Source organism: Atheta coriaria, unplaced genomic scaffold (genome assembly GCF_025399875.1).
Source record: "Atheta coriaria isolate IRGN ID8LTWV9N9 unplaced genomic scaffold, Caltech_Dcor_3.1 hic_scaffold_6_pilon, whole genome shotgun sequence".
NCBI lineage: Eukaryota > Metazoa > Arthropoda > Insecta > Coleoptera > Staphylinidae > Dalotia > Dalotia coriaria.
Window position 1 is genome coordinate 667,148 of NW_027045448.1, and position 113,711 is coordinate 780,858.

A 113,711-nucleotide genomic window follows, 5' to 3' on the forward strand; every position below is an offset into this window, starting at 1 on the left:
TCTATATCTGTGGTTACATTAATTTGGCAACTGGCTAATCAGTAAACGATCTAGATTGTTTAATGTAACAAAACAATGTAATAAATCAAGCATCTCTTCACAGTATACGTTTTAACCGTGAAAATAAACTCATTAGAATAATCAAATAAGAAGAATGAAAGTATGTCTTCAGAAAGAAGCCATTGACTAATTGTGTAAATTTAAGTACTTAATAAAATTATATAAAATAAGTACTCACTGTTGATATCAATCAACACCAAAAAAGACAAATTGATCGGCATAGAAAATAAACTTCATTTTTTTTACTGTCAAATTTTTTTTTCTCTAGTTTAATTTTAATTTTAAACTATCATAAATCAATAAATTTCGTCGATAAATTTCCTGAGTTTCGGGAAGCCAATTATTGCTCCAATTGGTAGGTTGGTAGGTCATTGTAATTTCTATAAATGTATATAATTAGCCCTACCTGCTTCCCCTATGCTCATCATAAAATATAGCAGTATACTTACAACTTACAACGGCAAAAAACTTAATGTTTAAGCTTATGATGATTCGTCAAACACCGAACTAAGAAGTAGTTGGTTATGGCTGGTGAAGCCGACACAAACCAAATAAAAGCCTTGAAATGGGCATTGTTCAACATTCGAGTTATTGGCGGATATCGCCAGAAAAATTCAATATTATCTTATATAACCATCACATCTTTGTTTCTGGTGATATCCTTTATGGTTGCAGATTTGATACTTAATGTTAATGGAATAGAATCATTAAGAAGAGTAACTTTTTTACCTAGTTTGTTTGTAGTATGTATAAAACTCACATTAAATATATTATGTTCAAATTATAAATTATTTCTGTTGTAGACATCTGTAAAAGGATTTTTTATGTTAATAAATTCCAAACAACTCATCAAAATAGTTGAAAGTTTGCAACAATTTTGGAAACCAGATATATTTGACAATGAAACACAAGAAATGATTCGAAAATTGCTCCGTAAAGTGACTCTATTATGTGCGTCGTATTCTTTATCAGGACTAGGTGTATGCATTTTGATAGCCACTATGCCGTTACTAAGCATACAAGAAAGATCACTTATTTATAATGATTTTACATTCTGCAATCTACAAAGTTTATTCTGTTGGATTCCAATGTACATTTGGCAGTTTTACGCCTTAATGCTTGAAATGATACCTGCTTGTCTTGGATTTGATTGTTTATTTGTTAGTTTTATCGGTTATATTATGACTGCGTGTTCGTTAATCAAAATAGCTTTACAAAAACTAAACACAGATAATCTGAAAAAACGCCATTACATTTTAAAAGAAATTGTTAAACAGCATGATTTTATGATGACATTTTTAAATTCAGTTAACGATATGTTTACGATTGTAATGCTATTGCAATTTTGGGGTTCTTTATGGTCTATGATATTGATGCTGAATATGATGGTTGCTAATGGGTAAATATACACAAAATTATGGTAAAATATCTTAATTAATACTTTTTTTAAGATTACCACCAAGAGCTGCAGATGTAGCTTATTTTGGAACCCTTTACGCAATCATTTTCTTTCAAATATTTATATATTCCACAGGAGGAGCAATAATTGAAGACAGGGTATAATGTAAATATAAACATAAACAATCTGCGGTTATAAATATTTCCATTTAAGGTACGAAGTGTTTCAACAGATATGTTTATGGTCAACTGGTATGGGCCGAATCGCACAGAATTACGCAAAAATTTATCACTAATGATTTTTCGAGCACAACGAACAAAGATACTAAATGCAGGAAAAATGTCTGATTTGAATTATCCTTTGTTTATTGCAGTTAATATTATTATATTATTATATTATATATGGATAATTATCTAATGTCAATGATTTCAGACTGTAAAGAATTCTCTGTCAGTATTTACATTAATTTTCCAATTGGCTAATCAGGACACTAAATAAGTTGAACGAAATACATTGCTCATTTACCGGACATTCAATATACAACAAGAAATGTGTCCTGTTATATTTAGGGCTGTAAGTATTAAAAATGAAAGATTCAGGATTAATGAATCTAAACCAACATAGCAATGTATAGCATGTGTTAAACTATGATATAATCAATAATATTTTATATAAATATAAATACAATGAAACAAAAGAAGCATTTTTATTTCTGTTGTTTATTTGGGTATGCTTATAAAAAATACTACTTATTAATAAGTTATAAACAACAAACACAACAAATCTTGTCACCTAGCAAAACACTTTTTATTCATTTATGCATGGGGCGTCTTTGATCATTGCTTTTGACTGCACCTCTTTCGACTTAACTAAAAAACAATTACAGGAAGAGTTGATACCTTTACCCTAACCTAACCAGCCTTCGAGATCCCATACGGACCCGGACAGTCAATAAACAGAAACCTAATTTGCATATACTGCAAGTATAACTATAGACTTTAACGTGCGGCAATTATTATCAAAATATTAACGAAAAAAATTATTTTAAAACAATACAATTATATTACTAATAAATCCTAATAACAAGTTTGTAACCATCTGTTAGATATAATTTTTTATCTCTTTAGTACGCTTCCGGCTACGAGTAATTCATTTAATGAGCATGTAAAACCCAATAAAGTGCTGAATAATAAATAAATCCACCATATTCGTTCCGAAAAGTTTTTAAAGATACGAGTATAGTCTGTAAAGATGTTTGCCATAATAATTCAGAATTAATTCGACGAACATTAAGCACGCCGGGCAATATAACATTTTAGTTTGACAGTCATGATTCAAAGCTATGGCTACGAAATTAATCCCAATTTTAAAATGGGTACTTCGTCTCATCAGAGTACTGGGAGCCTACCAAGAAAAGAAAAACGTTATTAGCTACTTCACTATGATATCTATCATTTTGGTTTCTTTATTAATGATGTATGACCTGACGGTAAATTGGACAGGTATTGAATCGCTTCGAAAAATTACATTCCTGCCAGGTTTCTTCGTTGTAAGTATATTTTGGTCAATAAATACAACCGAAAATGTAATAAAATAATATTTTGCAGACAGGTGTTAAAGCAATTGTTTTGATTCATAATTCTCCGCAATTGATTAAAATTGTAAACAGTTTGAAACATTTTTGGCCACCTGATAATTTTGATATTGAAGTAGCCAAGAAATATCACTGGGTATTTAAAATGATAACATTTCTCTGTATAAATTACGCTTCGTTTGGTTATGTGATTTGTGCTGGAATGTTTGCTAGTACTATCATGGATTATCATAACCGAACACTTATATACAGCGACTTCGTCTTCTGTAACTTGCAAAGTTTATCTTGTTATATTCCGATGTTGATTTGGCAGTGTATTGCAATGTATCTACAAATTGTACCAGCAGCGCTTGGATTTGATGCCATATTCATTATTTTTATTGGATACATACTCTGCGCTTGCGATTTAATTAAAGCGGGAATGGAAAGTTTGAATACTAATGATGTTCTCCGTAGAAAATACATATTGAAGAAAATTGCACAGCAACACGATTTTATACTTGATTTTATCAACAATCTTAATGATATGTTTAGTGCAGTAATGCTTCTTCAATTTTGGTGTTCATTGTGGTCTATGATTCTTTTTCTGAATATGCTAGCAGCTAGCGGGTATGTGTTAATATTATTTATTATGTGAATTAAATTATTTTCATAGTCGTATACTAGGTGGCCGCCAAACATGGGAGATGTTGCATTACTTGGATCACTTTATGTTATTATTGTTTTTCAAATATTTCTGTATGCATATAGTGGCGCACTTTTAGAAGAAAGAGTAAGCTGTAACACTTGTAATTACTTTGATTATGCATTTATACATATAATTTTTTGTAGGTGAAAAGTTTATCAACAGATATGTATATGGTAAACTGGTATGACAAAGACCGAACAAAGTTGCGGCAAGACTTAGCTTTTATGATTTTAAGAGCTAACAAAACCAAAATATTACATGCTGGAAAAATGTCAAACTTAAATTTAGATCTATTTATAGTGGTAAGTTTTTAGTATAGTTATAGTTTACCAAAACTTCTTTAACTGACTTTTAATTTTTAGACTGTGAAAAATTCCCTCTCAGTATTTACCTTGATTTGGCAATTATCCGAACAGTGAACAATTTGATAATCTATAATATTAAAATTAATTGCATAATCTGTTGGTAAGCGCATAACTCAACAACGCCCAGACCAATTTGGCCAAATCTTTTTTTTTTAATGTTCATTAAAGTCCAATGATCGTTTATATGGCAAGAAAAATTCAAATAATTGCCGGAAAAACCTTAAAGACCACCATTTTCTAGAGGATAAAAGTTGGCATTGAGATTCAATCATAGTTATAGTTAAATAGTTGAATCCGGGATGGCGCGCTGCAGTGTATTATTAGCAATTCTTTATGTAATTAATTTCTTTAAAATAAAATTGCAAATCTTATTGATAGAATTGACACATACTATGTCTAGAACAAGAGAATAAAAACGAATTACATTATTATTAAACACTACCTAGACGAAGTCGCGGGCAAAAGCTATTTAGAATATAATTATTATAATAATTTTCAAATTTTCCACATATATTAGTTGTATAAAATGAATTAAACTTGCTATTTGATGTGTTTCTCTCATTTGAACAAATACGAGTATTTCAGGCATTTCTATTTCTAACACACAGCCTCCAAGTGACTAGGAATTGTTGACTGGTTGTCAGCAACTGCGATTTGATGCAGGATACCTTGTCTACCCTAGTACCTGCTACTTATTTGTTCGTTAGTTTGTTGTTCATGCACGAGCAAACAGTCAAACACTGAAATTGTGAAAGCTAAACTGAAATAAATACACAACTCGGGTTCTGCGGTGTGTACATTTGCTATCCTGCTAGTGAAGTGAAACGCGTTTCAGAAACGCGCGTTAAATTAAATGCATCCTTTGTGCATGATCACTAGCTGCAGACACAGCGCAATGATTAGAAGGCAATTAAAACCTATCTTTAAACATAGAACATTTCAGAATGAATTTAGCGCAGATTTTTTGAATTATTTGATTGAATTTAGCCGGTGCCGGGAAAGTTTTTCTGCATTTTCCATATAAACTTGCTCATTAATATTTCAACGTAATCGTCTAGCCAGTACGCGGGTTGGTATGAAAATTTCATTCACAATTAAGCACGCTAATTGTATAACTGTCCCCAGCTATTGTCTCTCAGCCATGTCCGCCCTTCGAATCGATGCTATCGTTCTACGCGTCAGGTGAGCCGCCATTAGGTTTATTACATTTTTATAACGCCACCGTCTGGGAATGATTATCAGGGGTTTTACAGTAAATCAAAATAATAAAAAAAATATGCCAATAAACTTGAACTTATTGAGATGAGGTTTTGAAGCACACTCGCGCAAATCAAAAAAACTATTTTCTTTGATATTCCAGTTAATATTAAAATCAGATTTATGAATTTTATTCGAAATCTATTGAATAAAAAACCGAAACTCAAAATTTTAAACTAATGCGTTCAATTTTCCCGTCTCTGATGTTATAAACTAATGTCATAACAACTGAGTAAATAAATGTCCACATTTCTCAATTAAAATTTACTACGTGTTCCATCGAAACGTTTCAATCCAAAATTTGTCGTTTTGCATTTCGTACCATTTACGATTTGCCATTTAGGATTGACACTTTTCCCATTATCTGGGGTGCGTAGATCGCACGGTGTCGTTAATGAACGGTAATGAACGTTTTTCAATTAGTCCTGGGGCCGCATTCGGCTCGCAGTATTTTTCCTGCGCTATAGCCGTGATTCAATATATCGAGCAACGTACGACCTTTATGACGATGCAATGCGGGTGGCAAGCGAAAGCTCTTCTTTTGCGTACGCGAGTGGCGAATTGTTGCGACGGCTATAACAGTTAACGGTAACGGTTACGCATTCATCGCCATCCGTCCATCAAAACGACACCGGATTGGCGGTGCCGGTTGTTTTGCCCCGAGGGATGATGAATCATGTATCGGACGGCAAACGTGCGTTGATTTCCTAAAAATAGGGGTGCGTGTTCAAATTTAATTCAGATTTGTTTAATAACAACACCGGCTTGCTACATTTTCGTTTTTTTGTACCTTGGTAATTCTTTTTTTGAGTTAGAAGTAATTAAAAATAAATGCACGAAGCAGAAATCACAAACGCACCGTTTCTACGTGATTATTGCAGTTTTAATGTTTATGCGAGAAATTTATTCAACAATTTAATTGTTATTTCTTTTGCGTAGGTATTTCATGAACGTAAAAGAGGTTAATATGGAAAACAGATGGCAGCGATATTTTTTTCTTAAAGAGTAAAATTGATTTTTTTTTGCAATGTCGTTTTTTGTCAACTGGGGTTGAGTCAAACGACGCAATTTAAGTAAGAATTAAGTTTATAGCTTTCACGTCTGTTGGCGACAGTTAATGTTGTCAAATTTAATGTTCTACTGCGATTCTCTAAGTGCAAGTCAAAAAATCTATTAGACACATTAAAAGTCAAATGGCAAATAAACTGATACTATTCAAATCAAAAAGAAACAAGAGAACGATTAGTCTTCTTTGTAAATTCAACGATGTAATCGCTTAGAATATTTAATATTAATTAATGACAAAGAAATTATAATGCTCAACAAAGTATAATCCAAATTCCTCTGTGGCAACTCGGGTCACGTCGATGTTCAACGTTGTTTAGGTTTACGTACCTCTTGGACACACAGCGGCTGCTACCTTCGCTATCGCAGGAAGAAAATATGTGAATTATTCAATAATGGCAGCTCCGTTATAATTTCTCGTTGGTCCGCAAATTGCGGGCGGCAATACTAGCTCTAAGCCAGGCATGCTTTCGGGCATTAGAAAATGATGTATAATTTATTATTAACGCTAATCGGAAATTAATGCGGCGAGTGCGGAATATGCGGCAAATACTTCCGTACCAAGCCAAATGTTTGGAAAAACATAAATTACCTAATACCTAATACCTAATACCGCCTTTGTCCTGATCATTATTGAAATTCTGTACATTGAGATGTTCCGACCGATATGTCGTTATTTAATGCATAAGTACATAAATTATTTTATTTTTAGAGTATTTAATCAATGTTTGTTTTGTATACAAATCTATAATATGTTATAAAAATGAATAGCAAAATCTGTTGGTAAGCGCATAACTCAACAACGCCTAGACTAATTTGGCCAATTCTTTTTTTTAATTTTCGTTAAAGTCCAAGGATGGTTTTCACGGCGAGAAAAATTCGAATAATTGCAGGGAAATCCATAAAGACAGTCCTTTTCTATAGGATAAAATTTGGCATTGAGATTCAATCATAGTTATAGTTAAATAGTTAAATCCGAGATGGCGCGCTGAAGTGCAAATCTTAATGTAATTAAATAATAAAATTGCAAATCTTATTGATAGAATTGACACATACTATGTCTAGAACAAGAGAGTAAAAACGAGTTACACTTTTATTAAACACTACCGGGAAAAAATCGTTGGCAATTTATAAATTACAAATTATAGAAAAATACGTAAACAACTCAAGTTACATCACTCCATTTAAAAATTAAATACATTAAACTTTTTAGCAGCGCCAGCCAGTCTGCAATATAAATATTCTATATATTCATATTCATAACATCAGTTTGCTCAGCACGTAACGCGTGAATATGTTTACGGCAGTCGTTTCTTTCTTCGTCCTTCGTCGTCGGCATATCCTTTCTTTAGACCCAGGCAACCGGCTTTTTGTGTGGGCGTTTAGTCGTTGTCCCTGTCACGTTAAGGTTTGTTACCACCTCTCGCAGAGCACGGAGCGACAAAGAAGCGCCACCAGTAAAAGGACAATCTCATCATTATGCCATGACACGCGAGCTTGCGGTTTTCACAAGTATAAATTCTATTAATGCTTGGTAATATGCTTATGCACAAAAGGCCACCACTAACAAAATAGTTACTTATCTTACCGGTATAGTAGGTATCTACATAGTTACCCAGACACAAAAAAAAAAACAAATAAAGTTCTTTTTGCGATTTTAATTTTATGCTAATTCCTACAATATGAACCGCTGCGAAGTGTAGTTTGACACAAGTGAAACACTAAACACTTTATCATTACCCGTTGGCAATACGAAGTTAATTTTTAATCTTCAAACACTGCGAGAGCGAAGTCCTCAAACGCGTGCGCGCACGCTTCTCGCGTTTGGAGTGGCGGCCAAATGCCACGGCACGAAGGAAATTGCCGTTATGAGAATACTAATTTTAATTACGAACAGCGCCAAACACCGCCAACTTCCAACGCGCACTTATTTGCAGCAAGGCGTGCGCCAGCAGATATCCGTAATTCGTGCATGTGCACCACTGTATTTATGCGTGTGTGTGTTGGTGGCAATAACCAACCAGTTAATAGTTGTGTACGAAATGACGTTTTCGTGCCGACGCGGAAGTGAATTTTTGATTACGCGAACGCGTTTTTCACGACATGAGCGCGCGCGCGCCGGACGCGGAAGATGAAAAACCGTATTAGCCATTTCCATCGGCGAGCAAATAGGTCATCGTAAATTTCAAATTGCTATCTTGCACTATTTCGCAAACTATATTACCGGGGATATATATCAATTGAGCCACGTCGTAAAAAGGCATACTTGGTATCTATAAAATATGAGTGGAGTTTATTTTAAATATTCCTCACCATATATTTTAATACTAGTAAATCCAAATATTGATATATTACACGACACTGCTTGCCAGAGTCAGGAAAACAGAAGGGCTAGGAAAGGGCAAAGTAGCAGAATTCTATTATAACTCGCAATATTATTATTATTAGTCATTTGTTAGGCTAAACGCCGGTTGGTATTCCCGAAACCCCGGCGGTTCGTGTCTAGCCGATCGTGCTTCAACCACGCGCGCACACATTTACCATTCACTTAGCTATGTTAGCAACCCGGAGACCACACCATGCAACCGCCCAGGTTTGTGCAGGAACAAGCAAACCGGCAAACCTTCGACGCCCCGGCGGTGGGCTAACACGCATATTGAACACATTCTGGCGCGCGCGGGCCCGCTATTTAATGGCCCGAGAAAATCGCAACATAGACACAAAAGAACATGTTATACTCGTACCACCCTCCCGTTCCACGTGGCATCAGCGAAACGAATTCCTCCAAACCGTATACCGTCGAGAAATTATGTGAGTTATGTACGTGCGTGCTGCTGTTGGTAGCGGAAACTTTTTCAAGTGCCATTTGTAATTAAAATTTAGATTTAGGGTCGAAACATCAGAGTTTTATTTATTATTTTTTTACAATTTTCCTACTTGAAAGTTTTGAGTTTAATTTCAAAATTTCCTGCATAAAATATATAAGTGTGTGCGTGGTAACAGACAAAATATAATTTTGTTGTTTGGTGTCTAGTGACAGAGATGTAGAAAGTTGGGGAAATAATTTCGTGCATTCCACTTCTTCCAACAATTATCTCTGGTGCGTGTTTAATTATATTACCTATAACATATACAAACGTGTAAAGAATGTGTTATATTATGTAGGAAAACTTTCTCTCTAGTTTTTGGGTTTTGGTATCACACACCCTTCAACAAACGCTCCTTCATCCTGTCACTTACAAAAGTCCGTTTCAATTATACAAGACTTCAGCGTAACTTGAAGAATAGAAGAAGAAAAAATACAGTCATGCACAGAAATCTATAATATAAAAAAGAATCGCAAAATATGTTGGTAAGCTCATAACTCAACAACGCCTAGATCAAATTGGCCAATTCTTTTTTAAAATGTTCGTTAAAGTCCAAGGATGGTTTTTACTGTAAGAAAAATTTGAATAATTACCGGAAACACCCTAAAGACAGACCTTTTCGGTAAGATAAAAGTTGGCATTGAGATTCAATCATAGTTATAGTTAAATAGTTGAATCCGAGATGGCGCGTTGAAGTGCATTATTAGCAATTCTTTATATAATTAATTTCTATAAAATAAAATTGCAAATCTTATTGATAGAATTATCACATACTATGTCTGAAACAAGAGAGTGAAAACAAATTACATTTTTTATAAATACTACCGGGACGAAGTCGCTGTGCAAAAGCTAGTATTAAATAAAAGTATTACTAAATATATTTAGTACAATAATTTTTTTAGCTGTACATGCATTAATTAAAAGTACCAGGCAACCCTGTAAAATTCTGCTACACTAAATACAAAATTAATTATTAACTTTAATTAGCTGCAGTTTATATGATGTGATTTTTTCAGCATAGCGTAGATATTAACATTCGTGTTAGAGTGATGTTAATTTTCATTTTATTTAGTAAGTGTAATTTTACAGCGCACTTCGCAGGACAAGCGACAAACCCTCATCTGCCTTTGCAGTTTTTCACAATTAAAAAAGAGCCCGCTGCTGGCATTAGTTTATTTGCATTGCACGTATATTTTGTGTGTCCGCGCGTCCGGCGGCACCGAATTGAAATGGTAGGATGCAAGTAAGCATACATGAAATGTTAAATGTTTGTAAGCGTCGGACGCAACATTTTCAGGATGCACGGCTCAGTTAAATGCAACGTGCGCGCCGCCGCGAATATTGTCGGACCATCGACGCTGGCGGTGTTCGTCCGGGATGCGATTGTATAGTTGTTGTTTCGAAGGCGTCCACCGACGCTGAATTTGACGCGTCGCGCCGCCGCCACCCGCATGGCTCCGACGGAAGTCAATTAAAAAGCTCCACGCTGTGTGTGGGCGACAAAGCACACATACTTTCACAGGGCTATACTATCGTGTTGAGTGAAATTACACTCAACTGGAAACTATGAAATGGTACGCACAACTAGATGTTACTTGAAACATCTGTCGTTTGAGTTCTAATTGTTAACTTTTACAAGGTTTTTGCACGATTTTAAAGCAAAATGTAATAAAAATTTATAAAACTAATTAAAAACTTTCGTTTAGTAATATATCACAAATATTCTTTCCTCTATAGGGTGTGTGCAAGTTGGGGAGCATACAATGTCAAAAGAAAATCCCGCTGACCGACAAGATGATCCTATGCGAAAGGATTAAGTCGTTACTCTGCCACTTTCCTGCGCCACGAGTCTGTGGTAACGTCCCCTTTGCATCGCCCAAAATATGTTCATAGATTTTCTCATTTTTCCTGCAGCCGAGCAACTGCACATTTCCTTCTTGCGCACAAAAGCTCATCTGAAGACAAACGAAGTATTTCCTTGTCATGCGGGACACGCGGACTCTGCTAACTGCAGAGGTTTTCTTTCGAAGGGGTGTCCGGCAAGACCACGTAATGCAGACCAGTTTATCAATATTAGCTATCAAAACGTTAGTACGGCGTCAGGGGTATAAGACATGAAGGTATAGCCGATAGTGGGCGAAAGTCCGTCGATGGACGCCGAGAGAAGAAAGCTCCAGTCAAGACCGTGATAAAGGCACGGCGACAATCCGGGCATTAGAAGTTTGTTCATAAACTTTACGACATCGGCGGAGACAGCTGATAGCGTGGATTTCCTTGGTTTAAGATTTAGTCCGATGACCAAACAACCCTGAGCAAGCAATGACAATATCTCAAAATATATCAGGTTAATTTTTTAATGCTATTATACGTGAATTATAGGCAATCCAACTTTCATCACAAAAACGTGGTAAAGTATTTTGAGTACCAGGTGCAAATTTGGTATTTTGAACAAATTATCGGATTAAAATGTTGTCGACACATACGCGGCCGCAATTAACAACCAATTCTACACCTATCACCGACCAAAGTAGTTGAATAATACGCTGATGGCGATTTGATGTCGCTGGCAGGAATATGGTAACACCGAAGCGTTTCCAATTACCACGCCGGTGTCGGGCATTGTCTAACGCGTCGGATTGAATCTATCGGTTCGGTCGGTGCTCTTTCGCTAATTGGAAAGGAACTGATAATAGCCGTCTCGTGCCTCGTTTGTGGCGGCGTGCATCCGCTGCACTCACCTGATACCGCACGTCGGCTGCCGTGAAGTCCATTGTTCACCAGCATCGAGAGCGCGTTTTGACGATGACGCCCCGGCTGGCTAGACAACAGTTATACGAACAGGGACAATCGTACGATAACCGGAGCGATCGGAGCGCTTCTTGCAACAATGGCTAGATGGTCGATCGAAACGAATGCAATATGCATCGAAGCAGGAGGCGAGCAGGAGAGACACCAGTGGAATGGGGAAGTGTTTTAATGACGGCTTTTTCTCTTGTTTCGTTAATTAAAACTGGTTCGTGACCATACCGAGTCGGGATTTTTACGACTTGTGCGATTACTGTCATTGTCCACGAGTAATAGTCTGGTTTGCAGATGACATGTGTTGATGATCAAATACACCGGCATTATTTGGACACCCTAAGGGATAAGATAAAAGAAGCACGATTTGTCTTGTCTTGTGATGTGATGTGTTGATGCAAATTGTTGGGTAAACAGTTGACAGAGTGCAGAGTACGACATTCATTGCCGCGTTAGTGTTGACTAGATTTGGGGCATGGAATGTGGGTGCGTGTCTTTACGCTGTCGTGCAGTGTGCGGTCCCCTCCGAATGATCAAACCATTCAACGTATCAACGAAAACATGCATCGTCTAAACTAGGAGGGTGACACTGCGTCTTCCGAGTGTGGTGAAACAAACTTTTCACTCACCACGTTTACTCTATTGCACTCACAGAGCCGTGTAAATACCTAAACACCCTATACTAGTTATACCAGCGCGAAGAGTAGTTTCGAAGTGTGACTGATGCATAGGTGTATTTATCCGCGTTGAACACATCGCTATCAGTGTGCGAGGGGGGCCGGACGGGCCACCCTTTTTCGAACCGCATTTACTACTGCACGCAAACGTCAACACGAACGCGTGCACTATCCGAATGCGTGTAAATGAAATGCCGTTTTTGTTCATTATTTGTGTTTTTTTTCTTGTGGTGCCACCTTTTTACTGCTTATTTTACGCGGTCTATTGTCCTTAACTCACATGCGAACGCGGAGGGACACGTATGTGTATTCTCACGTGCATTGTACTCGAGGAAGGAAAAAAACTGGGGAAAACAACAACTTTGCGCATGGTAGTTGATAGTGCGGTGTCGTGACATTGAAAATAACTTGGGAACTTCAAAAGGGAGGTTGCATTCATCGCCCTCGACACGCAAGTTTATACAGATTCATTCTTATTATATTAATATAGACCAGACAATGGACTGCAATAGACAATTATAATATACTTTAGTGTAATACAAATTACTTTTTTTGGTATATTTGTAGATTATATGAATATACATATTTGATAAACATTACCATTTCATTTGCATCAAGAATATTTTAAAATATTAATCAAAATTTTTGCATTTTCTTGGCATAAAATTTTGACGCTTTTGTTTTCAGTATTTTTATAAACCATGATCCATGAATTCATGAATTATTAAGAATCTCTTGATTATAAATGCCACGACACCAAAAAAAGAATGATAAAAGCTACAAAAAAATACAAACATCGATGAAATGCTGCTTTCCTTTAATGCCAACCATAGCCCGTCGGTTCAATTCAGTTCTCCGAGTGTCGGACCGCGCGGGTTAAAATCCCCAACCTGACTGGGGTTGTTTAACCCCCGCCGTCAAAGAGGCCAGTCGAGTCCCGCGATACGCGATACGAAAATCATACATAAATAATTAGGGGAATAAAAATATGCAAATAAATAACGAATTCACGTCAAACCCATGTTAGGAATACTTTCGCGAAATACTCCACGGCATGCACGCCCTCCTTCCAAACCTCGTAACTCGCGAACTTGCCAGCCTTCCCAGGAACCAGCCCCGAAACTGAAAAGTTATATTTAAAGCTCGCGCTTAACAAAACTGTGTGCAGAATTGCTGATGGCGAAAGGTTTGCTGTCAGTGAAATTGATATTTTAAGGATTCTCAATGATGCCGCCGAAAATACGCCGCCCTGGCGTGTGTATATTTATAACTTCTAACAATAGCGCATAACCAAACTCATAATGTATAAAATATTTGTGTTTTTATTTCTTTTTTTTTTCAATGCCACGTAATTTCCGGTGTTTAATCACACATTAAAAAAGGAAATTTTAAGGTTTCACTTTTTATGAAATAACGAAACGCATATAATTAACGTAATTAAAATAATTAAAGTAATTAAAAAAATTGCAGGGATTAAAACGAAAGAAAAAGGTTTTTGTGTGTGTGGTTGGCTCTTTTTACTAAATTGTCACATGCGAAATTACAGGAAGTATGTCGTTTTAAACATCCACCCTTCTTTTGTCTAATTTTGTTTGTTATGGCAGGGTTGTGATGCCACCTTTGCATTGTTATACGTGTAAAATAAAATATAATAAAATAAAATATTTTCATAATATTCAAACAACAAAACAAAGCATATTATTTTCAATTTTTGGCAAAATTGTTTATTTATATTCTTTTTGTAAACATGTTTACGATTGTGGGATCTATTTTTATCTTTTATTTTATATTCCTGAAAGCTTTCAATTTCCCAACACATATCCGTTTTCAATCAAATTCCGCTGGATAGATCTACCACCAGAATCTTTCTTCATGCAAAAACCTTTTTAAACTTAATTTTACCCAGTTAGTACATTTCCACACTTTGTGCAACTTTGACAAAATGTTATTACCGTCTCTACTATACTTCGCCGTAAACGTGGAAGCCAGTAAAACGCTAGTTGCACCCTTATGCATTTGCGCAACTCACACGAAAACAGCACGTCCACGTCGGTAGCATTAGTGCTACGGAGAGGAGCGGTCGAAAGTAGCGCGAAAAACCAAACGTTTGTTGCATCACGCTTCCGTTGCAAGGTTACGCTGGGAGCGGTAAACGCGCGGCGGTCTTGGGCCCTAAGGTGCCATTACTCGCGGTCGGACGCGCCGGCACACTAGAGAAGAGGGTGGTACAGTGCGTCGCTCTGGACTTCGTTTGATAAACGACTCGGACGCCAAACAAAAGGAGAAAAGAAACAAACCCAGGTTTCTAATGCTTTGCCCGAATAATTCACTCACCTTTCGTTTATCGGAAAAATTTTCACCGCTGTTAATCAATAAATTTAAAAAAAGTTTTTCTAGTATAAACTTTTAGATTTTAAGCTATTTTCATAAATGCCATAAATAACTATTATGAAATAATATAATTTTTGGTCAAAGTAGGTTTATACCGTATTTGTAATCTTTTTATATGCAACTTGCAATCCATGCATTGCATGTTAGAATAAAATAAAGTGCTTTTACCTTACCAGAGTAAATTTTATGAGGGTGCAATGCATGCTACTAAATAATTTTTACACACGATCGTGCTCATGTTCAGATTATAAACATTTGGTTGAAAATAAATCATGATACAATTTTATGCAAGATGCAGCTCTTACTTATTTAATCAATTGCGTGTGTCGAGTGGAATAAAAAAATAACTGTAGCTAAAATATATAAATATATGTCCAGTGACAGTTCAGCGACATGTTCTAACAAATGTACTTTTAAACATGATATTTTATTCATCCGACTTCGAACAGTTTTCATTCGATCTACACGAACACCCTACCCTCTTTTCTTTGGAAAACTCAGTTTGTGATTCTTGTTCTCGGACAGTTTTCTGTCCGCGCAACACAACCTGTACAAGTTCAGTCTTGCAAGTTTGCTACAGCGTTAGCCAACGCATTTAGTATTGATACGCCTGCCGTAAGACAACTCGTCGAAAACGCATTGGATGCAAGTGTGCAAACGTCCTGCGAGCCACCGAGGTAGCGTTTACCGATGGAATGAGATGGAGACACACCTGCACGAAACGGCATCGAGGGGTGCCAAGGGGTAGTTTCGGTTGGAGATAAATATAGATCCTACCGAGGGATGACATCAAAGCTTCGATTCGAACTCGTCAATTTTTAATGGTTGTCTGTCTGACCATCCTCCATTTTCTTACGTCCTTTCCTGCCTGAAGCCTAAGAATTTCATTGCAACTCCTACATGAAAATGTAAGTTTTTTTGAAAAAAGTTTTAGAGTTGAATTTATGTCAATATGTGTGTTTTAAAAATATCGATTTGGTGTGAATATGTTTTGAACAGCTTGTACATACGTTACATCAATTTATATCCGTGCAGGATGATGATCTGTCGCATGGGCTTATCTCAGTCGAACACTCATCGCTAATAAACAAGCGGGTGTAATGTGTAGCGTCTTGCTAGTTCCCCACCGTTCGGAAGGGGGAGAATGCTATGCTAAACAACAACCCGCCCACGGATCCGCTTCCAACGAACATCTTGAACTATAATATACAACAATATGAGCAAGCAAAGTTGGAACAAGGACAGCTTGGTATGAAACAAATTTCTAGTACCATACAAATGCATATTAACAATTTTTATTTGAAAAACATTAAATAATTTTAATACACCATCAAATATTTTAAATTTCGTTTAACATTTGTTTTTCTTTAAAAAATTATTTTATAAAAAAAATGTATTTTATTTGTAGTTTTAAGAATACACGTATAAAATCGCCTAATTTTAACTAAGCAAAATCTACTTGCTTACGTGAAATGAATATTATATTATTTCCATCGAAGGAGAAGGAACCTAATATACAAGAACCCGAAAATAAATCTTTATCCTTACATCCGAACGACATAAACATCTAAACTAAACTACCACTGAATCTACCAACATACCTGTTGGTGTGTGGATCACGCTTTGTTGCCAATATGCACATTCTTGTCGAGGTTAGTAGTCGTTGGGTTGGTTGCTTCCTTTCGAATTAATGCGACTAATTGCATTGAATTTTCATGCGGTGTACTAAAACTTTGCCGTAAACTCCCAACTCGCATGCAAGACGCGCGGCCGTAACCGCGCACTCCGTTTATTCGCTAAAGTGCTCCAGTCCATTCTGACCTCATTTGCTATTAATGAGCACCGACGAACATTTTTCGCCGAGCCACACTATTGAAAACTAAACTTAAATTGTTTTACGATCCTCCCTTTCGTCTGGCATGGCATGAGCTTGCCGTGATGTACTTTGTTCGTCTCATTCGATTTCTCATTGAACGCCGCCTCCTTTAATACTTTCTGCTTAGCTATGCCCCTTTGCTCGGGGCCGACGCGTGCCTTTTGCTCCTCATTATCCTCGCTCTCATCATCATTTGTCTGCGGTTGGCGGCGCCGGCCGATGGACTGACGCGGGCCCATCGTTCTTTGCGCTTTACTAATATCCAGTAATTTATTCCCCCTTTTAGGTGGCGGGTGGCCCATGCCTTTGTTGCCAACATACTTTCAGACTATCCCAAAGTCGGAGTCAAACTTGAAAGAGAAAGGGAATCTTTTTGGTGATTCCCCCATGTTTGGGAGACGTGTGCACAATTTGTATGCTACATGTTTACAGGAGTGTGAAGGTATCAAAGCAAAAACTCAATTTTTCACGTAAAAAATAAAACATATACAATTTTTTCCAAACTAAAAATGTCGCAAATATTTCTATACAAGCAGATAGCACTGTCTAGAGATACTGAGATAGGCATCTAGGGAGTGAATGACCATGAAGAATAGTACTAGCTTGTATTCAACTCCGTGGAGGAATTCCATTAGTAATTCTATAGCAAGCTAAAAATGTGCATACTATATTTTTTCATCTAGTCCCTGAATGTACTCGAAAGTTTTTACCACCAATGTCTCCCTCCTGCACTGCTGCTCATCCCTAGCATTTACCACTACAGTTTTTATTCCTCTACGTGCGCTGGGCTTCACTTCTTTTATTCCTTTGTGCTTCTACTCAACATATTCCTTTTTCTATTTGACTGCCTGCTTGGTATTAGCCCGTCTGGGCCGTGTATTAAGTTACCATTGCAAGTGCGCGCAACTTGTTTTGCGGTTTTACGTTGCACTTATTTCCCATTTTTACCCATTTGCATTCATCCCCCTCATTGAACTGCGTTCCGCTCTCGTGAAAGAATACTCAAGCATGGCGTCGCTAATAGTTCCGCCATGCTTTTATTTCCCTATATTACCAATCAAGAATTTGCTTTCGTTGCTTTAGCTCGCTGTCGCTAAGCTTGAGAAGACGTCTCACGGTCTCGAGAGAGTATTTTTTACATTGTCGAGAATAACGACAAAAAAGTATTGATTACGTTGCCGGGTACTAGTTTAGTTGACTCATGTTAAAATTACACTGAATTTGCATTTAAATTCAATTTTTTCATTTACATGGCATTAAACAAAAAGTAAGAGTACGACGTCCGCTGGTGATTTCATTAATAAAAATGTCATTGGAAAATATTTGTTGATTGTTGTGCGATTATAAAACGAAATTTAGAATGTTTGATGACTGGTTGTATTCCGACAAGAGCAGTGGGTATGTATGAGACTTCTTGAATGGCAATGGCAACAAGCCGTAGAGAGTGGCCGAGAAAGGCTAGAGACGTTGATAAATGGTGTTGGAATGACCTCGCCGTATTAGAATCCAGATGATTTTTTCTTATATTCGCAGGCAATAATAAATGATGCATAAAAATGTGTAATTCCGCCCCGAAGAAAAGAAAAGAGATTTGTCCGAAGCAATTTTTCTCTCGGAGATGTATGAAATTCTAATGGTGCATATTTAAATTTTATAATTGCCCATTTTCAAGCATTAATACTAAAGAATAATAAATCATTAGCACACTTTTTTGCTCTGTTTTGTAATTTACGTTTGAGTGGAGTTTTCTTGGCAAATTCCTACACTCAAAACAATTTAATACAGAATCAAAAGTCGAGATAAAGATTTCGAAAATTTCCACGAAAACTTTATCGCGAGCGGGCCCGCCAAGCGTGATAATCTGTACGCCCAAGGATTGTGCGATTGTGTGTGTAGATTGTAAGGATCCGAATGCAAGTCGAGCGCGCTGCTCCTGCTAGACTATTATGCGACCAGCGTTCGCGGCAAAAGTCAGACGCACGAAGCTGGAAGTTCCGGTCGTTGCTCCGGACATCTGATTGTTTGCGGACCGTCGGTCTCTTGGAACTGCATTTTGATATGCTAATTCCACCCTTTCCGCCTTGCCGCCAGCGCTAGAAGTCTACTATTAGGCTACTTTAACACTCGGGTGTGTGTTGCTCTCCGAGTTGCTTTGCTTTAAACTTGAAACATTCGCTCTCTGTATTTACACAAGACGCGCGTGCGAAGAGATCTCTTGGTCGAGAGTGTATAAAATCCGAGGGAAGAAAGGAGCGTTTCGAAACGCTTCATAAAACGACTACAACAAGTGGGAGACACTTACAAAAGAAAAAAAACGAAGACTTTTAATACATTACATTTTAGTTGGGTATTTAAAATAAGAACAATATATTTCTCTCATTACAATACCTTACCCTCAAAATGTTTCATTTTTACTTTAAAAGTCTCCGAGACGTTATAAATTTTTGTATAAAAATTTGATTACATTTGAAGCGCAAGCAAAATAAACGCACAAAACACCCTAAAATGCAAGTATGTGTTTGCTCTCTCCTGGCGCCCCTAAAAAAGAAACTTGCAGGAATAAAACATACGCGTTGTGTGCGTACGACACATTCAATAGTAATAAATAGCCGTTATGCGTGTTTAGCTATTATTTAATATCAACTTACCCTGCTGTGCATTGCGTTTTTCCCTCATACAACTCACATTTTTATATTACATTTATCTTTTGTTGTTTTTATTATCTTGATAAAATAGTAACTAACCTGACACAAAATTTGCAACAAAAAAATACCCTTCATATTTAAGTAACTATTATCAGTAGTGAAACTAATATTAATTGAAATAATGTGTGAACAACAGGACGTTAGATATTTTTACCTGAAATTTATCAGCGCATTCGCGTGTGCATGTCATCGAAGAGGGCATGAAAAGCCCGAGGGTAATAGTTGGCGACCGACGCTCTTTAACTCGCCCGATTGTCGAGGGGATTTCCACACACAATGAACGTGAGACGCACGAGACACGCATTTCCACATTGCGCACGTATGGCACGAGACATCTTGGAAACCAAAACCGGCTAATTGCCCCGGCCGGGCGGGGTTGAAGTGAAGAACGCACGAAACAACCGGAACGTGCAGCAGCGCACCGGGAAAAGTTATAATGAGCATGTGCGTCGCTGCAAACGCATCGAATTAAGATGGGGTTGCGATGTTAATTACGGAAATTGCATGCGTGCATTTCCAACTTATGAACCGCCACTTCAAACTTGCTAATGGGAGGAAATACTCGAAGTGCAGGTGAAATAAAATATAAACATAATTAAAGAAAATGTATCAATTACACACAATTTTCTTCATTTTGTAAAATTTATGTTAAACACAAAAGAAGTAGAAAATATTCTATTTATACTTTAATTGTTATTAAAATTTTCTTTCAATTAAATCTGAAGATTTATAACTTTTAAAAAAGTTTCCTTAACATACCTCAAATATGTATGTAACTACATTGTTAAAAGTAAATCCGAGTATGTAAGTTATTATAAATTTAGTACCGCAGAATTGAATCGCGTTTTCATTCTTATTTAACTTTGTTAACTCGGCGAATTCAAAGTTAATTCTTTGTGTTACATGCGGCTTTCTTTTGACTAGTTTTCATTTTAGTTTCGCAGGTTTGCGGTGTTGGTAGGTAATAGACATACATAAGCATTAAGTACAAAACGACATCTTGAAAGAGAATAATTTCATCGTTAATTTTGCCAGCACCTGCCGTAATTTTAAAATAATTACACCAAGGTCTAAGCTCTTGTCTGTTTTAGGTCGACATAACCAACCAACGCTGAACAGCTTCTGAAGAACACAGAACCTACAACTAATGGAGCATAGGTAAGCTAGATCCGTATTTAATTATCATAGTTATTAATAATTAATCCTCACCGCCGCAATAAGTTTATTGACGTTATCGTAAAGTAGACTACATTAATGGCAAAAGCAAAATTTAGGCAGTTTGGATGCTTTTGTTTTAATTTGTGTAGCCAGAGCACTGAAATAAATGTGCCTAACTAAATTAACCAATATATAAAAAATGCATTGGTGTATGAAACTAGACGTCAACCCAAATCAACTTCACTTAATCATATAATAAAGTTTTACCTTTTTTAAAATAATCTGTAAAACTTTTAGAAATATGTAAATTTGTTTAGTTCTCTTCATATATAACGGCATGGCGTAGTGTCAGCCATCAAAACAACAATAATTTAGATGGATTCCATTAACAAGGTTTTGCTTTTTAAATGTCCGTAAACTTGGTGAAACAGTCGATTAAACATGTTTAGCAGTCGCCAAAGTTTACAGTCCCGTTTTTATTGAGCAGTGCGCTTCTCAAATAAACACCAGACCAGTTTTTACCTGAAATTATTATGTACGTTTACTTTAACGATGTAGTTTTTTAGCCTAAACAATCATTATTTAGTTATTCATGATCTTTCGATGTTTAAAAGTATTCACTTTTACTCGAAAATATTCATCAAAGAGTTTACTCAATTTGTAATTTTTTAATGCATATTTGTATACAGTTGAATAAATATTTTAATGTTATTTTAGGATAGCAAATTAGATTATACATGAAATATTAAATGTTTAATTACGTAACTGCCGTAGAAATACTAATATTACATTATAATTTTTATTCTTTTACGCGGAATAATGATAGTTTATAAATATAAATCTTTAAATAATTTGACATTACAGGCCGCATTTACCATCAAATTATCCTAGACTGTAATATCCTACTTACTGCCCTAGGTCACCACACAGTATAACGCTTCATTGCTTTTCAATTCAGTGTGCTGTTCAATAGGTGAAAATTAATTAAGATTTACTTTACTAGTCCGCTACTGGGACCAAACCGTCCGCCTATTAATAGCGTTCCCGTCGTGTAGCAATCGCAATGTTTCTCCAACTAAACGTCGAAACCTGCATGTGCACTCCGCCATCCGGTGCATGTTTAGCGATGTGTTTAGGGGCGCGTTGTTTAGAATTGCGTTTAGTCGCAATTGAGCTCCGTTCAATACCTACAGGAGCATTCATCAACCCAAACAATTTTATTGCAATCAAATATTTTCATTACACAAAACAAAGACGCATATATAAAATATTAAATAATATCACTTAAGTTGATTTGATAGTAGTTATTTATAAATATTTAATACATAAAGACAATGTAGTTTAATACTTTCGTAGACATTCGGTAGGAAATTGAATGGAGCGAACAAATTCAATATTATAACGCGGTACACAATCCCACACAACTAGTAAGTGCACTAGGGTACACTGCGTCGATACATCAATCGAACGGCAAACAATTAATAAACTACATGCTCGATTAATCAATCGACCCCTTCATACGCGCCCGGCGCATTCACATGTGCATGTGCACGGCGCAAACCGGCGCCATAATTAAATTCAAAACGCACAAACAAAATACCTACGCTCGCAGGAGACAATGGATAATAATATCGTTTAGTGCGTTTGGAGACACAAATCTATATTTAGGGGAGCAACATTACCGATCATAGTGGTTGTACTGATTAAAATTATATTTATGAGTTAAATGGATTTTGGATTTTATATTTTTATTTGATTAAATTTGGTGTGTAATCAATTTATTATAACAAAATTGGGTTTTTATAAATTTAATTAAACCATGTAAATTAATTGACTCTACATATAGTTATAAATAATATTCAGTTAGAGCACGTTGTAAAATTCTTTTTAAATTGTCATTTATTAATATCTAAAAATTCATTTTAGACTAAATTAAATTTTCTCGGAGAAAAATTGCTTTGTAACCTCTGATAACAAAAAATATTTATTTGTTTGTACACTGTTATATAGTTTAATCAAGTAATACAATATTTCCTACTGATGAATCATCCTGTAGATAGCAACTAAAGTGCATTAAGCTCTTAGTTTGGTGCAATGACTAAGTTTACTTTTTGCTTTTACGATCATACCGTTAATATTAGTTTGGTATTAGACTGTAATGTTTGGGGTTGTTTGGCAGGCGGCCGAAATTCGCATGGCGTTCTAACAGGGGTCCGCTAACTACCCCGTTGAGAATATGGCACATCCTGCACAACACATTCCGTCTGGTGGCGGGCGGCGCCTGCCAAACGGAAGCAAATAGAAAGAAATGAAGATGTACACCAACTATTGCCGAACGTGTATGAACGTGCGGTCGAAGAAGGATGGGGTTGTGTCTACTGGGAGCGCGCCATCACAATAACAATCATGATAAATACCCCGTGCAGAAAACGAAGAAAAGTGAAAGGCGCCTGCAAGAAAAACGAAAGTAAAACTTTTGAGTTATTCATAAAAATAGCGAAAGAAATCCAAACTCAAACACTGTAATGTAAATATGCCAGAAGAAAGCTGTATGAACGACGCATGAATACAATTGAAACAAACATACAACAGCGATGTACTGGTTGTTTATGCATTTTGTATGACAAAGAAAAAAGTTGAAAAATGGAATGCGCTTTACAAAAGCCAGACGGCGGGGGAACGAATTAAATGCATGTTTGAAATAAATAAAAAACCGGCCTGAATTATAGAAGGGTAACACAGTACATTTGAAAGTATTTTCTTTGTGTTTTGTTTGTGGTCCATGTTTGCTTTCGAAAATTTCTTGCTAGGTGTTTCTTTGACGTTAAAAAGTTACGCCGGGCGCAAAGTTGAAATGCGTAAATAAATAATTCATCAACTTAAACATTCCGTTTCGCATTTTCATTTTCTATTTGGATATGTAAAGACGAAATATTGCTAAAGCGAGAAAAAGGAAAACAATTTTTTCTAAACACAATTTGCGATATTGTAGATGTAAACATTTCTATCGCTTGAACACTCAAACAATAAGCAAGGTCTTGTTGAACACATTTTGGTTTTGCTTATTTGCAAAATATTGACGCGCCATGTAATGTGTAGCATTACAAATTCATTTTCGTTTTGGGCGCGTGCTTATTGTGTTTGCACAGTGCGGCATAAAGTTAGCCGTTTTGAAATACGAAAGGGGCGAAACGGTGGAAATCCAAAAACGAGAGTAATTGGACGTTATATATGAATGAAAATGCACAAAGTGCATGTTGTGTGCGGCAAAAGTGGCCATCGAAATGTTCGTTATCTTTACGTTTAGTCTGATAGCAGTCCGCTAACCACCGACTACTACCATCTACAGGGCGTTAAAATATATAATTGTATTATGCAGGTAATCAAAAAACACCGGCCGTAGCTGATTTTTGTTTCGAGTGGTGTGCCGATTGAAAGCAGGCTTTTTCATATGGCAACCCACAGGAAGTGGCAAGTCGAAAGATATAATAGATCGATAGGTCGTTATGAATTCATTTATCGCGTGCGTGGAACACGTAACGGTCATTTCGAATTTGCAGCTGTGATTTCGTGGCCATTTCACACATAACTTCGCTAACTTATATCGCGGTGAAATGGAAAATGTTTCCTTTTTTGATTTTCAAATAGTCATAACCTTGGCCACAAATTTACAACAATTATTCTATCAAATCTTATTAAAACTTAATTTTATGAATAAAGTTTAAGGCAATGTACCGTATTTTTTCTAAAGAAATAAAAGTATAAGATATATAGATAACCTATTAAATTGAATAGAGATTTTTCTCTTTCAAACGTGCACACGTGAATCATCTGTAAATAAAATTGTCATCAAGCGTGTAATTATGCGGTGGCGCTTGACCCAATTTGCAAATAACGACGTTCTTTTATTTTTTATTTGCGCGTGTATTGCGCTCAGCTGCCGGCGAGTGTGTAAATTGAAACTTTAGATTTCCAAGCGAGTCGTCTAGTTACGCAGATGTGTCGCCTCCGTCCGCCATAACGCGTGTGCACTCGAAGCGGGAGCGTGGGGGTTGTGTGTGGTAACACATCTATTTTGCACATATAGCTCGCGGGCGGCGGGCGCGTTCAGTGTCGCATGTCCGGGCGGCGGCGCGGATGGCGCTTGGATTCGTCAGTAAAACGAAGCCAATTTCCAGCTGGATCTCTACATCTCTATATCTGCGTACGTCCTCGGCTCTCTATAGCTTTTTTCTTGTCGTTTTTATCTGTAAACTACTGCCTATTACAAAATATTTTAAAACTCACATAAAACAATGTTTTTTTATCTATATATTAAAACTTGAATGAATATGACTTTGTCCTTTTATATTGTAATTTTAATTATATCTTCAATTGAATTTTAATTTATATATGCAAATTTCTGTTACACTCTGTATCAAAAAATTTGCGTATGTATACGCATTGTGATCTGAATATTCCAACAAACGTAGCATATTGTGCGAGAAACGCGTAGCCAACGCGTGTGGGCGTGCATTGTGCGCAAAACTGTTGGTTGTATGTACTTACAAATTGCATGCTCGTCCTCCTTTGTGCGTCTTGTGCTACTAGTCAAATAAGCAAACTCTATAGCAGTGTAACTTCAACGCCCGAAAAAATGCGCACAACTCGACCCCCTTGGAAGCCAACACCAAATATTACAACAAACGCGCCGGAACCATAACAAATAAAACAAGAAGGAAATTCTTTTAGCTCCAATGCAAAAGCACAACGCATTGCCGTAATTAAAAATAAACATATCCACTCGGCGTTGAAGCATTCTCTTTTAATTAACAAAGGAAAACAAAAACTAGGTGATATTTAGGTCCTGTTGAATAATAATAACAATAATCGCCTGTCACAACATAACAACTCAAAATTGCTTTACTGTGACAGTTTTAATTGAAAGCGTGTGTGCATTTTTTTGAGCCGATATGAAAATGGAAAATTAAAATCAGTTTAGCGGAAAAACTAAAACGAAAATGTTCATGTGTGCTAATCCAATGTGGACAAATGATTGCGACGTTTATTCCGGCGGAAAATTTTGAACGTTGCCGCTTTATTTCTGGCGGAAGCGCAAGGCTAGTGCTCACATAAAAGTGGGAAGGTTTTATACAAAAAGGTAATTAGAACACACGGTTAAATGCTTTGAGGAAATGCAGGTGTACTTGCGCTGCGTGCTAATTACGTTGACGTTTTGTGCTACGGCTTTTATACATATGCGACCATACTGTGAGAAGGGCGTAAAACCAGTTTGGAATTAAATATTATAATTTTAATGAGACTTTCAAGTAGCTCAATAATTCATCATGGCAAAATGTTTGCTATGAATTTATACAAGTGTGGATATAAATGTTGCCTTTTTTGCGTTTCAATGACTTGCGTATAAAATTAACACTTAAAATAAAACAAATAACCAAAAAAGTTAATTTGAATCAAAATTAGCTTATAAACGTTTTTTCTTTCTTTCATTGGTTGTCGTATAATAGTATATTAAGTAACAAGTGGCTAAACGAGGGCATTACAGACGCTCGCCACGCTCGCTCTCAATCAATCGAGTCTCTAACAACGTTTAGCCACAGTTCATATTGTGCTGTTCCGATACGAGCAGCAGCAGCTGCTTTGACGTATTTGATTCCACTTTTTTATGTTCAAAATTAAAATTCGTAATTTTTTATTTCTGATTGAGGATTCTTAACAAAGAATTGAATTTGAGTAATTAATCTTTGTAATATTTTCTCCTAGCATGCCGGGCTTAGACTTTATTGTCATGTAAAGTATAATTATTAGTAGTATAATAATAAAAACAAACTACCACATTGTGAAGGGGGGCTCCTTATTATCCAATTTAAACAACTTTTCACTTAATAAAACTAAGAGTTTTTTTCGGCAGATGTCAATAAGTAAAACGTGTATTCACATGAAGACTTAAGAATCAATTATCTCAGGAACTAGAAGAGATAAACCAAAACCGAAAACACTATAATGCTTAGTATGAAATTCTAGGAAAGATAACGTTAAAAAGCTTTCAAATATAACATATTCCTGAAAAATTATCCACCGCAATTTTTGCAGTAATAATGTTAGAGAAGAACTTTCTTCATTTTGTTCATGCGGTGATATCAATCTATCAAATGGCAAATTTAGTTTTTCCATTTTCCAAAGTTGACCAAAGACTTCTCAAAAAGATCAAGAGGTTACACTTGACTGTTTTTGGACTCAAAAAAATTTTTTTAAGCTAGAAGAAATTTTCCATTTTCCGCTAATCGATTGAGTTTTTCAAGGGGATGAAAGATATCAAGTCAGTTTTCCGATAAAATCAATATTTCGGAAAATGGGTGGTCAATTTAAAACCAATCAAATAAAATTACCTCCCCAATTTTCCCCACACTTTCCAAAATGATGAAAAACAATGCCAGGAATCCATTAATTCAGGTTTGGTTGCGCTATCTTAATTAGTTTTTAAGTAACTGACCATTTTTAATTATTACATAAGTGTTGGTAACTGTATATTTTAACATGTTATATAATATAATATTTAATTCTACATACGAATATGAAACCCGTTTTTTTTATCTCTAATGATTTTGAAGATATGTGCGAAAAACTGGTTTATTCGTTTTCTCTATCATTTTCTGAGCAAAAAATAAAAATTTGAAATTACAATTTTTTATTACAAAATATAAAAGAACATGTGATTCTACATACTTTATCATAATAAAATGTTGTTCTAAAATAAAGCTTTTTGATAATAATAACCCTAATTAAGTCTAATTTTGTCGCTATTCAAATTACATAAATTTTTTATTTTTTGATAATAATAACCCTAATTAAGTCTAATTTCGTTGTTGTTCGTCCAAAAATATTTTTAGGAAGTAAGTTCGCTCTGTTCTTTGACCGAAAAAATTAAAAAAAAGAGTTTGACCCTGTTGTTCGACCGAAAATATATTTAGAAAAATAAGTTCGACCCTTTTCTTCGACGGAAAATAAAATTAACAAAAAAGTTTGACCCTGTCGTTCGACCGAAAATATTTTAAGTAAGTAAGTTCGACTCTGTTCTTCGGCCGAAAAAAATTGTAACAAAAAAGTTGGACCCTGTTGTTTGACCGAAAATATTTTAAGAAAGTAAGTTTGTCCCTGTTCTTCGTCCGACAAAAATGTTAACAAAAAAGTTCGACCCTGTTCTTCGGCTGAAAAAAATGTTAACAAAAAAAGTTTCACTCTGTTATTCGATCAAAAATGAAACTTATTGGATAAAACAGCGATATTCTAAAGGTATTTTAAGACACTTCCTCAGGGTTAATAAAGTTAAAAAGATATTCATAGTGTGGAGGGACTCTCGAACTTTAAGATGACGTTGAGCAATTTAAAAAAATTAATTGGTTCACGAAAAACGGCGATTTCCACATCATGTTTTTAAATTTTTACAAAATTGTCTACTTTTGAAGGGCATTTCAAGGCACTTCCAAAGGGTCTAGGTTGCTGAAATAAAATGTATCATAAAGGAAGTCTGTGGAACTCTAATATGAAGCTAAAAAACTTTAGGAAAGTTAATTAATTCAGTAGATACAGAGTGTTTTCCACACTATGTTTTTAATTTAAAAAAAAAAATGCTAAATTTTAAAGGACATTTTAGCGCACTACCAAAAGGGCTAGGAAGTTAAAACGGAATTCATTTCATAGGGGAACTCTCCAGCTCTGATATAGCAGTGAGCAACTTTGATAAAATCAATTAGTTTATGAGGTACAGGGTGTTTTTCACACTATGTTTTCAATTTTTGTGGAAAGATGCTAATTTTTAAGGGTCATTTAAAGGTACTTGTAGAAGGGCTAGACGGTTTGAAAGGCATGCGTTATGTAGAAGAACTTTTGATCTCGGACATGGCGGTGAGACTCTCCAAAAAAATCAATTACTTCAGGAGATACAAGGCATTTTCCACATCATGTTTTCAAATTTTTATAAAATTGACAATTTTAAAGGGCATTTTAAGGTACTTTTGGATTATACGTATATTATCTAACAAAGCTTTGAGTTATATTTATATGACAGTAAAAAAAGGTATGGTCCCCTGCTTTCTAAAGGTACAAAATAAATTATTCATAAAATAATATCAACGTATTTAAACATTACACCATGTTGCATAAATGCGTATTTTATAGCAATACCACACCATAAACAATACATTTCTAGTAATATGATAGTATATTAAGTAACAAGTGGCTAAACGAGAGTCTTTAACACCGTTTAGCCACGAGGTGCTTACGCTATTTTTTCTATTTCCATTCTAGTTCCACGTTGCGGTTTTCGTACTTTAACTTTTGTATTTTTATTTATCGAAATTTGCTCGCACATTTATACAAACGCTATGCGACGCTTCGGTTCACATCGAGCCCCTCCGATACGAGCAGCAGCAGCGCCTGCTTTGACGTGTTTGACTGATGTCGTATGGCATTTCTTACCGCCTTATGATGCTGCGTAGGCAAATGAGCAGGCGCTTGCTTCGTCCCATTGCATAATGCTAGAACATAATGAATATTATGTACAGTTTGGCCGTCCATATATAAAGTACCACTTTTTGTGTATAAAAACCGTGGAAAAACTGGCGTTTTATAGGTGGAAGTAGGAAAAATTATTTATCATAGACAAAACGATTGTTGCAATATCAGCAATGTCACAATGTAATATCATCGTCGGCATTAAGAAAGCAACGCAGGTCGACAAGAAAATAAACGAAGCGAACGCATAACGAGACATCATGTTTCTGAACAATTCAACTAGTTGATGGTTCATATTTCATAAAAATATGCTGCTCTTGTTACATCGTTATTTTTATTATTATATATTTTATAATATTCCATATTATTGTGGTGTTGATATTATTAAAAGTTAACACACTAAACAAACAAACTAAACATTGTTTTGTCATTTAGAGTAACTACACAACAGGTTGCATGAAAATTAGCAAAAAAGTATAACAATTATAAAATCATAAAACCAATTTAAAGGCTAATATACTGTTTCGGATAATAAAAGATAAGTAGATACTAAATATTTAATGCTACCAATGATTGCATTAAATCTTGTAATAGCAAAGAGGTTACAAAACAAGTTTTAAAAATTTTTACAACACGCTGTATGAAATATACGAATGAGTACGCTTCGTCTCGCTGAGAAAGCAGGCGCTTAAACTTGCGCGAAATTTCGGCTAACTTTTCGAGGGCAATAAGTTATTCGCGTATCGTTCAACCGGAATTAGCAAAACTGGCAAGCTGGCAGAAACGCGCGCAACTGACAAAACTCCGCGCCAAGTATGGGGGCATCCAGTTGCACGACGGTATCCTTTATCCTTGTTCGGCGAAAAGTTATTATACTTCCTTATACGTCCGCGTACGTCCGTATTCTCTCATCATGTACGTCTTCGCATTTTTGTTACTTATATCTTGTACGCTATAAGCGATGTTCCCAACTCAGCTGTCACAACTTTCTAATACTTTATTTATTGTAAATTAAACTTGTTAATTACAATTTGTTGGGTGTAAAAAATAGGTTAAAATTAGCATCCTTGCCCGGCTCCTCCACTTTCCAAATTTATATAAATTTTAATGTATAGTCCTATCTAAGTTTATAAATAAACTAAAAATATAATTATTTAAATTTTGTGTATATTATAAAAATTATATATTATTACTATAATAATTTAAATTATAATTTTTACAATATTTTAATTTATTGTGTTTAACAAAACAAGTTAGAAAAAAATGCACTGGCGCAACAGCGTGCCGTCCAACCATCTGTACGCGGCGTCAGCGCATGCAAACGCGCGACACGGTAGCAACGGCGGCGGCGGTGGCGGCAGTTCAGCAAACAGACTCGCGTTCGTTTAAAATCGATGGCGGTTTGCGTGCGGCGTTCAGTCGTCGACGTTCGTTCGTCGGTTGCGCCACGCGTGATCTTGCCCCCGTGAAACGCTCTCGCACGCGCGTCCTCCAACGACCAGAGTTAACCACCCGCGCGCGCACAAAGTTTCCTAAACTTTCGCATATGCAATATTTTGCACGATGAATATTTTGCGATCAAAGTGCTAAACACCGGTGGCACGGCCACTTAAAAACTTTAAAAACTTTACACATAAATGACAATTGTTGAACGCTTTTTGGAAGTGCAATTAGGTGCTTCGCACGAGTTTGCGCGACGAGTATAAAATTTCTTCAGTGTGACGAAACTTTACTGGAGCGAGGCAATTGAAAAATAAATAAACTTTTAATCAGTGAAATTCAATATTCTTCGAATTGTGGCACGTGCACACACGACGACGCGCAAAGAAGGTAAAAAAAGTAAATTCTTTATTTGCGTCTTACTTTTGCACCGCGCTTGGTATCAAACAGTGGGCGCTTTGTTCTTTTAATCTCGTGAACAAATAAATTCGCAAATGGGAAATTTTAAGAGCGCGCTTGCTAGGCCAAGCGTGGTGGATTGTCGGCAGGCAAGAAATGTTCGCGGCACTTTCGCGCAGTTGGCTGCTAACCCGGTGTCCGGGAAGATAAATCTCACATCTACACAAAACGACGTCGCCGGCGAGATATTAGACTTTGCGATGCGAATAATAACCGTGACACTTTTACATCCCACGCTGAGAGTGCTGAAACTGAAAAAAGAAACCAAATGAAATTATATCCTAATTGCCTTCCGTCTTCCAAGTCGATGTGTCGTGTTGCTGGAGTTCAATAGAACAATAAGGCCAAGATAGACTTACAAAATATACAGGTTTTATACGTGCACATAAAGCAATGTTTGCGAGTTTACAACATTTCGCAAAAGTACCACGTGAAAGATTTATTTGTTTCTTCGGCTTCCTACGATTGTAATATTTTATTATAACCGTAACAAAACAACTAAAGTATATTACTTCAATTATGTATTTTACCAAATTTTATTTATTGTTAATTTTATATTTTAATAGCTAGATAAATATTCAGCGGGCTTGAAATTGTGGAAAGCAAAGTTTTATTCTAGGCGGAGAATGCTTTATTACAAAAGTTACGAGAGCTTTTCAAGCCATAAACAAGAGAAATTGCCAAAATTTATAACAATATCCAAGGTAAAAGAGTAATTCACAAAATGTTACCACATATTCAACTCGTGGAAATGTGCTGAATATAATTCCAAAAATTATTTATATTTTAAAATTTCATGTTGATTTTTTGTTTAAAAATTTATATCAAAAGAAACGCAGTGCAAACTCTTCTAACGAAATAATTCGCAAAAGGATTCTGTGGTGGAACGTGAAGAATTGCGCGCCTTATTACATCGGTCTCCAACTGATCGCGAAGTCGGCGTGGAGGCGGCGACGGTGGCGAGACCGAATGCGGTCGACGTCTTCATCTGCAAACACTGACGCGGCCGACAGTCTACAGAGATATTCTCGAAATAACTCGGGAAATACCTTGGGAAAGTTTCGAGCTTTTCGGTGCGCGCAGTTTGGAAAGCGCGGCGTGCACTTATTATGTCTATTCCAATCTCGTTGCCGGCGCGCAAGGTAAAGATATTGTAAGCTGTAAGGTAACGACGAAAACTTGAAAACGTCTTTTTAATCTCGTATGCAAATAATTTTCCAGTTTGGTCCTTTCAAACTTCACCACGCCTCGGTTTTTGCCACAATCCGTAAGGTTGTGTTGGCAAAATTATTAATATGCGCTAACTCAAGGTGTGTAATAAGTTGAATCAACAAAGATACAAAGTGTACAAGCAAAAAAATAAAAATAAAACCGCCCAGCCTGGTTAAGAAGAAATTTTATGCTTTATAACCATTTACGCATATAAATGTATAATAAATGATGTTTTATGCAGCCAGCCCGAATAGGACGGTTTTAATTCAACAATAAACCCAACTTTATGTTATTAATTAAGTCTATTCTAAAACGCGTTGGGATTGTCGACCAGAGCTGGCGCTGGGGCGCAAAAGGACGAAGCTGTAACCGCAACGTCCTGTTACTGAGCGCGCACTTTCCTTTCCTTATCAAAAATGCATTTTTTATGCCGTGACGCTCAACCTTTTCGCGTACATGTGCCTGAAGTTTCCATTTGCATGGAAATTACAGGCTTTCATTTCATTCCGTCTGCGTGTCATTTTTTCCTCATTTTCTTCTATATTTTGCATTACTGAATAATTATTTACCACCAGCGGACTATGTTTGCATAATATACTCGCATCTTCATTTTACATTTCGGACATTTCGCATTATACAAGAGATTAATATGCGGTTGTCATAACTGAAAAACTTTTTCCATGCAAACAACTGAATTACAACTATGGTTTAATATTTGGGTTTATACGTCAGTGCAATTTTCTTTTGCAGAGAATTGTTAAAGATTGATCTGTAAAAATCGCAACGCGCTTGATGCCAGACAGAAAATGCACGAAAACTCTTCAGAGTTTTATGAATATGTATATCTATATATGCATTTACAAAAGTTGCAAAATGCTGTTTATATTAGAAGACGTAAAACTTCAGATTTGCTTACGGATGAAACGGCGCATAAGGAAGATATTCGTTTCGTTGATGTCTTCGATTTGGTGCTGAAATGTAAAATGCTCCAAGTGAGAACCACTTTTTTACCCTTGCGCTTTTGCAAATTTACAGATTTATTCAAGACTGCATACAGAATGTCCTTACAAGACGGATTAATTATATCTTGGTAATTATCTTACAATTTAAACATTTATCATTTTTAAAAGTTTTTCATATATTATTTCAGGTCTTAGTCAAGATTTGAACTGTTTCCATACATTGTTAAAAACAAATATGAAACAAAACACAGTGTATGTTTTGCAGTTTAGCAAATGCACTCCAGTTTTATTTTTATTTATTCTGCAGAGTGCGCCGCGGCAAAAAATAATATTTGCCCTAGCGTGCTCATCAAACGGATTTTAAACCCGTGAATGTGTTGAAAATCGTCAAAGTACATAGATGTTTGAAGGAAAGACGTGCGGCGAGCGCTGGAGCAACGAAGGAAAAACGATAAAACCCATTGTTTGTTTGCCTCGGCGCTCATTCAGTTTTCATTTTGCTCGGCAAACATTTCCCGGACTTGATGTTTATAGTAAATCTAGCGTTGTTTCCATTCCTTCCGAATTCTTTGCATATTTTTTGCACCGGCTTATCGAAATCACGTCGCGTGGCGTCGCGTCGATTTACAATTTCGCAATTTACGTTTTAGAATAACGAGGCGACCGCAAAACGAATGCTCTTTACGTGCCAAATCAACGACGCATTGTTTGTTTTTATATCATTACTAATTGTGCTCGGTGTGCGTATGTGTATGTGCCCCAGCGGCGCGCTAAATCTCTGAACTTTTGCGTTTCACCCGCCGGCCGTCGACGCCGGACACAAATCGAAAGGCAACCAAGCGCAAATGCGGAAAATTCAATGGGAAAGCACACATACAAGTACACGCATACAAACTCACAAAGTGAGTGACGACACGTGTGGAATGATAAAACATGCTGCGCTAAAAATAAAATAGTTTAGTGTGTCCAAATAGCTTAAAAATATTCATATTTTCAACATTGTTTCATTAGTCATCTTTCATATATGCATATAAATAAATAATTCCGGAAAATATTTATTCCGGGAAAATATTGTGGTCAACAAGTTGCATTTATATTACTTTTTGTTATTCTACAATTAAAAGATTACAATTGCAATAAAAATAGACGTAAAAATATAAAATATTACCTAAGTTGCAGGTAAATACTAATTATAATTAACCATAAGTATGAGTATAATTTCGATTCTTTAATTTTATTTTTTAACACTGTTATTGTTTCTTTTCCTATACTCCACAGCGTGAGCAAAAAAAGTTGAAGAGCAATCAACCGCACTTTTAATAATGGATTGCGACGCTTTTTTGCCGCTAACATTTTTCCGAGTTTTCAATGGATCGAGTACTAGCTACGCATTATGCGGGCAAAGTACTCGCACATCCAGCTACACCGCCGTGAGTGTTTGTACTTTTCGTGCAAAAAAAACGACGAAAATGACGAAACCAAAAAGTAACTAGTTTGGCATCAACGCGCAAGTAAACACGGGCGCTGCTGGTGGTTGTTTGCTTAAAACTTCATGAAAAAAGTGCCGCTTTTTATGAAGCTACTTCGCATTTTCCGTATCCGTATGCTCGCGAGTACACACACTGCTTGTGTTACGCAAAAATTCATTTGAAAGATAAAATATGTCGCAGACGTTTGGTGAACACGTCATACGTTACTTTTTTAAGCAAAATCCGCGAAATTGAAATTTCGACATTTTCATAAGTGCAAGCGTGCATCTTTTCCTCTTAGCAATTTCTTTGTTATGAAAGAAATGAGTTTTCTTTTCAGCGAATCAAATGCTTTTCAGCAAAGTCATAAGACGAAGTATATTTAGATTTTCATTGAGTTTGATAAAATTTCACATCAATAAAAACATTTTTTTTACATTTACGGCCCAGACAACCAAGTAAAACTTTAATTATAAATTCATCATATGCGAAATACAATATGAATAGTGAATATATTATGGTAATGATAGTTTGCAAACAAGTGAATATTGTCGGCAATAAATTATTGCTGTTAATGTATTTCTAGGTATCATGTACGTGCAGAACTCGCGCATTTATAAATATGCATAATTCGTGCATGTGCACCAATTGCACCTCATTTATCTCATCGCCCGTCAATTGTGTCCTCGCTGTGTGTCTCCATTGCGTTCGCAACAGCTGTTCGCCGGCGCAACACCACAATGTCCCTTTAACTCGAGTGCAAACATTCGCATTCGCATCTGTGGATTGAAATTACATTCCGATAACATTTGCTGGTTTTGAGAATCCACATACAAGTTGATTTCATTCTGGACATTGTTTGTGCACATATTTACACTAATTACGCTGTTTCAATTTCCAATTTAGTTTTCTGATATTGCACAATAGCTCTGTAAATTAGCTTATTAGCGATACACAACATTAACAAATGAAAATATTAATTACATTCAACGGAAAAGAGAAAAATCGTGCGTGTGTATTAAATTTCGTTTGTTTTGATGTAAATTTGATTCCGTCATCTTTCACGTTCAATTTTTGTAGGCGACCTGAACGAATAACGTTCGTCCGCACACCTGCCATTTGACGTTTTTGTCGCCCGGGGACAGTTCCACCGCAATTCGGTGGCTGTGGCTGCAACGAACTGCGTGTCATTCAAACACAGTACAAAAAAGAAATTCGTATCGGCGGCGAGCACTATCTCCGAAGCAACAACATCTCTGTCGTATTTCATAAAAACTCACTCAGCATGATTACGCTTGACTTTCCCGTCAACCCGACCATGCTTCTGCGTTACAGTTTTGTTCTTTGTCACCCAGAACACCGACCAATCGCACGATATCGAATAACATCATAATAAAACAAAAAGACATATGAAGTCGTAAAAACCGAGCGCTGGAAGGAAAGGTGGAGAAACACTTTTACTTATTCAATATTAATATGATAAATGTTATTTGCTTCGCGCCAAGCACGAGATGGAAACGACGACGCACAGAGAAGTTAAAATGTAGAAACGAGGAATGCCGGAACGGAAGAGTGAAAGAAAAGCGGCGGAGAAAAATTGGATTTGTAAATTGAAGCTCACACTTAGGGCGATTGCGTTTTGAATATTTTATTATTTGAATTTTCGCAATTCAGCTTCTTCTATAGATATGGATCTCGAAAGAGGAGCACGACGCGACGTAGCGCGTATTATGTGTTTTTATATTTCGTTCGTTTTCTGGCGCTGTCTAAGTGTAATGTCATTTTTTGCAGTCATAACATTTTTGAATTCTGGAATGATGAATAAAAATTGAAATCAAAATGTAATGTAAAAGCAGACACTTTGATTAATTTATCCTTAAAACAAGTAATTTTATAGACAGTAACTTTACTACTTCTTACATAATTCTGAAATTAAACAAAAATAATAAATGTGGTGCAATATTTTCAAGAGAAAATTGAACAGAAAATTATAGTAGTTCATCGATAACGACGATACCAATATTCAACGAACTTATGTAATCAATATCGGTAGCAATTAAAAGTGGAAATTGAAGAGGAATTAAATAGAGCATGAATATTAATGAAATAAAACTAGGAAAACGACGTCAACTTGACGATAATCAGCATGCTGTAAGTTGATTCACTGAAATACTGAGTGACACAAGTTATATGCACAATTTTTATAAAATTTGCTGGCGGGCATGTAAGCAAAAAATATTCGTTGTACCTCCTGCATGTAAGGATAATTGCGAGTAAAATTAATTAACGATTTCCAATTAGTTTCTCGGCGTCGTAACGTGCAGGCGTTAATATTCTAAGCGTTCTCCGCCCGCCATCATTTCTTTCTTCATGAATATGTGCCAATAACTTTCATTAAATTTGAGTTTTCCCGTGCTGCTTGCGACCTGATGAATTAATTGCAGCAACTCTTGATGGACTGCAACAATAAATATAGTTTTTGTTGGAAGGGGAAAATAACTATTTGTGTTAATAACATGGTAGGTAACGGTTAAATATCAGGAAAAGTTTTTTTCATTTTTATTATGCACTTTAAATTAATTATTTAACATTAAAATAAGTTGGGTCTAATTATTGTACTAAATAAAGTGTGTAATATTAATGTTTAGTGCAGTGCGGTTTAAAAAAGTAACACTGCAATGAAATAAGCAAAAAAAATTAGTACTAAGAAGCAAATAAGGTAGAATAAGAGATACGTTGCTGTGGTTGGTCATTTTTCACTTTTTGCCACTTTTACCATTGCCGACTTTACTTTTTTTCACAAAATTTGCGCAAATTTAAATGAGGATTTTATGTAAGAGTATTATTTTTAATTAGGACTTTTAATTTACTTCCACGGTAGAATTTTCCGCTGTTCGCAAAGATTCTGTTTCAGCACGAACAAACATTTTTAATAAAACGACATTTTTAATTGCGCCAGTTTTCAATGACAAAATTATTAAAATATAATGAATACATTTTTTGATATTATACGTTGCAAAAATAGTAGTTATATACTAATAGTTGTAAACTAAAAAAAAATTAATGAAAAACTGCTAACGAAGTGCATATAACAAATAATTTTTAAGTTACTTGTGAAAATAGAAGTTTTTTACAATTTTGGATATATTCGTAAAAGCATGTGCCAATTTTTGGACAAAACTGTATTAGAAAAAGTTACCCCATCAAAAAATATATGTAGGAAAATGAATGAAACTATTAAGTTACCCAACATAACAGGGCCCCGATAAAATTGACGCGCCGCCGTCGGTTATCTGTCCCAAGATAATGCCACGTATAGGGTTAAAGCCACCCCTATGTGCAGTCGGTCTCCGCACTTCATCGTCCGCGACGCTGTATCAACACGGCCCCGGAGCCGAAGAAAAGTAACGACGACCCTCGAGCGTCTCGACAACCGCCATCGTAACATTATCCAGTCCCGCCACGACTTCTCGGCACTTCCCGAAACATATCCCAAAGTCGATACATCCCTAAAAACATACAGCCAACTTCGACGGTACTCGCCGCCGCCTCCTTTCTTCATTCGGACGTCCCTTATCCGTCTCGCATAACCTTCGAAACAAACTGGTCACAACTTGTTGATTTAAACTTACGCCTCTGCGTAACTTTCCATTGCCAAGATACAATGTCTACCAAATAGTCGTTCCTAGAATGGCAGAAAACAAGCTCATAAAGTCGGGTATTGAGCAATTTTGAAAATTGCCTCAAATTGCATGCAACTATTATGCAATAATTTGCAAACGTGAGTATTTCATACGCAAAGGGAAACTTTGTGTAAAACGAAACAAGCAAACAGGAAAAGGCAAAGCAAAACACGAAACCGGAACGGGAAACAAAAATAAAGTATATTTAGTTATCGCAATTTAGCAAGTTAGCGAGTTTGCATTTAGTTAACGGCAGAAAGAAAGCCCACGGAAAAATGAGCCCGGAAAAGCGGCGAAGCAAAAAGTTTACTGTAAGAAGCCTCGCGCTATCGATGTAGGTGGTATATACGAGCATGAAAGCACCGAAAACTGAAAGACTCCGAAAAGAAAAAGCAAGAAAAAAAGCGATGAGGACGTGGAGAGAGACACGACGAGCCCGCGCGCGGAAAAGTTATGTACAGTTTATATGCTGGCAAAGTTTGGCGTTAAGATCTGATTGCGGAAAATATAATTCTCGAGTGGGTAATTAACTGTAGTCGTTGTTCTCTTTTTCGGTGCGCACGTTTCGGCGCCGTTCGCCATGGAGTTAATATCGAGTTGAAAGTTGAGCTCAGGAAATGGGAAGTACAAAATTTCCGCTCGTGCCAAAGTAAAAAAAAGACACACATACACACACTACCATCGCCCACGAGATATTGTATTTAACATGTTGTTTTACATAACAACCCTTCAAAAATTGCTTAATTTATAATTCACACACTGCCAAGCAATTTGAAAACATAATAAACAATTCTTTGCAGGCAACGAAAAGAAAAGTGAAGATTTATAAGTGGATTATAAATTGCATTCATATATCAAGAGCGCAAACAGGGAAATTATTCAATTAAACATCAAATATGTTGACATTAGCGTTGATAATCTGGCGTCGCCGAGCCCTAAAACGCGTCGGCGATGCTTTATGGCGAAAGTAAATTACCCCCAGCTCGTTATCGCTGTGTAATCACCTTGAATATTTTTCTCGTTTTTTTTTTATTCAATTCCCTCTTTGTATGCGCTGCCATAGGTCTGTCTTGTTGACTAAATAAAACGTTATAACTGCCGAGAGCGGAGAACTAAGGGGACGTGGCCCCTAGATGTGGCGTTGAAGGGGTGTTGAACCTCAACGAAATAATTTAATTAAAGTCAACATACAAGACACACACATAAACAGATTAAACAGATATTCGCCGCGAATAGCAAATGAGTTAGAGGGACGAAGTTCAAACAATTGTTTCCCTTATATCTGCTTATGTACGAGTACATGTGTGTGTATCTTTAATTTTATCATATCAATAAAGTACATTCTCCAGCCATGAATAATTATTTGTTTTAATTTTTCAAAAGGGCCACACAAGGCGATTAGTTTTTTTGTTATCTGACAAGAGGCGTTGCATTAAAGGCGTTTGAAAAAGGGGTGATAATAAATCCAACATACGCTAACACGACCCTTTAAGGGCTGCAATGGCTACAAGTGTGCGTTATGTAAGTATATACATGTACGTGCCAAAATTTATTACTTCCCTTTGACTATCTCCCATTCCTATCTGCGCATTCAGCCCCTCAGTTGCATGTTCGCGTACTTCGACGTTGGCAGTGACAATATGACAAACTTTGTCAACCCTACACCCCATTGAATATCTTACCGCCTGGGAAGAAGAAACCCATCCGTATTAACAGTCTCTATTTACAGCTATGTGCGAGACATCGCGTCATGAATAAATGCGTGCGATTATAATATTTAATAATGTTGATGATAATTTATGTGCGATTGTCAAAACAATGTGGCTCGATGAACAAATGTAGCAGCCGCGCATTAATTCAAAAATGTTCGCATGCGGGTGCGATAACAGCGCGAATAAACAAAGCACGCGTGGATATTTTGAAGTGGCAGGCAAGTGGCCGATTCGCGAGACACAGATTGAAGTGATGCCTGCGACCGAAGTGTCAGCGATGCGATGTGGCGTCGGTGGTGGCGGCGCGGTTTATCGCACCGCGCGAGTGGCACACGCTGCGATGTTGATATTGTGATATTAGTAATACCATATTACATCGCGACGCCCCGATGCGATGTGCTCATGTGCATGTACCGAAACGGGCTGCGGATGACACGCGCGGTCATGGGGTGGTGGCGGCGGCGACGGCACGCCGACGATGCTAATTGAAGCTTCGCACATTTCACGCCCGTCATATTGCATTATCATGACGTAATCAGGACTTAACGCATTAAGGTACGATTGTTTTAAAGTGAGTATTGTGATGAGTTTTAGCCAGCATTATGGGTAAATAAAAGTTCAAAGTTTTAGCTTGCAGCTTTTGATGCAAACGTGAAATTTTAAATAAAAATTGTGTTTATTACAAGATAGTTGGAAGGCTTTTAAATTGAAACATTAAAAAGCTTAAATATTAAATTAATATCTGCCGAAAGACAATGCTGCATTTTAATATTAAATTATTTTTGTCCGAAAGGCAGGGGTGAATTTAATGTTAAATTATATATTCTTTGTTAAATTATTTTCTGTCGAAGAACAGAGTTGGACTATTTTAGTAAAATATTTTTCATGAACAACAGAGCCGAAATTTTCGTTAAAAAATTTTCGTCGAAGGGCAGAGCCGGATTATTTTGTTAAAATATTTTTCTGTGAATAACAGGGTCGAACTTTTTTGTTAAAATGTTTTCCCTCGAACAACAGGGCCGAACTTTTTTCCTAAAATATTTTCCCTCGAATGACAGAGCCAAACTTTTTGTTAAAATATTCTTTGTCCAAAGACAGGGACAAACTTTATTCTTTAATTATTTTTTGAAGGATTCTTTACATGAATAGCTATAAAACATTTTGATTGTCGGTTGAAAGTCACATATATTAATGTACAATACCGGACAATATAGGTTGATTTCTGCCTAATCACGTTTTCTTCAATATTCTGCAATAAAATGATTAAATTTCATATTTTTATTTTTTAATAGAAAATGATAGGGAAAATGAATAATCCAGTATATTGCAGTTTTCTTATGAACCACTGACGTTAGAGAAAAACGGTTTTCAGTTTCATAATCAAGGGATAATTTGACATTATTTACTACTTCAAAATTTTAATTTTTTTCTACTTACGTAATTATTAAAAATGGTCAATATCTCGTCAATATCTAAACAAGATATCGAAACAAAAACAACATAAATGTATTCCTTGCATCATTTTGTATCTGATTGGAAAGTTTCGTAAGATTTGGAATTGTGGCTCAAATTTTGTAAATTTTGTTTGATTTTCACCAGTTTTTTGGGAAATATTGAGTTATCAAAAAACTGACTTGATATCTTTCATCCGCTTGGAAAACTCAATCGATTAGCGTTTTCCATTTTCTTCTGGCTTAAAAAAATTTTTTTGAGTCCAAAAAAAGTCAAGTGTAACTTCTTGATATTTTTGAGAGATCTTTGGTTAACTTTGGAAAATGGAAAAACTAAATTTGCCATTTTATAGATCCATATGACGGCATGAACAAAATGAAGAAAGTTCTTTTCTATCTTTATTATTTTCCGAGAAAATCGCAGCGGAATTTTGTTTAGGCACATGTTATATTTCAAAATGTTTAAATGTTATCTTATCTAGGATTTCATGCTGAACATGGGGTGTTTTTGTTTTTGTTTATCTCTATTAATTCTTGAGATAATTGATTCTTAAGTCTCGATGGGAGTACAGATATCACGTATTGAGATTTACTGAAAAAGAGCCTCTCTACACAATGAGATAGTTTTCAATACTTTTACACTTTTAAATATCCGGCGCCTCCGCCATTTTTCATAATTAATAACTTTTATTAAATTTTAAAAAATGACTGGTTTATCGTTCAGGAATTCAAAATTCAATTTTTTTAATTTTATGTTTTGACGGAAAAATGATACGAAAAAAGTTCGACTCTGTTGTTCAAGCAAAAAAATTAAGAAAAAGTTCAACCCTGTTATTCGACCAAATAATGAAATTTTTGGCAGAAAAATGGCTATTTTTGAAGTGCTTTCTAGGGCACTTCTGGAAGGGATAGGAGGTTGGGAGAGATTCTCGAACTTTAAGATGGCGGTAAAAAACTTCAAAAAATTCAAATAGTTCTCAAAATACAGGGTATTTTTTACACCCTGTTTTTTGAAATATACCAATTATTAAAAGACATTTTAGTGCACTTCCAGAAAGGCTGCAAGATTGAAAAGATATGCATCGTATAGAGAAACTCTGGGATTTTAATATGGCGGTGACAAGTTCTAAAAAAGTCAATTAGTCCACAAGATACAGACCGTGTTTTTAGTTTCTTTGAAAAATACTAATTTTTGAAAAGCGTTTTAGGGCACTTCCAGAAGGGCTCGAAAATCGGAAGGGTATGCATCGTGTATGGAGACTTTCGAACTTTAAAATAGCGGTGACAAATTTTAAAAAAGTCAATTAGTTTGCGAATTACAGGGTGTTTTGGGCGCCATGTGTTTAATTATTTTGAAAAATGTTAACTTTTAAAGAGAGTTTTGGAGCACTTCTAAAAGGGCTAGAAGATTGACAAGGTATGTATTCGTTTATAGGAACTCTCGACCATTAAATGATAATTTGTTAATGGGATTCTGGGTGTTTTCTACACCATATTTACATACTGTATGAAAAATGCTACTTTCTAAAAAAACTTTTGAGCATGTTCAGAAGTGCTAGGGGGTTGCAAATGAATGCATTGTGTAGGGGAACTCTTTAACTCTAACTCTAACACTTGACTGTTTTTAGTGGTTTTTGGTCAACTTTTCAGAATCAAAAAACTAAATCTGCCATTTTATAGATTTTTGTTACGGCATGAAGAATATACAAAAAATGTTTGTAACTATTATGGTTTTCAAGACAATTGCGTTGGAAAATCAATTTTCACGGAAAAAAATTTAAGTTTCAAAATCTTTTCATTTGTAGAATTGTCATCTGAATGCAATGCAGTTTTTTGTTTAGATTTATCTTCATTAATTTTTGAGATATTTGACATTTAAGTCGCATTGCAAGTACACGTTGTACTATAGGGTAAACAATTAAAACTATATATATATATATATATATATATATAAGTTTATTAACTTTTGAGTAATTAATGAGTATTATACTTATGACCAACCATGCCGGGTTATTAGGCCACAATGGTTTATCTATGAAAACTTTTATTAAGTGCTTTTCCAACTTATTGTTTTCAAAAACAAAGCGAGTCTAGTCATAGCATTGTCAATTTAATTTATAGCGAACAAATAAACATGCGTCAGTGGTGTTTAATTAATTAGTCAGTTTTAGGCCATCCTACCGCCCTAAATTTCCTTAAAACAAAATGACTTGGCTATTTGTTTATATTCCCAGAAAATTTGTTTGTGCTTACACAAAAGGCATAAAAGCAATTAAAACGCATCGCTAAAACAAACGAAAACAAAAAACGACGAGCGCCAGGCTTGGTTATTATCAAGAAATGGCTGGAAAACAAAAAGTCAAAGGCACAGTTTTGGACAAAAGAGGCGCACGCCCTGCGCATTTCAATTATATAGTGCATGTTGATTGTATTGCATTGTAGATTTGGGTATAGATTAATGATGGGAATATAATGAGCGAACATAATACCAATTATGGTAAAACCTACTCCAAACTTAACTGTACACTTTTCTTTTTCTTTAGTTTTTCCCGTCGGAGTAAATTAAAACAAAATAGAACGGGTCCACCCTTCGAGAGGTCAGGTAATTAGGTACGCGTTATGCTCGCCACCGATTCTAATTCCTATGAATATTACCCTCCTCGAAAAGTATTAGGGTCCTGCCGGTCAAAAAGGCAATGCGTAACCAAAGCGCTACCAACGGTACAACGCGGTGTTTGCGTTTAACGAAACGATGCTCGATTTCGTATTATTAGTGCGTCGGTTTTAATTACGGTACACGCACAATGCATTAGTTTAATTAATTTTATTTATTTGTCGCTCGTTAACGAACGCTCATTTACTTTATTTCGCTTTTTGTGCGCGCGCCCACCGAACGAAACGCAATTCAATGCGTTGGTCCTGCGTTTGCAATGCGGTACGGTCCGAATTTTACAAATGTAATGCCCGTGGATAAATACGCTTCGCTGAGGTGGCTAAACACTGAATAATACGCTCCGAATTTAGCCATGAAATTTACACAAATTACACTGTGTGGCGTGCGTAAATTACGTTTGAAATTTATAGTGCGTTTGTTTATCGGCTACAAGCGCGGACTGATAATGAAGAAATCACTTAAATTCAAATCGTATAAAAGCACAAATTACATCAAAACCACAGCAAATTGATTGTTTTAAAGTGCAAAGATTTAGTCTATAATTCTACTCGTCAATTCCAAAACATAAAAATTATCCCTTCGCATTTCTATGATCTAGTACTTACTTATAATGATGCAGAAAGGCAGACATGGAAATAATTTAACTCGATAAATAGTTCATGAGCTAAGAGTGGAAGAAGAGCCTAGGCATAGAGGCAACCTGATGTACGTACTCTATCATTCTTATCCGTTTTCCTTTATTCTGGGTCGAGTCGCACGCGGCACACGGGTGCTAGTATATGAGTACACCTTCCGGTAATGAAAATTAATATTCATGCTTTCATCTCCTTAATCATGGCCTCGCCGGTGTGAGCCTTCTCAATATAATTGCCCGGTAATTAATAATATCATTAATATTTCCCTTTGGAATTACCGCTTCCTGGGCACACTCATTGAATTTCTCTCCTTCAATAGCGCAACTTTGCACTAAATGTACGAAAGTTATTGAAACGCGATGGGCGTAAGAGTTAAAATTGCACAAAACCAGCGCAACTAACTTAACTAAGTACGCTATGCATTTTAGCAGCGTCCGAGAACGTGCTTCCGCAACGGTTATTTCGCTGCGAGTTGGAATTTAAGTCCGGCTACTTTACGAATTAGTGCATTTCCGCCGGAACGTGCCCACGCCGCCGCTGCGCGTCTGTGAGAAGGTCGTGGGAAAAACATGTGTTTGAAGTTCTCGTGCGCGGGAAATTTGGCGCAAAGTTGAAAGTGGCGAAGTGGCGAAAGTCCAGAGCAGCGGTGCAAGGAAAATTGGTTTAATGGAATATAGCAGGAGCAACGGCAGAGGCTTGGAGGAGGCAACAAACCGCGGTGTTAACTTAACACCGTCGCCCGACGCGTATAGCGATCCGAACGGAAATGCGGCGGCGCTTTTCCGCACACTCCACTTTGCATCATGAGTGCACATGTAGAGCTGCAGTGTGAGACCCGCCGATTGTTTTATCAGCTTATAACCTTAACTTTCACTTTACTCATCACACGAGCAACACCTTCGAGAGTTGCAAACTTTAAATTGGTATATTTAAATCAGATTTGCGAGATTATTCAATATGGCGGCGTGCTACAACCAAGAAAATTCATATGAAGAAAAATAGGATGAATACCAAACAAGTTCCGAGACAAAACAAGATCGGAATATATTTCGCAACACAATAAAAAAGTACGTGACAGAACTTCTGGTGTTATGACTACAAATCCAATGCATCTGCATGCTATGCCAAGAAAGTCAGCCGGATAGATTGCATTAAGGAAAGCTACCCCGACACGTCATTGCATGGGGAAGAAGCTCCCTTTTTGTTTGCCGGCTAAGTGAATTTCCCACTACACCGCCTGCGGATGGTATTATCTCAATTCTGCGGCCGGTGTGCACTATCATAACATTTACCCATCGCCCAACATGGACTGCTTTTCATTCCGAACAACAGATTTTCCTTGCCAGACTATGCGTATTCAAAACATAAACCGTTATTGTGCCAGCTCCAAAAATAAACCACACAGACGAATAAATTTTTTGAACAATGAAATTTCACCGCTTGAAAAATCATTTCGTTTTATTGAACACGTGACTCACTTGAAGCTTATGACTAGCTACGAGCTACGACAAAGCATTGACGGGCAAAATTTGAAAATGCTTTTCACGCTGTATTCGGCATGCCTGAAACGACGGCGAGTGCACGCTGCACATTGAAATCGGGCGTCGAAGAGCACGGCATGCCATAAGGGCGGCAGGGCATCAGGTTGAGGAGGAAAGTGTAATGTGGAGGATTATGGCCGCGCTCTTTTGGCCAGGTGTGCGTTTTACTTTCGGTCTCATCGCTGCTGACGCTGCCACGGCTTTTGCTTCTTCGTCGACCTGCCATTCAGTTCCATGGTCGTCATATAACGTTTAGATATATTGCTTTTATGTCTTCGCCGCTTGCAGTTTAATCTTTTTTTCTATAAACTATAAAAAGAATATATAAGTACTTTCATCTTGGTTTAACTTAAACTTTTACAAGATGATTTAAAATTTTTGCAAAAAAAATAGTGTCTTGAATAAGTTGTAAGACAGTAAATTTCTGATTTTTTAATATGTACCATTGAAACACTCTCTATATCAATGCATATAATGTAGTTTACACACTTTTCTATACTGATATCAAACTCAAAGAGATATTTTTGTTACGATTTCATATTATATGTCAGCAGAAAGAGGGGAAAATTAATGGAGCCGCTTTACACTGGCGACGTCGCCGCCACCGCCGCTGTCTGGCGGCGCAAGCACCCGTCACAACATCCACAGGTTTGCGCCAAATCGTTGATGTGATTTCGAAAAGCGTGCATAATGCATTTGGATATTCAACAATCTATACTTACATCCCCGTGAAGATTTGTACGTAGCCACTTCCGGCGCAGACACTCCTATTCATACTTAATACCCCTGTCTCCCCTGTCTGCATTAAGCTAGCATAAAAGAAGAAAATGTCGAATATTGCCAGCGCACAAAAAAGCAACAAAAACCTGTATAATGCGAAAAAGAGTATGCATTCAGAATGCACAAACGATACGAAACGAAGCTGAAAAGTGCATGTAAATGTAATACTTTCAGGTGCTTGCTTTGGAAAAAAGAAAAATGTTTGTTTTTGTTGGGTACAAAAGTTAAGAGTTAAGTCTACTTTTATAAGATGACACTTGCATAATAATAATATTTGATATTTTAAAATTGACCCCTATCATAGTTCTGATAAATATTTCATTTTTTCAATTTTTTTTAACAAAGAAATTCCGTCGTACATGTTTTTTGATATTAAAATAACTTACATACAGAATGCATGAAATATTTTTCAATGCAAACAATTATAAATGAAGCACTGTTTGCATACCATAAAGCTAAAATATTTAGCGTTGGGTGTTTCCACATGATCGATAACAAGCGATCGTAAATTATAATAGTTTGCGCAGATATGTTCGCAGATGCGACACAGGGGGCAGCGCGGTCTCTCCCCAGCCGTATACAACAATGAACTCGGCCGGAATATTGCGAGATATTCGCGTTCGCAATTCGCGTGCGCGTAATTAGTGGAACAATGGCATTGCCAAGTCGCGGCCACAAAATCTCCAGAGGGTTATAGCGATAATTGCCTAATATTCCTAATATTATTACACCAGCGAGAACCAAATCCCTCCGGATGCCAAGACGTACCTGTTCCTTACGGCGACGCCGATAGTCGCTAAGCGCCCGAAACCATACACGCGCCTACCAAACACGGCTTTGTTTATGTCTGAACACAAATGCTTCACAAGACAATAATGTAATTTACGGAAAGTCTACAAACTCTACTACTAGACGGTACAGGAATACACAGGAGGGTCAATATAGATAACTAAACCTTCTTAGATGTAAGGAACTATTATTTCCTCTTTTGAAATTTGCTATTGATCAGAACTTGAGACACAAGTACCTGCTGAAGGTTTGGGTAAACAAAAAATATGAAATTTAATTTGATTTGTTAAAAAAACTCCCCTATGGGTCAAAAAATCATTGAAACCTGAATAAGCCAAGATGACATTGATACCGAGCAACCCTTCCGTTCCACGCATAAAACGATCGTGGGTTTCTCTCGGTGGTAATCCGGGTCAAGTCGAACATTGTTAGGTTTTCGTACGCGCGGCATATAAACGCGACCTCAATGTGCGCTTCTGGCAAAATGCGAGTTCAGCCCAATGTGGGAACCTGGCCTGAACGTGCGAAGTCCAAATGGAAACGAATGTGCTCCTGCCGGCGTCTCCGGCGCACCGCGATCGAGCGCAAGAGAATGGAAATGGAAAACAAAAAAAGGAATTGAAAAACACGCAAGAGAATAGAGGCCGCAACGGAAAAAAGTCGAAAAAATGCAAGAGGAATGGCAAAGGGAAACGAAGAATGAGGGAGAGCAGGCCTTTTCAAATGCACAATCTCGAATGTTTTTTTTTTGCAAGTATTCAACGCCGTGTACGTTCGGTTTGGGCAAAAAACGATTAATTTCTACTTGGCAACGTTCCATTAGATAAGAGCTTTTTAAACTTGAGTACATACACGCACCGATGCAAATAAATTTTATTTGTATTGCTTCTTCGGAAGTGCTTACTGAAAAAAAACGAATGCAAGTGAATGAATGGAATTTTTTACATTTACGGAAATCTAGATAGTAATCATGCATTTTCTTGTTTGCAGAAATTTGATTCATGTGAAGAATTCAGCTCGGCAAGTTTGAATGCGCTCGGGAATCTCAACATCACGAAGATGAAGCAACACAATTGGCGGCCACTCTGCATAGCAATCGTGTTTTGGCTGCCCCTAATCAGCTCGTTTGATATACGTAAGTGCATCATATTTTTTACTAACAATCTCCACTAGAACATGAGGATGTTGATTATATACTCAACGTGTAATTTATCCACGAATAAAATTATGATATGTAATTCAAGTGGGATCCTAACTAGATCCGCTCCTGCAGCAACATAATGATAATCAAAATTCAGCAGTGCCTCCTAGAGCAAGCACTGCATCTAGATGATAAACCAGACAATAAATGCCGTAGTGCGGAAAGTTTATGGCCACGCCATTAGCCACGGCGGGCTTATCAAATTGTTGATAAAGCAAAGTTTATTATCGAATAATTTACAAGACATGCGCGCTACTCTAGCAAGACGTATATCACTTGACTCTAACTGCATCTCGCGGCATAACGTTTTTTTAATTTTTTGTTTTTATAATTAAGTCGTTAGTTATCCGCGTGCGAACATAAGCTTCATTAATCAAGCTGAGCGTTAAGTTGTAAGTCGTAAGTTTATCGCTTCGTTAGGGATCGGGAAACGCCGCATCAATTCGAGACAATTAATTAAAATCGCTGTTTATCGTTGTTTGCAACGGCAAGAAGTGTCGTCAGAGTATTGCGAGCGTGTTGCGTCGGCCCTTGATGACAATATGAAGTATTGAAATATTTAGGTCACTTAAATCACAACACACCGCACACATCCATCAAGATGAATAATTAATGGCGTACTTCCTCGACACGAAACGAACGTAAAATAAATGTCTCAATTAAATGCCGGCAATAATGATTCCATCGGTTTTGTGCGTGGTGGATGTGAATGTTAACGTTTAGCACCAAAATTACGGACAATTGATACTTCAAAATGTTTTTTTATTGTGTTATATTATCAATGGTTGGTTTTCATAAAAGGTTGGACATTATTTTTAGATTTTTTTGATTATTTAGGCATTATATTCTATATATAAACTCTGAATGGCGATTTTACTAATTACTTAGGATTATTTTGATGAAAACGATAATTTGTTTATCAAATGTTATCTTTATATCAACAAGGAATTAATTTATCATCAAACAATTACAAACAATTAAATTAGGATTTTGTACTAAACATATTGCCCCTCAATTCTTCAAATAATACGGATATAGATCCATTTTCAACCCAATTTAATTGCAAATTAAATGCCGATTTTTGAAGAAATATAAATTAGCTATTTTTGTATCAGTACTAAAATTAATTGAAATCCATGTTAAAACAGATTACGTTATCATAATAACCACAAAAGAATTTTTTATTATGATTGAAAACTGATGGTTGTTTTTTCTACCAACCTCAATAATTATATTATTTGTTTTCTTTGTTGCCATATTGTTAATAATAATAATTTCAAATTTATTTTGAGTCTACTTCTTTTTAGTTTATTATAACGTAATTCTGGTAATGTATTGGGTCCTTCTACGTGGGCTAGAAAATTACATAAGAAACGTTGATTAATGTCAAACAAAGTCCCGTCACGTATCCTCTAACGCTTGTATGTTTACCACTGGCGCACGTGCAACGTTGCCGTAGTGAGTTATTGGAAATGGATGGCGCGCACAAAGCTGGGAAACAAGAAAATTCCGAATACTGACAAACTATAAAAACCTCCAAACAAGCTCCTATATGAAATAACGATCAAAGTTATTTAGATTACTCGGAATTCCAACATAATATTTAAATGCTTTCATTTGTAACATTTTAATTGGTCGTTTTATTTCATTCGCAGAACGCAATTCTAATTAAACATGTCGAAAAATAAATTCTGTGAAGTATTATCTTTATGTGTTGTGTGTACTATTTTACATTTGAAAATGTATATATAAGCATAAAATGTATTCCTAGAAAGAATTAAATAAAGATTGCGCAAAATTAACTGGTTTAACTTTTGTTTTATATATGATGTGCAGTGAATATTGAATATCGTTTTGTAGAAAATTTAATTTTATCTCAGACTTTTACTTTAATCATGTTTTCTTGCTCACATATAAAGTTACTGATATATGTTTCGTGTATTTTTTTTATTCCGAGCAATACGAATCCTGCTGTAAAATATTGGCATTTGATCGGGCGTCCAAAACCCTAATTGACATTACGAGTATATACGAGTACATAGATGCCTATGTAAAATTATTTCTAATATTTTGGTTATTCGAATTTGGGACAAACACGAATGTACCACAACGCGCTTTTTCGTCGAATATTAGGCTCATCGCTCTTTCCATCTCTCCAAACCATCCCAAAACTCAGGATAACACTACCCACGCGATCCTCTGTAAAATTAGCCGCACCGGTGTGGCATGTAATTTCACAACGGCTATTGTCTTTTACCGTTGTCGGCACCCGAACGGCGAGAATTTGTTGGTTCAATTTCTAATTAGCGAAAGAAATCATCCTGAGCCAAAACCACACGCACGTATTAATTAGATGTCGAATTTGTCTGCAATTTAAATTAATTGCTTTGTAATATCAATTTAAATTAAAACATTAATTAATATCGTTAATAAGAGTATTTTTAACTATGAATTATGTGTGAATTATGTGTAAGTTTATTGAAAAATTGTTTTGCATTAAAAAATAAATTAACAAAATTGATAAATTAAGCTATTTTAATTGCAATATTGAAATATTGATAAAATTTCCATTGATCGGAAATAAGGTTTCGCTTAAAATGCAAAAATGCACCAAACGGCCGCACACCGGAAACGTGGAAACACACGATAAGGAAATTTAACAGCAAGAAAGTTCCCACCAATCCGGATCGAAGTCCAATTCAACTCCGTGCTGAATTATTAAAGATGAAAAACAAATTTTGCTGACATCCCAGAATATCAGAAATCGATAATATTTAATGAAAATCTCTAATGAAAGCCTTCTACGCGATAATGCAAATATAATCAATTAAATATTATATTTACGAATTATTTGATTTGGTTTTAGTTGGTTGTGTCAGGTGGTTATTATAAAATGCTGGAGCAACACATACACATATAGTTTATTAATTATTTACGCTGTTTGTGTTGCTCTTGTGCGACTGTATATGCTGCGCTGCATAATAAGCCACAAATCGGATTTATCAACACGAAATTAGGTCGCATTACATTCGTGTTGCTGTAGGAATACGTGTTTACCTGCATTTTCCTGATTGCGTTATATGAAAATGTCACTTTTAAATTAAAACGGCGTAATATCTAGCTAACAACATGCATGCAAAACAAATAACCCTATCACTTTTATCTTTTTTTAATTATTCATGTTGTCATTTAATATATCTGACCTTATTCTAAAATATTGTTTTTTCTCACGTTTGAGATTAGTTGAAATAGAGTGTTTGGATAGTGTAGTTATTAATTAATGACTTGTAAACTAATTAAAATATATGTTAATCAATATTATACATTAAATTATATGATGAACAGAATATTTTTACGGGAATTTTGGAGTTTAGAATATTTTACTACCACTAAATAATAATCCAATGTTTCAATTAAAATGCTTTGGATTAAATTGGTATATCCTTTAAGATATCATTTTAATAAACTTAGGTTCCATTAAGTAAACATGTTTGTATTGAATTTTAAAGCCATGTCATTGGTATAGTCTTCATGTGCATAAAAATATTCATCGATATAAGTAATTACGGTATTTACGATAAATGAGAAGGTAAAACAACAGAACCGTGCTGCTCACCAGCCTTACCCGTACAACTTGATGATAGATTGATGAGGAAGCAGAGGTAAACTATTCTAAACGTGGGCAACGTAAATAATCGTATCATGCAATTTAGTCATCAGCAGCTGATGTTGTTTTGTTGTGTTGGCGTTAGCGCTATTATTGAATTTAATAAGAAAGGTGCTCTAAAGGTTGAAATGGAAAGAATAATAAAGCATGTGGATAAATAAATTATTTGTATAAATTACTATTACCAGTTTAATACTAGTTATAAAAATTGTTTTAAGCTCAGTTTAGAGCTTATGTCATAATATATTCAAAGAACTAATATAAATGTGGTTTTACGTATAAATTTACGCAGCTACAATTTAACAAACATCAATTGCACTCTGGATTGTATTGGTGTTGGATGTCTATTGCAGTGACATGCGGTTAGTTGCTAAAAACCAATGTATTGACAAAAACCATTGCGGGTTCAGCTTTCAGTTACAAGTTGTAATACTGTTTAAACTGAACCACAATGATTTTTGATACTAGCACATAATCATAGCTATTTAGCTCATATTGAAAAGTTGTCAAATGGAAATTGGTTTGCACATAAATTTAGAAAATTTTCATTTTGTAAAATATACCACAACGTACATTCACGTTCATTTATATAAAATTATCAATATAATGCTAATTTTTCAAAAGTAAGAAAAAAAAAAATAGAAATTTGTTTCATTGAAGATTTTAACAAGAACATAAGTAATAAGAAACTTAAATAATCTTAAAAAACTGACTAATAATCAGGTTTGATATTTTAATGAAGTTAATGAAACAAACTTATTGTTAAATGGTCAACATCACACCTTTTATTTATTTGTACAAATTTCAAAAATCAAATACAATGCAAAAATTTAATAGCTCTTGCTTCTAAATATAAAAATATTGACGTACTGGTAAACACACACGATTATGTTCTGATTTGTCGCCAGTAGTACATTTATTATCAAAATAATGGCATCAGCGCAGTAGCGTTTCTTTTATGCGGCGATAAAGTAAAAGGTAATGTTCTAGTAGAACGTGTAAGAATTACTCGTAAATGAATTTATGTGATACCAGTTGAGACCAGTTGAGTCTCCGACTATATATCTGATAATAGACTCTAGCACTCGAAACTAGAATATAATAAAAATAACATTTTCTTTATTTTCAACATAACCTACTTAATTTTAAAACAAGATATATGAAATAATATTCTATACATACAATTTTTACAATTTCACCACACTTTCTGTAAATACAGGCCAAATTAAAACAAAAATGTTTCGGCTAATTTTTTGTGGTCATGCCAATGTAAACAAAATTTAATTTTTGCATTACCTACAACAAACGTACGTATAAAACGTAAACAAAGAGAGTATTTAAGTAAACGATTATAAATGTAACAAAAAAGGTCAAAACAACAAAGGGCGAAAATAAATGAAGAACAGAGGAGGCACGAACATAATCACAGATAATGTTTTCGGTCAGCTAATTAATTATAATTCGCACCTTTTTGAACAAACCTCCGCTTTCTTCTTAATTCTTCAGCAACTCTCTAAATATGATTTATGATACTGAGTCAGCATTTATCTCATTTTCGTGTCGACTTCGTTGCGCTGCAATCCTTGCACGCACAAGAAAATAAACGTGCTGTTAAACAGGCGTTAAACTCGACTTGTATATTATCATATAAACTCAAATAGTTTTTATTCACAATGCGCTCTTACCTGTCTAGAAATTCAAAAGATAATGTGACACATAATTTTCAGCGTGCCTGTTGAGCGCATTTCAGCAGATATTTTGCTCTATATTCGTAGAAAACGAATTTGTATGATTGTCATTGCGATCTTTGTTGCAATTTTTTTAAATTTAAATATGACTACAATAAAAACCACAAAAAGAATTTGCAACCTACAATTGAATTTTATAAATAATATTATAATAATATTCTCTTTTTTTTCTTTCATGATATATGTGACTTTTCTTTTCTTGTAAAGCGATGAAAGAAAAACGACATGTATTTCATCCTTTCATCAGCCGTCAACTGTTGACTGTCGAGTGTATATCACAAAAAAGCGGTAACAATGTGAATACGAAGAGTCGTGTTCAGTGATTCCCTTTTTAAATTCACTTACGCGCTACAATAAATTTCCCCGCAATATTGAAATAACATCAAAAAACGCGATGCATTCAAACGACGTATCTGACTACTTGGAGGGTTGTTGTTACGGTTACGCGTTATACTATATGGTTTTTCGACAATGCTTCACCATATACTTATATTTGCATAAGATTAATTTTAGATAAAAGAAAATATATGAATTCATATGATACATTTTTGATACCTGAAATATGATAATTATTGGAAACATTTATAAATTTTAAATAAACCAGTTTAAATTTAATGCAATTAGTTGAATATTTAAACTTTCGCTTGTTTTATGCTAAACGTGATTGCTGGTAATTAATTTTTAAATAAATTGCCTCATAAAAACTTGGAAACTCTTAAAAACTTGAAAAAGAAATAAAGTTTTATGAGCGCGTGAAAAAATAATTTCACAATTTAAACACATTTTGTTTTTAGTGTAAATTTAACATTAGCATGTTGTATTTTCTTTTGTATATGTGTACTTTCAGCTCGCATTAGGCATAGTTAGCTGTCGAGGCAAATGGTTTGCGGTGACGCTTTCGTAGGGGCGCATAAAAGAAAATGGAAAGTATTGCGGAACCATAAAATAAAAATCACGCGTTCGCATATACGTAACATATAAAAGTATACAAATCGTCGGTTTTTTGCCATAAAAAATACCCCGATTCCGGTGTGACTTATGCTTGCACGCCACACATGTACACACAGATGTATTCCGGTTTGGGCGTGTTGGTTTGTGCGCCGTTTCCAATACATGCCCGGCGCCTCCACGCGCTTGCCGAGTGTGTGCGGCGTGTTTCTCGCGATTCGCATAAAACCGTTCGGCACGCTCTCGCAAAAACCATACACTCGCGCTGCAAACCAAACGACGAAACCACCAAAAACCGATATATCGCTCTCGCCTCCGCGCAATATCGGAGGCTCGGCGTATTACACAACATGCAATACTACAAGTTGGCTCAAAAAGAGAGGCACATGTTACGTTCGTCGTGATTTATGCGCGCTTCGTTCGCCAAGGCTTTCCTATATTTCGCATAGGCGGGAGTGCGAGTGTGTGTGTGTGTGCCGGGTACGTATCTATCGTTCTTGCAGCGCCCGCATATCGCCAGTTGAGATATCGTTACTGGTCTGGTATCAGTGCGAGTGCGGATATCACTTTTTGTGATTTCGGCAACGTTTACGTAATTTTTCTATGTTTCACTCATAGGTTTTGCGCGCGGAGATTTTTGACGTGGCAACATCTTGAAAAATGAAACACGCCGAAACGTGCCAAAGATCTTGCAAGAACAGATTGCAACCTTGACATGCCAAGATAAAGATATTTGTGGCTGTAGAAAACTAGTGGAATTGATTAGAGTGTTACAAACGAAATAAGCAAAAAGTGATAAAAATTGATTATACAATTTGCGAGTTTATGCTACTTTTATTTGCTGTTCCTACATTTGTGAGATAGGAAGAAAATTTAGTGGCCAGAATAGAAAATTCACAAATGATTTCCCACATGAATTCCCACGCATAGCCGTTGGTTGATTCTTTGGGAAAAAGCATTTTATGGACACACTAACCAATCTCAAACAACAAAACAAATTGTGATTGTTATGTAAAAAATGTTAAAGTTAAAATACAATATACATGCACAATGAAGTAGAAAAAAATTCATACACATCTGATTTTTTTAATAATCTAGATTAATTGTTGTGCAACTCAATGATAAATTAATCCCATCATGAGGGTCAAGTGTTCGTTTAAGGTAAATCGCCAAAAATCCACCTAAGCCCACACATCTGCATAGCTCTCACCCTCTTTGCATCGAGTATTGTCTGGCAAGTGGCGAATGCTCGCATGCGTGACACAAAGTCGATAAAATCAGGCCGCGCAATATTCATTCGCATATGCGAATCGGCAAATTTGAGGACTAATTGACTTTTCGAGACTCGCCGAAGGGAAAATGCGTGCGTTGTCCGGCAAAGAGTCTGACCGGCGTCCAACTGGCAAACTCGGCGAATGATTAATTGAAAAGTCGGACTCATTGTGCGGCATAAAATCTCAATTAATTTTCATCCATTTCGCATTGGATTTGCATACGCACACACACACACATACACAAGTTACTCTCTCGCATGTTACAAAGACAAATGGTAGCACGCAAATATTTATTTACTTTTAATATGAAGCACGAAGCACAGAGAAATTAAATTCGTAACAAATAAATACAGAATATATTTAAATTAAATGAATTTTTTTGTGGTAAATATAGAAATCATTTTTTGCTAAATTAAAAATTCATTTTTGTTTTTTACATATAAAAACGTTGCAAACAATACACACCTAATTCTAGCTACTCTTTAGTACAATTTCCACTGCTGACTTACGTTGTGTCGGCGTTGCTGTGCTGTATCTCTTCAATCTATATGACTTTGAAGTGTCGGCGACGTTTCTATGACAGTAAATTCCCCGTGAGCATTGCGGGTGCGCTGAGCGAAGAGTACCAGGGGCGCAAATCCTTCCACAGACTGAGTAGGTACTATATTCCCGAGTATCTCGTAATGCTACTTGTAGGTTTTCAAACCGCCTAAGCCCTAAACCTACTAAACACGTCTAACCTTCAACTTCAACCTGTCTTGTCTACTCAGACTTTGATTCCCTCTTTGGTGTAAAGTTCAAGAACCTACATATCTACAAAAAAATTTAATACGCATTAATAAAAAGAGGAAATTAAGTAAGCCAACGTGACATTAAATATGTATCCACCTATATTTTTGTTACATTTACATTTACTTAGTTAGTGTAAATTACTGTAGAATATTATTCTACTAAAAAAATTAGTATTTTTAGCATGAACATGCAAATGTTGCAAACGCGTGTTTTCCGTAATAGTTGTGTTCTGCTGGTTATATCAAATAGTTAGCGAGGCGTGAATGAAAAATATTACGAGCCTACCCAACACACCTACCCCTAAGTGTGTACATTACATAGCACGATGTGCCATCGCTGTTAGTTGTTCGTCCGCGTGTTTGGACGCGTCGCGAAACGCAAACGTTACCATATTATGCGCATATATTTGCTTAAATATTTTCCATTTGCCTACAATGGAATATGTTGTTTTTTCCAACCCGGATAAATTTACTATTGTTATTATTATTTTTTTTTTTTGTTTTAGATTTATTACAATAGCATACAACTAGGTTTTTAATTTAATTGTGTAAAATAAATAGCACATGTATTGTTTTTGGTTTTTTCAATGAAAATTTGACAGAATTTCAGTTTTAATTTATAAACTATATATATAATATTATTACAGTGCTGTAATCAGTAATCCGCCAATCAGAGAACATTTTTGTTATTACTAATAATTATGGAACGTCTTTTACAGTAATTGTCTTAAGATTGCCAATATTTCTACAGGAACAAGAACTTCTACAGGACTTTGTAAAACAAATGGGTATTAATATATCTGAAGCCAGCAGTGGCTCTAAAAGACACAAAAACCAATAACTTTGTTGTTTTTGAAGCCCAGTTGCCATATCTATATATATAAAATTTGCGTGTCACAGTGTTTGTTTCCATACTCCTCGAAACGGCTTTACCGATTTTACCAAATTTTATATGCGTATTCAGTAGGTCTGAGAATCGGCTAACATCTATTTTTCATACCCTAAGTGATAAGGGTTGTTCACCCTTAACTTTTTTAAATTTTGGACAAATTCTTTTGTTTTATTTTTTTTATAATGTGGAATTAAAAATACATACAACCCTAAATTTTAACTTCTTATCACCAACCCCTATTTCTTTATAGCCATTTTCGTAATTTAATCATTTTTCATCCCGCTCAAAGAAAATTTTTATATGCGTATTCAGTTGGTCTGAGAATCGGTAACTTCATATCTCTAAGTGATAAGGGTTGTTCACCCTTAATTTTTTAAATTTTGGTCGAAATTTTTGTTTTATTTTTTTAATGTGGCATTAAAATATACATACAACCCTAAATTTTTGGTTTCTTATCACCAACCCCTATTTTATATAATAAGTAAGTCACTTTTTGTCTACACTAAAATTTATCTAGAAACTTGAAATAATTTATATAGCAAAACAACGTTTGCCTGGATAACTAGTAACTATATAATTTCCAAGAAAATCTCAAAAATTCAAATAAATAATTTTTATGCAATCAAAGATTTTTACATTAGGATACTTTATCAATCCGTCAAAAAAGACATAAATCAAGAAAACTAGATATGTACTTGATTACATTGTCCAAAGTGGAGAAGATGAATTGCAATCCGCATTGTTCAGTCAATCATTGAGTGTGTGCGCTGGAAGATACAAACGATTATATTACATGTAATGCGCATTATGTACATTGAACGAGGGGCAGGCCTGCTGTGAGCGAGTGAGATATGAGCGGGTGCATGCATGAGCTAATACGAGCCGTATTCATACTCCATCGGATGACACCCCGACTTGATGGATTGGCGCGAAGCGGAGAAGCGTTGGAAAAGTGTGCGAAACCAAATGCACTCGTATTTTTTATTTTGGTATGAACCCACCAAAGCAGTCTCTACCGCCACCGCCACCACCACCGTTGAGCCGTCCGACGCTTGGAAAACAGCGAGATTTATTGAAATAAAGAGCTTTATCGCCAGCTGCAAAGCGAAACATGTTTGAGTTGTTCGCTGTCGTTGTGCTGCCGCTTCGCACATTTGTGACGTGCGTGATTTGTTGCGCTTCTTTGCGGTGTGCTCGATCAATAACAAGAAGCCAATACATCATAAAGTGATTCGGACTAATGAGAGTATTTGTTTTTCGACAATGCGAAGATGATGACAAGTGAACAAAAAAATGTGAGAGATTAAAACACGACTGAAACGTAAAATTGACAAAAGGAATGAATATATTCTAGAGATTTTCCTCTTTAGCTGGCGACGAATGAGTGAGTAATTAGCGAAATTGCGATTGCTGGCGAGCAGGACGGGTTTCCGGGCGCTACGACTCATTTACAGCAAGATTGGTTTCAATTACTAAATGCTCTCTCACGGTTTCAGGACCATTGTGATTTGCAAAGTATTGCGTAGAAAAAGATGAGCACCGGACGATTTCACTTGCAAAATGAAACAGCCTGTATGCGCGAATTTCGGAACAAAACCCGAGGGGTAGAGAATAAGTTCAACTTCAAATTCCGCTTCGACTTGGACGCATTTAATGAACGCATCAGATCGTCTTGTCACTTCATTCATAACCAAGTCTTTTACGTTTTCCTTTCCTCCATTCTCCCCCTTTGGAAACCAATCTTGATTCTAATGTCATTCATTTTGTTTTCCTCGTTTGCAAATCACACCTGGGCTAATCAATCATTGTCATTCATTTGGATTTATCAAGCATCCAAAAATAACTTCACTTTCTTGTTTTTAAATAATTATTATCCACTTTGTACCCTGAAAAGAAAATCATCATTTAAGCATTTAGTAAATAGCATTGAACAACTTCATTAAGTTATCAACTACACTGCAAAATAAAAAAAATAAAAAACTTCCCACGACAAAAGTCGTCGTCGAGGACAATCAAGAATCGAGCGAAAAGGCTCGGCGATGCATGCGCACATTCTACACTCCACTCCCCGGAGGCATTAGAGAAAATATAACGGCATAAAACACATAAAAGTAAAACTTGAATAATTCCAACTTGAGTTGAACGCTTGCTATCATGTTCCCGCATCTCATTATGGTTGCGTAATGTTTCTTATTGTTCGATGGCACGCAACGTTCATTGATCACCGCAAACTAACTGAAAACCACCCGCCAGTAAACAGTTTCAAAAAATTATTACCTCAACTTAAAAACCGCCAGATAAATATTGACTTAATGATTTTATCTTTTGCTTTCATAAAAAAACATTTGTCTAATTAAATCGTATCTCAAGTCTAGATAACTTTTACATTAGGGAATTCTATACATACATCATTTGTCAGTAATTAATTACTCCCTTTGTAATCGTGGTTAAAAACGTGTGCTTGCTGCGAGTTCCAGCAGCGACTAATTAATTCATTAAATGAATTAAAAGTACATTTTCCTGTGCAAGTAATAATTAACTTAGGTAAAAATCGGCTACTCTTTCATGAAAAAGACGAAAACCCGAACATAAAATTTTATTTCGGTTCACAATCCACCAAATAGAAGCAACGAATTCGCCCCGTTTTGGAGTGATTTGTGCGTTTTGCTGTCGGTCTTCCTCGCTTTCTCGGTGGAAATAAGTTAAATCGGCGAATTCGAGCGCTCCAGATTTAAAATAAATTAATTAAGTTAACCGGACCGTTCATTCCTTTACTCCCTTGAAACGCCATTTGTTCCAGCGTTACCTGCGCGTGCAAAGCCCCGTTGGATTTTTGCCATCGGACGCGTTGGAGCACCTACAAGTCCTCCAACCTTCAACCTCCAACCCCAAAAACGCGCGCGCATAAAACCCAATACGCCAAGCAAACGCCAAGCGTGCAAAGCATGTAATTAATCAAATTGTTCAAGGTGCCGTAGGAAATTGCATGGTGTTTTCAAGCACTTTTGTCCTTGACAAATAAAGATTTAAGAGTACCGTAGTTTTACTCTGTTGATATATTTTATTTTTCTACTTCCTGGTAGTAATTTTTACATGTTCTCAAGGTTATGTAAAAACGTTCTGTTGAATGAAGCAATACAGCAATAACGCATTTGTTTATCCAACTAACACCACACCGCACCTATTGTGTTACTTCGTCGGGGACTCTTTGCGCATTCATTATGAATATTCGATAAGTTGGGCGCAGCGCAACGTGCGTTCGATCGCTTAGCACCAGCAGGGTACGTCGGGGACGGCGAAGTGGGAATGTGTGTGCATGTAGGGACACACTGTGTTCAAGTAGATAATTGCTTATGTTCCAATTTGTTATTATCTACATACGATTCGAACGAGCCGCGCGGCGGTAGTATAGGCTACAGATAGGTAGCAATTGGTTGTGGATGTTGGCGTGTTGCGCATCAGTGCCGGTACTGCTGTTGTGCCCATGTGGTATGTAAATATTTGCGCGCGATCTAAATGAATTATATTCTTGTGTATACCGTAGGTCTACAATCGATACTTGGGACATTAACTAGGCATAACGACGTTCAACGCAAAACCGTACATGAAAGAAATGCTTTTTGGACTGATATTGTTTAATATATCAATGAATTTTATAATTTTAATACGTAAAATAATTTTTTAATTTTTGGTATTTTTTTAATGTTTGAAATATACAATGGCAAAGAGTTAAAGTTTTATTTGTTTGTTTGTGTGTCCTCTTTTCTCTCTTCTTTCTGCTCTTCAGGAATAAATAATTCCTTCTTTAAACAACATTCATTGAACAAAGTTAAGTGGCATTTTTTCAGCACGCTAGACGTTCAAAAAGAATTTAAACTAGAAATAATATTGAAGCAGAACAGAAGCGGTAGAAGTTGTATCAAGCCTCCTTGAGCACATCGCACATCTTCGTTCTGCAAGGCGACATTGCGACCACAACTAGTTGAAACTTTTTTCTTCGGCGCAAACTTTAAAAACTTCAAATTGGACTTGAAGGATAAGGAACCCTATTAAGAGCTACGGCGAGTATACGCGAAACGAGCGCGCAATAAAACTTGCACAATGTTTTATGATTGTTGCAAATTGTTTGCTTTCCATTTCGAATTAATTTAATTTTTACACCATTTTAATATGCGACAAGAATTTCATGTAAATGTAAATAATAATTCATGTTAATAATAGGAAGTTTGAATAGTTTGCGGCGTGTTTGCGACCGTGTCGAAACATTCGCCGAATTCCACTAATAGATTGGCGCACGACGTCGACGGCCCCAGGTCGAGATAAAGCGCGCGCGTAATTGGCGGGCGGTCGTTCAATTAGTGGTTAGTGTCAGGTGGGCATATAACACTCGTTCGGCTATCACCTGCCTTACAACCGCGTGCGCGCGGGCATTAGATGCAGCCGGGTCGTACGTTTTCCGCGTCCGGACTGTTACGTCTGTGTCTACGGTGGTATTTAGGCGGGCGTACACCCCCTCGACGCCCCATAAACACTAGCCGAACGACGTGTCAGTGGCGGCCGCAGCCCTTCGAGGTTCATCGCGTGCATTACTTTACAGCCAGTCGATTGCCGCCTCTTTATTCTGCCAATGCTCTCTTCGTTAGTTGCCGCTTCCGGCGGGCATGCCACGCGCCGTGATGACCACATTAGTGCGCATCATTAACGAGCATAACAACTACGGTTAACAGCAAACCTCAAACGCAGATACAAAACGGTTACTCATTTGTATTTGTTTAAGTTATTTACCGATCAATTTATTGGTAACTCTTTTGTGTTCGATTATATTTTACATAAAAATGTCCCAATATTTGCTATAAATATACGTTTAAAAGTAGGCAAATGCGCAGGCGCAACTTTGCCCCGTGTTTAAAGCCCGTGACTAAAGTTTCGGCCTTAGCCGTTCGTGTTTAAAGTACCACTTTTTGTGTCTCAAAACCGTGAAAAAACTTGCGCTTTACTTGAAAAAAGTTTTGTACTCGATGTTTAATTTTTTACATAAAGAAATTATAATTACATATATTAACCAATTCCCGTGAAACGTGTTTAATTTTATTTGTTCTTGTTTCAGGTAAGTATTTCACTTGTCCAAGATAACTCGTATGTGCAGTGAGTACCTACAAATAAATCTACCAACGATTAAATGTCTCAATCAGTAGAATCGGGTATATACCACTGATTGAGAGTAAAATCACAACAAACCTCAAACCCAGCCAAGTGGAAATATTCAATCGACTAATAAAACCCGTACACGTTCCCGTTCACGTCGCCGATCCACACACAACTCTTTAAAAAAAAATCACTCGATTCTTGCACTGCAGGCTACTTTTCTCACAATTCTCAACCAGCGAACATTTAAAACTCTGTTGTTGCGGTGTGAAGCTCACCGCACTGCACAGAGTTCAATATAAAAGTTCACGAGTGCACAAACAGAGCATTATTTGTGATTACGAATGCAAATGCCTACGGCGGGAATTTTTTTATCCTCCTTACCATCACAATGCTGCAAACAAGAATGCCGAGTCACAAGTTTAACTTGGCGAATGCACAGTTAACGTAAACGTGCATAAAAAGCTATTATAGAAAAAATACTGAATAGGAAGGCGTCGTTGTCGGCGTTGGCGGCGGGGGCGACGACGTCTGACGACTAACAATAACGGGCGTCGCTTATTGAGCATAGAGTCGCAGGAGTCTTCTTTACAACAAGTACATTCACACGAATATTATTGTTTGGATAACGTAGAATCAATACGCGCACAAGAGAAACTATCTTTTTACGTGCGATGTTATTTCCACATCGGTGAACATCCATTATTTTTTTGTTGCTAAAATCGAAGAATATGTTTCTGAAAGAGGCGGTGTGCTATTCTGAGTTGGCCAAAGTTTGCACGTCTAATTATCCAATCTTTTCTTGAGTAGTATACGTCGTTGAACTCAATAAGTGAATTGGAAAACAAAGTTAAAAATTAATTCGAAAGAATAACTTGCAAGCACGAATCAAAGAGTAGGGAAACTGTTGAATATTTTGCTTTATATAATTTATATGATGTATCTAGTGCAATAGACGTAAACACAAATTTTAATATTAATTGTATAATCATTTTATGTGTTTTAGTCGATTATGTGTATAGTAATATTATTTAAAAGTACTTAATTGGGACATACCCATGGTATTTATAGGTGGGGTGGTTCAAGTTCATTAATTTCAACTTCCGACATTACTAACATCTACTGTTTACCTATGGTGATTGATGTTGTTGTTTGGAATAGATAATTAATAATCATACTTATTAAAAACCTTTTAGTTAATTAAAAAGGATCTATAATATTGATAAGTATAGAAAAATTCAAATATTAGTTTCGGTGGATGCTATTACTATAATAACAATAAGCAAGATGACCAAACAACGAAATTTACATCACAGTTTTGAACAAAGTTTAAAAAGGAATTCTAAAGCGTATTATTGTGCTTAACATTATTATTATTATGTGATTTTCTTTTTAGTAATATTCGCAATTTCCACAATCGAATTATTTGAACATAGCAACATTCATGCCGCACGCAATAATTCAGGAACTGCACTTCATGTGTACACGACTATCTCGAGGCGTTGAATGTGCGGACATGTTTCGCACACATCACATGCAGAAATTCGAATTTGCTTAGACGAGCAGTTGCAAGGACGACAACAGAGAGAATTTCCACACGGGACGTTGAAATATGAATGTACCGCGAACTGGAAAAGATTTCAGACGTGGCGAAATACGTGCAACTTCTACAAAGTGATGCAAATAATCCTTACACTAACAATGAGAGAATAAATATAGTGTTATACAAAATATCTGCAACACTCTCTACATACAACAAAATCTTAAATTTGAAATAAATAGTTATTTCTCGTATTTGCCCACACTTATTGTATTGTAGTCGCATTCTTCATACACTCTCTAATAAAAGAAAAGTGTACAAGTTGGAAAAGAACCCGAAACGCTTCCGGAGACGGCGATGAATTTTTCTTTGCCCGCTGCTTGTCGTTTACGCTTATCGGCGTTGATTTTTTGTTTGTTTTATTTTTGGAGATTTGCGCGATTTGGCGCTGTGTGTGATTTGAAACAATCCTTCAATCCCGTCGAGGAATTGTGCACGTATTCAATGAGGAAGAGATGAGAGATGAATATGTGCGCACGAATGCGGCAAGCGGTAAGACGTTGACATGACAAACTCGGCAAAGCTGACAGATTTTACGTGCGCTCGTTTTCCATTTCGTTTGCCGGAAAGTGCTCGCGAAATTGTTGCCTGATAGATGAATCGGCGTTCATCTATCAAGTAACATTGATTTGTGCGCGTTTATCATAAATATTCAGCAGGCAGATAAAGCCTCGTTTAAATAGAAACATTTCGAAACTGATTGTTTGACAAATGAGATTGCATTTTAAATTGATACATCTGAATTCTTACATTTCAGTTTTCTATTGTTGCTTTTGTACGCAAGTCATACGGCGCTCAGAGAGTAAATAAATCAAACAATCAAGTGCAATCAATTATGCATCGCACCTTTCCGAAGCGAGAGCGTAACATGTTTGAGCAAATAACAAACAAATATTGCAATTTATACTGAACAAACGGCCTAAATCCACACGACGCGTGGCAAACAATGTATTGTATGATTTCGTGAGTTAGCATTAACGTTTTAAAAGCGCTGCCCAAGAGGCATAATGCACTTCCTTGCCAGCCGGGGGTGGATGGTGTGTTTTTGGTTTTTCATTCATTTAATTCCCCATTTAGTGCATTATTCAGAACGTGTACGTGGCTCAATCGCATTGTACTACGTGCACCCAACAAAGAGTCGTTATTATCGAGCATTGTTATCAGATGAACGCGAAAAAAGCTTAATGTGAAACTAACCAAGGACGCACGACGGCAAATGGTGGTTGTATGAGCAAGCACATAGCAGAGGTCGGATTGAGCTGGAAGAAAATTAGAATTGATTAATTGCTTACATTGTGTTTCGGTTAAAGCGTTCACATTTTTATAATACATTTCATGAATGGAGTACTAAAAGGTACACAATATAAGCTAAGCTATTCGTGCCACCTCTAAATATGTTTAAATTGTTAATAGAAATAACAAAATAACAAAAGAATACACTTTCTATGCATTTCACTGAACAAAATTCAGTTTTTATAAAAATTTATTTTAAATCGACTTCATTTAGAAAATCAGTATGTTGTCAACCTTGAGCATATAAAACAATTTATATATCAGAAGTGCTTCGCAATCTTGTTCAATATGTTTATGTTTGTATATTGTCTTTCAACCGTTTCCCGTTTTTGACTACTCATCTCTGAACGTGCTTGTATAGATGTGGACGGTTTGCATGTTGCATATTTCTATGCTCCTAGCTAAACGTCGACTGCGCTTCTTGGGAGCCAAGTGGAAAATTACATGCCTCGGAAAATGCAACCGTAACAAGAACAAGAGCAACAATTTGTACGTCGCGCCGGTTACAAGTTTGCAAACGCGCACATCAAGTATAAAACAACCGATGCGCAACGGAGCTGATTCATGCAGAAATTTCTGATTTTCCTCGTGTGTGCATAACCGCTTCAACCAGCAACTTATATATTGGTTCCACATCCTTCGCAGAAGGTAAACTTATTACGAAGTTATCAAAAATATTTCATCAGACGGCACTACATCAGCGCAGCGCATGCCCAAGCACTCTTGCTATAAAGAAGATGGAAATTTTATACGTGGTTCTTAAAAAGTGAGCGAACTAAATGACAAACAACCCTAAAAGCAAATCATAAATTATATAATATCCATTGTTGGAGGCGGCGGAGTAGAATGAAATTTTAAATTAATTAACTTCGCCGATTTAGTTGTGCCGAAGAAAATTGAATTAAATTACTACATTCAGCGGGCACGTACACATATGTTTGCGGCTTTTAGTTGGCCGTTGGAGGACTACAGTGTGTGTTGGGAGTGAAAATATGAGCGGAATATTAAAACACTTCGCGATAAAGTGTAGCGCTGGATGTGCGCCCGGTGGATGGGTTGCCGCATTAAGAAGAGGAATAATAACCAAATGTAACATGGAAAGTGGAAATTTTGTCACTGTTCGCAGTGCACGCGATAGGCACAAGCAGAAGAAGGATATAATGGCAAAAACTCAAATGGGAACACATAACGCATGTCTTTCTAGCATTTCTAGTGTGTGCGGTTGGAGATGCCGAGAAGTAGAAAGAAGCAGAGGGAATGCTCGGAGAAATATGAGAAGAGGGAATTGCGAATATCAAATTGGGAACAGAATGCGTAAAATGCGCCGCACTGCTAGTTGAAATGGAAGTCGAGAATTATTGGATTAAATTAACCACCAAATGATTCTATTTTATTTTACATTTTGTAAATATTTACGTATTTTATATAATTTATGTGAAATATATGTGCAACTAGGGAACTTGACACAAACATTTTTTTATTTTTGGGCAAATTTGCTGCTAAAAATACAAATATTTCGTTTCTTTGATGAAATATTTAAGCACGCAACGTTGAAATAATTATAAATTTCTTATCGGCCGATTGTAGAGCCAAAACTCAAAGCTAAAGCAAAGTATAAGAAATTTTCTACAATTTACGTTCGTCCTTGAAGCAAGTTAGCAAATGCATATCGCTCAAGTGGCTAATAAAAAACAAATAAATCAGCGCGTTTAATAACTGTATTATATAAATTATTTATAAAAGAAATGTAGGTCACGTTTGGTTATAATGCAAAAAAGAAAGCTTCAATCTCAATCTCCGTCGTTTTTCAGTATTTTTATAGAATTGTAACCTTTTTTTAAATTTTACTCAGTCCTTTATGCAATACTCCCAACGGCACTTGCTCATTTCTGACCACATGCTGGTCAACGGCCGACCAGAAAAAAAGCTCATCAATCACCGAAAAACTTCATTTAAATTAGCGACCACCGCGCCGTCCTTTTACTCCGGTACGGTTCTCTCGGGCCGAACATGAGTTTTACATTGGGCCGTGGAATATTTTCGAAGCGTGACGGTGGTGGCGGGCCGCGGACTGGGTCACGCCATGCCACCACGCGCGCGCGGACCATTTTCCGTTGACGCGCCGCCGCCGGTGACGTTTTAGAGCCTCCGGACGCGCGAGAATGCCGAAAGACGAGCAGCACGCGTGCACACGCCGGCAGGAAGACGGCGGGCGAAACCCTTTCGATCTAGGCGCGAGGCATTTCCTCGCTCGCCTGCTTGCCTGCCATCGTCAGCACCGCCACCGCCACCGTCGAACTAAATCCAACGAGTAAATTGCATGTCACTCCGTTCAAGACGGATAGGCTAGAAACGTGAAATTTGTTACAACTAGTTTCGCGCGAATTCTTCCATGTCGCCAGCGGCGAAAAGTTTGCGCCACTATTGTAGTTAAAAATTACGGCATTCCGATAGTTTTTCGGGGTTGAAAAATGCCCGTCTGGTTTTGCTTCTTCCAGCCTTCTTCGACAATAAATCAAACGTCGAACGTCGGTCGCCAAATTTATCTTCAGCCCGCAACAAACTTTCCGTTAAATCAACTAATTTTCTTTAAAGTTTCACTGCACTTCTGCGGAACTCTTCAAATGGTTAAAATTGATTAGCAATTATTTTCGTTCAAGTCCAACACAAAAATTGTACCTATTTGCATAGCTTAATTGGATAAATCATTTTAACGTAAGCCAAACTCCCTGCACAAGTCGTGCGAAAAGAATGCGCTCGAAATGGGGTTGCGATGGAAAACTCATTAGCGTGCCTTCAAAAACGTTCTTATCGACTAATGTCGCACTTCGTTAGTTGTTAAACGAGGAGTACTCTACAAACCTCTGCCGCCAACGTCGACGCGCCCCATAATCGTAAAAAGATATACTATATATTTTAAGCAAAAGGCCGTCACGTCGAAAATGTGTAAAAACGACGACGGCGACGACGTCGTGCTGGAATTTATTGCAAATAAATGAGTGTCGTAAACTTTAATCTTTTCTATAACACGTCGAAGTGCGCGCTGCTACTATCAACATAAATGACAAATCGTTTACAAATATATTTCTGCCCGTTATTGATTTACTATCGTCGCCCTAAATTACGCAAATTTATCTTCGCTCCAAATACCACTTCAGATACTTCCACCAGGAGGTTTTGCCTAAGAGAATATCTGGAGCTTTCAAGTGGAAAAGTTGGCATTGTGGGAAGTAAACAAAGACACCTTAAATAAAATAAAACGAATGAAACAAAGAAAACCACAGAGGCACTACCAATGCCGTCATGAGCGGTTTGTGAGAGAGGAACAAGTTCGTTATGTGGGACTTGATAGTCCTGATAGACTTCGCTGTGACTGGCAACTCATTGTAAATTAAGTTAAACTCGAACGGGTCGGGACACCAGTACTAGTTTTGCTTGCTTCTTTTTAAGCTTTTGTCTCGGTGCCAACAAACGAATAAACGAGTTGTTGTACGTGTCTCCAATACAGTTACGAAACACGTCGAGTTGACCACTGATCAGGCGACAACTGTTAAAATGAATTTTGCAAAAAAAACTGGATAAGCAACTTCAAGAGAATTATTCAAACTCACATTTCTTACAAACATTGATAATTTGTATGATTTTGTAGTTAATTATTGAAGAAATTCCTAATTTCACTTTTTTAAGTTTGGCTGGACAAGTTTGAATAAACATGTTTCGTGAACTAATTTTGAGAAAGCAGACAGAAATGAAAAGGGTTAAAATAGATTGTCAAAAGCTTCAGTGGCATCATTTGTTTAAATAATAAATATTTGCTTCGGACTGTCAAGATTGGAGCGCGTTGGAAAGTAAAAGGCGTTGATGGCGAGAGGGAATGCGATTGTGGCGCTGGTGGCTAACGAAAACGCAACACCCGCAGCAAACGAAATGAATTATTCAACATCGGTATGCAAAGGTCGAGTAGGTATTAATCACGGATTCAATTATAAATGTAATATCGGCCCGCTAGACGTACGTATAAACGTCATAAACTCCAGAAGGGACCATCCATTGTTTCAGCCCGCAATCGGTGCGGCAGTTGTGCGCCGGCCGCAACCGCCGTCGTCGCCGCCACCAATGCTGGAACAACTGGGGCGAAATAAGCGCCCTTCGCTCTCTCGCCATCGTCATAAACTAGCATAGTTCCAAAGAGTACGAACGAATATAAGTTGCGAATTGAAACTTCTATTATTATTTCAACAGCGGCAATCGAATAAAAATTCATCAGATCGTACGCCAACCCAACCGCAGTGATCGTACATTTTGTAATTTATTTCCAACGTGTCAGAGTTGCGACTTGATGGCGGCAAACATCACGTCATCATTAGATTGAGTGTTCGCACATGCATGTCTACATTTCGTTGCTTCTTAATTAGAATACCAGCCTCAAGTGTTTCTGTTTACTCAATGTTTGCTTTGTTTTCACATACCTCTTGCGCGAATCGCACCCAAAACCGCAGAACACTTCTTCCTCGTTCTGTGAACCAATTAGCTTAAACACTTGCGTTCCCCTTGCGCGCTGACTTATTGTAAGGTATGGTGGCACAATGTGCGTTATTATGGTAACAATGCGCAACGTTCATTTCGGATTAATTTATTAAGTTTGTTGCGTTCATTGTTGCCGTTCGTACTTCCTGCGGCGCCTTCAATTGTGCGCTCTCTAATTCGCCGTTTAGCGTTCTCGCTATTACTACGCAAGTTCGGAATGTCTTCTCGGTTTTTGGGTGGCAATTATTACCAAAACGAAGGGGTGCATATTTCGAATACTAATTCCGGTATTAATTTATTGCAATATTACTCAAATTTATAGTTATAAGCATAATATTTCCTTCCTTATTTAATTAAAAAATATTTTTTTCTTCAATTTGGATCAAGTCAAAGCCGGAAATTACGCGAAAATGTTTTTCATGCAAATACTCTATTATAAATTGTGTTCGCAAAGCCCGCTAACGCGTGAGACGGATAAAGAAAATTGAAAGCAACGTTTAATTACGATTATACGATTACATCGATATACCGGTGCGACTAATAAATGGGTAATGGTTTGACTCATTCGCGGCCTAATTGAATTTGTATTCACCAAACGCATGCACAATAATTACACCAAACTGCGCACACACGATCGTAAAAATAACCCGTTTATTTTCTCACTTGTACGATTTCTTTCGGTTTTAGACCATTTTTACCCACCGAATACAAACTACATCAAAAAACACACGCATTTTCACACTGTGTGTATATCTCTAATATAGCAACACAAGCAAACATGAAAAATGAAACAAAACACGAACGCACGTTGAATAAATTGAGCAAAGCAACAAAAATCTGTTTGCGATTCACAATATTCACCTGCCCAGTGCGTGCTGGGGGCAGCAACATGGAAACGCGATTTTAATAAGCCATCGATGTAATGACGTGAATTTTCAGCCCGATGATTGCTACTGTTTTATATACAACCGCCACGTGTGATATGGATTTGCCACACGGCAAACTACATCTTATGAAAACCGTATAGGCGCACACAAAGTCACGATCACAGCGAAAGTGTATAATTTATTATGCAAAAATTAGCATTGCGTTTCGATATCAAGCGGTCTTAATAGTAACCCGGCGGTCGGCAAAAAGAAAATAAAAGTTTGATCGTAAAAGCAAAAAAAAACACCATGAGAGTAAGAAAGACTAAAAATTACCAAGCCACATGAGAATTAGTGGAGAAAGACTAGGTGACACAGAAAAATCGACAGAAATTAATTTGTGTTTGCTCACGCCACCTGTATGTTATCCCACAATCTCAATCAGTTTATCAGTGACAATTTAAATGCATAAAGAAAACAAAGCACTGCACTAAGAACTAAATAGAACAATTCTAGCAAAAAAATTGTGCTTTTATTTATTTTATCTGTAGTGAACCTAAAAAAATGTATATTTTAATGAGCGCTCATAAAAGTTTAATACTTCTACACTGCATTGTTGCATGAATTTAATATATAATACAGTTTTACGTCACATTTAATATTACCTAATATTTTGTGCGGTGGTCACGCAATAATTCAATGAATCAACATTGGAGAAACTTTTTGTTTCGATCGTTCCATAAATTTATAGTTTCATGTTGAGCGCAAATTTTGTTTTGAGTGCACTTCTCATTTTCGCCAACTTTATTCAGCCACTTAATAAAACATTAAAAATATATTTTTAAATTCGTTCAGGGTTGGATTCGAATTGATAGTTTTTGTTTTGTTACACATTGATTGATTAATCACACTTATATTTCATTAGCTTGTTAGTTTTTGTGTTTGCCGACCTGTTTTTTGCGGGCGTTATTTTGGTGGCTCGCATTTACGCATTCTGCCATTCTTCATCATTTTTGCGGAACGAAAGTTTTTTTGTGTGTGTGAAAGGTTGAGCAGTCGTTGGTTTTTCCTCAAGTTAAGCGTTTTTTCGAGGTACATAAAAAGCTTCGTTTTTGCTGTGCAACCCTTTTAACTTTGTGACATTTGTGTCACAAAGAGACATTTTTTGTAAAAGTTAATTATCCAATCATGATCAATTTTTGTCTTGTGCTTTGTGAGTTTTGAACAATACTTTTTTGGTTATCTATGTAAAACTATACTAATTTGCGAGGCCAAAAAACAGTTTTATGGCCGTGGATTAATGAAAAAAGTAAAACAGTTGAACAAAAATCATACTATTAAAGCTTTAAAATGAAAATGATGAATGTAAATAAATAACTATATAATTGTAACTTTTACTCACTACATTATCAACGAAATTTTTTGTAATATTAATTTTATTAATCCAAATAAAATTGTGTGCGCACTGAGTTTTATCACATCGAATTAAAATCAACCACATTAACCTGATGAAAAGCCACTATTAATATTTGCGTATCACGTATAAAATTTGTGAAACCAATTTGTTGGATAATAACATAGCTATAGCCCATTCGAATGTGCGAGTAGCAAACGCAATTCCATATTATTCCAACACGACCATTCCGTTGGATTCTCGCACATCGGCAGTGCTGTTTGCGCAATTAAAAATACAATGAAAACTTAAAATTGCCATTGGAATGCAAACACAGCGGAATTATTGAATTTGCTAAATAATTTCGTGCTCATAAGCGTGTCGCAAACGATGCGTGAAAAAAGGGTGAAAATACGTTTATGTAAAAAACATTTTATTGATAAATATTAATGGGTTGTTTCCGCTCGGCCAACAAATATTTCTACATAAATCTAGCATACGCAAATGTGTTTAAAGCAAACATTTATTTTACGCGAATCAAGCGCTGTACACAGAGGCTGTGTGTTTGCTATATGTAACATGTCAATGCCTTATTTCATATTTATAACTAAAGTGAAAATAGAGTCCAAAGTTTATTATTTATTGGTGTATTTCAGAGAGTACGAATGGTATTTTATACATATTTCATAGTACTCACGTTGCAATTTTTATTATTCAAAATATAGGTAGTTACACCAAAAAATAAAAAATAAATTTAAAAAATATTCTCGTATAAAGCTGATCTAATAATTTTTATTTTAAACTGTGCATCTCTGCATGATTTTACTGTTTCAGCACTACCCTGGAAACTACGATATCTTATAATAAAATAATTTCGAAAACTTGGCGAACAAAAGGCCTATGTTGATTTGTGTGAAATATAAGGAACGCCGGGTCGTAGATATTCATATCGCGGGCGAAAACACAAAAGTTAAATAATTCATAAATATCGATTTGCATAAATTACGTGCGTTCGTCCTGAGCGCAGCGTTTTCGTGGCTGGGAACGAATCGTAATTATGCACGCCTTGAAATACAACAACAACGTTTTGCTTTTTACCACTTTATATTGCATCCAGCGATATTACACTTTCACAGAATGCTATGGTTGCGCCCTTTTCTAATAGCTTGACACCTGGGCACCTTAAACGAGCTTAATATGCGCGACAATTCTGCAGGAGTAAAATGTGTTTATCGTACAAAATAGGAAACTTTTGAAAGACTTAATATTGTCTTAGTAAAATATATCTAAGGCTAGTTAAGTGTAAACTAATATGGATATTAATAATTCTACCAATTTCAGAAAATGTACTGTTTTTGGGACATGTTAACCCTAACACATAAATTTTCTGCATTAAATTTCGAATCACGTAAATTTACACGCATCTGCACAGCTTACGACTAACGCATGTTAAACTGAAACATGCTACTAGGCTGATATAATAATATGTATATATGTATAACTAAAATAGTGCGAGGATGGGTTATAAGGTTGAGAAATTACCAGGGATAAGAAGCAGGAAAGGAAGACGTATAGACGCACAGGAAGTGCGAATATTCTACTAGGTTCGAGGGCATAAATTCTAATCAGTCTTATCATAACGTACAACCAACACTGATACTCACTTTCACGAGGCCAGAGCACTGAACTAACTTCCACTATAGCAAACATCGCAATTATTTCTAAGAATAAATTTACACTATTTTTAAAATAATATTAAATAATTTCTTATAAAAAAAAATTAAATTTTTAGTTTCTCAAAGAAAATTTTAAGCAAAAACTTTAAACGATGATACAAAGTATCATGATCGGCAGTTATACGTCAACTCAAACTTTAATATAGGTATTTTTTTCTTAAAAATCCATTAATCATATTATTCCAATATATACAATAAGAAATAACAATACGGTTCAAATAAAAACGAAGGTTATTTGAATACAATTTTTGTACTAACTGAAAGAATGAGGATTTTCAGTCTAGACGTTATTTCTTATAAGATAGAAACACCATTTGCATTGCAACTAACGATTTGTTTAATTATTTAAAAATATTTTTTTCATAATTATCATTTAAAGTAATTCATAACTGTAATATATTTGCTATGATTACACATTTTATTGTATGATTATACAATTGTTTATCCATGCATTCCAAACATCTTCATGATTGAATATTAATTCCCAATAACAAATTCAATACCAGCTGGTTATACAAAGGAATTTAAAGCAAAATAATTTATTGAACTGATTAAACATTCCATTTTTGAATGCTAATCTATATAAAAGCAAGATATAGGTAATACCTACGTATTTTATTGTACTAAATAAATATTAAAACGTAAATATTCAATTGAATTACAATATTCATCCGTTGCATGCGCTAAATTATAAAACTCACTGGAACCTACGCGATATTTTAGTTTTACGACTACGTTGGGATTGCGAAATAAATAAAGGACGATTTGTTCAAAAATTATTTATTGCTTTACATTTGCCTCGTTTATTTACTGTAACCTTTTAAACAATGCAAGAATTAATAACAATGTTGTAAATACTCGAAATGGTATTAATTCATCGCAATGTCTGTAAATAATTGAAATATGTAATAACGATTAAAAATATATCGCCCCATCTTTATTCATTGCAATTGGTAACAGTAAACCTACCTATATGTATTTGCATAAATATTATTTCTGCATATGTTGCAAAAAAATTCAACAATAATGAAATCATGTAACATTTTGTGAAACAGAATCGAATGTAACGTTGCATGGGTAGAACAATTTCAATTTTATTCAGCATCCTGCTTCCTTTGCACCAATCTACAGGATACTATAGTTTGATATTTATGTTGATATTTTTATATTATATATAGGTATATAATTGTATTATTCTTTTTTTGATTGAAAAATATTTTTAATTCTTTTCAGTTTCATTTGATTATTTAATATTTTATTTATCACCCTGTGTGTGCACTGAGATATGGTGAGTTGGTTCAGGCAGATATTGTTTCTGCACCGCCTGCAGCTCTTCCAATGTTACCATTTGTTCTACTTCCTGATGACCCATGGTTACTACCGGCTTGTGCTCGAATGTAATTTGAATATTGTATCTACACGTAGGTCAAGCTGGCTTAAACAATAAATATAATATCCACCAGTAAATTAATTCACAATGTAGAATTTTATTCAACAAATTAATTAAATATCCATCATTTTGGTAAATTTTTAATGAGGTTCCAAAATATAACTGTGTCCTTGATAATTTTCATGTTTTCTCGTAATTATTATGTCATTTGCATACATTTATGTATAATAAATGCGTAAAAAGATAATCATGTGAATATTTCAAGCATTTAGAATGTACTTGGATTCTAATTAAACGAATTTGCTTTGTGCTTTTTGCAGAATCGTGCAATGAAGCACTCGGAATGGAATCCGGGGATATACCGGACGAGGCCATCACAGCGAGCTCTTCCTACGTCCCAAACGTCGGCCCGAGGAACGGCAGGTAAATTATTACAGTTTCTTCCTTCTAAAAATATACTGCGTGTAGCATGCGAGGTAATTTTCGTAGCAAGAAATTGAATCTGATTACTTTGTAATAGTTCTATTAAATTATTTTTAGATATATCCATTTCTAATTAAGGAAATATAATAAATATTTAAAATGATTTATATTTGAATGCCATTTTATGGTTTTTACTTGCTACCACATAAATACCCGTAATTTTGTTTCATTCAAAGTTAATATTACGCAACTCTGCAAAGCGGCCGTAGATTCAAGTCAAATCGAATTCATAAAGACCTTCGTATTGGATCAGGTGGCGTTTCACCGGCGGCTAATACTTTCACCCCTTGCCGCTCCACTTTAAACCGCCCAGCCCTGCGTACACATAGTTGGCCGTCTTACGACTTGTAAATAGTGAATGCAAAGTGCCGTGGAAGCAACGAGGACGAGGACGTGGCGAAGACGTAAAGCGCCGGATAAAATTCACAAGGCATAGAGTGCAGAAAACCAAAAAATGTAAAAGACGACCTCCACGGATATATAGGACGCGGAGAACCTGCTTGTCCGCCTTGCGAGCAAATGTAAGCCAAGTAAAGGCAACACGGCAAACACATCGCATCCGAACGCATACATAAATGCATCCTTCGGGATAGATTAGACAGATTCACGAGGTCGGACGTGTAATGACTTTGCATTTCTTGTTTGCTACATGCTTACGTGCATAAATTTCTTCTGTGCACACACACACAAGTTTTGTACATGGGGAACGAAGGAAAGAAACTGATTGTAGCGGTGAGAGAGTAGGAAACGTAAAAAGGGAATATGATGCTGAGATGCCCGGTGTGCTTTGTTAGATGAACACGACGGACGAAAGAATTTTAAATAAAGGTTCAAAGGGTTTGCAGATGTGGATGTGGATGTAGCCAATGCTTTTTGTTAATTAAATTATTAAAACAAATTGAGCTGAATTTTTTCCTCAAGGAAAGCAGGTCTCATATATTTTTCTTAAAATATAGAATGCTTCAAATAAACCCTAGACACTATATTATTAAATTTGTAAAGAAAAATCATCTTGACGAATGATAATAAGCATTTTTAATAACCATATTTGTAATAATTAAATTTTTAATTATCATATTATAGGTCAGTTGACCTTTTGCATACCAATTTGCGCATCGTGGTGGCGAACAAAACGACGATTAAATTCAACAGCTTTCCATTAAAATTGTTTAATTTTAATCTGTATAGTGCAAGAATGGCATTGTTGCGGCCGGCCGGAATTCTAAAACGGAATGGGATCATAAAGTCACCGATGCGAACGAATATGCACTCGGATGAGTAGGGTTTAGTAGCTGTTGCGAAAGCGTCTAGCCGGAAACGGCGGCAATACTTGGTCCTCGCCGCCGCCCAATATCCCAGGCGCGCGCGCCCAGTCTTAACCACTTCGGCAACAAGGGAGACAATGGCGAGGCGGTTGCGGCGCGAGAAATCTGTACCGGTCGTGAATGTGCCAGCGCCACGGTACTCGCGATGGGAATGTGCCACCGCACCACCACCGCCGCCCGACCGACCGAGAGAGAATTGTATGAACGTGGCATCGGGAATGCACTAGATAAGTACCTCTTCCAGCGCTGCCGTCGAGACGCTCCGGACAGATTCAAGCTGAAGCTGCTTGATTTACTGCAGGCGTCCGCTTCGTCCTGCTTGATGATAACAGTTCGCTTCGAGACGAAATTTTGTCATCCCGACGGGTTGTTTTAGTTATGAATAGGTTATGCTAACAAAACAAACTTGTTTAAATTTGTTCAAGTTTAAATATTTTGCTAAAGTTTCCTAATGACAATGTCAATCAATGCATGCAACACCGATTGCTTTGGTAATAAGCTAAAAGCAAGTCACGTTAGTTGAGCGTCAAAAGAAATCGAAATATTTGTGTTTGTGTTTGAATGGGGGGTGTACGGAGGGCCAAATGCCAAACAAGCAAACGTATAGCTCCATTCGAAGGAAAACACGAGGGAAAACATGCGGGCTTTGGGTTGCGTCCGCGCACAAATCGGTTTGAAAAACGTCCCACGAGATGAAAAGAAAACACGTTGGCCTGGCCGGGCTCAACGAACGCTTCGCATCTACAGGAAATGCTCGTATATCTTCTGATAAACACTTTTATCTCGACACGTTTCGATTATTTTGCAAAATTTGCACCAATATTTTTTTCATCACTAAAGAGACATCAAAAACTTTTTTAATTTATATTAAAAAAAGTGTTTAACACAAAAATTACTTGAATACTTTCTGATCTCATAAGATAAAACTAGGAATAATTAAAAAGTTGAAAAGAAGTTTTTTGTACAAGGTCCGTTGAGGCCGTAGTCCTTGTTAAACACAAAAAGAAGAAAAAATGGCGAAAAGAAACGTAAGCCGCCGCTTTAATATAAATTCTTCAGGCCCCGGAGACTCAAAGTCCCAGAATCATGCATATTGTTAAACATATTGTTACATAGTTTGAACGACAGTTTCCTTAGAGGCTGAAATAAACGCGCTTTGCGGTTAAAAAGAAAGACCAAAGAATGACTTGCAAAATGGGCAAAAGCGAAACTAATTACAAAAGAAACGTTTAAATATTGTACGAGCCACTCTCAAAGTGGATGTTTCACCAATTTGCTTCTTGAATACATTTATTCTTCACCACGTTGACGTTGACCTTTGTTTTTTTATAACAAAAACGCAATTTTTACGCGCGTTTTTTTGTTGGTCATATCTTAACGATAAGAAATACGAAGGCGTCTTGGTTTCGCCTTGAATTCCCATGTCCTCCATTCCTCTTGACTGCAAAAACCTCCCCTAACGCCCGTATTTGTTGCCCATAGCTATATATAGGAATATGTTGCGCGTAATAAAGTGCGTCGGATGCCGTCGCACGCATCAGGCATCTACGCTGCGAGGCGTCGCGGCGGCATCCCGATGCTTCTAATGTTCCTACGCTGAGCTGAGGCGGTGGTAGAGCACTAATGCGATATGTTATATCATTATAATGTCATGATTTGGGGGGCGGTTGGGTACGTTTTTATTAGCCCACTAACTCCCTGACCTCCTTCATGCTGTTTTTATATTGTTATATCGTCATAATGTGATCATAATCGTAAATAGTAAACCAAACCGACCGCAAGACAATTATAGAAAGCACTAACCGGAAGTATGCGCATCCTTTTCATGTCATTTGTGTAATAAATGTATGGAATATATACGAATATAAAACGTCGTTTTATTATTAAGAAATTATCCACTATCCACAGTCATTTTCCAATTTAAAAGTTTATTGAACCGCTAAACGCGCTCACAGCCATTAACCACCTTTGATCATTGACTACGTCCGTTCAATCGTAAACGTAAAACACACCGAATGTCACCGATATATTTATAATAATAAATATTAATCTATTACAAAACATATTTTAGTATTTATGTTGATAACATGTTTTTATGTTGTATATTTATATTAATGCACTTTATAATTTTCATACAAAGCTCGATTTATTAACCTGCATTTATCATTCATTGATTTCCACAAACAGTAAGTAAGTTGGCGTGCATTTAATATTCACGCATTAAAGGAATCAATATACGCAGAACTGCAGGCCGGCGCGCAGGTTATACGGTTACTCACAGGATAGCGAACACAGGATGCGTTTGCCAGTTTCAATTCTCTATCGTGCGTGAGCGTTCGTGTCCTGCGGCCATTCTAATCATTAAGTAACACCCGCAGTTAGGACGCATGTGTGGGCTTCATTTGAGCATAGCTGCATAATAAACAAGCGTCGAGGTGATTGGGGCGCTGCGGTAGATGCATTGCTCTGCTCCGGGGTGTCACCGGAAACGTCAAGCATGGCCGATATGTGGGTGTATGTTAGTATGTTTCTCGGAACTGCAATTTCATTCACACCTTGGTGCATCTAATGACATGTTCCGAAACTATCATTCGGGTAAATTAGTAATTTCAATCATATACATCTAAATAAACACAGCTGCTTAACCCAGTTTCAGTTCTCTTGTATTGGCAGGTGCAAATTGTGATATATATAGTGTGTGTGACGTCATGTTAATTCTGGAAATTATATAATTATGTCCAACTAGCTTTTGCCAACGACTTCGTCCCGGTAGTGTTTATTAAAAATGTAATTCGTTTTTACTCTCTTGTTCTAGTCATAGTATGTGTCCATTTTATAAATAAGATTCGCAATTTTATTTTAAAGAAACTAAATATTAAAGAATTGTTAATAATGCACTTCAGCGTGCCATTTTGGATTCAACTAATCAACTATAAGTATTATTGAATCTCAATGTGAACTTTTATCTCATAGAAAAGGGCTGTCTTTAGGGTTTCCCCGGCAATTATTCAAATTTTTCTCGCCATAAAAACCATCTTTGGACTTTCACAAACATTAAAAAAAAAGAATTGACCAAATTGGTCTGGCGTGGAAGTAAATAATATTCATTCATATATGCGATATATTGCAACAATTACCACAACTTGTTAATTTAATGGATTGCCGTCACCATCTGCTCTTAACTTCATAATGGGCACTAACAAATTCGTTGCCAAAACCCAATATCAAACTATTTACTAATTCATTGCAGCGATATTAAGTAGCGGCGCGCGGAATGGCACAGTTCGGTGTTTTCTAGACGCCGACGCAATAAATTCACAATAATAATTACTTTCAACTAGCAGTAAATATGAAGCCCGGCGGCGAACAACAACACGAGCTATTATAACTAATCGTAAACAACTAAAACTGGAAAAGCGTTAAACTACCCCTATTGCCACTTTTGGAGTGCCACACGGCGCTCGCGACTGCGAGTACTTGTAAGCGCTTATTTATTCGCTGAGTACATTAGCGCACATTCATAGGCGGCGGTGTTTTGGGCGGCATGGATTGTATATGTGTGCGGGAGCGTTTGCTTTTGAGTCTAACCAGCCAGCCAGCCGCCCTGGAAGTGACTATATCTCTGTGGCGGACGCCATGGTTGCACTTGATGTTGTTGACCAGGGCAGGAATCTATGGTTAACTCTTTACTTGCGCGTATTTTGGGGACGGCTTAACCTTTGGTGCACGGAACGATATTGGCTGCCGTGTTTCGGCGCATTTCTACGTGTGATTATGTGTTACTGAGAGCCGCGTGCATGGCGGGACAAGGAATTACGAATTTAATGCTACATTACTGTTAATGTTAATGCAAATGCTCCCGCTAGTAATAGTTAATTGTCTTCTCAAACTAGACCCGGACGGGTTTCACGGCGTTGTAAGCCAATGTATTAATTGTTGAGGTGTGAAACAGCAAGTTGGGAGATTGTTGAACATGGTAAACGTCTATTCGCCGTCGTCTTTTCACCGCGAATCGTTTCTTAGATGTTGACAAAAACAAATAAGAGTTTCATGTCTCCAGTTAATAGATCCGCGAATAGAAATGCATATGAAAATTTTATTTTGTGCAAATATTCATTACTATCTATAATATAAAAATGAATCGCAAAATCTGTTGGTAAGCGCATAACTCAACAACGCCTAGACCAATTTGGCCAATTCTTTTTTTTAAATGTTCGTTAAAGTCCAAGGATGGTTTTTATGGCGAGAAAAACTTGAATAATTGCCAGAAAAACCCTAAAGACCGCCCTTTTCTATAGGATAAAACTTGGCATTGAGATTCAGTCATAGTTATAGTTAAATAGTTGAAACCGAGATGGCGCGCTGAAGTGCATTATTAGCAATTCTTTATACAATTAATTTCTTAAAAATAAAATTGGGAATCTTATTAATAGAATTGGCACATACTATGTGTAGAACAAGAGAGTAAAACTAATTAGGGGAGAGGGGGCAAAGTGGGCCCCATAAGAGAAAAAAGGGGATTTGTTTACCTTTTTCACTCGTTACTATTTTTACATCCTTGTTCAGTATTCAATATTAATAAGCCGTGTCTATCAAATAAAAAATTCAGAATATGGGGCAGGTGGGCCCCGCCCATAAAAATTTTGCTATTACCTTTGTATCCATTTTTTGCTTATATATTTTTCTTTCATTTCTTACTTCGAATTTGTTGATGTGAGTTATTTTCCCCTCTTATTTTTAAAAATTTTAGGGGCCCACTTTGCCTCTCAATTTTTAAGCCAACTGAATTTCAGGGGCCCACGGCCCACTTTGCCCCCCTTCCCTACATTTTTATTAAACACTACCGAACGAACTCGCGGGCAAAAGCTAGTAATGCAATATTTATAAATTTAAATATTATATTAATTCATTAAACTAACTTTATATCGATCCGTATACCTGATTGCATGATCTGAGGTAACATGTGAAATGTTCATTCATGCATTGAGTTTAGAACTTTGTAGCAAACGTTTGGAAACTAATCCATCTGCCGATAATTTAGCGTGTATATTGCATGTAACAGTGACGTCAAACAGCAACTTTGGTTTACTCTATTAAATGAAGTTTGCAGATTCTTGTTTTAATTAAATGTGTTACCCAAATATTTATAACGAGAGAAGTCAGTTATTTCTAATATTATTAAAGCACTCCGAAATTCAATACAATAACAAGTAATAAATATCCATTTTCCAAAGCAGTAAATTGACAATTCAATTTGTGTAATTAGTAAGTTGACTAAATTGCCATAATTTCAATCATGATATAGACACGTAAATTTATTGATTCATACATTCATTTATGACATATTGCAAAATTTGTGTTGGAATCTGTGTGCACTCGTCATAATTAGTATAATTTATTTAGGAATTCACTTTACCGAAAGAGGCCCGCCAACCGAAATGCCAAATTGTAATTCGTAATTCATTCTTGAATGTGCATCCCAATAAATTGCATACTAGATGCATCTAGGTCTAGTAGCTCGCAGTGAAATTAACATTGCAGCCACAGTAGCATGCATTACGAACGTAATTTACAATTTTATACAGCAGACTCAATTCAATACAACCTAATTAAATATACACAAGCTATCAGTATTTTAGTTGCAAATAAAATAAACATGCATTAATTTTGTCAAAAATGTACGAATTGCAGAAGCGACGGCGGCAAATGTAAGTGTGGGCTTTGTGAGGCTGTTTAAATATTAAGGATGCACTCTGTATGCATATCAGTTGCACATTTGTGTTTTGCCGCTCGCAATGTTAGTGCAACATTAAATAATCTGCATTAAACTCGCGCTTTGTGAGTACTCTCCGCCATGCTTGGTGGTGCGCCATGTGTGTCTGCGTTTTAACATCAAATGATATTTATTGCATTCATTCGGATGCGAAACGGTGGAATTTCGAAACGCCATACTTCATTACGGAAATATGCTCATTTGATATTTACAATCTGTTACAATAGTGGAAGTTGCATTTGTCATATCATTTTTTTTTTCACGGTTAAACACATTTAGGTATTTTCCCCACTTAATTTTTCTTAAAAGCATACGTAACTGTAATATAAAAATAAATCGCAAATTTTGTTGGTAAGCGCATAACTCAACAACGTTTAGACCAATTTGGCCAATTATTTTATTTAAATGTTCGGTAAAGTCCAAGGAAGGTTTTTACGGCCAGAAAAATTTGAATAATTGTCGGGAAAACTCTAAAAACAGCAATTTTCTATAGGATAAAAGTTGGCATTGAGATTCAATCATAGTTATAGTTAAATAGTTGAATCCGAGATGACGCGCTGAAGTGTAATATTAGCATTTCTCTATTTAATTAATTTCTTTAAAATAAAATTGCAAATCTTATTGATAGAATTGACACATACTATGTCTAGAAAACTAGAGTAAAAAAGAATTACATTTTTATTAAACACTAACGAGACGAAGTCGCGGGTAAAGGCTTGAAATAAATAAAAATTTAGTGCGTTGAATACGTAATGTATTCACCCCTTCAGTCAGTCTGATTTATTCATAATCAAAATGGCTTCCTTGATGACATAATTTAGTTTCAACTTTATTAAATTAAGCCATCATCATACTAATATGTAAATGAATAATGTAGATAAATAATAGATTAGCGCCCATCCGCAACCAATCCAAAATCGATCGATGTAATTGTATATTCTAGCATGCATCCAGTTGTGGATCTGACTCTGACACAGGTGTATTCGTACTGATGACCGCGGCTCATTATGAATGTGCATAATCATATTTTGATGGATGTAGCTAGACCGTCGGACGTATTAAAAACATGTCATTAGTATATTCGTACTTCAATATAGACATAATAATTAGTGCTTGTATCTTCAAAATAAAATTAGTTGAAATATTTAGTATTTTAATTATTATTCACATTCCGGGTATAATTATCGACAATGGAGTGAGTTCCTAGAAAAAGTGTCACATTTGATCCTATTCAAAATGTTTCTTATGATAGCTATAATTTATTCATCAACTAATAGGGTTTAAATGTGTTTAACAGTGTGGATTTAATTTATAAACACAAAAATGATGTAAGTAGTTTTGCAATAGATTTGATACCTATCACTACATAGTATAAAGTAAAGTCGCTTTTTTCGGTCCCTTTGTGAGCTTAAATCTTTGAAACTACGCAACGGATTTTGATGCGGTTTTTTAATAGATAGAATAATTCAAGAGGAAGGTTTGTATGTATAATAACATCCATTAAATAGTGGAGAAGTACTGTTATTTTTGAGGTTTCTAATGTGATATCGTAAATACAAAGTTTTCGATTATTCCCGTCTGCTCTTTGTGCGATGCTTCGTAGCTTCCCCTCAAGTGTGTATGTGTGTACGTGTGGGTTGAAGTTGACCGGTAGATGTTTTTGTTTGGAGAAGGAAAGTCGCTTTCTCTGTCTGTCCCTTTGTATGCTTAAATCTTTGAAACTGCGCAACGGATTTTTTTAAAATTGCGGACGTAGCGTTTTCGGCGGTGCCGGCCGGCCGCCCGGTGCGGCAAGAGCGTGCCTATAAATAGCGCGTCTGAGGCCGCGGTTTTCCCTGTAGCACTTTGAATTTAGCAGCGAAGATATTCCAAAGACAGCAGGAAATCTTCATGGTATAGGGAAAGGTGGATAGTTTTACTCCAAATTTAACGCGTGCGGGCCACGGGCAGTAATGAATAAATCAAAACTACTGGATCGATTTTAATCACATAGGCTATATATTTTAAACCCGTGCGAAGCCGTAGCGGGCCGCTATGTTTTTATATACAACGTTCACAGTTTTTCTGTAGTGTATTTAGTATCAGTATTGCAACCGTGCGAAGCCGGGGCGGGTCGCTAGTAAATAATATAAAACTGATTCGCCAAATCTGTTGGTAAGCGCATAACTCAACAACGCCTAAACCAATTTGGCCAATTCTTTTTAAATGTTCGTTAAAGTCCAGGGATGGTTTTAAGGCGATTAATTAATTAATTAATTAATCTCTTTAAAATAAAATTGCGAATCTTATTGATAGAATTGACACATAGTATGTTAAGAACAAGAGAATAAAAACGAATTACACCACCGGGACGAAGTCGCGGGCAAAAGCTAGTAGTTTCTAAAAATGCATTCAAACAATAAAAAAAACAATGTTTCAACAGGATGCAGACAAAGCCATAGTTTTATCAAAACTGTAAATTAAAACATTTATGTATCTATGCACTGAGATAATAAATTTTCTCACCAATCTTGTATGTCATTTTATATTGCGCAATGAAAAATCAATTACCTACGAAGCACGGCAGCAACTTTGCATGGTGCTAACACCTAAAATGCATTCCTGAAATATGAGATAAGTGAATTTCTATGTACCTCAAATACGTTATGAGCGACATAATAGGCACCTCGGGCGTCTAGGTGGACGTAACGCACCGCTCGACATTACCAAGTGACCCAAATAAAAGCAAAATCTTGTATTTTCGCAATTAATAAAATTCCAATCTTCCTAAAAACCGGACAATGTGTCCACTTTAAAATGACAAACAACTTGCATCATAAATAAAATCATATAACATCACCATGTGCACACAACTTTTAAGAGGGTTTTATCTTCTTGTGTGTGAGGCGAATCATAACTGCCGCTATATAATGTACCGAACATGCGCCCGTCCATTTATCACGACATCACTCACCGCGCTAAACATAGAATGCACATCCTCGGGAAACTGAGACACGTCGCAGCTAAGACTTCAATTACCTACGAGGCTGAAGTGCATTTAGGACTGATTAACTTGCAGAAAATGACAAACACTATAGCTGAGTGACATATTCGGTATGCATTGTCTAAAATGATTTCCGTTGTGAAATTTCAGACTGCGCATCGAGAAAGCAGGAGGTGGTTGGTGCCCGAAACTGCAAGTGGAGCAGGGCATCAGGGAGTACATTCAGGTCGATTTGGGAGACGTCCATATGGTCACCGGCGTGCAGACACAAGGGCGGTACGACCGCGGGCGCGGACAAGAATACGCCGAAGAGTACACCGTAGAATATTGGCGGCCCGGCATGGAGAATTGGCGAGAGTACAAGCGATGGGACGGCAAGCAGGTAAACAGTTTAGCACCCACACACAAACTTCCAACCCTCTACGCCGCAACCACATACACTTTCATAAAACTCATCCACACACACAGTCATTACGCCCTGTATGCATTAGCTATTTGGATAACCGCACAACCAACCCACTAAACAAGTACTCAAATATTTAGAAATGCGTATAACTGTAGGGGACAATAAATAAATAAACAAACTCGCATGGACTTAGGTGTGCTGATATGTACGATGTAAATATTTGACTTTGTCGGTGTTGGGCAAACAACCGAAACAACTTTACGTTTACGAAATGACAGTTTGATCGGGCACAATACAAGTTTAAAACACGATTGAAATAAATACAAGTAAATAAAAGAGCCAATGAAAACATTAATTGCTATAACAATTCAAACAAGGGTGAGAGTTTTTGACATAAAAGGATTCAATTGCTGTGCGGACACTATTCGAACGTGAAAGCTTTGATCCAATTGACCACTATTTACGTGTAAATTGGCTTTCTTGAAATACTTTGTGACATACCCCAAATGTTTACTTTGACTGTTGTTGGTCGTTTACTCTAAAGCTTCTATGTGAACACAAAGCTTGTTGTTTGCGACATTTTTGTCTATTTTCCCGCGCTCAAATCCAAGTGGTTACAAATGTTTTAGACAAGCATCATCAGTTTTAATAGCAATTCTATCAGCTGTTAGTTAAAGACTGAAAGAATTGACTTTTGTTAGAGATGATTCAGCGATGATATCGCAACCGTGAATAATAGCAAGAAACGAAAACGAATTAAATTGGAATAAAGCAATTTCAAGAATCGATCAATCCGTCATGGGAACACACAAAAGCGACTGATAGCGAACAAAGAATATGGAAAACTAAGCCATCTATATATTATCAGTACGCGAGCAGAATGTTTGCAGGGGTTGCTCATTTCGCAATGTCTCCGCATAATAATAAGTAATTATCAGTATAATTGTGTTTGCTCTTTAAACATTGTTAAGATATCCCGGCCGCGTGCGCCACGGCTCAATACATTTCCTTTCTCGACATTTTCGCACCCCTTATCGTACTAATACCACTTACCACTTATACAAACCTATGGAGAGAACCGATTCGACAAGAAAACACAAGCAACAACAGTAATGAAGTAATTTAATAAAATTTTATGAAAATGTTGTGTGGTCTCGATCATATCTCAATGGTATTGATAGAAATATGTGCATGTTTGTTGGTCGTGCAAAAACTTCTTGTTATTTCCGCTGATGTTTCAATTTCTTGTGGACGCAACGTGCCTATTTTCTTCTTTGTGCGATCTCACCGTTTGTTTTTCGATGCCTTTTGTGTGAGCGCAACCCATCAGGAATCAAACTGGACTCCTAACTCCCGGCACATTCAATCTCATCTTGCTATAACGTGCACCACTCGGACGTCGTTTGGAATATCCTGCGCGCTTTTCTCGTCGGGCCGCGACTTCCTTCTTTTTTATGCGGGCGTGCTGCGCGTCTGTGCGACCGACGTTACCGCAAACCGACGCCAAATTGACTCGTAACGATCGCACGGCCAACACCAGCCACACATTCCCACCGACGACCGACCTCCTTCGTCTCTATTTCGTCGAGCTGTGGTGCATCCATGTCCTTCATTCTTCTTGCCGCACGTATACTGGTTTGTGGGTTCGTTGCTTGGGTTTACAGATTCAGCACTTCTGCTTGGCAACGAACCCACATGCTTTGTGACAACGCCATGTATGCGATTCGCATTCCTCTTATTGGAGTCATTGTGCCATCGCTATTTCGATCCTCGTAGAAGTCACAGATTGATACTGACGATATCTCTAGTTTTCTTTTGTGTTTCGTCGTATGCTGCCAGCGAACGATATCTCCACAGCCGCGAACGTTTTTCGAACGCTCTTCCGCGCCGCTATCGTGTGCATTACACGACCATCAAATATAGATATCACGCAAGTCGTCGACGAAACATATTCGAATGCACATGGCTGGAAGGTACAATAACATACACACACTACACCTCCCATGCATGTATCGGAAATATGATAAAAATAAATGCGGAATTGAACGCAGAAATCCAGATTCGGGACGCGCTCCAATGGATCGTTATGTTTATGATAGACATTCATGTTTTAATAGTCTTCAATGTCATAAATGAGTTTTTGATGACTTTTGTCAAACAACATTGGGTATGCTATGAATTATAAAGTTTCAATACATAAAGAAGTAGAATATTAACAACAAATGGGTATTATTGAAAAATACTAAATAATTTCTAACTAATCTGTAATCTAAAAATGAATCGCAAAATCTGTTGGTAAGCGCATAACTCAACAACGCCTAGACCAATTTGGCAAATTCTTTTTTAAAATGTTCGTTAAAGTTCAAGAATGGTTTTTACAGTAAGAAAAATTCAAATAATTGCGGGAAAACCCTAAAGACAGCCCTATTCTAAAGGATAAAAGTTGGCTATGAGATTCAATCATAGTTATAGTTAAATCGTAAATCCGCGATGGCGCGCTGAAGTGCATTATTAGCAATTCTTTATATAATTAATTTCTTTAAAAGAAAATTGCGAATTTTATTGATATTTTATCCTTTATTATTTATTAAACACTACCAGGTCAAAGTCGCGGGCAAAAGCTAGTCTCCAACAAAAATTGATTAATAATTATGATCCTACTTTTAATTGTTTCATCTATTTACCATTTGGTATACAAATAACGAGATTCCAATCCTAACCTGCTCCTAAAAATCAGAATGTGGCTGTGATTGTAATAATATCCTGTTGTTTTTGCAGATCCTTCGAGGAAACAGTGACACCGCCTCGGTAGAAAGCCATCGTTTGATGCCGCCGGTGTTCGCCAGCAAAGTGCGAGTGCTGCCCTACAGCGTTCACCGGCGAACCGTCTGTCTCCGGCTAGAATTGTTAGGATGCATCTACGAAGGTAAGGGATTAGCGAATCTCCGCCTTACACCGGAGGTACCTAATAAGCACACGCGTGCCCACGTGGCGTACGTGTGACGAAACAACAACATATCCCTCGTTATAACGCCGGTCTGCGCCGCCAACTCGCGAAAACCGACACCGGCTTCAAGGCTTGTGAATGCGAGCTTGGGCTTGGAGAAGGAAGCGCGCATAGTGAGGCGCGGAGGAGGGTTCGAAAATGACGGCGGATTATTTAATGTCGTGCACATGCCACTCAAAGCACAAAGCGTGCCTTGCATCTTGTGCTCGTGCACGGCTTATTTGATTTGCAAAGACCGGGAAATTTCATTCAACCGAGGCGCAACGAAGACCGCCTAACCATAACGCCCTCGCGCACACAAACGCGCACGCAAGCCGACAACATCCTATATACACACACATCCAAACTCGACGAAAACCTAAATAAAACGGGCGAGGAAACAAAACGGAATGTGCCATCGTGCCGAAAACGCGATTTTCACATGTCAGTGGATTTCGTGATTTCATGATTATCTTAATAGGATTCTACCGAAATAAACCATCCGATAGACAAATATGAAAAGTTGTAATGTTGGCGTTTGCCATCTTATTTCCGTGCTTCGTCCCACAGTCTATACGTTTCCGTTTCTGGAGCCCTTCCGTTTTCACATGATGATCCACTGGTGTGTAAGTTGTTTTATAGACATTTTATGAGTTTCATGCGTACGTGCTTGCCCTCCAGAAATGTCAGAGTAGTAAAAGGACTTTCAAACTATCGTCATCGATGTGCCATCGCGATATTGTCGATGTTGATATGCAATACGGTCGTCGCATAATAACAGGACCCTTGGAAAAAAATGTGAAAGGCTCCGAAAAACGTGCGTGCCTTTTGAGCCGGAGCGCGGTGGGAAAGGAGAAAGTTCGGGACCGGAAGTATGTGGCGAAGAAATGCACGTCGATCGCATGACGGACTATAAAAGCCCGATATAATATACCGTGCCGATATTAGTTTCGGGCGGCGGGGGCAGGGGTGGTGAGGTGCTCCTGCGTGCTGTCATCATGTGTGCACGTCACGACTTCACGGCCAAAGAGCCAGGAAACAAACGAAAATGTGAAAATAGAACATAAACGCACCAATCTTGTATAAAAACATACTACCACAATGACATTTTAATATTGGTCGGTATTGTTTCAACAAATAGAATTGCAACTATGAATGCAACACATTGTCCATCCTGTTTGTTCAATTTTTAGAAAAAATGTTTGGAATTTTTTGTTTTATTGCCAGGGGCGATTGGAGTGCACAAAAGAGGGGAAGGTGATGTAGTACCGTGTTTGAACAGTTCCAATATAGGAAAACATTTTAGTAGACATAAAAGTGAATTCCTCTGGGGTTCCAGAACCACGACAATCACCAAAGCGACAAATTTAACATTCCTCTGATATTTTTCGATATTGAAATTAAATTAATCCTATTATTCTTAAAATAGAACTCAATTTCCAATTTAGGTCACAACTTGTCTAAGTGTTAATGAACGCTTCCGAAGTTCGAGCTCAAGATGACCGCACAAACAGAAGCAATAAATTAACTTCCCAAATATTATTTCTAAGAGCAAACAAGCTCTCTCCAACATTATTGATGTTGGAGTTAATGGTGCCCTCTGACGTTTGTTATAGGTACTAAACGTCCATTGTTTGTCGACACGGAAGTCTGAGTACTTATTGACTCGATTGACTCCTGAGGTCAATGAATTACACAAATTACTTTCGAGTCGTCGACTGCAATCAGAAAACGTTAAACAGGTGTTAATAAATAACAGCGCTGATGTAATGAGGTTAATAAGTTGGCACGGCAATTAAAAGTTCAATTAATAGTTAAAATTACTTTTTGCATCAAGCAAAGCATTAATTTATGCCTTAATGATGAAAATTTTATAATTGTGTTTCCTTAAAAAGTATTTATATCAAAACAAACATTTGAAATGTCAAAACATTAAAATGGTTTTATTTAGTTTAACTTTTTACGCTCTGATTCTACGCGTTTCTACAAGTTGAATTCGATTCTGTTCCACTTCATTATTTACTTCTATTTATAATGAAACTTGGCTCTGCACACCGCAAACTTTAATGTCAACAATAATATGCATGTCGCGCGTTTAGCGAAAACTTTGCGAATCCAATTTGAAAAACATGATTAAATACTGTTTTCACACAATTTTTGTGCCTGAAACATTGTGACGTTTGCATAAGAAGAATGTAATGGAAGAAGAAAGAAGAAATCGTAAAGCCAAAATCGCTTACAATCAAATATGCTTGATTGAACATTAGCAAAGTTTTATAAAGTTAAAAGTTAAAATTACTAGATATTTCTAACTCCCGTCTCGCGTTCTGGTGGAATATTTTTTGTTCTGCTGCTTTTTGCTGCAGCTTAATGCTACCACGTTTCAGCCAGCATTCGACGATGATTTTTGTTCGTCTGGACGCAAGAGGCATGTTGAGCCGGTGGCTGCACACATGAGAAAACACCACGAATAAAATAAACAAAAGTAGCGATGGTAACGACGCAATTTGTTTTTCTTGTAGTTTATACTTTTGTTGCGCGTCGGAGGGGAAGAAAAAATGTTGCAATGTAGCGCGATGTAGCGTTTCAAGCGTCGATGTAAAACGTTTCTACGGCACGTTGGCGCAGGTCGTAAGGTATGTTTGTTGAAATTCAGCGAACACACGACGAAAATTCAACGCATGAGGGCGCGCCGTGACGCCGCGCAAAAACCTCCGGCGAAATGGGGAAAGAATGGAATCGCACGTGAACTGAACGAATGAAACGTGAAAAAACGCAACCATTATTGGCAGCACATGCGAATGCACTTAGCTCGCGGCACTTTCGGATCGGTTAAAGCAGCTCACGTTAGCTTCTACAATTCAATATTTTTCTGCGCGCCGTGCACGTAATATTCATTTTTTTTGTGAACTCGCTGTTAGTTTGCTTCAATAATTTATTTATTAATATGTTAAGTAATCTATAATAAAAAAGAATTAATCGCAAAATCTGTTTGTAAGCGCATAACTCAACAAAGCCTACACCAATGTGGCCAATTCTTTTTTTAATATGTTCGACAAAGTCCAAGGATGGTTTTTACGGCGAGAAATATTCGAATAATTGCCAGAAAACCCTAAAGACAGCCCTTTTCTATAGGATAAAAGTTGGCAATAAGATTCAATCATAGTTATAGTTAAATAGTTGAATCCGAGATGGCGCGCTGAAGTGCATTATTAACAATTCTTTCTATAATTAATTTCTTTAAAATAAAATGGCGAATCTTATTAATAGAATTGACACATACTATGTCTAGAACAAGAAACTTAAAACGAATTACATTTTTATTAAACACTACCGGGACGAAGTCGCGGGCAAAAGCTACTATAAAAAATAAATATGGCTTGTGACATAATCTATCTTAACACATACACTACATGAAAATAAAATATTTTGCATATCTGTACTTCTTCAGATATGAATTGAATATTGAATAACTAAAAAATGATATTTTATATTAATGCCCACGTAAAAAATCTCATGAATTTCTGAAATGTATAAATATAGAACCACTCATATCACAACGACAAAATCTAAGTGGTTAGATTATTTTCGAAGTGGCGTATAATGCATCTGGCACTATATTCCCGGAATAGAAAACGCACTACAAAAACGATTGACAAATGGATTTCGATAAATTCCACAGCGCGCATTAGTATCGCTCGTCTACCTTTCGAAGGCGAGGCGATTGCTGAGAGCATAACAGGTACACTCGTTCGTGGCAGCCACTGCTGCTGAAAATATGTACTCTATGAGCGAGGGGATTTTCTGCAAGGATTTTGTCAAATTGTCGTCATATTGGAGTGGAATATTGCCATCGAAAATAATTTCAGTATATTTTTGATGAATTTGTGCAAAAAAATATTTATTTTTACACAATCAACAAATACTATCGAAATTTAATTGAAATGTAGTAAGATTTATTTTATAATACTTCACCAAAATTCAGGTCAATTATTTAATTTTTAATTTTTAATTTTTACACTCATGACTTCAAAAACTATCTCTTAGTGAATAAATTCATCCAAAAAACAACCTGTAATACTAATGGTAATATCTGCTCTAGACTTCTCTGGTTTTAGCTCTGCTCTAGCGCAAATGTTGACTAGGTTTATTTGATCATATATCAAAGGGCAATTATGCCACTGTTTGTGCGACGCCCGCGTGCGTCTCGCGCCCTTTCTTGGCAAATTGGCATCGCTGTAAAATGTAATTAAGTTCGGATATCCGCAGCTAGGCACCCAGTTTACGCAAACGGCAAACCGAGCTGTCTGCTGGCTCCGCTACGTAGTTCCTTGCCTTTTCAGCTCGCGACCTCGTCGCCGGGTGCCTCCGTTCCTTTGTCCAATATATCCTCGCTCTGACAAAAAGAGTCCCGGACCGGCCGCACTCTAAGTCACCGCCGACTTTAAGGAAGTGCTCCCCTTGATGGGTTTGTGATGGTAGTGTGCGGGCAGCACGCTTGCAGTGCTAAATATATTTATGTATGTAGTTTACGCTACGCGATCCCTTTCTGAGGCGTTATGTAAGCTTCCTAATCCATATTACCCGAATTAGGAGCGTAATTCAGTTAGGTCCTGTTGATATAGTTTAGTGTCATATTGCCTCATGAACTGATATTGAATAGATTGGAGATGTGCGCTGGTGTCGTGACTGGAGTCAAGGAGTTAGGATCGTTTCTCGAAGCCAAAGGGTTGAAGAGTCAATCGAGCAGAGTCAAGGAGTCATTTTTTATTGGAAAACCATTTTGACCGTTTATAAAACAATCTTCTTGTTGAACTAACTTTAAAATGAATTTATATCAAAAAGTTACTTTTTATAATATTTCTGTTTTTCCCAGAATTGTAATTTGTAAAATGTACTTTTTGTTCCTCAAAAACAAATTTTTATTGCAACGTTAATAAAGAAACTGCCTTTAAGGTAGGTGTTTATTTATGAAACAATATGCTTCACTCAAGTAACTAATAAATGGCGCAATTACTCATAACTTCATAAGAGTAATAGTCTTGAAACGTTATTGTTTATTATAAAATTTAATAATGCCAGCGTCCTAAAACTCGCTTTCAATGCGCGTAAAATCGCTCATCAAAAAAGCGCCGTCTCCCCATAAACGAAGCAAAGTAAGCGAGACCGAAGTAAATTCGACGCGTGTCGCATTTAAGATTTTAAATTGCGCGCAAACAGGTGCATCGGCCATTTTGTCGACGCCGCCTTGCTCACAATTCCCGCTTTTCTTAACGGCCAGCACCAGCTCGTTTTGTTTTTCAAGTGTAGAAAGAAAAGGGGTATGAAGTGGCGTAGAGCATAAACAAGCCGTGGCGGATGCGCCGCCTGTTACTACCAACTCTGTTAGTTGCTTAGCACATTGAAATTAATAGGGCATTATATTAATGTCGACGTCGTATCTCACCGAAGGTCTTTTATAGATTTTGCGCTCGCCGAAAGAGAGCCACTCTGCCGCAACGTCTTGCGACGACGTTCGGAAAGCCGTCTAGCGGATGTAGACGCAACGTCGGCCTTTTCTTTAAGCTTTATATCAACCATGTACTAAATGTCATATTTTGAAATTAAGTCTACATCTTTAGAGCAAATTTTAGAGAGGGTTGACGGTATCTAGAATTTCGTAGAGTATAAGAGTTGAGTGTGCTTGTTTATTTTCGTTTGCCAAGGGTTATTTAGCGCCAAGTTAATCGTAATTTTAGGGCAAACAAACTGCGCGTTGAATTTATCAAAATATGAGAGCAGTAAATATTAGGTAATAAATCATGGCATTAAGCATTAAAATAAATCACGTAACCGGATTGCCGTTCGCTGAGCGTGCAATGTGTAATTAGTTTTTCCCTTTCGTAAACATTGCCGTTGCTCTCATAATCTTAAATTAATAGAGTTTGCGAACATGATTTAAATAAAATTAACTAAGTGTGATTGTAAAATCATTTCGGCAATATATTATATATTAACTGTATAAAATTATTTTTTTCGAAAATTTACTGAAATTGACCAAAAGCCATTTTTAAAAACAAGATAACCTAAAAATTCATTTAGTTCAGAATATGCTTAAAATAATGTTTATTCTGCTTTGTGGTAATAAGGGACTTAATTATTATATACAAATAAATATAATAAAATTACAACTTCTATTCTATACCCACTTAGAAAATGTTCAAAGCTTAAGAAGAACATAGAGAAAATTGTTTTGCACTTATTTACAAAACAACCTGTAAGCGCATCTTGCAGAAAAGTTGAGGAAAACTCGTCTACGCTGCGTGCACATGACGCTGATTAATATCGGGCACTCGTCCGTATTATAAGGATCATTTACATTCAACCACCATCTCAGCTCGCAGCCCAACCGGTGGCACCACTGTTGCACTGCTTCGTTCGTGTCAAATATTATTCAACAACAGCATGCAGTAACAGTCTTCGTATATATACAGTGACCAAAGAATTTTATGCACAACCACAAATGTCTAAAATTGCCAAGAACTCCATATCAGACTTGCATTATATCAAACTTGTACCATAAGTTAAAAAAAAACATGAATGGTAACAAAAAACAAAATTAAAAATCACCCACAGAGATCCGTGGGTTCATTAGGTTTATTTTACGAAAATTACCTTGGGATATGAAAATCGCTGTTTGGGATTTGCGGATTTATTACAGTCGTTGGTCGGAAGGTGCCGTTTGGGAATTACGGGAGATGACTTTGCGGTGTATTTTTTGTTTCCTCACTCCATTTTCCTAATGAACAGGAGCTAAGAAACAGATTGCATAATAAAAATGAATGAAAGCACAATAAACACTTTTCTTGTGAGCGTAACGAAATATTTTTAATATAAATTTATTTCAGGTGGTGTCATGTCCTACACGGCTCCAGTCGGCGGTGAAGCTTCTCAAGGTCTGTGGGACAGTTCGTATGATGGTAGACCTGCTCTTGGTGAAATGCAAGGCGGCTTAGGGCGTCTCGTCGACGGCGAGTATGGTGCAGACAATTATCGATTAGATATCGGTTACGGCAAAGGTAAAGCAATATTTCATAATTTCCTCATTTCACCCTACATAAACTTCATCGCAACAACAAAAGCAAAAATAAACAGGTTCTTGTTAAATCGCGTTCACGCTATAATATATTTTGCTTTTATTACTTTTTCCTACGAATACAAACCACATTAAATTCGTTTCAAGCGGTTTCCCTCTGAAATAAATAAGTTATTAGCCAAACAATCTTCAAGACTGCGATTTGAATCCAATGCAAGAGATTTGATATCGTTTCCGGCCCTAAACCCTCTTTCCCGTTGACACTCTATAAAGGACTTTCCTGCTGTAATACCTGCTGTAGGTATAGTTAAATTACCAAAACCAATGTTTACATATTCATTGAATGTGTACATACACTTCACCTTGGTTGAACGGAAGCAAAAACGTGCAAACACGCAGCCAAACTAACCCCGGAGTTTACCAAACGGAAACTAGCATGAAACCTACACCGCTTTGTTTATTCATGGGCGCTGGGCCTAATTTTCCGCTTCGATTTACACAATTTGGAACGCCCCTGACGACCGAAAACTTTTTGCAGGTAACGGCTGGGTCGGCTGGCGCAATGACTCCGTGCAGGACGGCTACGTGGAGCTGGTGTTCGCCTTCGACCAAGTGCGCAATTTCAGCGCCGTGCATCTCTTCACAAACAACTTTTTCTCGAAAAACGTTCAAGTAAGTTGCTAACGCGATTAATGGCTATTCGAAGGAGTGAGTTTAATACACTCATATTATTTTCCACTTTGCAGGTTTTCTCGAAAGCCAAAGTGATGTTCAGTATAGGTGGGACTTATTACAACGGGAAAACTTTGTCGTACTCTTATATGCCAGATCGCGTCCTTGAAAACGCACGCAACGTCACGATCCGACTTCACGAACGGTTGGCGCGCTTCGTTAAGATCCGCTTGTACTTCGCGGACCGTTGGATTATGCTCAGCGAAGTCTCCTTTGATGCCGGTAAGTTTAGCGAAATCAAATTAATTTGCGAGCTAGTCATCGCTTCCGGCGTCGTTTTCCTAGCCAAACAGGGCGAATTTAATAAATATGAACTCATTAATATATAATTAACGCAATAAGGCAACGTTGTGGAAACAAGCACGCTCTTTGATAGTCTAGCGGTCGCCGTCAGGAAATAAAAGTCAAACTTGGGCAGCGCAGTAATGAATCTCATAATTCACGATTTTAATTTTATTTTTGGCGGTGCTCGACGCAACAGTTTAAAGCAATAATGGGCCATTACAACGAGGGTGTTTTTTCTTGCTTGAAAAACATGGCAACTATTAAGCGGCGGCGGCCTAACGAGTCTGGAGGGAAGCGCAGTAAACATGGCAACACAAGGAAACAACAGAAAACAAGGAAGAGATAAATGAGTTACTTAAACGGACTGCTTTCCTTCCTTATATGACTGGATGCCGATGGTTTGTTGGCATTTCCTCTCAGCCGAACAAAGAAGCTTCTTTTGCATCGCATTAGTTGGATAACAATATTTTCTCGGGCTCTTGACATTGTAAATTCAGACGTTTAATGCACATATAGACAATTTAATTTGTTAAAAGATTAATTAGGGGGTAACGCAGCGCATGGGTTTGATGGGTTGTGGCGTGAAAGATAGAACAAAGGGAGCGAAAAAGGAGTTGAGAAGATAGAAAATCGCAAATGCTTCAAGCACAAGTCGGTTTACGGGCGAATAAACACGCCCGACTAATTGCATAACCGACGATGCATTAATTGTCGAGATAACATCAAGTAAAAGTGTTTGGATTTATGCGTAATGAAATTTTTAAGAATTACAAAAATTTTAATTTTAATTTTACAGTTTTTATTTGATTATCTTTTTAAATTAAACATTTATTAATCGTTTTTTTTTATTTATCAGTTCCAGCTTCACTTAATACGACAGAAGAAGAAACTCTCGACTCTGACGTTAACGAGATTGTTATACATTCGAACGGAAATCCGAACCATGACACATTTGAAACAAGTAAGTTAAGCACTTTTAGTGTTTAGTATTGATTTCTTTCATTCGCTGCACTTACATTTTACTATTATTACATCACCACCTCGACCTCCTCACTGATAAGTGAAACAGTATTAAGTGAATTTTTACCCTCCATGGTGGAATACACTGTTGCATCCGGTTTATCGTGATTTCCTCCAATCTTCCACATGCTGCGGTGCAATTTGTAGTTAACCGTTAACGACGAAGCGGCGCAAAAATGCACGCTGATAATGTGGTGCTATCGCAATGGTGGCATTAGAGGGGAAAGAATTCCGGTTTGCAATTGCCGACGGCGGTGCCGCAACGCCGTACTTTACTGCATCTCCATTGCATTACAAATTGCATCAGCGCTCCTCGACGGTGGTACGATCATTCCAGGCTTCTAATGCACGTGATGGCTTTCTTGTTGTTGCAGTCGCGGCGCGCAAGGACGGAGACGGCTACGTGGAAGTAATAATAGGGGTGTTAACGGCCATAATGCTGTTGCTCCTCGTCGTGTTCGTGATTATTTTGATAGTGAGCAGACGACATAAACTGCAAGGGTCGCCGACGTTGCTCCGCAATCCGTTCGGCGTCACAATCAACATGAAGGTATAACATATTTTACTCTCGCATAAAACGCAAACCACAACATTGTGTTTATTGCAAATAAGGCAGCGGTGGTCCGGGTTTAAATCAAAGGCGACAAAGGCATTGCACACATTTCGCATGCACATAAAAAGTTCTTTGATTAAACCAAGATTCAGCGCTGTCGTTTTTTCCGCCTGCCATTTCATATTCATGTTGATGTCATCGTGTTATCTTTTATAGTGGATGATGCGTTTTCAGGACCTACTGATGACGTTCTCGTCGTCAAATGGCAACGCCGGAACCGGAAGCAATGCTCATCCGACGCCCATCGCGCAAGAACCGCAAACGGACCCAATGGGCTACGAACAATTTCGCGCGCCGCTCGTTAATTCCACCTATTATGCGCCGAATTACGCCACGCTGCGGATATCGCGGACGATGCCCAACGACGCCGACCAGCTGGACGACGACGAAGAGGATCCGCCGGAAGTGCCGCCACTGCCATCCTCGCCTTCGCTACACCACAGTCCGATAACGACAGTGGCGTCACCTATGCACTACCGCAGTCTACAAAGCACGCCGGCCATCAGTCCCAAATCGAAGATGATTAATTTGGGCAATTACTTCCCACGCGTGGCCACCGATCCACCAAACCGGAAGCGTTATCACACTGCTCCCAGAGAGAAGCAGCGGGTGAGCATCGCATACTTGTTGCATTATTTCTTCTTTACGTTTTTAAACATTTATATAACATTCATATTGTATTGTGATAGAAGGGTGTTTGTTGTTGTAATACGGAACGTGAGGTCTCTAATAATATTTGCGGATAATTACATCGTCGATTGTGTTTCATGATTACAGATACCGCCGCCGGTGATCTGCTGGAATATCGCTCCCAGCATGGGGCACGCGTACACGTGTCGCGAATCCGACCCACCGACGATATCACGCTACACGATGACGTCCGTGGAGAACCTCGGCTCGTGTCATTGTGGCGAGGTAAATCATCACCCACTCACGCACACGAAATCACATTGAATCCTTTGATTTAGCATCGCGATAAACACCCACAATACATCCTCTTGATTGCGTAGATAAGCCTGTATGAGATGGAAGACGTCGACGACGAGATCGACACGGCGCAACGTTTGGTGATCGTGCGAACGGCGAGGTCAGAGCTGACGAAAAACGACGCCGCCACCGGTGCGATGGAGTCGATGCGCGAGGTGCGTTTCCTCGCCGGCCTATCGGACCCGAATCTCTGCCACGTGCTTGGCGTTTGCACAGCCGAGCATCCGTCGTGGACAATCTTTGAGTACGGCGAGATGGGCGATCTCGCGCAGTATCTCCAATTCTTGGCGAACCGGAACGGCACGGTTCGATCGTCGCAGGACTCGCCCATAAGGTAATTCTATACAGTGAGCGTATGCCCGCCGACGCTTATCTCTAAGCCCCGGTCGTATCCCCTAGAGTCCTCAAGATGCGAAGTACCTATTCAATACACTACATAAAAAAGGTCCACTTTGGCTCATATATTATGCACTATCGGGCACGCCACTATACAAATTTGCAGGTATCACTTTATGCGTACGCTGAACTTGAACACCAAATATTATCCCGGCTATAAAAAAATACATACAACGTTTAACAAATAATCCATGCCGGCAATGCAAGGATCATAAATATACCCAGATGATATCTAAATGTTTTGTTAACTGTAGCGGGTGTGAATTGCAATAATCTGAAAGTGGTTGTTGTGCAAGCGGTGGCATAATTTTTAAGCATTCGACGCGACATCACATTTTGCGATTCTATCGCTTTTCCGTTATGTTGGTTTTCCGTTTTTAGGCTACATGTTAAAATAATTTATGACTTGATTAACAGTGCAGACTGATTTATTTCAGTGTGTTTCCTGCTTTGAAGATTACCACAATCCTGCTCGCCATAAAAAATATCATATTTACCTTGCACTTTGAAATTGCATATGCGTCGGTTTTATTTCTTTTCTTTTTCTTGCAGTGCGGAAACTTTAATATACATGTCGACGCAAATCGCCTCCGGGATGAAATACTTGGAGTCGAAGCACGTTGTTCACAAAGACTTAGCAGCACGGTAAGTTTCTGACTTGTAAATTCAAAGATTCAGATTAAAGTTTTTGATAAAACATTTTAACAATTTTATTATTTATTTCGTTGCAGTAATTGTCTAGTTGGTCGAGGTTACGTTGTGAAAATCACCGACATTGCAATGTGCAAGCCGCAATACCGCAAAGACTACGCGGAAATTGGTGGACGACCTCCGGCGCCGATAAGATGGCTGCCTTGGGAGAGCATATTACTGGTAAGTGTCATTAAGCACTTACACTTTTTCTCTCTGCGAGGTTTTTGTCTTATTAGCAGCATTAATCAATTGCTGGTTGAGCTACGTGTTAGTTCGTCTCTTTGCGTGCAGATGAAAGTTTTTCTTTCACATATATTCCGCTTATGACTTAAGAGTGACTGAGTGAACGTTGATATTAATAAAGAAGCTGATTGCAAAGCGAAAGAAAAGAAAAGTATTACACAAGGAAACAAAAAGATGAGATAAGATGAAAAGTATCGAAAGATATTTGTGGGCGAATATATATGAAATCTTGCGATGTGCAAGACGGTGGGAAAAGTGTGCGATTCATTTCGTAAGTAGCTTACTCTTACTGTTGTGCTACGTGAGAAAGTTACGCGATTTTCTTGCCACGAGTTCAACACCAGCGAGATAAGGCTAGTGTTAGCAAAAACGTAACGAATGTGTGGCGCAGAGATGCGTCTAAGCAGTTTTTAAAAGGATATGTGTGTTTTTAATTAAATCTTCACGCGAATCCTTATGAAAGCGTTATTTATACATATTATGGTTTTGGATTTCCTTTGCTTTACATTAATTCAGGGATATATTCAGGGATGTTATAAGCGAGAAAATATTGTGGTCAAATTAAATAAATATTTGTTGTAAATACAAAAACTTGATATGTTGAATTTTCTTTGGATGAAAAATTATCCTAGTTTGATAAATATTGTTATTGAGATAGTTTTCCGCAAAAGAAAAACAAGCAGATTAATTTTTATCGCAAAAATATATAACTAGAATAAGTTGGATAAGGTTTACTGCTAATTATTGTTACATAATCCGAATAGAGATGGCGCTAAAATATACTATTAACATTTTTCTAATTTCCGTCAAATAAAATAAAATCCGCGCTTAAAAAATAAAATGCAAAATATAATTTCACCATTTCGTTTATTTTTCTACTGGTAGGCATTCCCCCCGCGGCGTTCCCTCACAAATTCGCCACTAATTTGACATTTATTAAGTTGGACTGCCTGCTAGTACAAGCAAAGCCGAAGGGGAAGAGGGAGCTTACCAGAGCAGAAGTAAATCTAACCGCAGCGTGTGCCACGCGACTAAACTAACTACGTTTGGCTTTGCTTTTGTGCGCGAACCACAATGCAACCGTACACAGTTGTAGCCATATAGTCGCCAAACTAGATTCGCGTCTCGCGTATGATTTTTGCCCCCAAGATGCAAATTTCAATAAAGCTGCACCCCTCTTTTTGCTGCACCCGCAACGCCGGCCCAGCGATCGCTTGTTTTGCGCAGCGCACCACGATTACCCCAAGTCTCTTTGTTAAGTTCATTGAAAGCAATCAAAGCAAACGCACCAGAAGCAATAAGAACCTCACCCGGGTAACTCCTTGGAGAAAAACACCCCAGACTCCACACCCCAAGAACGTTTAATAAAATAACCAGCTAATTTTCAAACGAATTGAAATCATGATTAGGCGGTCGGAAGGGAAAATGTTATTACAATTGTAATTTACTATTCATAATTTTTTTTTTTTTTTTTAATTTAGAGGTAACTGTTGGAAGAAATTTTCACTCTTTTCAGTTAATTTACAGTAGCCTCTTCAAAAGCGGTCCATGAAAGTGAAAAACTAATACTAATAAGATATTTAGCAGCGGGCTTAATGGTTCCCCTCTTTAAGCATACCAAAGGGCACACGGGGGAAACATTTCCGACGAGTTTCCTCTTTCAGCGGTGCTTGCAAGACGCCTTTTTTCTGTTTTACGTTATGTCTTCTTCCATTCCTGTTTCAATTCCTCTGCGTGTGTGTCTCGCGCGCGGTGGCGTATTTTTCAATTTCGCCACGTCAAATGCGAAATTCCGAGCGGTTCTAACGACTCGCTTCAATTTGAAATGAAATAGTGACATTACCGGTAGGGACAGAATTGACTGTGGAGGTCGGACTCAGGACCCCTCAGATGGGACGGAGCGGTGCCGTCTGACGCAAGAATCGGTTAATATTTTCTAAGGTGGTGGATACGTGCGGAGACATTAGGAAGTATTCGTATTATTGGAACTTTGTGAGAGTAGGGACGACTTGGAGGCGTTATGGCACGAACTCGTCCTCTTTGGTGGCAACTTTAGCCGTGGGACCTACTAAATAAAAGTGAAGAAGGGGCGATTTAATGGATTCTTTCTATGGTTGATGTTTTTTCTTTTTTGCCATGGCGTTTTTTTCCTTTTTTCGGCTTTTGAACCCCTTGCGTGCTGTTTCTATTAACATTTTATCTTCATTATTATTGAATCGCCAATAATGCGGAATTTAGCAGTCGAAAAGTGAGTGGTCGGCGATAACTCAGCGAAACGTCAAGAATTTTGTATCTAGGTTGTAGGTTGATGCGAATTTGTAATAAATTATTGATGAACGTTTGGGATTAAGGCGCACACACTTATTTATAAAAGCTTAAAATAAACAGAATTGGTATCAGATGAAAATCTAAAATAACTTATCACTATATTGATACAGATATTATCAATAAATTGAATAAAATTCATAATTCAAAGCACGGAACCAATTTTAATTTGTTTAAAGTACAAAAATGATTAGGATTAGATGAAGGACATAGATTTCATCAATTTATTTGATTGATTGATCAAAAGTTATTTTTTAAAGGGTTTTAAGTGTAGCAAATTTTATGAATAAATGTTTTTAATGCTTGTAGACTAGCAAAAAAGCAGTCTTGTAGTTTGGATGCAAAATTTAATGTTTATTGAAAAATGCAGTTGTTTACTATACAACTGCATCGACGTTGTCAAAATCGTGACGCAGTAACCACTCACTGGCGCCAGTTAAGTGGTTATGCTTGTTTATCGCAAACAACTTATTAAGTACGTATTTCCGAACAAATTGCCATACAAATAATAATATACTATTAAGTAGAAACCTACCTAACTATCAATGGATTTGCATACTTTTTTTTACTTTTGCTTGCAAAGGTTAAATTTAAGTCAACAAAAGTAAAAAGTAATTTTCTAATTCATTTGTTTTTAGTATTTCCCAAAATAGACGTTGACTCCCAAACGCAATTACATGTAATTACACCCGATTTCCAATTGTAATCCGAAGACCCAGTTCCCCGTCACTAATTGTCTAATTGCGATGCTAATTCGTTGCAGGATCGCTACACGTGCGCGAGCAGCGTGTGGTCGTTCGCCGTCACAATGTGGGAAATCCTCGGCCTGGTCAACGAGAAGCCCTACCAAAGCTTGACCAACGAAAAAGTGATACAGAACGCCGAGCACATGTACTACGGCGGCGAGCCGGAAGTAAGTACCGCATGTTCTACTATTACGTCATTACGTGCATAATTGCGCCTCGTGAAAAATAAATCTCCGGTAATTTAATATTTCATTTTTCATCATCTCGACGCCACTTTAATTTCCTTTCAGCTACGCCGTCGAATATCGTCCTGCGCCTTTTGCGCTAGCGCTTATTAATAATATTCATTGTGAGGCGGTTGCGTTCATTTCATCGCTTATTTATGACGAGAAAGAAGCGTGCGTTCAATACCAACCAATTCTTCGACAGCGTATAACATTCGCCGCATAACATTTATTTATTAACGCGTTTGTCCCAGTTTCCAACTTTTTCCAATTCACTCCAGTTTGAAGTTTGATTGCTGGCAGTCGAAGAGAATTCTTTGATTGCTTGCATTTGCAAATTGCAACCTCGTAAAGTTTAATGTATTTAATAGATTTGATTTGAGTGGAATATCAAGTTTTTATGATTATTAATAGTCTTAATGAAAAATATTTAATTTTAATTATTGCTTATTTATCACTGTTGAGATCGTTCACACGTGTTTGTCAAGACAAGATTATCAGACGAGTAATAATTAGTTTATTTGGAATTTACGTTTATACCTTATTTTTTATTTTATTATTTTTAATATTTACTTACTTGGCTATAAACTCTTGTTAATATTTACATGTTTATAGCCTTGTGATATGAACTGTTATGAACTGACAATTTATTGCAAATTGGTACTATATAGATGTTAAAAATAGATCTTTATATGTCAAGGGATTTAATATTGCAAATATTTTACATTTTAAACGGATCATTTTAAATTGATTAACTTTATTATCTAACTAGTTTTGGCCGCGACTTCGTCCCGGTAGTGTTTAATAAAAATGTAATTCGTTTTTACTCTCTTGTTCTAGATATAGTATGTGTCAATTCTATCAATAAGATTCGCAATTTTATTTTAATTAAATTAATTATTTAAAGTATTGCCAATGATGCACTTCAGCGCGCCATCTCGGATCCAACCTCAATGACAACTTTTATCCTATAGAAAAGGACAGTCTTTAGGGTTTTCCTGGCAATTATTCGAATTTTTCTCGCCGTAAAAACCCCCTTGGACTTTAACGAACATTTTAAAAAAGAATTGGCCAAATTGGTTTAGGCGTTGTTGAGTTATGCGCTTACCAACATTTTGCAATTTATTTTTATATTATAGATTTCCTATTAAAATTAGTACTATAACGTTGTCATAGTGATGATTATTTATTAAAAATATTAAATTCAGGTCAATTATGAGTTAAATTTTATTGTCTAGTCTCATGGTCTAGTCAATAAAACGATAAAATAATTTTTAATTTTGTATTTAACTGTCATTTTTGTGAAAAATCTCGGTTTATTTAAACTTGAACAAAATGTACACAATAAATTAATTATCCCTCGGCAATTAGAGATCAATTCAAAACTCTTTAGACACTTCTTATTGCCATTAATACTGGTTTCGGTTGAGAGTATCTAAATTAGAATAAACGGTGATTGCTTTTTGAAAATGTGTCGGCCATTCCGCGCATTTCCGCCCCGAATTTGCTCGCCAAGGTGTATACGAAAAAGTAATAACGAGGACATCGATTAATAGGTGGAATTATCTTTTATAGGTGCTACTGGAAAAGCCATTAATCTGCCCGCCGGAGATTTACGACTTGTTGTGCCAGTGCTGGAAGCGGGACGAGGCGGCGCGGCCGACGTTCAAGCAGATTTTCCTCTTCTTGAAGCACACGAACAGCGACTACATACCATCCGACTGAATCGCATTCTCCTAATCTCTTTTCTTTCCAGCCGCCCGGTTTTCCTATTTTCTATTTGGCGCACGACGCGCGGCGCCTCGCAATTCCTCTATTTTCACTAACCCAAATATTTTCCATTCCGCAGCGTATAATTCACCGTTCGTATACAACAATAACTATGGTGCCAGTGCTGCAAAGAAATGCATTGTGAAATAAATCTATAAATCTATAAAATCTTCAGCGTTCTTATCGCAAGCGGTACTAAAAAAACTTGCAATTTTTAAATTGCCCATAACGTGCAGATGGCGCTTCATGTCGCTTGCGTTTTTATTAAATTAAAGAGGAACAATCAGCACAGATAATCTCGACACGGCATGTTTAATTAAATTAATTAAATATTGAATGAGACGAAATTACGCGTAGGTAGATAAGATAAAAAGAGTTTACTGATGTTTTTACTAAAGCCTGATTGTCGTTAAGACTTGTCTGTAATATAATAGTATGTAACAATTGTAAAAAAATACACAACGTAAAAGTATGTACATATCAGATTTACATAATTGCTAATCACTGATGTCAACGTGTACATCGACGAGTATGTACTGTATATCTGCTCAATGCAATCGTTTCGATTATTATTAGTTTCTTTTGTTCACTGATATGTAGTTGATAAAAGTCTAATATCATATGATCTTGACTATTGTAGTGAAATGTCTAAACGGGTCTTATCAGCATTATGCTTCATATCAATTAGATCATATCATATAGTTGTGTTATCTTCACATGCCATGAGGTAAACCTTTCATTATTTTTTTACCTTCAAAATAAATTTTGAAATATTTTTTACTAAAAAATTCATAATTACGTTAAAATTTAATGCATTTTAATAAATTGCTAAAAACGCAATAAAAATGTAATTGTATCGTACTATAATGCAGTTATAAAGAAAATACATTAATTATTTACTAAAAATTGATTTATTTTTCAATTCTAAATATTCTAAAAATATATTTAAAATTACGTTTTTTTATCAAACTGCTCAAAATACAGTTATTACAATTAACGAAATATATCTCTTTATAATCATTAATTTTTATCAATAAAATCATTTTATTACTAAACTGATAACATGAAAATTATTTATGATAAAATAAAAACTACAATTGTTTACCTCTTATCAACGGCCATGTTAAGATATCACAACGATATTGTTTTAGTTTACTAAAAATTCTTACGACAATAGCAATTAACTATTTTTCTAACAAGAAAATGATTGTTTCGCAACTTGTTTACACTCTATGAATATAACTTATCATGATCATTGTGTGTAGAGACATTATTTAATACGACGTAACGTGCTTCCATTTTCCATATGATTACATCTATTCATCAAATCTATCTATTAGATAAATAAAATTATATAAAACTTATCAGAACGCCACCAAAGAACTTACGTGAAAATATGAAAATATCATGATCTAAATTTATATATCTACAGATAAGACTAGCTTATAAGATTGATAATATTGAATTTAGAGTAAAACTATGATTGTAAATAATGAAAATGAAACATGTCACCAAATAGAGCAAAACTGTTTGAAAGCTTTAGTAATAATATTTTGATTAATTCAAGATTAGTTAGAATACGTAGATTAGATCAATAGAATCTAAAGTCTTTAATTTAAAAAATGCTTGAGACTTACCTGCATCATTATTCTTCTTTAATCTTCAAATAAACATAATGTTTTATTATAATCTCAATGATTTACTGTTTGTTGCAATATCCGAATGTCACAATATATTGATACATATTAAAATGTTGTTAAAGTGCGTTTTATTTGTATTTAATAGGTTTTACCTTTTATTCGGGACTGCAATATTTACTTACTCGAAAAAAAATTGTTTATTACAAAGAAACTTCATAAAAATAATTCAAATGCAATCTCTTTGTTTTTATTCAATTTAATTTATTTATTTATTTAACAGGTTCTGGATACCAATTAACGAAATTGTTTTTTACTGTGTCATCTGCAATAATTGCACTATATGTAAGTTATTATTTATGCACTTATTTGTGAGATATTAAATTGTTTCTGTTATGCAAATCGCAAGATGACCCATTTCGTAATAATGCCCGCATAAAGTTGAACTAACCTGATAATTGCATTTAAATAATTAAAATCCGCAATGATTGCAAGCGTCAAGCGCGGACTTTGAATAAGTAAAGAACCAATTGATTATTATTTAATCAACAATTAACTCTCGCGCTTGATTAATTCCGTCGTGCTGCAATGACATAACGAACAACATTTGATTACAACGCGCAAGATTTTAATTAATTGATAAACGTTTATAAATGTTTGACCAGTTTACGGCTTCAATTTGCATAAGCACTTAAACTCTTTACTAGACGATAATCCAAAAATAGCAAGTAGAGAGTAAGCAAATTTTAATTACGACTTTTTTTTAATTTAATGGGAGACTTGTGTAATGATAAGATATGCGATAATTGTTTGCGAGTGCAATTTGAGTGCAAGTTGTATCAATTTTTAGATTGTAAGCGTTATTTGGTTACATATTCCTGTAATCCGAGTTTAATTAACTGCGTCATCGACGGTAAACAAATAATGCATAATATGCATGTCAGCATTTTACGATCACAACAAATACGCGTGATTAGATTCGTACACGTACGATTTTTGATCGGTGATAATTTGTATTTGAATTTAATTATGAAATTGACTGATTTGATGAATTTATAATTTAATTATGATGACAATATTTAAATTAGGTCCTGATACTTATTAATAATGCAAAAGTTACAATGAATTGAATTTAGTTAATTATGCAGAATTTAATTATTAATTTCAATTGATAAAATTACTGTAGTAGAGATAGGTTGGATGATTTTATAACTTTATTTTTATTAAAATAATTTTTAGAACAAAAAAAACTCATAATTAAATTCGGGCTGCATATCATCATGTAAAAATATTTTAATTACTTTTTTAAAATTTAATTATGTTTGCTCACTGGACGTAAAACAGTTGAATAAACTTATTCGCATAAAACATGCCCAAAGTTTTGTAACAATCTGAACAATGAAACATGTTTAACGCTTTGAACTAATATTTTGATTAACACTTTCGAAAAGTTAGTTCAGCGCCAATTCGCTTGTAAAAAGAATTAACACCATTCCAGACTGTACTTCGGAAAACTATTTGTTCAAAGTACATAGTTCTGTTTAATAACATTTAAATGTGTCTACAAGGAACTTTAAATGTGCAACAATTAAAGTTCACTTTTACAAGGCGACTATATTACGGTTCATGTAGTACTATAAGAGATTGACGTAAGTCCATACTCATCACGACTTGTTTGTCGTTCTTTCATATACGTATGATTGCAAAATAGAATTACGAACATCAACGTCATCATCTGTCATGGAAATTATCACTCATTCACTATTCTGTAAACAAATTAAACAAGTATGTGACTACATTATTACATTTCACATCAGTCAACTAATATCGAATAGTTGTTAAATGTTCAGCATCACTAATTAGTTGTCTACATCTCCAAATTTACAATGAAGATCAACCTTTCTGATATATTTTGAAAGCAGACAAATTTTGAATCAATGTTACTGATTTTTACTTACGAAATGATGCTTAACACTCCTTTATACTGCACGTCTTTATAATTTAATTTGAAAAATATCACTTACATTGTTGGTTTGTATCTTTGACGTGCTTCACGTGTTTCCGAGGTTATAGAAGTCACGAAATAGAAAACGCGGGAAAACTCCTAACCTATAAAACATAAATTTGCGGAAAATTCTTAATATTATTTAGCTACAGGAAATATCTTGGTTACTGTTGACCTAATGATGAAAATTGGTATTTACACAATGTAAATACAATGACAAACATTTCTATAAACATAACATTTGGTCATTTTGCGTTCGGCTGATTCATGTCGCGTGATAGAATTTTAATGAGTGTTCAACAATTATTATCAGGCACCAGGCAAGATAACCATGGCGCCATTTGAAAGCCTGTGATTGCCGCATACTATTAAATAATATAACCAAAACAAAATTGTTAAAAAAGTACATATTTTACTTATGTTTAAGTTGCTGCTTATATTACATGCATGCATTGTGTGTTTTGGCCTAATTTTAGTTATTTTGTCATTTTTGTGGCAAGTATGGTAAAATCCTATGAACTTAACTTAACGCAACCTTAGCAACAAACAGTCAAATGTAAATGTTTTCGTCATCGCGCGTTATTCTTTTTATCACTTTGTTTGTAACAGTGTCACTTGTGTGGAATATTGACCTTTATGTCGGTTGACTGACTTTCAATATTTTACATGTGAAAATGGCCAAACATGAAAGTTTTAAAGTTACGTTGCATTTTTCAAAGGTACCAATATTGCACAATGTACAAAAATATTAATTCTCTTGTTATAGTTATATCAGTTAAAATTTTAATTTCGGATTCTGTTTCGATTAATTTAAATAGATTTTGAACGCTTTAAAATCAACTTCAATTCTCTATGACGATTTGTACAAAAATTGCATTAAAATACGTTTAATGCAATACAGTTAGATATACGAATAGAACTAATTTCAATACATGTATTTATTTATAATATTATTTAAAACCTGCAATTAACACTCTCAATGTACCTTATATCTTACCAATGATATTCGTAAAGTGGCGCCTGGTAATATTTCCATGAAACTTGAAATTTCTTGAAATTTTCTAGAAATAAAAAACATAATGCAAATATTTAATGTCATAAAATGTTTTACATCATATACCATTAAGTGAGCAAACAATCATGTTGATGTATTTTCAATTGTTACTTAAAAACCTGCGTAAATAAGTTGAGGTAAGCAAGTGTCACTGATAACAGCTATCACATATCACCAACAGTTCCACAGAACAGGTGTAATTTATATTTTTACCTAGAATAATAAACTACTGGAGACAAGTATATAAATAGCTCAGCAAAGGTTATTTTGACAATTTTAAGGACCAGAAAGATATAAATACACGTGTTGCAAGCAAATAAATTAAATTAAAGCATCTAACAGTTAAAATAATTAAATAACTTTCTGAAATTAGTACAAGTTATAAAAAAATTATTCACCTGCATCATGCATTATTTTGTGGTGCACGGCCATGCACCAATTAATTTCTAGGTATGTGATTGACATTGACGTACAAACCAGTAAAACGAATAAAAAAGGTAGTCCGGTCTCGCCGTTTCCGTATTTTTATTGCCGCATTATTGTGCTGCCGGAACGTCCTTGCAAGGCTCTTTAGGTCAGCCGGTTTCCATGTCTGGCGATCGTAAACAATAAAATACATAACACAAGTCGCGAAACACAATCAACCTTGAATTGGAAATATGAACAAAAAAAGGAAAGGTCTCGCGATTAAAGAAAGTGAGTGCCAACATGCGCTGCATGGAACATAGCGCATTTAAAAAGGTAGTTAATAAATATTGATTTAAAACACGAATAATAACAATGGCATTGATGGCGTTTGCAAATTTTGTGCATTGCTAAATACATATCATTGATACAGATTATTAATAGTAGTTTCAAAACACGTGTGCAAATAATTACCGACTATAAATATAGCACGGTTAAATTTCAAACACTCATTTTATAAATAATTTGAAAATATTTACCTTTACTATTACCAAGGAATTTGTTTCCCTAAAACAAGTAAACTATGAAATTTCCTAAATTCCTTTCATTCCAAAAGACAAGAAAAGTGTTCCTAATTAAAATATCATATTTTAATATTATACACATCCAGAACAAATTAATTAAATGGCTGTAATCAACTTCGATATCATCCTATCGTAATTTAACAAATTGTACATAGAAAACAATTGTAAAACACATTTTTAGGCGCTCGCTGGCGACTAATGTAGATGTTTTCACTACACGTGGTACAAACCTAGTTAAACGTACATGTTTCCTGTACAAAACAGTAAT

At 36.4% G+C, this 113,711-nt stretch overlaps 3 protein-coding genes and 3 long non-coding RNA genes across 9 annotated transcripts; 4 read left to right on the plus strand and 2 right to left on the minus strand.

Moving 5' to 3' along the window:
* Positions 1-418: 418 nt before the first annotated feature.
* LOC135793977 (uncharacterized) lies at positions 419-960 on the minus strand. Its single transcript, XR_010548762.1, has 3 exons — positions 821-960; positions 510-743; positions 419-440 (listed from the first exon to the last, which is right to left on the minus strand). It is a non-coding gene; the product is annotated as an uncharacterized lncRNA (long non-coding RNA).
* Positions 525-2,159, plus strand: LOC135793976 (uncharacterized). The gene is made up of 5 exons (XM_065305096.1): positions 525-803; positions 864-1,459; positions 1,512-1,622; positions 1,700-1,831; positions 1,892-2,159. Coding segments are annotated over exons 1-4 (927 nt in total). The 5' UTR covers positions 525-584; the 3' UTR covers positions 1,701-1,831; positions 1,892-2,159.
* Positions 2,160-2,809: 650 nt separating this feature from the next.
* Positions 2,810-4,560, plus strand: LOC135793975 (odorant receptor 63a-like). Its single transcript, XM_065305095.1, has 5 exons — positions 2,810-3,008; positions 3,067-3,662; positions 3,720-3,825; positions 3,885-4,043; positions 4,104-4,560. The coding sequence occupies exons 1-5, from the start codon at positions 2,901-2,903 to the stop codon at positions 4,158-4,160; spliced, it is 1,026 nt and encodes a 341-aa protein (XP_065161167.1). The 5' UTR covers positions 2,810-2,900; the 3' UTR covers positions 4,161-4,560.
* A 26,303-nt stretch (positions 4,561-30,863) lies between these two features.
* On the plus strand, positions 30,864-109,513 carry LOC135794277 (discoidin domain-containing receptor 2-like). 2 transcript variants are annotated; one of them, XM_065305492.1, is made up of 17 exons: positions 30,864-31,245; positions 49,213-49,357; positions 77,014-77,116; positions 87,408-87,639; positions 90,442-90,589; positions 97,537-97,707; positions 98,263-98,396; positions 98,471-98,678; positions 99,598-99,702; positions 100,136-100,311; positions 100,531-100,983; positions 101,152-101,289; positions 101,385-101,695; positions 102,310-102,402; positions 102,489-102,630; positions 105,782-105,931; positions 107,564-109,513. In XM_065305492.1, the coding sequence occupies exons 2-17, from the start codon at positions 49,282-49,284 to the stop codon at positions 107,711-107,713; spliced, it is 2,790 nt and encodes a 929-aa protein (XP_065161564.1). In that variant the 5' UTR covers positions 30,864-31,245; positions 49,213-49,281; the 3' UTR covers positions 107,714-109,513. The 2 variants fall into 2 exon arrangements, with proteins under 2 accessions (XP_065161564.1, XP_065161565.1); XM_065305493.1 differs by having other exon boundaries at positions 100,549-100,983.
* On the plus strand, positions 69,851-70,959 carry LOC135794437 (uncharacterized). Its single transcript, XR_010548894.1, has 3 exons — positions 69,851-70,416; positions 70,469-70,745; positions 70,841-70,959. It is a non-coding gene; the product is annotated as an uncharacterized lncRNA (long non-coding RNA).
* A 1,078-nt stretch (positions 109,514-110,591) lies between the features above and the next one.
* On the minus strand, positions 110,592-112,653 carry LOC135793372 (uncharacterized). Of its 3 annotated transcripts, XR_010548629.1 has the most exons (4): positions 112,521-112,653; positions 112,398-112,461; positions 111,420-111,504; positions 110,592-111,161 (listed from the first exon to the last, which is right to left on the minus strand). It is a non-coding gene; the product is annotated as an uncharacterized lncRNA (long non-coding RNA). The 3 variants fall into 3 exon arrangements; XR_010548628.1 differs by having other exon boundaries at positions 112,398-112,653; XR_010548627.1 differs by lacking the exons at positions 112,398-112,461; positions 112,521-112,653 and having other exon boundaries at positions 111,420-111,633.
* Between the last annotated feature and the right edge of the window lie 1,058 nt (positions 112,654-113,711).

Coding starts and splice junctions, on each gene's coding strand:
- LOC135793975 (XM_065305095.1), top strand. CDS start 2,901: ATGATATCTATCATTTTGGTTTCTTTATTAATGATGTATGACCTGACG. Junction 3,663..3,719: donor AATATGCTAGCAGCTAGCGG/GTATGTGTTAAT, acceptor GTCGTATACTAG/GTGGCCGCCAAACATGGGAG. Junction 3,826..3,884: donor GCGCACTTTTAGAAGAAAGA/GTAAGCTGTAAC, acceptor AATTTTTTGTAG/GTGAAAAGTTTATCAACAGA.
- LOC135794277 (XM_065305492.1), top strand. CDS start 49,282: ATGAAGCAACACAATTGGCGGCCACTCTGCATAGCAATCGTGTTTTGG. Junction 98,679..99,597: donor CGAAGTCTCCTTTGATGCCG/GTAAGTTTAGCG, acceptor TTTATTTATCAG/TTCCAGCTTCACTTAATACG. Junction 101,290..101,384: donor GCTCGTGTCATTGTGGCGAG/GTAAATCATCAC, acceptor TTGATTGCGTAG/ATAAGCCTGTATGAGATGGA.
- LOC135793976 (XM_065305096.1), top strand. CDS start 585: ATGGCTGGTGAAGCCGACACAAACCAAATAAAAGCCTTGAAATGGGCA. Junction 804..863: donor TTTTACCTAGTTTGTTTGTA/GTATGTATAAAA, acceptor TTTCTGTTGTAG/ACATCTGTAAAAGGATTTTT. Junction 1,460..1,511: donor AATATGATGGTTGCTAATGG/GTAAATATACAC, acceptor ACTTTTTTTAAG/ATTACCACCAAGAGCTGCAG.